This window comes from Rana temporaria, chromosome 3 (genome assembly GCF_905171775.1).
Source record: "Rana temporaria chromosome 3, aRanTem1.1, whole genome shotgun sequence".
NCBI lineage: Eukaryota > Metazoa > Chordata > Amphibia > Anura > Ranidae > Rana > Rana temporaria.
In genome coordinates this window covers 99,515,428-99,643,039 of record NC_053491.1, presented here as the reverse complement: position 1 = coordinate 99,643,039, position 127,612 = coordinate 99,515,428, and the positions used below count along the sequence as shown (strand labels likewise).

At 44.9% G+C, this 127,612-nt stretch overlaps 1 protein-coding gene across 1 annotated transcript; it reads left to right on the top strand.

The window, feature by feature from the left end:
• Positions 1-17,693: 17,693 nt before the first annotated feature.
• On the top strand, positions 17,694-125,815 carry DAPK2 (death associated protein kinase 2). The gene is made up of 10 exons (XM_040343084.1): positions 17,694-17,798; positions 26,441-26,540; positions 65,382-65,603; positions 86,373-86,511; positions 94,639-94,768; positions 105,129-105,177; positions 105,265-105,291; positions 111,080-111,232; positions 112,627-112,672; positions 125,069-125,815. The coding sequence occupies exons 2-10, from the start codon at positions 26,479-26,481 to the stop codon at positions 125,711-125,713; spliced, it is 1,473 nt and encodes a 490-aa protein (XP_040199018.1). The 5' UTR covers positions 17,694-17,798; positions 26,441-26,478; the 3' UTR covers positions 125,714-125,815.
• Positions 125,816-127,612: the final 1,797 nt, after the last annotated feature.

Below are 127,612 nucleotides of genomic sequence, written 5' to 3'. Positions count from 1 at the left end.
TGGCCGGGCGGTGGTTGAATTATCCTGATTGGACAACATATGATGTCCAGCAGGATAACAGCCACCGCGTGCCCATGTGTACACGCATCGCGACGATCGGTGGTGCAGTGTGTCATTCTGTCCAAATTACGGCTGATCACGATGTAAACAGGAAGAGCCATTGATCGGCTTTTCCTCACTCGCATCTGACAGATGCGAGTAGAGGATAGCCAATCCGCTGCTCTCTGATGGGGGGGGGGGGTTGTGCTGTTTTTTTTTATCAGTGCAGTCCCCCCCATCGAATCCCACCCAGGACCAACAGGATGCCGCCCAGGACCACCAGGATGGCCATCCACACTGGACTACCAGGTACGCCCCCCTAGACCACCAGGGAAATGCAAATATGTGCCCAGGCAGCTGCCAATCAGTGCCCACCCACTATGCCTACCACTGCCAGAGCCACCAGGGATACCTATCAGTGCTGCATATAAGTTCTGCGTATCAGTGCCATGTATCAATGCCCAGCAGTGCCAGCCATAAGTACCCATCTTTGCAGCCTTTCAGTGCCACCCATGAGTGCCAATCGGTGCTGCATATCAGCGCCCACTCATTGGTGCCACCTCATCGGTGCTGCCTTATCAGTGACCATCAGTGAAGGAAAAACTTGCTTATTTACAAAATTTTATAACGGAAACAAAAGCAAAACTTTTTATTTTTTTTCAAATTTTCTGTTTTTTTTTGTTTGCTTAGCAAAAAATATAAACTACATAGGTGATCAAAAACCACCAAAAGAAAGCTTTATTTGTGGGAACAAAATGATAAATATTCTGTTTGGGCACAGTGAAGCATGACCGCGCAATTTTTATTTAAACAGCGACCGCGCAGAAAGCTGAAAGGAAGGGGGGTAAGTGCCTGGTATTGAAGTGGTGTGGACATTCCACTGTTCACCATTTCAGTATCACCTCGGACCTTGCAATATTACCCACCTCACACAATGATCTTTGGAGGTAGTTTATAAAGCCACTTCTGTTTCATAGAAAGATGGCATAGAGGTGCTGTAACTCCTCCCCTTCCAGCTGTACCGCATTTGCTGCCAAAAAGTGCGTGAGCCACAAGAAAACTTTAAGGTACTTCCACTTGTTCACAAAATGACATGGCAGTCTGCATATTGGCATGATGATGCATACTTGGAGAAGGGTGCAGGGAGACTTTAAAAAAGGAATTTTGGACAATAGAATTTGTCACATCTATGTGATGTACAGCAACCTTATGCAAAGTAATACTGACATCAGGTAAGCTTTTCCTAAGCAAAAATAATTGCTTTCGCTGGTACAACACAGATGGACATGAGTGTTCCACTTTCAGTACAAAGTGCCTGAAAGTTCCATTCAGGGGTTCGGTCTCGTCTAGACCTAAACACTGATTGTTACAGTATGTGCTCTGCTGGTCCAGAGCAGTAAAGACTTGAAATTGGTGGGACCAACGTTAGTCTTTTTCTCACCCAAACATTCTCCCATTATGGTCACTGTCCTTTTGAATGGGTTTCCACTTCTTCTTTAACCACTTAAGACCCCGACCTTTAGGCAGCTAAAGGACCCGGACAGTTTTTGCGATTCGGCACTGCGTCGCTTTAACTCCCAAGCAAAATTGGCGTCCTTTTTTTCCACAAATAGAGCTTTCTTTTGGTGGTATTTGATCACCTCTGCGGTTTTTATTTTTTGCGCTATAAACAAAAATAGAGCGACAATTTTGAAAAAAATTAAATATTTTTTACTTTTTGCTATAATAAATATCCCCCAAAAATATATATATAAAAAAAAAATGTTTTCCTCAGTTTAGGCTGATACGTATTCTTCTACCTATTTTTGGTAAAAAAAATCGCAATAACCGTTTATCAGTTGGTTTGCGCAAAATTTATAGCGTTTACAAAATAGGGGATAGTTTTATTGCATATTTATGAATTTTTTTACTTCTAATGGTGGCGATCATCGATTTTTTTTTTCGTGACTGCGACATTATGGCGGACATTTCGGCCAATTTTGACGGCGCCACAGTGAAGAAAGGGGAAGCTGTGTTTACACACAGCTCTCCCCGTTCTTCAGCTCTGGGGACCGATCGAGGGACTCCAGCAGCAATCGGGTCCCGGCGGTCACGGAGCTTCGGACCGGCTCGCGGGAACCGGCTGGGCACTTAAAGAGGACGTACCTGTATGTGCTTGTGCCCAGCTGTGCCATTCTGCCGACGTATATGTGCAGGAGGCGGTCCTTAAGTGGTTAAAGAAAGTGAAAAAAACACTTTAAGCCTGTATTGAATGAATGAGCATGACATAATATAAAATTTGATTTTTGAATGATTAAAATACATTACCCTAAACACTTGGAAATTACAGATGTGGATTATGGTTGGTGGAGTCGCCGAAAATGTTCAAGACTGGGTTTCAAATTGCCTCAAATTGTCTTTCGTTTTTCAGCAGTCCACTTCAGCATTCATTTTTTGATGTAAGAAGAGCAGTATTCATTCCATTTGGTTGCTATGGGAAAACACCGGCAGTTCTTTAAGCACATTAAATATCAAACACATTGATAATTACAGTTGCACTCAAAGGTCAATTATGGACGTGCAACTAAATTGATTTGTCCATGTGGAGGCATTAATGTTGTAGTAAATGGGAATTTTTAGCCATTTATCTGTGAATAATAAAAGATCCCTTATAAAAGGGAAAATGTCATTTCCACAGAGGGAAGGGTGAAGGTTTTTGTATACCTGATGATTAGACTTGTTTTTGTTGAATGGTTTCCAGTGACGGTGTCCAGGTGTTTCTAAACAGGGAACATTCCAGCTTTATATCATTTGATTGAAATTGTATGAAATAAATCCAGTCTGTAGCCTGTCTGATATTGCATAATTCAGGAGCTATGACTTTTCTTTCTGTGGACCAGAATCTTTCAGCAGCCAGGCCAAGTCTGTACATTCGCCCTTTTACAGTTTGCCACATTACAGCTGAACTCTGGAAATCCTATTTTTTTGCATACTTGCATTGGGCCAGCCTGACTTACTGTAAAGCCTCGTACACACGATCGGTCCATCCAATGAGAACGGTCTGATGGACCGTTGTCGTCGGTTAACCGATGAAGCTGACTGATGGTCCGTCGCGCCTACACACCATCGGTTAAAAAAAACAAAGTTCAATGCTTCCAAGCATGCGTCGACTTGATTCTGAGCATGCGTGCCTACTAACGATCGTTTTTTTCCCATCAGTTAGGAATCCATCGGTTAAATTTAAAGCAAGTTGGCTTTTTTTTAACCAATGGTTAAATAACCTATGGTGCCCACACACGATCGGTTTCAGACCGTTGTCCTCTGGTTAACCAATCGTGTGTACGAGGCCTAAGTATGCATGTGTGATGTTTCAAGGGCTGCTGGTGATACTGTAAATAACTGTTGTAGCCGGCACTACATACAGCGAGAGCAACAATCTTCCAAGTTCTGTGCTTCTCTCTGCCACTCGCCATAGGGGTCCCTCACTTGGCAACTCTGCCATTCATAGAATGCCTTGTCATTTTTTTCAATGAGTATAAAGCCTCATACACACGATCGGACTTCCAACTGACTGTTCCGTGGATTTTGCTCCAAATGGGCGTTGGCCATTTGCATAAACACGGCAGCCAACAAACACGAACGTAGTGACGTAATAGACGTACTACAAGTTTTTTCTGCTCTTTACCGCCACCCTTTGGGCAACTTCTACTATTGATGTCTGATCTTTAGCATTGGTTCTGAGCATGCGTGTTTGGACTTTTAGCGCAATGGACCTGTGTACACACAATCGAATTAGCCGAAGTAGGACATTTTTTCCGGGAAAGTTTGCACAGTGAATATTTGTCCGAAAAACAAAAAGGTTGTCCAATGGAGTGTACACACATGGTCGGATTGTCCGATCAAACAGGTCTGTCGGACATTTGTTGTCAAAAAGTACTATCGTGTGTATGGGCCTTTAGGCGTTATCTGATTGGATAAGGTGGGGATTATCATAGGCGTGCGCACAGGGTGTGCCAGGTGTGCCCAGGCACACCCTAATCACCCTGTGCAGCACAGATTCCCCCTACTGCCCAGGCTCGCCCCTCCACAGCACTACCGGCTTCCTTCCTTTCCTCTCTTGCCGGCTGTTGCTGCAGGGATTTTTAGGATGAGTGAGGCAAGGGGCTGGTAAATATGTATTTATCAGCCCCTTCCCTTCCTGAATGAACATGGTGAGTGATCGGTAGTATGTTGAGCTTTGGGGTGCACACCCTAATACAATAGGCTGCGCACACCTATGGGGATTATGATGTCACCACCTCACCCCTCCACCTTGTTCAGATTATTTCTTGTATGTATGAAAACATACAAGGTATTCCATGAATGGCGGCAGGGCTGAGCGAGTGATACTTTGGTCAGTGAGCAATGGGAAGCTGCTCTCACAGAACCTGGAAGATTGCGGCTCCCGCTGTATGTAGCATGGGCTGCTACAGACATATGTCGCTACCCCCGTGGCCTTGATATCAGAAATGCATACTTTCATTGAGCCAAGAGTATGGGAAAAATATAATTCCTGGATTTTAACTTTGAATTTGGCAGTAGTCTGGGCTCCATCTCTAGTACATTTTACCAGTCTACCTTACAATATTTAATCATTTATTTGGGTTTGTCTCATATTTTGACAGTCGGTTAAGATTACCAATTATAGGTCACAAGTTCTAAATTAATACTAGATGGTATTAAAATTTGTTAGAAACTTTTTATCTGAAAAAACTATGTTGATGTCTGACATGAAACAAGATACTAATGCAATGCCAAAGACAGAAGCTGCCATTCTCTAACTCTTGGGCAGCTTACCTGTGCCATCATTCATGGAGAAAGTGGCTTCCTTGCCCCAGAATTCGAAGACAGAACAGGAGGAAGAGAATGGCAGCGTCTATCACCGGTCTCTCATGTAAGTAGTTAACTTGTATCAAATTATATTTAACACATTGAGCCATACAGATCACTATTTCTAGTGCTTCTATGGTCTTGTAGTGTCAAAAAAAATAATTTTGTAAAATCGGAATTCCTGTTGCAAGCTTTGCATCTTGTATTGGGATGTGAAAAGTTGGGTTTTGTTGTATAAGGATCTACTATTGCTTTTTAATGTCTCTTAAAGCGGTTGTAAACCCACACACATCAATACTATATTCATAATATTCTGAAAGGCAAATTAAGTATGAATCGAATGACCACTTTGTGTATATATAAATATGTTAGCTTACAGCATATGTTCTTAATAATCCAAACCTTATTTCAGTACATTCGCCAGCGCCATCTTCACTGTGGTCTTTTGCATCTAAATCTGCTTTGTATTTCCGCCCACAGAACGTCCTTCTCTCGATAATCCCACGCATGCGCACTAGTAAAGAGACATTCCAAGCCTTGTTTCCGGTTACTATGGAAACGTATAGAAAATAAATCACAGCGTGCTTCAGAAAGGAGTGACAATACCTCCGGGAGCACGCTGTGTAAGCACATTCCTCAGACACATTCCACGGACTTTAAAACTGGCTGTCTGTCTGCCGTCTGGCTCTCCTGTACCATGTGACGTACAGGTCACATGGTAACCATGACGCTCTTGTGCATGTAGTATAGCAGGATGTCGGGGCTGACGTCTAAAGCAGGAAATGACGCAGCCCCGACATGGACACTGAATCTTTCCGGCCAGGTCTCAGCTGGCCGGAATGAAGGATGACACGGCGCATGCGGGGTATACGTAATGACTCAAGAAAATATCGATAACAGGGACAGGAGGCAGGTACAGAAAAAATGACTCATGGCAATTCATTGTTAAAAAAAAACTACAAAATGATATGCAAAGATGAAATTTTGGGTTTACAACCGCTTTAAATATTCCATTGTAGGTTACTATACAGTGTTACACGTTCCCCTTAATCAGTTATGTGAATTTTTTTTTTTTTTTTTTCATATTAAATATGCTGGATTTTCCTGTTAATTGTGTGTCTTTTATTTTAAAATTAATTTTACAGCTTTAAAGATAATCTCCCGCACTGCAAGGATTAAAGTGTATCTAGAACAAAAACAATGCATCACAGCTTACCTTTTCTTTAGAGGTGGCTGAATTTTTATATGTTTTTTTATTTAACTTTTTTTCATACTTTTTTTTTTCTAGTTTATTCTTCTTTATTTTCACCTGGTGAGCCTGCCAGGAACACACTCCCTGCCCTGGACTGACAACCTTACTGTATCTAAGAGGAGCAGCATTGTCACCACAACTCTCCATAACATAGGGGGAGATGTTTTCTGCTCCGTGAAGTTTACACTTAACAACCACCGCACGACGATATACGTCGGCAGAATGGCACGGCTGGGCAGATCGACGTACCGGCACGTCGTTTACATCTACCCAGCCGTGGGTCGCGGGCGCACGAAGCTCCGGGACCACGAGACCCGCGGACCCGATTGCTGGAGTCCCGCGATCGGTCCCCGGAACTGAAGAACGGGGAGAGCCGCATGTAAACACGGCTTCCTCGTGCTTCACTGTGGCGGCTGCATCGATCGTGTCATCCCCTTTATAGGGAGAGACAATCGATGACGTCACTCCTACAGCCACACCCCCCTACAGTTGTAAACACACACTAGGTGAAACATAACCCCTTCAGCGCCCCCTGTGGTTAACTCCCAAACTGCAACTGTCATTTTCACAGTAAACAATACAATTTAAATGCATTTTTTGCTGTGAAAATGACAGTGGTCCCAAAAATGTGTCAAAATTGTCCGAAGTGTTCGCCATAATGTCGCAGTCACGAAAAAAATCGCTGATCGCCGCCATTAGTAGTAAAACAAAAAAAAATTAAATAAAACTATCCCCTATTTTGTAAACACTATACATTTTGCGCAAACCAACCGATAAACACTTATTGCGATTTTTTTTTATTTATTTTTTTACCAAAAATAGGTAGAAGAATACGTATCGGCCTAAACTGAGAAAAAAATAGTTTTTTTATATATTTTTGGGGGATATTTATTATAGAAAAAAGTAAAAAATATTGCATTTTTTTTCAAAACTGTCTCTCTATTTTTGTTTATAGCGCAAAAAATAAAAACCGCAGAGGTGATCAAATACCACCAAAAGAAAGCTCTATTTGTGGGAAAAAAAGGACGTCAATTTTGTTTGGTAAAAATGACGCACGACCGCGCAATTGTCTGTTAAAGCGACGCAGTGCCGAATCGCAAAACCTGGCCTGGGCATTTAGCTGCCTAAAGGTCCGGGGCTTAAGTGGTTAAACTGTCTTTTAGAGGATAGTAAGATCACTTTTACTTACCCGATCTTCCACTCCTCCTGCAAACGGCACTCACCTCCACTCCTGCAGTGGACTGTCCCTTGGCGTTTATGTCCAGTGCAAGGCTATGGTTCCTTCATCCATCTTAATGACATCAGAAGACCTTTAACCACCAGACTGCAGGGCAGAAGAGGCTGCAGGGACCGGTCTAGCATTGCAGAGAAGCCTGCTGGAGCCGAGGATCAGATAAGTAAAACTGCTGTACCTGGTCCCCCCAGGCATAAACAGTTAACCCTTGAAGTGTGGACACCACCCCACTGCAAGGTATGACTTTCAGTTTCCCTGGAGTTCAGCTTTAAAGGTAAAGCAAGGTAAAAATGGCTGAGAAATGTAATATCCGGTTCTATTTTCTTTGGATGCAAATTTTATAAACCAATAGCATTTATTGGTTACAAGAATGAAGAAGTGTAAGGGAGTACCATGAAAAAATGTACTTCCTAATCCAAAAAAATGGATAATGTGATGTCTTAAATGTGAGTTATTGCCCTTTCACACTGCCAGCGCCCGAAAAACACTGGTAAAGCGCCTCTAAAACTAGCAGCGATTTACCGGAATTTTTCGAGCGCTAGCGGGGCTAGTAGACGAAATAAAGAGTTAAAGAGTGCAGCGCCATAGTGTGAAAGCCCTCGGACTTTCACATTGAGATTGCAGATGAGGCTTTCAGGTGCTATTTTTAGCGCTAAAGCGCCTGAAAAATGCCCCAGTGTGAAAGGGGTCTAAAGGTCCACTTTAAATGTCCTTGCTTTAAAGGATATCCAAGCTTCAAAACAGAAATTAAATTTACTGAAACTCACCGGTCCTTGGATATGGAGGCTGTATTGGTTTTTCTCTTTTTAGGCAAAAATGTTCTGCAAGTACAGAAAAAAAACCTGTTGTTCTTACAAGAATTCAAATGACCTTGTAAGCTCCTGTGCACTGAACTGATCTCAAATAATGTTATCAGTTTTCCCAGCTTTCTTCTGTGACCTACAGAACACCTTATCCCTATGTAATGATGAAAGGGAGGTGTTTGTAGCCCAAATCTGGAGAGCAGATTAGGGCGACAACACTACTCCTACATGAAGTGCAGTGTTGTCATTCTAAGACATGAAGTGTATGGCTGGCAGAATCAATAAGTGCAAGTAAAGGGGAAAAAAATCCTAAAAAAGGGAAAACTAATGCAGTCACAGCATATATAGCTGGTAATATATGACATTTTTTGTTTTTGGGTTTAGATAAGCTTTAGGATTCTGTTAACCTTATGTAGAATTTTTTTTTACTCTAAAGTTCACACTAAATGCTCTTAAATTAGAACTGAACACAACAAGTGAAGATCTGCTGTGTTATAGGGAACATCTAGAAATGTTTAATGTGCCTAAGCAGTAGCCTCAGGAGCAATCGTGGGTGCCTGGCAGACATGGGCTCCTAGGTGACGCGACAAGGCATGCGCCCCCTATACCGGCGGAAAGTGGAGGACATCATATGACGCTCGCCCAGGATGGGAGATCCCATCTGTGGACGTTATTTGACAATACGCCAGAGGGAAGTGGTTAAAATAACAAACATGTTATACTTATCTGCCCTGCGTAGTGGTTTTGCACTGATTAAGTCGAATCCTCCTCCTCTGGGGTCCCTGGCTGGAGCTCCTGGCCCCTCCCTCCTGTTGAGTGTCCGAACAGCAAGCAGCATGCTCTAGGGGCACCCACGCCCAGCTCTGTGTATCCATTTAGACATGGAGTTGCGCATAGGCCCCGTCCCCTCTCTCTCCTGATTGACCAACTGAGTTTGATTGATGACAGCGGGAACCAATGGAGCCGCTGTGTCTCAGCCAATCAGGAGGGAGAGTCCTGGATGACCGAGGCATTTGTGTATATCGCTGGATTGAGAGGGGGATCAGGCAAGTATTAGGGGGGCTGCTCCACATATAATGCATTTAAGATAAAAAACCTTCTGCCTTTACAATCACTTTAAAAAACTCTAGTAGCGCTCCATCAATAATGTAACCATTTCTTAAAAACAACCAATAGTTGTGACCCTTTCAAGTCTATCTGGGAGAGTTACATCCATAAGGTGATAATTGATCTCTTGATGCTCCATGAATCCCAGAATCACCAGAATCACACCAAGTGAGTCCCCCTCCTCTTTGACTCAACACTCACCAAAAGGCAACGTATATTAAGCAGTTGATCAAAGTTACACTCAAGATGTCATCCAGGGACTGGTAATCCACAATCACAGGATCTACATCAAGTGCTGTAAAAACAAAGAGTGCTTACAATAAATCCACATATGAAGCAGTCAGATGTCCACCACATGTCTGTAACTGGCATCTCACCACACTTGCTTCTTGCTATGGGGCGTGTCCGTCACATCCAACGGGGTGCTGGCGTCACTTCTGGTCGATGTATGGTTCCCACACTGACGTGTTTCGTCATTGTAACTTTTGAGTATGTGGCTATACAGCATGGCAGAGTGATATTTGTAAAACGCCAATCACAGCCCTTAGCTCTTTATGGTACAATGCGCTCAGGCTTCAGAATCTTGGCAACATCCACTGAAGCTCGGAGCCGCCTGAAGCACAACTGTGTCATTGCAGTACAATCAAACATAGTGGCTAAATGAGTAATTGTCATTCTAAATGTGTCATGGCTGAAATATGAAAATTGGCCTGGATAGGAGAGGGGTGAAGTGGTTAAGGTAGGGATAGACAAAGTGTAAAGGTTTTGTATATATATATGTAGAAAAACATTTGTAATACATTTAGGGTGGGACCACATTAGTACTCTTGTGCCCTTAGCTTGTTTTATGTTATACTGGTGTAAAATGTGTTACCAACCAGACGAGCAGTATTTCTTTGCTCTTCGTGATGTGTGCTAGACAATGTGCACTAAATATGCTGTTGGGTTTTATAAAGCTGAGGTGTTTGTTGTTTTGCTGAGTTAGCAGTTCGTTGCTCTCTTGTAGGCAAACCGCAATCGCATGACCAAATAATTGCCAAGTGTTTTGCTGCCAAATCAAAATTGACCTAATTCCATAGCTGCTTGCTTACAATTTTTTGTATTTGTGCAGAAAACCATCTTTAAAAATCTGTGTTGCCCTCATTTCCTGCTTGTTGCTAAGTATATTGTGATTCTTCACCAACTAAACCGCAAATGTCACTATTATACAGGATTTATAGAGCACCAACAGTTTGCGCACGCTTTATAATGTTAGGGCAGACAATACAGTTTCAATACAGGAGGAGTCAAAGGACCCTGCTCATTAGAGCTTATAATCTTCTAGGGAGAGACAAGTTATACTAAAGTTAATAACTATGGGGGATGAGCAGATGAAGAAAAGGAAAGTCCATTTGTTAGGAGGAGGCAGGATAGGCTTCTCTGAAGAGAAAAGTTTTCAGGGATCGCCTAAAAGTGGATAGAGTTTGAGATAGTCAGATTGGGGTAGGGAATTCCAAAGGATGGGAGAGGCTTTGGAGAAGTTCTGGAGGCAATGCTGTATCTTGGCCTAGGCCAACAAGGCCCAGGCCTAGGGTAGCACTTTGCAGGGCGGCAGCACGTAAGAGTCCCCGCCGGCTTGCGGTACACTTCATGGGGCAGACTGGGCTGAGTGGCAATTTAGTCTAGTGCCCCCATAAAGCGGCCGCACCGCTTCCAGTATGCGAGCGGTCAGCATTCCACAACTGTGGGGAGTGCCGCTTCTAATTTTGACTGTCCTATTACCCTGGACCACAAACCTTCCCCACTGTGCTATATGTTTCTGCTGCACCATGGCATGGTTATATCTTGGTCCTCTCCATAAAATTATCAGACATTTGTGCTTAAAGTAGAACTATAGGCAACACTTTTTTTTTTTTTTTAAGTAAGGGGGGGGGGGGTTATAGCCCCTGTCAGTTTATTTGTTACCATCCCTGTCCCATTGCAGACTTCCTTTCACTTCCTGTCCCATAGCCAAACAGGAAGTGGGAGGAAATCTATGCAAATGAAGGGAATCCATTGCCCCCATGGCCTTGACAGGAAGGGGTGGGCAATATTTAAATTAGGGGGTGCACAAGTTTAGTCGGGCCTAGGTCAGCACAAAACCTAAATACACTACTGCCTGGAGGCGAGTATAGGAGGCGGTGACGAGGGAGTAGGAGGTCTTGGGAGGAATGAAGAGGGCGATTTGGTTGGTATTTAGAGACTAGGTTAGTGATGTAGCTCACTAGACCTCAGTTGCACCTTACAGACATACGAGGAAATCTTCCACATGTGCATGTCATTGCATTACCTTCTCCTTGTTCATAAAAATTGGAATTGGCAGTGATGCCTGCACTCGATCTTAATATTGGAATACTCAAATCCAAGAAATTGGAATTGGCAATTATGTGCTTTACCAAAACACGCTTCTTCACCCACTGGACATGGAACCTAACCTTACAGTGGGGATCGAAAGTTTGGGCACCCCAGGTAAAAATTTGTATTAATGTGCATAACGAAGCCAAGGAAAGATGGAAAAATCTCCAAAAGGTATCAAATTACAGATTAGACATTCTTATAATATGTCAAAAAAAGTTAGATTTTATTTCCATAATTTACACTTTCAAAATGACATAAAAACTAAAAAATGGCGTCTGCAAAAAAACTTTTTTTGACATATTATAAGAATGTCTAATCTGTAATTTGATGCCTTTTGGAGATTTTTTCCATCTTTCTTTGGCTTCGTTATGCACCTCAATACAAATTTTTACCTGGGGTGCCCAAACTTTCAATCCCCACCAGGGGCGGACTGACCATTGAGTCACTCGGGCACTGCCCGAGGGCCCCATGCCACTAGGGGGCCCCATCAGGGTTGCCAGGCTCAGTAAAACCAGAGAGAGTATGTAAAAATCTGTGTTTTTTTTAGATCTGTCCCTGATATGTCCGAAGCCGACATGCTTTTGATGTGAAAATCCCGAGATTTTAGCTGCCCTGCCTCTGCACTGCCTCCCGGCGTGGTGGCCATCTGTAAGCCCAGGGGCCCCATAATCTTCTATTGCCCGGGGGCCCCATGAGTTGTCAGTCCGCCCCTGGTCCCCACTGTATGGATACTTCTAAAAAAGCTTCTATAACCCTCAGAAATCACTTTTATAATTGTCTACTAAAACAAATATTCACCACTTAAAGGAGTTCCAGCCGTTTTTGTGTTTATTAAAAGTCAGCAGCTACAAAGAGTGTAGCTTCTGACTTAATAAACAGACACTCACCTGTCCCAGGATCCAGCGATGCGGCCAAATGAACACTCGGTTCTTGCTCTCGCCTCTCCCTGGCGCCGGCATCACAAATGTGGGCACCTGGCCGTGACAGCTTACGGCCTCGCAGCAGGGTGCGTATTGTGCATACGTGAGTCGGACTACGCCTTCTCAGTGGCCGGGCAATCTTCTGGGACCTGTTATGTGTCCCAGAAGATTGCAGCAAGGGGGAGAGTGGAACGCCTGGGCAGCCCAAACGAAATGGGTAGCGGGGTATCTGTCAAAACTAGGTACATGCTCACCCCCAAAAATGACATGCCAAAACGTGGCATAGAATGGGTTGAGTGCTTAAAGTGGAACTTTAAATTAACTGCGCTTTAAATTATCTTCCATAGTCAAATCCAAATAATGTAATAATGTGTCACTAATCAATACACTAAAGCCTCATGCACAAGGGTGTGAGAGGCAGTGGTGTATTTAGGTTTTGTGCTGCCCTAGGCCTAACTAAACTTGTGCACCCCCTAATTTAAATATGACACACCCCTTCCTGTCAAGGCCACACCCCTTGCTGTTTAAGACCTGCCCTGAAAATTTAGAGTGGGGACACTAGTTCTGAGGGCCTGGGGGGGGGCAATGAATTCCCCTAATTTGCATAGATTTCCTCTCACTTCCTGTTTGGCTATGGGGCAGGAAGTGAAGGGAAATCACTGCAATGGGACATGGATGGTAAAAAATAACCTGACAGGGACTATAACCCTCCCTTACTCTATCCAAAATGAAAAAAAAAGTGTTGCTTATAGTTCTACTTTAAGCACAAATTTCAGATAATTTTATGGAGAGGACAAAACATATATAATCATGCCAATGGTGCAGCAGAAAACATAGCACAGTGAGGAAGGTGGTCCAGAATGATAGGACAGTCAAAATGAGAAAACTAGAAGCACCTCCTTCCCCCCACATACGTGGAATGCTGGCCGTTCCCATACTGGAAGCAGTGCGGCTGCATTATGGGGGTGTAGACTAATTTGCCTCTGCCCAGTCTGCCCCAAAAGACTGGCACTACACTAACAGTGTAATTCAAGCCGGCGGGGATTCTTTCCATGGTGCCCCCCTGCAAAGTGCTGCCCTAGGCCTGGGCCTTGTTGGCCTAGGCCAGGATACAGCATTGGTGAGAGGTATAAAAAAAGCTGGGTGTAAAAATTAAGTCTAAAAAGAATGGGACTAGTATAAGAAAACATGCTTGGTGATCTGTGGCTGCAGTGATCTTTACAATAGTAGTTATACCTGAACAGCACAACCTCTATCAGCAGGTTTAACTTTTATTTCTTTATTATTCAACAAGCTATGCAAGCTTTTTATTGTGGTGTAGGAAAGTCCCCATATCAATCCCGATGTCACTGCTTACCTGGAGCAGCGGGTTTTCAGCAGACCCAGACACACTATTTGCTGAAGCTATTGGCATCCTCTCCCCCCCCCCCCTCCATCTACCTTTTATCTGGTGATTTGTGGAGTCATCATCTTATGAGATATCTTCTTGTGAGAGCGCTTGTTTGGGGCCCCTTCTGTGTACCCCAAGGAGGGACTGAGGCTTTTTGGTTTGTATTCAAGCAGCTTACTCTATTCAGGTGCTTTTTGGTATTTGATTTCAGCAAGACGGTATGTCGATGAAAGTCTCCCCTTGGCATGAACACACCTGATGCTCTATTTGGAGATTTAGAGAGTCAGACACAGAGAATGAAGCCCTGAAGAAGCAGCCTCCGCCGTGAAACATGTAGGCAAACGCCAAGTGGTACATCTATGCCACGTCTGACTGCTTCTTATACACGTGTACTCTTTTATCCATATGTGGGCTTGTCTATGCCCCTTTTTTTAATTCTTGTCTTATGTAAAAATAAAAAATAAATTCTACTACTTAATTTATGTGTATATATGTGATATATAATATCCGGGGAACTACCATTCAATGTCCATCCTACCAAATTTCTCCCCTCTTTTGATGGTATTTAAGTCGTTTTTCTCTTTCACTAATGTGCACTGATAAAGTTGCACTGATAGGCTGCACTGATGGTCATTGATGGGCACTAATAGGCTGCATTGGTGGGCATTGATGAAGCTGCACTATTAGGTGGCACTGATAGGTGAAACTGATGAGGTGGAACCGATGGGCACTGATTGGCACTACTAGTGGGCACTGATTGGCAGCAGTGATGAGCACCGATTGGCAGAACTGGTGGGCACTGATGGGACTTCACTGATAATCAGGACACTGATAATCGGTGCCCTTATTATCAGTGTACATGTCCCTTTTACACAAGCCGGTTATCGGCTCTCCTCACACTGTCAGAGTGAGGAAAGGAGTGCCGATAACCGGCTTCTGTTTACCTTTGTGGTCAGCTGTGATTGGACGCAGCTGATCACGTGGTAAAGAGCCACTGATTGGCTCTTTACCTCAATCTGTGATGAGCAGTGTCTGGAGGACACTGTTAACACAGAGCGCACCACCCACGCCCCGCAGCGGGCACGATCACACATAGACTTCATGTGACGGCCTCCCAGAACTGGACGCCTGCGCTGTAGCCTTCATTTGCCTGTAGCTTGGTTGGCAAGTGGTAATGCCCCATCTCTCCGTCTTGTCTCTCCAGTCTGTCCCTTATCTCCATCTTTTCAAAGGCTGCCCATAATGTCCTATGTATAATCCTTCTCCAAAGAAACAACTATAAATGAATTTACTTACAAACAGAGGGAGACATCAAGAAATGAGAGGAAATCTACCCCTAGCAAGTGAAATCCACCCCTAGGAAGCGGTTTTCCCATCAGGAAAAAAAAACAATGGAATTCCTCTCAAGCCTGCCTTGCATACACACGGTCACACAAAAGTTCAGTGAACTTTTGACTGCCAAGAACACGGTGACGTAAAAGACTACAACGAGACGACAAAATTAAGTCCTATGCTTCCAAGCATGCGTCTAATTGTTTCCTGAGCATGTGCGTTTTTTTTACTGTTGCAAAAGCATACAGACGAACGGTTTTCCCGCTAGGATTTTTTCCTTGCGGGAAAAAAGAGATCCTACTCCTTTTTTTCCGGCAGTTTTCCTGTGGGAAAGTCATTTCCCGACAAAAAGCTCTCATCACAGTTTTTCCGACAGGAAAACCGGTCGTGTGTACGGGACATTAGAGTTATCTTGGGAAGAAGGTGTCCCCACTGAGAGCCGGTTCACACTGGGGCGGCACAACTTCGGGGGTGACTCGGCAAGGTGTCCTGAAGACGACTTCAGAGGCGACTTGCAAAATGACTTCTGTATAGAAGTTAATGCAAGTCGCCCCGAGTCGACCCAAAGTCGTACAAGAACATTTTTCTAAGTCGGAGCGACTTGCGCCGCTCCTATTAGAACGATTCTATTGAATAGAATGGGACGCGACTTGTCAGGCGGCTGAGTCGCCTGACGAGTCGCCCCAGTGTGAGCCGACTCTGAAGCTTTATCACCAATCCTTGTTTCCACAACAACCCAACTTTTTTTTAAATTCAACTGTCATTGGGACAGAAATTGAGGTGAAATCTTCTGAACAGGAGCAAAACAAATGTTACAGGGGTGATAACCCTTCCCTATGCTATCCAAAAAAACATAATTATTATTTTTTGGCTGGAGTTACACTTAAAAAATATACCTGTTCCGACTTACATACAAAGTCAACAGAAGAACAAACCTACAGAACCGATCTTGTTTGTAACCCAGGGAATGTCTGTATTTTGAAAAAAAGTAGTGACCAGGGGCGGACTGACAACTCATGGGGCCCCCGGGCAATAGGAGATTATGCGGCCCCCAGGCAATAGAGTATGGGGCCACACAGTATACACACGCACATACAGTATACATACACACTATACATACACACAGACAGGGCCGATTCTAGGGTCACAGACGCCTGGGTGCAGAAATATTTCTGGTGCCCCCCACATGGGCGTGGTCATCTTACCAACTCCTCCCCTTTAAAATGTTTCTATGGCAATGACTCTAACACAGAGATGCTCCCCTAACACGGACAAGGAGAACACGTCAGGCACGGACCGCCCTTCAGCAACGTCACTGCACGACTGGTCTCTCTCCACACAGGGACAGCCGCTGCTTTGCTCTCCTCCTCTGACAGGAGGAGAGAGGGGGGACAGGCTTGGGCAGGAAACACAGTGGCAGTGCCCCCACCTCTGTGGCGCCTGGGTGCACTGCACTCCACGCACCTGCCTAGAATCAGCCCTGCACACAGAATACACACACACAGACACACTGAAAAGATACTGAAAAGATATCTGAAAAGATACTGGAGAGGCGGAGCAGCTATATTCTTGGGATTTAAAAAAATAACACAGATTTTTACATATTGTCCCTGGTTTTACTGAGGCTGGCAACCCTGATGGGGCCCCCTAGTGGCATGGGGCCCTCGGGCAGTGCCCGAGAGCCCGAATGGTCAGTCCGCCCCTGGTTGTGACAATTGATGAGCCCACCAGCAGCAATTGATGGGCACAGTAGCGGCAACTTATGGGTACAGTGGCTGCATTTGATGGGCACAGTGGCTGCGTTTGATGGCACAGTGGCTGCGTTTGATGAGCACAGTAGCTGCATTTGATGGCCACAGTGGCTGCATTTGATGGGCACAGTGGCTGCGTTTTATGACACAGTGGCTGCATTTGATGGGCACAGTGGCTGCGTTTTGATCGCACAGTGGCTGTAACTGATGTTTTTTTTATTTTTTTCAGTTTGTTCGTTTGTTTTTCAGCAGCCGCCACTGAATTTGAATGCCAGAGGTCACAGTAAATTCACCATTACATATGTATACTCACAATTACTTGTCCCAAAGTTTTACTAGGTGTAGAAATCAAAGTTCATCTGTGAAAAGTCCCATTATTATTCCTGAGTCAGTTGGAATAGAGAGTAACCAAATCTAGTGTCAGAACTGTACTCCCTGGGCTGGCACTGCAACCATTGGTCACACTGCCTTGCTTTTCCTTTTCCTCTTTAGTCTGGATAAACATTGGTCACATATATGAATATGGAATGATGTGTTTTTCATAGCAGGGAGGAATTCCTGTGCTCACCCAGATCTGCATTTCCCTAAATGTCCGCTAGGTGTCGCCTGGGCTGCATCTTTCAGCTCCCTGGGCTGAATGCACTAGGAGAGCAATCAGAAGAAGGGTTTCCCTTGTGGGGGAGGAGGGAGCACTAAGTCTCTGCAAGTTCTCTAAACTCTCCGGACCATCCTGACGGCTCTCCCAGGTAAGTCTGCTATAGTGATCAGTCTGTCCAGATCCAGGCCAATCCCCAGTGAGATCCTTGTGTCTGGATCTGGCACAGACTCAGATCATTTAGCTGGGTGATTGACCATTTATAATGTGGGTGATGGGAGGTGGGTGATAAATAACCTTCATAGACTGAGCTGGGTGATCTACAACCAACGACGAAGGACATAGTCATCTAGTCATCTGTATACTGGGGTATATTACTTCTATGTACTATGAACTTTATCCTACTGAAATATATATATATATATATATATATTTTTTTTTTTTCCTTTTTTTCTTTCTTAATTTTTTTTTTATATATATTATTATTATTATTATTTATTATTATTATTATTATTATTATTATTATTATTATTATTGAGCACCTTTCACTTCTATTGCATATCATTATTTTCTGCATGCTGAGATCTCACTTATTGATCCACAATCATGATTTACTACAGATGACAAATGGGGAACTTCAGCATTGCAGAGTTTGGTTTGAAGAATTCTTTGTATTTGTTGCTTCTCTTATGTTGTGTGACTTTGTTCTGTTTAATGAAATGTGACTTTCCCCACCCAAATGATCCTCTGGCCACACCAAACTGCACCGTGGTAAATTCTGCAATCCTTTGCACCTTTAATCATAACCGGGGTGGAGGACGGTGCGCGTCCCATGAGCCGTGATGATTATGATCCCATTATTAGAGAGAGTTTGTAAAGGAACATGAACAGTTGTTTTATGTATAGATCTCTGGTAATAAATGTATGATCTACCTACAAAAAGAAATATATTATGCAAAAAAAATCTAATTTCCTTAACTAGTATAATGGAATAGTAGTGATAAGTGTCAGTGGGTTTAACTGATGTTTTCCTTTTGGGTTTGTTCTCCAAGATGTGGATACCTGGGGTTGTGGTAGAGGGGAGTGATCCTTGTCCTTTATACTATGTGCTATAAAATGCTCCTCTATATACCATCTTGAGAAGGTAGCAAGGTATGGAGTACATTTTTTCTGTAATCCAGAAGAGAGTTTAACCCTGTTTAATGTTCAAAGAAAGCCTAGAGATTGTGTGCTGGACATCTCATAGTCAAAAGCCTTTGTCAACCAGGGTTCCTCCAGAGGGTAATAGGGGTCCCTTCGGCATTCAGCTAAGGGGACATAATAGTGACCACCAATATAACAAATCATTTTTCCAACTTACCCCCAATGTAAGGTTCATTGCTCCCATTGACCCCCAATCTAAGGACCATTCTTCTCACTGACCACCAATCTAAGGACAATTCTTCCCACTGACCACCATTCTAAGGACCATTCTTCTCACTGACCACCAATCTAAGGACCATTCTTCCCACTGACCACCAATCTAAGGACTATTCTTCCCACTGACCACCAATATAAGGACCGTTCTTCCCTCTGACCACCAATCTAAGGACCATTCTTCCCACTGACCACCAATATAAGGATCATTCTTCTCACTGACCACCAATATAAGGACCATTCTTCCCTCTGACCACCAATCTAAGGACCATTCTTCTCACTGACCACCAATATAAGTACCATTCTTCTCACTGACCACCAATATAAGGATCATTCTTCTCACTGACCACCAATATAAGGATAATTCTTCTCACTGACCACCAATATAAGGATCATTCTTCTCACTGACCACCAATCTAAGGACTATTCTTCCCACTGACCACCAATCTAAGGACTATTCTTCCCACTGACCACCAATCTAAGGACTATTCTTCCCACTGACCACCAATCTAAGGACTATTCTTCCCACTGACCACCAATCTAAGGACTATTCTTCCCACTGACCACCAATATAAGGACCATTCTTCTCACTGACCACCAATGTAAGGATCATTCTTCTCACTGACCACCAATCTAAGGACCATTCTTCCCACTGACCACCAATATAAGGACCATTCTTCCCTCTGACCACCAATCTAAGGACCATTCTTCTCACTGACCACCAATATAAGGATCATTTTTCTCACTGACCACCAATATAAGGATCATTCTGCTCACTGACCACCAATATAAGGATCATTCTTCTCACTGACCACCAATATAAGGACTATTCTTCCCACTGACCACCAATCTAAGGACTATTCTTCCCACTGACCACCAATCTAAGGACTATTCTTCCCACTGACCACCAATATAAGGACCATTCTTCTTACTGACCACCAATGTAAGGATCATTCTTATCACTGACCACCAATGTAAGGATCATTCTTCCCTCTGACCACCAATATAAGGATCATTCTTCCCACTGACCACCAATCTAAGGACTATTCTTCCCACTGACCACCAATATAAGGACTATTCTTCCCACTGACCACCAATATAAGGATCATTCTTCTCACTGACCATCAATATAAGGATCATTCTTCTCACTGACCACCAATATGAGGACCATTCTTCCCTCTGACCACCAATCTAAGGACCATTCTTCCCACTGACCACCAATATAAGGATCATTCTTCTCACTGACCACCAATCTAAGGCCCATTCTTCCCTCTGACCACCAATATAAGGATCATTCTTCTCACTGACCATCAATATAAGGATCATTCTTCTCACTGACCACCAATATAAGGACCATTCTTCCCTCTGACCACCAATCTAAGGACCATTCTTCCCACTGACCACCAATATAAGGATCATTCTTCTCACTGACCACCAATCTAAGGACCAATCTTCCCACTGACCACCAATATAAGGATCATTCTTCTCACTGACCACCAATCTAAGGACCAATCTTCTCACTGACCACCAATATAAGGATCATTCTTCCCTTTGACCACCAATCTAAGGACCAATCTTCCCACTGACCACCAATATAAGGACATTGAACAATGTGTGGGGAAACCATTATGTCAAATCTAATTTCAGTTGTTTTGCTGTTGTGCTGGTGACACTGTGTATGGTGTGACTGGTTTATTATCTGTATTGCTCAAACTGGAAATCCAGCCAAAACTTTTTTTAGCTTTGAATAAAGAGGGCAAGGGTCAGAAATCTTACATTCTTATCAACATAGGTTTTCCTGGGAAGGGAAGATTTTCTTCACTTTCTGTCCCAGTGACCACAAAGGAAGTGAGGGGCATCTTCTCAGCGGGGACACACAAGCAGTGAAATCTTAAAACTTTCCACACTTCACCACAAAATTATGTTTTATTCATTTTCACTAGCCAGGTAAAAGTAGTGACGTTCCTGGTATGCATTCTAGGGTTAGACAGAAATCCTTTTACAAACATGGATATTTGTATTAGTCAGTGAACTGCAACACTGGGCGTCAACTTAATGGTCCCTTTATCTGTAGATATATCAGGGATGGACTTTCACTACGGCACACGTACAACACCACCATACAAGCCAAAGGGAAATACTTCTGGCTTGTCAATTGCCAGTTTCAGATTGAAATGCTGACTCATACATATAATAAAAAGAATGATTATTTTGTTAGCTTAGTATGTGAATTTAACCTGGTATGAGCCTCTTGCAATCCACTGTATAGCGGAGCTGGAGTATGAGAGGAAATCTGTATAGATTGTATAGAGATTGTACGGTCAAACACAAACTACTTTTTTCCAAGACAATTTTGAACCATGATATTGATGCACTTTATACATTGTTTGGATAAGTGACTCTACCCCTTTGTGGTTATTAACCACTTGACCACTGGGCACGTAAACCCACTTAATAACCAGACCAATTTTCAGCTTTCGGTGCTCTCACAATTTGAATGACAATTACTCAGTCATACAACATTGTACCCAAATGAAATTTTCGTCCTTTTTTTCACACAAATAGAGCTTTCTTTTGGTGGTATTTAATTACCGTTGTTTTTTTTTTTTTTGCGCTATAAGAGAAAAAAGACTGAAAATTCTGTAAAAAAAAATGAAATTTTCTTTGTTTCTGTTATAAAATTTAGCAAATTTAGTATTTTTTCTTCATTCTTTTGCATAAATGTGAAAGATGAAGTTACGCCGAGTAAATAGATACCCAACATGTCACCCTTCAAAATTGCGCACGCTCGTGGAATGGCGCCAAACTTCGCTACTTAAAAATCCCCATAGGCGACGTTGCAGGGTATTGTGGGGTATTGCAGAGTATTGTGGGGTATTGCAGAGTATTGTGGGGTATTGCAGAGTATTTTGGGGTATTGCAGAGTATTGTGGGGTATTGCAGAGTTGGGATGGATGGCTGGATCTGTGACTGCATTTGTCACAGATCCAGCCCACAGCAGCTGCTGCTGCTGCATCCGCTCCCTCCCCTCTCCTCTCACACTGTACCGTTCGGTACAGAGAGGGGAGGGAGGAACCAGCGTCATCACATGACGCCGGTTTGTTTACAAGTGACCGCTCCGTCATTGGACGGAGCGATCACGTGGTAAACCGCCGCTATCAGCGGCGATTTACCATGATCCGTGATTCGCCGGGTCCTGAGGACCCGGTGGTCACGGACATTCCCGTGTGCGCGCCCCAGAGGGCGCGCGGGAGCGCGATTCTTGGAGGACGTCCATGGACGTCCTCCCAGAGTTAAGCAACCACCTTGTAGACATATTTCGTCTATAGGGCGGTGGTTAACTGGTTAAAGGAGTTCCAACCTGGGGGGTCAAAGAGGAGAAAGTCCCATGTGCGAACTCAAGTTGCATTCACACGCGTAAATTAACATTTGCGTGCATGCACACTTAGACCCCGTACACACGGTCGGACAAAACCGATGAGAATGGACCGAGGTTACGTTTTATCGGTCCAAACCGACCGTGTGTATAGCCCATCGGTCTGTTTTCCTTCGGTCCAAAATTTTAAAACATGCTTCAAAACCGAACCGATGGACCGCTGCCCGATCGGTCCAAACCGATGGTTAGTACAGAAAGCATCGGTTCAAAACCCGCGCATGCTCAGAATCAAGTCGACGCATGCTTGGAAGCATTGAACTTTGTTTTATTCAGCACGTCGTGTGTTTGACGTCACCGCGTTCTGACCCGATCGGTTTTTGGAACGATGGTGTGTACGCACATCAGACCATCAGGCCACTTCAGCGGTGAACCGATGAAAACGGTCCGTCGGACCATTCTCATCGGTTTGGTCCGACCGTGTGTACAAGGTCTAACAGTGCATTCTAGTGGGGGAAAAATGCAGCACCATAAAAATACTGCAGTGGTGTAAACTAAGCTCATTGAAATACATTTTCATACATATGTGTTTGAACTAAGTTTATGCTGCATTTAAAAATGCCCCTGACTACATCTAATGTAAACAAGCTGTTGGGGTTTAGGAGCAGCGCCCTCTAATTTATCGTGGTCAATAGAGTCCATTGGGTTGGGATTGAACTGTTACATACCCACAGAGCCGCTGATAGGGGGGGGACCACCAGTCCTCTTGTAGGGGACCCGAGCACACAAGGGGGCCCACGCAGGGAGGGGGATTAGTGATGTATGACGAGAGAGAGAAATATTTCCTGCATTGTAGCCATTTAGGAGGGTATACTGATCTGTACAATCTGTTATCAAGGAAAAATGCTTCTAAATTAAATTGCTAATGAACGCCGCTAAACACAGCATGTAAAAGTGGTAAATTGGAAGTCTTTAAACGTTGCTTACTTGCTGTCACGTTCCAGTGTTCAGAAGAGGTTTTCAAATGTCCTGTGTACATGATACGTTAGCTGTGCTCCTTAGTTTGTTATTTCTGTAACTTTATTTCTCTCCCTCTGTCTGTCTGATCTGAACTGCCCAGCCTGTATATTTTTTTCATCTCATCTTCATTTTTTTTATTAAAGTGATTGTAAAGTCTCGTTTAAAAAAAAAAAAAAAACATGTTATACTTACCTCCTCTGTGCAGTTGCACAGAGCAGCCCAGATCCTCCTCTTCTCTGCTCCCTCTTTGCTGCTCCTGGCCCCTCCCTCCTATCGAGTGCCCCCACAGCCAGCAGCTTCCTATGGGGACACTGGAGCTGAGTTAAAGCTCTGTGTGTCCATTTAGACATGGAGCCCCGTCCCCTCTCTCCCCTGAGTGACTTTGATTGACAGCCGCTGGAGCCAATGGCACGGCTGCTGTGTCTGTCAATCGGGAGTGTCCTGGACGGCTTTGACATTCGTGGACATCGCTGGAGAGAGATGGGGCTCAGGTAAGTAATTAGGGGGTGCTGGGGGGCTGCTACATACAAAAGTTTTTTTATCTTAATGCATAGAATGCATTAAGATAAAAAAACCTTCTGCCTCTACAACTCCTTTAAAGTGGAGTTCCACCCAAAAATGGAACTTCCGCTTTTCGGAATGCCCCCCGGTGTCACATTCAGGGCTGGTGCAAGGAGTTTTGACACCCTAGGCAAAATCTCATTATGCCGGCCCCATTGGCTCGGCCCCCTTTGCCCTGCCCATTTGACAGTACATGCTGCCTAGTTTGCCTAGTGTTAGCACCGGCCCTGGTCACATTTGGCACCTTTCGGGGGGGGGGGGGGGGGGGGAACAGATACCTGTCTAATCCTTTTATACCCTCTAAAAAAATGCTTTGATATACAAGTGCTTTGGATTACAAGCATGTTTCTGAAACGAATTATGCTCACAAACCAAGGTTTTACTGTACTTCTATTGTATTTTTAGAGAATTATAGCTTTAATATTTTCTTGGAGAGGCACTGTCAGGTAGTCTGGACGGGGCCCCACCATTTCTATACCCATAGGTATTTAGGAATGTGGGTACAAGGGGCAAGTATAGGACTGTGGAAAGTAAAACCCTGCATATAATCCCAGGATATATTTGTGACCATACCTTTTATTTTTCACCACGGAGCGAATAAGTGATCTCTATTTTGGATATAATAGCAATTTATTAGTTTTATTGTAATCAGGAAAACAAAGGGGAACTTAAAGGGTCACTAAAGGAATTATTTTTTTAGCTAAATAGCTTCCTTTACCTTACTGCAGTACTGGTTTCATGTCCTTATTGTTCGTTTTTGCTTTGAAGTAGCTGTAATTCTGCTGTGATCTCCACACTTCCTGGTTGCCTGTTTCCTTATAACCATCGTACTGGGAGATTTTCACGGTGGTCTAAGCTGTCATTACTGTGTGTCTAAAACTCCTCAGAACCAATCAGATTCATTTTAAAAACAAAACACTGCCCTGGATTTGTTGTTTTTGTTCTGTGAGTCTTCCCGACTCACCTCTCACCCGGAACTTCATGTATGTACCTTTAAAACGAACGTGAAACTAGAGGCACATTATATGATAGATTAAATTAAATTTTTAATCATTTTTAAAAGGAATCAGTTAACTTTTATGTCTCTATACCCAATAAACAGTCATTTCAGCAAAAAAAATGTTTTCCTTTAGTAACCCTTTAAATATATATATTAGGGCTGTGCAAATTAACTTTTAATTAATCGATTAATCTTTAATTTTTTTGATCGATCAAAATCTTTTTGATCGATTAAAATTCTTTTGATTGGGAGTTCCGTCGGAGATCCAGCCGGTGGGTCTTGCTGTGTCCATCTGAAGGGCTCCTTTGCTGTGCCTTCATATCTGCATGTCGACGGGACCTCACTATCTGCCACACGCAAGGGCTGTTACACTTCCCTCTATCACTTCCCTCTATAAACCTGGGATTCTACAACCATCCACTGGGAGTTGTGATAGTTCCCTTCATGGGACATCTACATGCTGACGGACTGATGTTAACCTCTCCTCATCTGGCTTCAGCAGTGGTATCGTTGTACACATTTTATACCAGTATCATACTTAGCTACATGTTTTTATAACTGCTTTTGGTACTGTTTGGTATCACTCGCACCATTTTTACAGTTTATGTAGCTATATCGATTTTATCTGCAATATTTATTTGGTTACCTAGACTATAAAAGTTTTAATGCTATTGCCATAGAGCACTGCCTTTGTGTGTTTTTTGTATCCTGCTATCCATTTTTCCAGTGGTTGGTAGCTGCATTGGGAATCAGCCTGCAAGGAGATCAGCTAAAAGTAGTTGGATATGTATGTGCGTTATAATTAATCAAAATTAGTCGATTAATCGGTTAAAAAAAAAAAAAAAGATTAATCGAACAGAAAAATTTTGATCAGTAACAGCCCTAATATAAAGACGTAAACTATTGATTCTACATACATTTTGCTGTCCAATTGGGTTCACACATAAAGGGGTTGATTTATACATTGACCATAATAAAAAATAAAAAAAATAAGAATAACAGAACAGTATTATTTAAATATTAGTTTATATTACATCAACTCTAAATGGTAGAAAAAGAAAAAAGGGGTAGTGGAGCTGTGATAACATGAGCGATGGTCGTGCATTACCCTTGATTATTCCACGTGCACACTTTCATTCATAGGGCTTATGTGGAGTTAGGTGCACGCGTAGCGACATGATATAACTTGACTGATGAGAAGAAAACATGTGAGAAATGTGCTCAGTGATGAGCGACACGGCGTGATTCAAGTCTGTGCTGGTAATATGAAGGAGAGGGCAGTTTATGTACTGAGATCATTTGTACGGTTCGCTGTATGCCAGTCAGAAGGTCCCAGGGTACCAACTCCTCTGCCCAGGAATCTGCTTGTCATATGTGGAGTGTTACCAGCCGATTCCTATACACTCTTCTCTGATCTCTGCAGATCTCTCCAATGATGTCCCTGTGATGTGAAGAGCCAGCATGGCTGTATTCAAACAGCAGAAGGTGGAAGACCTGTACGTCATATCAAATGAACTTGGAAGGTAACCTGAAGCTTATTTACTATGATTATAGAGGCTAAAAAAATAACCTGACTCATCTGACTGCTTCACATAGTGCTTCTGTAGTTAACCCTTTCATGCCTGAGCCTATTTCTGACATTTGTTGCTTACAAGTTCAAATCTGTATTTTAGCAGAGACCATAGAGAATAAAATGGCGATCTTTGCAATATTTTATGTCACACGTTATTTGCGCTGAGGTCTTTCAAACTCAATTTTTTTGAGAAAAAAGACACTTTCATGAATTAAAAAAAATCGAAACAGTAAAGTTAGCCCAATTTTTTTTGTATAATGTAAAAGATGATGTTATGCCAAGTAAATAGATACCTATCATGCTTTGAAATTGCGGCAAACTATGGTACCTAAAAATCTCCATAGGCGACGCTTTAAACATTTTTAACGGTTACCAGGTTAGAGTTACAGAGGATGTATTTTCCTAGGCCCAGATTTAGATACATTTGCGTATCTTTCGGCGGGCGTATCGTATCTCAGATACACTACGCCGCCGTAACTTACAGCGGCAGGTCCTGTATTCAGAAAGAACTTGCGCTGTAAGTTACGGCGGCGTAGTGTAACTGGGCAGGCGTAAGCCCGCCTAATTGGGCGTGTGGGCGTGTTTTATGTTAATTACTCGTGACCCCACGTAAATGACGCTTTTTATGAATGGCGCATGCGCCGTCCGTGGACGTAACCCAGTGCGCATGCTCCAAATTACGCCGCAAAGCCTCATTGGTTTCGACGTGAACGTAACTTACGCAAAGCCCTATTCGCGAACGACTTGCGTAAACAATGCAAAATTCGATACTGGCCCGACGTCCATACTTAACATTGGCTACGCCTCAAAGAGCAGGGGTAACTTTACGCTGGAAAAAGCCTTACGTAAACGACGTAAAAAAATGCCCTGGGCGGACGTACGTTTCTGAATCGGCGTATCTACCTAATTTACATAAATATACGGAAGCGCCACCTAGCGTCCAGCGTAAATATGCAGCTAAGATACGACGGCGTAAGAGACTTACGCCGGTCGGATCTTAGGGAAATCTATGCGTAACTGATTCTAAGAATCAGGCGCATAGATACGACCCCGCACACTCAGAGTTACGACGGCGTATCTGGAGATACGCCGTCGTAACTCGTATCTGAATCCGGGCCCTAGAGTTTTTGCTCCCACTCTGATGATTACAGGGATACCTCACATGTGTGATTTGAACACCATTTACATTTGTGGGCGCGACTTACGTCTGCGTTTTCTTTGCTGTGGGAGCACGCGGGGACTGGGCACTTTAAAAAAATAAAAAACTTTTTTCTTATTTATTTTTTTTGTACATTGTCGCTTTAAAAAAAAAAAAAAGTCTGATCACTTTTATCCTTTGTGACACTAATAGGTGGCGACAGGTCCTCTTTATGGAGGGATTGTGGGTCTAAAAGTATTCAAAACACCAAAATCAGCGATTCTGAATACTGTCATTCTGTTTAATATCGGTGCCACTGGCAGCCGAGTGAACCGGAAGTGATGTTGTGATGTCACTTTCGGGATTTTACATTGGAGACACGATTAAAGCTGAATCCGACTTTGTTTTGGTCTAAGTCTAGGCAGCGGATGCGCCGGCTAGTAGCCCGGGTCTCCCGGTCGGATGGGAGGTCCAGGAACGTGGCGGAATGCGGCGGGAGGGGGGTTGTATATTAAAGGGTTATTTTTTATTTTTTTGGGATAAAGTAAGGGAGGATTATAACCTGTCAGATTTCATTTCACCATGGTTGTTATGGTGTCAGGCTGATTGAAGCACATTATTTCTATTATAACATTGTTATATAAAATGAAATTGTTCAACTCACCATGCAGAATCAGTGGGAGCCCTGAGCATGTCACTTGACACCAGATGCAGCATGTCACTTGCCACCGTCGCCTGCCACCACATGCAGATTGTCACATGCCACAGTCGCCTAGATTCATAGAGTGACATGTTTGCACATTACTAGGCAATTATTCCATAGAGCTGATTGTTTGATATAGTCAGGTAGAGCCCTAGAGATAATAGTGGCAGTACAGGTATGTACTGAGAGAACTATATGCCAGGTTTACATTTCCATATGAAAACCCAAATTTCTGTGTGAAGATCAGAACTCATGACATGCAGGCATAGCAAGGGGACTAGTATTTTTAAAAGCAGATCAGCAATGGCCACTACTTAAATGGGTTGTAAAGGTACATATTTTTGTTTTAAACAACAAACATATAGGGCCAGATTCTTGTAGATCGCCCCATCTTTGCGGCGGCGTAACGTATCTCATTTACGTTACGCCGCCGCAAGTTTTACGGACAAGTGCTTGATTCACAAAGCACTTGCCTGTAAAGTTGCGGCGGCGTAGCGTAAATCCTCCGGCGCAAGCCCGCCTAATTCAAATGATCCGGGTAGGGGGCGTGGATCATTTAAATTATGCGCCGTCCCTAAAATTTCCCGACGTGCATTGCGTTAAATGGTTTTGCAAGGACGTCATTGGTTTCGACGTTAACGTAAATGGCGTCCAGCGCCATTCACGGACGACTTACGCAAACAACGTAAATTTTCAAATTTCGACGCGGGAACGACAGCCATACTTAACATTGACTGCGCCTCATATACCCAGGGGCAACTTTACGCGTCGCAAATCTTACGTAAACGTCGTAACTTCACTGCGTCGGTCGGGCGTACGTTCCGGAATTCGCGTATTTTGCTAATTTGCATACTCGATCGGGAAAACGACAGCGGCGAAAAAAAAATTGCATTTAATATCCGACAGCGTAAGAGCCTTACACCTGTCGGATCTAATGGTTATATATGCGTAACTGATTGTATGAATTAAATACGACGGGCGGACTCAGAGATACGACGGCGTATCAGGCAAAACGCCGGCGTATCTCTTTTGAGAATCTGGCCCGTTATACTTACCTCCACTGTGCAGTTCATTTTGCACAGAGTGGCCCCGATCCTGGTCTTCTGTGGTCCCTCGGCGGCTGTCTCGGCTCCTACCCAGCAAGAGCTAGCCACCTTCTTGGGAAGAGCTCTCCCAAGGGGGTTAGCGGGTGCTATACCCGCCGACTGTATCACTTGGCCCCTGCCCCTGGTGTGCCGCATCATTGATTTGATTGACAGCCGCAGGAGCCAATGGCTGCGCAGCTATCAATCTCCAATGATGAGCCGCCTCAAGCTGGGGGAAACCATTGTGGGAACAAGCCCACAGAGTTTCGTGGCTTAGGTAAGTAAAACGGGGGGGGGGGGGGGTTGGCTGGGCGGCCCAAGATTGCAAGGTGTTTTTTCACCTTAATGCATAGGATGCATCAAGGTGAAAAAACACAAAGCTTTAGAATCCTTTTAAGTCTCTGGGTCAGCCATTGTAATCAGGGTTCTGTGGAAACCGAAGGCACCTCCAGAGGTTACTAGGGGTTCTTTGAGCTGTGACTTTCCAGTTAATGGTGCCTACAGTTCCAGTCAGCGGCATGACATCAATGACCTTTTTAGCTATCTGTAAGGGTGTAAGGGGGGGGGGGGGTATTCTGACCAATGACCAACCGCCAATGTAAGGAGCATTCTACCCACTGACAATGAATGCAATGGGTATTCTTCCCACTGACCACCAATGTAGGGGGGCATTCTTCCCACTAACTACCAATATAAGGAACATTCTTCCGACTGGCTACCAATGTAGGGGTATTTTCCCAAATGGTCAACAATTTAAAGGGGCATGCTACCCACTCACAATCAATGTAAGGAGTAGCCTTCCCACTGACCGCTAAAGTAAGAGGTATTTGTCACGGACTTTGGTCTCAGGTAGGAAAAGGAGTACTCACTCCCTGGGGACAGAAGACCTGAAGAAGTCCGTGCCCTTGAGCGTCTATGACGGCATCGCGCTCGGCAGTCTCTATAGACATGCGCCCATCCAATTGCCACTGCCAAGTAGCATAACGGTGGAAACTCTCATGGCGAATCGCACAGTGTTGATGCTGCAAAAGACTAAGAACTTTTGGAGCTGGTGGATGCAGACCATAGATGCCGTATGGACTCGAGCCTTGATCCTCACGGGCTGGAGCTGCGTTCCCTGTATCCAAGTAATGGTCTGGTGAAACTAAAAACGTTTTGCCTTTGCTGAATGGCCATGCTGGGCTTCAGCACATATTATAAGGTTCCTCACTGGCTCTCATCTGTCTGCCTCTACAGTGTGCCATTACATCCCACTGCTGCCACCAAAGGTGATGGATTCCGGACACCCCTATGGGGATTTCCACCAAAAAGCTGCTTCCCAAGTCCTGGAACACGAGACCTGACTATAGCACCCCGAGAACCAGACAACACCAGTCTTAGAGTACACCAGAAAATAAAACTGCTTTATTTTTAGAAACACACTGAATTTATACAGCAAACCATCAGATAAGTTCCCATTATCTCAGACAAAGATCACCATAGACAGTAGAGCTAATCCTATTATCATAACAATGTCCATCTTAGACAGTCTGGTTTCCCCATAGGACTAACCTATGCATAAGAAGCCAAAAGCAATTAGTGTGTCCAGCTCTGTCTGTAAAACCTAAGAACACATTAAAACACAAAATTCTCCAGGCAATGGTTTTCCTGCAGCCCAAAGTCCGTGACAGTATTCTTTTCACCAAGCACCAAGTAAGAGTATTCTTCCCACTGACCACCAATGTAAGTAGCTTTCTTCCCACTGACCACCAATGTAAGGAGCTTTCTTCCCACTGACCACCAATGTAAGGAGCTTTCTTCCCACTGATCACCAATGTAAGGAGCTTTCTTCCCACTGATCAACAATGTAAGGGGACATGCTTCCCACGCACCATTAATGTAAGGAGTAGTCTTCCCACTGATCCCCAAGGTAAGTAGTATTCTTTTCACCAAGCACCAAGTAAGGGTATTCTTTCCACTGACCACCAATATAAGGGGACATTCTTCCCACTGACCACCAATGTACAGATCGTTCTTTATTCTTCTCACTGAACACCAATGTAAGGAGCATTCTTCCCACAGTCCGCCAATATAAAGGGACATTCATCCCACTGACTACCAATGTAAAGGGATATTCTTCCCACCGACCACCAGGGTAGGGATCATTCTTCCCACTGACCACCAATGTAAGGAATATTCTTCCCGCTGACCAGCAATGTAAGGAACATTCTTCCCGCTGACCAGCAATGTAAGGATCATTCTTCCCACTGACCACCAATGTAAGGAACATTCTTCCCACTGACCAACAATATAAAGGGACATTTTTCCCACTGACCACCAATATTAAGGGATATTCTTCCCAATGACCACCAATGTAGGGATCATTCTTCGCACTGATCACCAATGTAAGGAGTAGGGGTTCCCCAAGACTTGAAAATTATTTCAAAGGTTCCTCTGGTGTAAAAAACGTTTAGAAATGCTGCTCTAGTCAGGGCCGTTTGAAGGAATTAGGGGGCCCCAAGCAAAATGGACATGGAGGCCCCCCCCCCCCCCCCCGCACGCACAACAAAGAACCACAGCAAGCAGAAAACCAACAGCCGGGTGGATGAAAGGGGTGATGGTGGGGCAAGATGAATCACTAGTGGCCCAGCATAGCATGAAATATAAAAGAGGGCTCCATATGGTGTAAATCAACCAATGAATTTTATTTATAAAAATATCTTACAAATCAGTGTAAATATAGCCAATAAAAGTGATCACAAAATGGTAAAATATGAATAAAAGCCATGTGGGAAGCATAAAGATGTCAGCATCTTTATGCTTCCCACATTGCTTTTGTTCATATTTTACCATTTTGTGATCACTTTTACTCCCCCCCCCCATGTTTTGTTCTATTCTCACCTTCCCTTCTTACCTGTAGCGTGGCCAAGCTCCTTATCCTCCCGTCAGTCAGGTGTCCTGCCGTATTTTTGGAGACTCAGCGTCGCGCATGCGCAGTACAAGGGGGGTCCTTATCCCTCGGGCAGAACTTATTTGGCAGAACACCGGCCGGTTCCCTGCGCTACAGGAGATTCCGTTTCCTGTTCCCGGCCGGACTGAAAGGAAGTGAGCACTCAGGCCCCATACACACGAGAGGATCCATCCGCTGAAAAATCTCAGCGGATCGGTTTCAGCGGATAGATCCCCTGGTGTGTACGTTCCAGCGGATATTTATCCGCGGATATTTCTGATTTCCAGCAGATAAAAATTTGTAGACATGCTAACAAATCTATCTGCTGGAATCGGCTCCAGCGTTTCGATCCGGTGGTCTGTACAGACTCACCGGATCGATCCGTCCAACCCATCCCTCGCATGCGTCGTAATGATTCGACGCATGCGTGGATATCCTTATATGACAGCGTCGCGCACGTCGCCGCGTCATCATCGCGGCGACGGCGCGACACGTCACCGCGATGGGAATTTGGCGCGGATTTTGATCCGATGGTGTGTACACTCCATCGGATCAAATCCTCAGAGGATTTATCCGCGGATACGGTCCGGCGGACCGTATCCGCGGATCAATCCTATCGTGTGTACCAGGCCTCAGTGTGCACTTCCTGTCAGTCCGGTCGGGAACAGGACACTGAACCTCCTGTACTGTGCGGTACTCGGCCGGACTGACAGGAGCTCAGCCACGCTACAGACTGGAAAGGGGAAGTTGGGGGCCCCAGGCCAGCTCAGGGCCCCAAGCAATTGTTGCTTTGCCTGTGCAGTAGCGACGGGCCTGGCTCTAGGTAAACATGGATGACATTTTCATGGAGAAATGTCATTGTAAATAAAGTCACAATGATGTCATCACACTAACTAGATTAGGTTTTGTGTTAGGCAGGTGAAAGCTACACTTCTGTTTCCATTTCTGCTTTGTGGCAGTCGTTTTTTTATTTTTTTATTTCTAGAAGCACACTGAGGAATATAGATATTACTAAGAATCACATTAGTTGCTGATCCTTATGCTTTGCAGCTGTGGTTATCCAACAAGCTCAGAACACGATGTTTCAATGAGTTCCTGTGTTGTTGATGTCAAGGCCGTCTTTCCTGTCTTTTGGATCCTCCGCTCAGTCTTTGTGTATGATTCATATGGAGCATTCAAAGCACACCAGACCACACACGGGCTTAATGGCTTATGCGAATGAGCTCTTAAGTGAGAACACCAATAAATGCCAAAATCTGAGCTGATAAGCAGGCAGCTGACATTACAACTTGTTTTTTTTTTTTATATATTTTTTAAAATATGAAGGTGTGACGCAAAACTGCTGCGGTTTGAAATCGCTCTGATGAAGTTGCTGATACTAGAAATCCCCTTTTAGGAGAAGGTTTAAAGAGATAGCGAGTGTTTGTCATCATTGTCCCTGTGCCATGAGACTGTGGTCAGCATGATTTATAGACGTCTGTATTACATCAGATAGTGTGCATGTTGGACAAGAGGAAAGAAAGGCCAGTGCCCCGGCTACAGGAGGAAGATGTGCAAGAATGTGGCAAATGCTGGGATGATTTACATCAGCGCTGCGACTAATCTAAGGAGCCACATTTGACCCTCGTCCTGTCACCCTCGAATTTAGAAATAGCAGAGAGAGACCTTTTCTGAGCTTGCAATAGCGACCGACCGACGGGACTTTCCATACTCACCAACTCAATAACCTTTTCTGTCTGCTCTTATATTTCAGTTTTTCATCTAAATAAATGCGGCTTTAGCATAAGATGACCCGATTTTTAAAATGAAATCCAGGGACATATTTTTATTTTTATTTTATTGGCAAACGGTAAACTATTTTACACGCATATTTTCCTCAAATTATATATGCAGTCAGTGGTGTGTAGTGTTGGTTGTCAGCGCCCGGCATAGGGCAAGAAATTTGCACCCCTGCCAGACTTTTAGCACTCCCTGAGTCCTTTCCACTAGTACAGTAGTACTGACCAACTTGATTCCTACACCTACCTGACCACTGCACTAACCTACCTGCTTCCTACTCTGACCCAGGGACGTTTAAAGGAATTTGGGGGCCCCAAGCAAAATGGACAACGACATTTGTTTTCAAGTTGAGAAGGGGGGGGGGTTTGCTGCTGAGTTTATTCAAGCAGGGGTGCTCCTGGGGGGGTTAATTCAAGTTGGTTCTTGATTCTTCCAACATCCACATCCACCTTCCTTCTCCGGTACAGCGAGCAAGTTGAAAGGGAGGGGCCCCAGGCCAGCATGGGGCCCCAAGTAGTTGCTTGGTTTGCCTGTCCTGTCGCAACGGGCCTGCTCTGACCTACCTGACCACTACACTGACCAATCTTATCCCTAAACTCACCTACCTGATTCCTACACTATCCACTACACTAACCTACCTGATTCCTTCACTGATCTACCTGTTCCCTACACTGACCACTACACTGACCTACCTGATTCCTATAGTGACCACTACACTGACCTACCTGATTCCTATACTGACCTACCTGAGTTCTATACTGACCTACCTGATTCCTATACTGACCACTACACTGACCTACCTGAGTTCTATACTGACCACTACACTGATCTACCTGTTCCCTACACTGACCTACCTGATTCCTATACTGACCACTACACTGACCTACCGGATTCCTATACTGACCACTACACTGATCTACCTGAGTTCTATACTGACCTACCTGATTCCTATACTGACCTACCTGAGTTCTATACTGACCACTACACTGACCTACCTGATTCCTACACTATCCACTACACTAACCTACCTGATTCCTACACTGATCTACCTGTTCCCTACACTGACCACTACATGGATCTACCTGTTCCCTACACTGACCACTACACTGATGTCCTGTTCCCTACACTGACCACTACACTGATCTAACTGTTCCCTACACTGACCACTACACTGATCTACCTGTTCCCTACACTGACCTACCTGATTCCTATAGTGACCACTACACTGACCTACCTGATTCCTATACTGACCTACCTGAGTTCTATACTGACCTACCTGATTCCTATACTGACCACTACACTGACCTACCTGAGTTCTATACTGACCACTACACTGATCTACCTGTTCCCTACACTGACCTACCTGATTCCTATACTGACCACTACACTGACCTACCGGATTCCTATACTGACCACTACACTGATCTACCTGAGTTCTATACTGACCTACCTGATTCCTATACTGACCTACCTGAGTTCTATACTGACCACTACACTGACCTACCTGATTCCTACACTATCCACTACACTAACATAGAAGATTCCGACACTGATCTACCTGTTCCCTACACTGACCACTACACTGATCTACCTGTTCCCTACACTGACCACTACACTGATCTACCTGTTCCCTACACTGACCTACCTGATTCATATACTGACCACTACACTAACCTACCTGAGTTGTATACTGACCACTACTCTGATCTACCTGTTTCCTGCACTACTCACACCCCCTCCCCCTCCACATGAACAGTGTATATCGGTTGATTTTGCTCACCTGTCCATGGCCTCCATGATAATCTATTCGGAGCAGGGCTCTCCCCAGCACCAGGTACTGTTCCTGACACCCAGCCACACCTCAGTATCCCCTGCCAAGAGCTTCTCCAATAGCCGCGCCAGAGGGATCATGGGGGACAGGCTGGACTACAGGAGTCCCTGGGCAACACAACACATTTGGGGGGGCACAGTAATAATTGTGTGCCCCCCAAAATGTTGCACCCGGGGCGAGAGTACCAGATGCCCCCCCTCCATGCCACTGCAATCCGGAGACAGTGTTGTCAATCCGGGGACTGTCCCCGGAAACCGGGGATGTCTGGTCACCCTACTTTAGAAGTCCTATGGCAACCTGGTATTAACCTCCTGCCACCAACGTATCGCATACGGCGGCTGAGAGGGTGGGCTTTTGCCGCACATATACATCCATGGATAGGTGAGGTTTCTGTACTGGGAGCATGTTCCCAGCACAGTGGCTAAGCTGTCAAAGACTCCAGTAATAATTGGGATCTGATGTGATGGGTTCCCGATCCTGTAACCACTATGCCAACCAGTCACGATGGTCACGTGATAGGGCAGTCCATCCCAACCCACGGGCTTATAGAACTATCTAAATTAAAATGGAGTTGTGCGGGAAGGGGTTAAGGAAATGAGTGCTTGTAAAATGCTACAGGGTCTGTTTTATCTAGTGTCTAGCTGCTGTGGTAGGTGGACCGTTAAAGAGGATCTTTCTCCACTTTTGCCAATATCTATGTAGCTCTGCATGCTATTGTGAAATCATCTAACTGTAACTTTAAAATATTCTTCTTAGGCTCTGGTGATGTAACCAAAGCCTCTCAGATGCCCCCGGGAAGGCTACGTGACCAGTGCCTTCCAGGAAGATCTTTTTCCTAAACTGTGGGAAGAGAAAGACTTTCAAAAGATGTGTTGTACATCGTACTGCCATGCTGGCATTATGGTGCAAGCTGCCCATTCCATAGGCCAAGTGCCCTCATACTATCAGAGATGCAGGCTTTTGAACTGAATGCTGATAACAAGCCTGAAGGTCCCTCTCCTCTTTAGTCCGGAGGATTCGGTGCTCATGGCTGCCAAAAAGAATGTCAAATTTTGATTCGTCTGACTACATAATGGTTTTCTACTTTACAACAGACCCTTTTAAAAGAGCTTTGGCCCAGAGAACATGGCAGCGTTTCTGGGTCACCTATGACTACTTCTTTCCATGATAAAGCTTTACCTTGCATATCTGGAAGGCACTGCAAACTTTGTTCACAGACAGTGATTTTTGGAAGTATTCCTGAGCCCATGCAGTGATGTCCATCACAGAATCATGCCTATTTTTATTGCAGTGCCATCTGAAGGCCAGAAGATCATAGCATCTAATATTGCGTTTCAGCCTTGTCCCTTGCGCACAGAGAATTTTATGATAATACGTACTGTAGGTCAGGGCTCAAAATTTCAAGTCCTGAACTAGTAGCCAGGCCTCAAGTGTTACTTGCAACCCCCGACCCTGCCCCGCCCATAATTCCACCCCTAAACACACCCTCATAAATGATCTCATAATATGACACTTAAATGTTTTATGCAGAATTAAGTTATAAATATTACCAACAACTTTATCTGTGCCCACCAATGGGCACCTGCCTGTGCCCACCAATGCAGCCTGCCTGTGTCCACCAAAACAATACTGTGAAGGTGTCCAATGTTGTAAGAAAGCACCTAAATCTTACCACATCCCTAAATATAGACTATGGGCTAGATTCACATAGATCAGCGGATCTTTAGATCCGCGTGACCTATGTGATTTAAGATCCGCTGCCGCAAGTTTGAGAGGCAAGTGGGTAATTCACAAAACACTTACCTCCAAACTTGCGACGGCGGATCGTAAATCCCCCGGCGGAATTTAAATTCCGCGGCTAGGGGGAGTGTAGCATTTAAATCAGGCGCGTCCCCGCGCCGATTTAAATGTGCATGCGCCGTCCGCGAATTTTCCCGGCGTGCATTGCTCCCAATGACGTCGCTAGGACGTCATTGGTTTCAGCGTGAGCGTAACTCGCGTCCAGCGCGTTTGAGAATCGGCGTACGCAAACAACGTAAAAAAAAAAATCGACGCGGGAACGACGGCTATACTTAACAATGGCTGCGCCTCATAGAAGCAGGGGTAAGTATACGCCGGGAAAACCCCTACGTAAATGTCGTAACAACACTGCGTCCGGCCCGCGTACGTTCGTGAATTGGCGTATGTTGCTGATTTACATATTTCTCAACTTAAATCAGCGAGAACGCCCCCTGCGGCCATTTTTAAATTGCAGTTAAGATCCGACGGTGTAACAGTTACACCTGACGGATCTTAGGCATATCTATGCGTAACTGATTCTATGAATCAGGCGCATAGATACGACGGGCCTAAGTCAGAGATACGACGATGTATCAGGAGATACACCGTCGTATCAGGAGATACACCGTCGTATCTCTTTGTGAATCTGGCCCTGTCTACGTACACCCCAAGGAGTGTGTTTCCTCGATGGGACTTTAAACTGGGAAGACTAGGTTACAAAATGAGTCACAAGATATATAGAAACATATAAATTTATTAGCAAAACATTTTTTACATCACTGGTGTGACGGCCAAGCTTGTCATTAGAAGCGCATCCAAGAGATTGGAGAGAGCAACACAGAAAGCAACACAAGGTCGGCGGCAAGAATATTTGAATGAAAATAATTGCAAAGCATAAACAACAAATGATGATGCAAGACCCAACACTGTCTGTAGAGTGAAGACAGGTGACCCAACGTTTCGAGGCTTCTTTACTTTATATGACCTCTTCTTCAGGGGAGGGGTATTGCAGTTTATGTTGACAGCAGGGGCGGACTGACAACTCATGGGGCCCCCGGGCAATAGGAGATTATGGGGCCCCCAGGCAATAGATTATGGGGCCACACAGTATACACACACATACAGTATACATACACAGTATACACAATATACACACACAGTATACACACACACAAATCACACACACTGAAAAGGTACTGGAGAGGCGGGGAAGCTATAATCTTGGGATTTTTTAAAAAACACAGATTTTTACATACTGTCCCTGGTTTTACTGAGGCTGGCAACCATGATGGGGCCCCCTAGTGGCATGGGGCCCTCGGGCAGTGCCCAAGAGCCCGAATGGTCAGTCCACCCCTGGTTGACAGCAAAATCATGTTGCGTGCTTATGCATATTCTCAGAGAGAAATAAATTGCCGGTTATTAAAAAAAGGCATCCAGGTTCAAAAAATGTTGAACAAAGTGGTAAAATCCTCAGCTGGAGCGTGCAATCTCTATGAGCGTGAATGAATTGATGCTTCAGGTGGCATGCAAGGTTACGTGTTCCCCTGTCAGGGTGATGCCTATGATTGTTAGAAAACAGGGGGAGAGAGGGGTCATTCATCTGAGACCATGCTCTACTGCCAAATCGGCACCTGCCTGGTTTTCCAGTATTGGTCCCCTTTGTGCCTATATAGACTGATACATTGGAAACGGACTGCAGGTATATGGCTTGATGGTGTGGTCCACTGACTTGAAGGTATGTCTAATAAGGTGTTCTCTTCGGAAACATGCCCTGACTGCAGCGTCAGTGTCCACCAATGCAGCCTGCCTGTGTCCACCAATTCAGCCTGTCTGCGTCCACCAATGCAGCCTGCCTGTGTCCACCAATTCAGCCTGTCTGCGTCCACCAATGCAGCCTGCCTGTGTCCACCAATGCAGCCAGCCTGTGTCCACCAATGCAGCCTGTGTCCACCAATGCAGCCTCTGCCCACCATGCAGCCTGTGTCCACCGTGCGGCCTGTGTCCACCGTGCGGCCTGTGTCCACCGTGCGGCCTGTGCCCAACACGCTGCCTGTGCCCAACGTGCGGCCTGTGTCCACCATGCAGCCTCTGCCCACCATGCAGCCTGTGTCCACCGTGCGGCCTGTGTCCACCGTGCGGCCTGTGTCCACCGTGCGGCCTGTGCCCAACACGCTGCCTGTGCCCAACGTGCGGCCTGTGTCCACCATGCAGCCTCTGCCCACCATGCAGTATGTGTCCAACATGCAGCCTGTGTCCACCATGCAGCCTACCTGTGCAGGGGAGGAGAGGAACAGGAGATCCGCCCAGATGATCAGAGCGCAGGGAACACAGCGATAACAGCCTTCATTTCAATTGCTGTTTTATCGCCACTCAATGACGCATACAGCCCCACCCCCTGCCGGGGAACTTTGATTGACAGATTGCCTGTGCCGGGATTAGACAGGTGATCTGTCTATCAAAGTCCCGGGACCAGGAGAAGGGGCAGTATATGACAGCGAGCAGCGGGGAAGACAGCAATGTCAAATTAAAGCTGTTATCGCTGTGTTCCCTGCGCTCTGATCATCCGGGCGACTCTCCTTCCTCTTCCCCTCCGTGATTGCTGGGAGAAGGACTCCTACTCAACCCAGGCTGCCGGCGGTGAGTGGGAATTTTTGAGGGCTGCTGCTTGTGATGATAAATTTAAAGTCTTAGCAATTTTACCTTGAGGAACATTAATATTGACAATTGTTAGGCGCAGCTTTTTACAGATTGGTGAACCTCCTCTGCCCATCTTTACTTCTGGAACACTGACTCTGATGCTTTTTTTATACCCATTCATATTACTGGCCTGTTGCCAACTAACCTAATTGGATACAAAATGTTCTTCCAGCTCTACCTTGTTAGCACCACTTACTTTGCCAGCTTTTTGCTGCCCAACGATTTTGATACATTATGCTGTCATCAATTCCAAAATTACTTAAATTCTTAAAATGGTAAATTTTCTCATTATAAATATTTAATATGCTTTCTATTTTCGTTGCGAAAACAAAATTGAGTTTATGAGATTTGCAAATTATTGTATTGTCTTTTTGGTAGATTTTATACAATGTCACAACTTTTGGAATTGGAGTTGTACAACCCATGTAATCAGTAAAACAAACATTTGTAATGTATTACACTATAGTGGTGTGCTTACGTGGATGGGTTTAATATATAGACAGCCATATATCAGGAATATGAAATGTTGGATTTACATATTCTTTAATCTGTTCACAGTTTGACAGGCCAGATCAATTGCTGTTAAATGCAGTAAAGAAACCCATGCACCTGTCTGAGCTTCAAGCTTTGTATGTTTTTCAACTGTGCTTCTTTCCATGCATAAAATTGCACATTTTGCATTTTTACTTTTGGGATGCCCTTAACAGTGAGTGGCCCCTAAGTGCAAATTTTTTTGTGCAGTTTGTGAACGTGCGATTTTGCGCGCGTCCAAAATCTACACAAGTGTGAATGCAGCCTTGGGTACATACACTCTTAGGTAGATTCAGGTAGAGTTAGGCCGACTTATCAGTAGATAAGTCGACTTAACTCAGAATCTACGCCGACCTATGTTTAAGCGTATGCTCAAACAGAGATACGCTTAAACATATCTAAGATAAGACGGCTTGCGCCGTCCTATCTTAGGTTGCAATTTTTCGGATGTCCGCTAGGTGGCGCTTCCATTGCGGTCGGTGTAGAATATGTAAATGAGTTGATACGCCGATTCACGAACGTACGCCCGGCTGCCGCAGTAGTTTTACGCCGCTTCCGTAAGGCATTAGCAGGCCTAAAGTTATTCCACCTATTAGGTGGAATAACAATGTTAAAGTATGGCCGCCGTTCCCGCCGCGAGATTCAAATTTTTTACGTTGTTTGCGTAAGTCGTCCGCGAATCGGAATTTACGTAGTTTACGTCCACGTCCAAATCAATAGGCCCGTGCGGCGTACGTAGCCGCATTGCACACTGGGAAATGTAGGTGCCCGGCGCATGCGCATTAAAGAAAACGTAAAAAACGTGAGGTCAAACCTCATTACCATCAAACACGCCCCCCTCCAACACATTTAAATTCGGCGCCCTTACGCCCGCCCGCTTTAGGCTACGTCGCCGTATATTAGCAGGCAAGAGAATCATGTACTTGCCTAGCTAACTTACAGCGGCGTAGCCTAAACAGGCTAAGCTACGCCGCCGCAAGTTTAAGCCTTCGTACCTGAATCTACCTATCTATTACCAAAGGTATTGGGACACCTGCCTTTACACGCACATGAACTTTATTGGAATCCCAGTCTTAGTCCGTAGGGATCAATAATGAGTTGGCCCACCCTTTGCAGCTATAACAGCTTCAACTCTTCTGGGAAGGCTGTCCACAAGGTTTAGGAGTGTGTCTATGGGAATGTTTTACCATTCTTCCAGAAGTGCATTTGTGAGGTCATGCACTGTTGGACAAAAAGGCCTGGCTCGCAGTTTCCGCTCTAATTCAACCCAAAGGTGTTTTTATTGGGTTTTCATTTTGTGGCTTCTTCCATTGTCTTTACATATGCATTGTGCATGCAGTACGTTTTGTACTTCTCCGAGACCCAAACTCAGCAGCAGTTGTGAGCCAAAGTGCTGATTCTGTGTCCAGCGCAGAAACATGATAACCCTGCCATGCTCAGCTTATGTAACCTACATACCACTCATAGCAGTGCTACTATATTAAGATACCCATAATCCTTTTGGATTTGGAAATTGGTTACTAACTAAACACTGTAGTAACCATTTTGTCATCAAAGTCCATAATCTGATTCCTGGGAAAGTGGATGTGATTTAGTCTCTTTTTACCTAACTGGGTATGAACAACTGCTACCTATTAATACACAGAGGAGATAGAAGAGACTGACAAGGGGACAGCCAGGGGACACATTATTTTCACACGTGAATTTATCCTCCTCGCTCCAGAAGTCACAGGGTAAGGTCAGCTTATCAAATGGGAAATCACTCATTACCACAACAATAGTTAAAGAAGAGCTCTGGTCTTAAAGGGTCACTAAAGGAATTTTTTTTTTTAGCTAAATAGCTTCCTTTACAGTCCTGCAGTCCTGGTTTCATGTCCTCATTGTTCGTTTTTGCTTTCATGTTGCTGTAAATCCTGTCTGTTTTGGACACTTCCTGGCTGTCTGTTTCCTGATAACCACAGTACTGGGAGATTTCTCACGGTGGTCACTAATCAAGGAGGTGTGATTACTGTGTGTAAAACGAAACTGGATTGGTGCTGAGGAGTTTTAGACAAAGTATCACTGCTCTCTATTGGCTGACTGCCCTCTAGTGGCTCTCTGTACATCAGAGAACCAGGAAACAACAGCAAAAACGAAACTACACTGCAGGCACATTATATGATTGTTTTTTTATCCATTTTTAATCATTTTTAAAAGGAATCAGTTAACTATTATGTCTCTATGCCCTGTAAACAGTCATTTCAGCTAAAAAAAAAAATTCCTTTAGTGACCCTTTAATAAAAACCCGGGAGTTTGTTTGTTAGCAGGAGGAAAGTAACTATTATAGAAACTATTTTTTCAACCTTATATAGAAGAATGTTAATTACATAATCGACTAATAAAGAAACAAAACAGGAAAGCAACCTCCCCTCCCCCCAATATTTTGTGAGTGCAAGCAATGCAACAGACAAGAACAAGAACTTCACATTTCTGCAAATGTGTCTGGTAGGTGAAGCTGGGCACATAGGGCCAGATTCACGTAGAATTGCGGCCGTGTAACGTAATCCTTTTACGTTACACCGCCGCAAGTTTTCAGTGTAAGTGCCCGAGCCACAAAGCACTTACCTGTAAACTTGCGGCGGTGTATCGTAAACACGTCCGGCGCAAGCCCGCCCAATTCAAATGGGGCGGGTACCATTTAAATTAGGCGCGCTCCCGCGCCGGACGTACTGCGCGTGCTCAGTTTTGGAAATTCCTGCCGTGCTTTGCGCGATGTGACGTCATTTTTTAGAACGGCGACATGCGTAGCGTCCATTCGTATTCCCGGACGTCTTACGCGAAAACAAAAAAAAATTTAAGTTCGACCTGGGAACGGCCGCCATACTTTAACATGGCTCGACTAAAGTTAAGCCATGTTAAAGCAGGTGTAAATTTGCGACGGGAAAAAATTACTAGCGACGACGTAACGACGGGAAAAACCTTTGTGGATCGCCGTAAATCCTCATTTGCATACCCGACTCTGGAATACGACGCGAACTCCCCCCAGCGGCGGCCGAAGTATTGCATCCTAAGATCCGACAGTGTAAGTCAATTACACCTGTCGGATCTTAGGGCTATCTATGCGGAACTGATTCTATGAATCAGCCGCATAGATAGGACAGGAGATACGACGGTGTATCAGGAGATACGCCGTCGTATCTATTCTGTGAATCTGGCCCATAAACTTCAATCTAAAGCATAATTCAACAATATCCCTAACTAGCTTTAAAACTGCCAACCCCCCCCCCCCCAACACCTATGCTAACTAACTGCAGCTCACTGAGAGGCTGAGCCGGGTGCTGGTTCAGGCATGCGGGCAGATTCTGAATTCATTGTCGCGATCTTGCCCGAGCCTGGACCGACCCTGTGGCGTCAGACTTCAGCCCGCTGTCAGCAGGCCACAGGAGTGCAGAACAGAATGCACTCCTGTGGTCCACAGGAGAAGTACAGCCAAATAAGCTTTAGCTGTACTTCTCCTTTAACCACTTCCTTACTGGGCACTTAAACCCCCTTCCTGCCCAGAGCATTTTTTGCGATTCGGCACTGCGTCGCTTTAACTTACAATTGCGCGGTCGTGCGACGTGGCTCCCAAACAAAATTGACGTCCTTTTTTTCCTACAAATAGAGCTTTCTTTTGGTGGTATTTGATCACCTCTGCGGTTTTTATTTTTTGCGCTATAAACAAAAATAGAGCGACAATTTTGAAAAAAAATTTTTTTTTTACTTGTTGCTATAATAAATAGCTCAATTTTTTTTTTTTTTTTTTTTTATCCTCAGTCTAGGCCGATACATATTCTACATATTTTTAGTAAAAAAAAATTAAAAAAATCGCAATAAGCGACTGGTTTGCGCAAAAGTTATAGCGCCTACAAAACAATGGACAGAATTATTATTTTTTATTATTTTTTTTTTACTAGTAATGGCGGCGATCTGTGATTTTTATTGCGACTGCGACATTATATCGGACACTTTTGACACATTTTGTGGGGGAAGGGGGGTGACTGGGGGAGGTGACCGATCTGTGTCTCTATGTACAAGAGACACAGATCGGTATCCTCTCTCCCTGACAGCACCGCTGTCTGTGAGAGCCGGGAATGAGAAATGATCTCATATGTAAACATATGAGATCATCTCTCATTGGCCGCACAGATCGCCTAGCAAACGGACACTCCGATTGGCCGTTCACGGCGATCTGTGATTGGCTGTGTCCAAGGGACACGGCCAGCACAGCAGTTCCCCACTGCGCGCTCGGGAGCGCGCGCGGGGAACGCGGAAAGGGGCAGACGTCACATGACGGCGCCCCAGAGAACTAGAATCACCCTGCGGCCGTATATAGTTGTACGGCCGTCGGGAAGTGGTTAAAACACTTGAAGACCAGGCCTTTTCTGATGCTTTTTGTTTACATGTGAAAATCAGTATTTTTTGCTAGTAAATTACGGATGGTGGCCCTGAATTTCGCCTACTGAAAAACTCCTCCTCTCAGCACCTCTGTAGCTCAGAAAGCAGGCTCTGTAAAATGTGTGACACAGCAGTCAAATGTGTGGGGATCTTTAAGTTTATAATCTTCAACATTGTTCACATTAATAGAAGTAGGCTAGAAATAATTGAAATACAATGTGGAAATGTATATACCATTTTACATTTTGACCATAGAAATGCTTTAAAGGCCTCTAGAAAAGGGAACATAGTGCACATATTGTTTTATTTACTTAAATTGAAAGCTCCGTTCCCTTTCTGAGGCCCCGTACACACGACAGAGGAACTCGACGTGTTCTCTATTTTCTCGTCGAGTTCCTCGGCGGCTCCATCGAGCCAAAACTGTACAGACGACAGAGATTCTCGGCAGAATCCGGGTTTTGACCGAGTTTCTCGGTGAATTCTGCCGAGAATCTCTGTCGTGTGTACGAGGCCTTACAGTTTGCTCCACCAGCCAGACATTTGCCTGGTCATTGTGTGAACTGAAAGCACGTCCCTTATTGGAGTTTGTAGCTTTCTCTGTATACTTGTCACTTTGCCCGAAGCAGAGATGGCTTGACATAGAAAGAGGTCACAGAAGGAATGAAACAATGTATGTTGTTCCCCTGCATTTTTCTACTGTTTGTACATCACCTCTGTGGTTTGTACATTCCAGTGTAATGGTCGGTTGGCTGTTAGATACATTATTCTTTACTTCTTTGAAAAATGTGATCTGGGTTTCAAGTTTTTTTCAGTAATCTGTTATAAATATTGGTTTATTTTTTGTTCACCAATGACGTGTTTAGCTTATCCTGAGATTTTTATTATACAGCAGGGGTAGGCAACCTTTTGAGCATAGTGTGCCGAATTTCTTTTTTCAAAGAAATTGAGCGTGCCGATTTTATAACAAAAAAAAAATGTAGTAGTAGTGAGAAATTAACATCCTGCACTCTCACGCCTCAGATCAGCCCCAATTCCTACAACTCCACACCTCAGATCACTGTCCCCCCTGCACATCTGTCCCACCACTGTAACCCCCTGCACTTCTGTCCCACCACTGTAACCCCCTGCACATCTATCCCATTACTGTAACCCCCTGCACTTCTGTCCCACCACTGTAACCCCCTGCACTTCTATCCCATTACTGTAACCCCCTGCACTTCTGTCCCACCACTGTAACCCCCTGCACATCTATCCCATTACTGCCCCCCCCTGCACATCTGTCCCACCACTGTAACCCCCTGCACATCTATCCTCCCACTGTTCCTCCTGCTATTTTGCCCACCACTGTAACCCCCTGCACTTCTATCCCATTACTGTAACCCCCTGCACATCTGTCCCACCACTGTAACCCCCTGCACATCTATCCCATTACTGTAACCCCCTGCACATCTGTCCCTCCACTGTAACCCCCTGCACATCTATCCCACCACTGTAACCCCCTGAACATCTGTCCCACCACTGTAACCCCCTGCACATCTATCCCACCACTGTAACCCCCTGCACATCTATCCCACCACTGTAACCCCCTGCACATCTATCCCACCACTGTAACCCCCTGAACATCTGTCCCACCACTGTAACCCCCTGCACATCTATCCTCCCACTGTTCCTCCTGCACATCTATCCCACCACTGTAACCCCCTGCACATCTATCCCACCACTGTAACCCCCTGCACATCTATCCCACCACTGTAACCCCCTGCACATCTATCCTCCCACTGTAACCCCCTGCACATCTATCCCACCACTGTAACCCCCTGCACATCTATCCCACCACTGTAACCCCCTGCACATCTATCCTCCCACTGTTCCTCCTGCTATTTTGCCCACCACTGTAACCCCCTGCACATCTGTCCCACCACTGTAACCCCCTGCACATCTATCCTCCCACTGTTCCTCTTGCTATTTTGCCCACCACTGTAACCCCCTGCACATCTATCCCACCACTGTAACCCCCTGCACATCTATCCCACAAGCGATCGCTTGTCACTCTGCTGCCCCCCCCCCCGCCACCCTCGGTGAGGGAACCAGGAAGTGAAACGCTTCGGCTTCACTGCCCGGTTCCCTACGGCGCATGCGCGAGTCGAGCTACGCCTGGCGATTGGCTCCCGCTGTGTACTGGGAGCCGAGTGTTCCCAGAACACAACGGGGTGGGGCGGGAGGTGACGTCATGCCCGCAGTCTGCCCGAGACTGTGTGGCCGGAAGTGGGTGCAAATACCTGTCTTTAGACAGGTATCTGCACCCCCCTGAAAGGTGTCAAATGTGACACCGGAGGGGGGGAGGGCTCCGATCAGCGGCAGTTCCACTTTAGGGTGGAGCTCCGCTTTAAGGTGAAGAAAAAAAAGAGGGGAAAAAATGCGTATTCAGAAACGCATCTCGACTGCGTTTCTATGGAATGAACCGCCCCTAAACAAAATATTTTTTACTATACAATCAACTTTTCTTTGGCCCTCCACAACAGTCCCAGTTTCTCATGTGGCCCCTTGGGAAAATTATTTGCCCATGCCTGGTTTAGAAGATCAAGCCATTATAGGATAAAACTTTTTTTTTTTTTTTCTTGCTTTTTCCTTGAAAATAATGTTATTAAAACAAATTATTGGAATTTGCTAAACACTTTGTATTCCTTTTACATCATGTTTCTTTTTATGAAAAAGGTCAAACGGAGAGAAAAGCAACCTTCACTTGGCACAGTGTTGCATTTGCATGAAAAGTGCAATAAATAACGCATGACACAATGTAGGTCAGTTTCAGAAAGCTGTTTTGTCCATGCTCATATCTGAGCTTGTGCACGTCATTTGATGAAAGGAGTCACATAAGATACTTGAGTTGTGAACAGACTTTTTTACTACATTACCAATTACCTTTTTCTAATAAAAAAAAATAAGTCATACACCTGTTTAGATCTGTGGAATTTTCTGCTGTAACCAAGGTGGTAATTACTCTGTTATGGAAGAAAACATACAGTGATTTACAGCCAGATATCTACCAGCAAGGACAGTGAAATAGCGAGGAACCCAAATAGACTGTCGTATTAACTGGAAAGGACCTTTACATAAATAGAATGTGACAGAGAGGCAATTTAACCACTTGAGGACCAAGCCTCTTTCTGAGATTTGGTTTTTACATGTTAAAAACTGTTTTTTTTTTTGCTAGAAAATTACTTTGAACCCACAAACATTATGGGCCGGATTCACAGACGACTTACGCCGACGTATCTATTGATACACGGCGTAAGTTCTGTGATGCGTCGTCGTATCTATGCGCCCTATTCAGGGAACAAGATACGCCTGAATTTGGCCAAGATACGACCGACGTAAGTCTCCTACGCCGTCGTATCTTGGGTGCATATTTACGCTGGCCGCAAGGGGCGCTTCCGTAGATTTATGCGTCGAATATGCTAATGTCCTAGATACACCAATTCACGAACGTACTTGTGCCCGTCGCATTAAGCTACGCCGTTTACGTAAGGCTTACGTCCGGCGTAAAGTTACCCCTGCTATATGAGGCGCAGGTAATGCAAAGTATGGACGTCAGACAATGTGATTCTGAGCATGCGCACACATGCGCCGTTCGTTCGGCAATGCATTTACATGGGGTCACGCTTCATTATAATACTACACCCCCACTGCCTTGCTACTTTGAATTACGCAGGCTTACGCCGGCCCAATTATGTTAACGCCGGCGCACATATGGGAGCAAGTGCTTGGTGAATACAGTACTTGCCTCTCAATGTTACGTCGGCGTAGCGCATATGAGATGCGCTACGCCAAACTAAAGATGCGCCCGTCTCTCTGAATCTGGCCCTATATATTTTTTTTTCTAACACCCTAAATAATATGGCGGTCGTTGCAATAATTTTTATCACACCGTATTTGCGCATCAGTCCTACAAGCGCCCTTTGTTTGGAAAAAAAAAATCAAGTTTTTGAATAAAAAAAAAAGACAACAGTAACGTTAGCCCATTTTTTTTTTATTGTGAAAGATAATGTTACGCCAAGTTAATTGATACCCAACATGTCACGCTTCAAAGTTGAATGGCAACAAACTTTTACCCTTAATAATCTCCATAGGCGACGTTTAATTTTTTTTTACAGGTTCCATGTTTTCAGTTACAGAGGAGGCTAGAATTATTTCTCTCGCTCTATCGATCGCAGCTATACCTCACATGTGTGGTTTGAACACAGTTTTCATATAGCGTGTGCTGGTCACATATGCATTCGCTTCTGCCCGCAAGCTCGTCGGGACGGAACGCTTTAAAAAAAAAATCTTATTTCTACTACTTACATTTTTTTATTTCGACACTGTTTTTAAAAAGAAATTGGGTGACTTTTATTCCTTTTACAATGTAAACACCCCTTGTAATAGAAAAAAGCATGACAGGTCCTCTTATATATGAGATTTGGGGTCAAAAAGAAAATGCAATCAAAATAAAAAAATTCAATTGTCATTTGAATTCATTGTTATGTCATTTAAAAAAAAATTCCCTTTAATTGCATTGGACAGAAGTGACATTTTGACATTGCTTCCGCCCTGCAATGATATGGAGACGGGTGGGGGCCATCTTCCCCTCACTCATTCCCATACCCAGCCAGGGACATCGTCTGTTCCCCTCCGCCGCTGCCGACGGCTCCGATAAAACAAATCTTGTGGCGAATCCCCAACAGAGACCACTTTTATATGAAAGTGGACCGTCCGCTCTTGAACAGGGTACCGGGGCTGCTACCATAACAACTGTATTCCTCTTCAAAGTAGCGACATATTCCTGCAGGGGGCGTTCCGTAAGTGGTTAAATGCTTTGGGCGAAACCAGCCCCAGGCACTGGTGTTATAGCCAAATTTATGGCTGAGCTGAAGCTGAAAGCTTTATGTTTAAAGATCAACTAGAACTCATCCTGATGCCTCAAACACACGATCAGATAATTCGTACAACTTATTGTTCGCTATTTGTTGCATAATACTAATATCGAATTCAACAGTACATTTTGCGCTCTACAAAATGTACTTTTTGTTTGTACAATTCTGAAATACCTTCCTGTTTGCGTATTTACGTATCAGAAAGGATGTCAAATACGTGTGACCCATGTGTATGCCACGCCTTTTGGCTATTTCCATTCGTATTGTAGAGGCATATTCATGTACATTGTGATAGGCTGCAAACGGTTTTCTGTTCGTATGTTGGAGCATTTTCGCGGTACGAACGTGGTTTATGTTCTTTCTCCTTCCGGGTTATTTTCGTGTTTCTGATCACCACATTGTGTCTTTGTGTAAAGAAAATACAGAATTCTTTAAAGCAGGGGTTCACCCGAAAAACACATTTTTAACATTCGATTGAGGCTAATAACGGGAAGCACAATCGAGTGTTTTTTTTTTAATCAATGCAGTACTTACCGTTTTAGAGATGTTCTCCGCCGCTTCCGGGTATGGTCTTCGGGACTGGGCGTTCCTATTTGATTGACAGCCTTCCGACCGTCGCATACAGCTTGTCACGAGTTGCCGAAAGTAGCCGAACGTCGGTGCGCAGGCGCCATATAGAGCCGCACCGACGTTCGGCTTCTTTTGGCAACTCGTGACGCGCTGTATGCGACGTTCGGAAGGCTGTCAATAAAATAGGAACGCCCAGTCCCGAAGACCATACCCGGAAGCGGCGGAGAACATCTATCTCTAAAACGGTAAGTACTGCATTGATTAAAAAAAAAAACACCCGATTGTGCTTCCCGTAATTAGCCTCAATCTAATGTTAAAAAATTCGAGTGAGCCCCCGCTTTAAGCCCAGGTTCACACTGACAATGGGAATGAAATTGTGTGAGTTCAACTGAACTTGCACAATTTCATTCCCGCATGTCAGTCTGACTTCAGGGGCCATTTTAGAGACATCTGTGCCAGTTTCTGCACAGATGTCTATTGAAATCAGACCCCAAAGTCGCCAAAAGTAGTACATGTGGCATCGAACTGATTCAGACAGTGCCATTGCCGGAAATAGCCGCATGCCAAATCACTTTATTGTGAACCAGGGCTTAAAGCGGAGTTCCACCCAAAAGTGGAACTTCCGCTCATTTGTCTCCTCCCCGCACCTGAGGGGGGGAGCGGGTACCTGTCTTTGACGGGTATCTTGTCCCAAGTTTCGGGAGTCTGGGCCGCAACCCATGACGTCACCGCTCAGCTCCCTCCTCCTCCCCCTGCCACCGGGCCAGTAAAAGAGAGGAGCGGAGCCTCACGCATGCACAGTAAGGTTCCCAGGCGTGAAGCTTTAAGGCTACACTGCCGCGTTCCCTTTCCCGCAATGGCGGTGGTAGCACCCGACAGATAATGGTAACAGCTGTGTTGCTGACATTGCTGGACTCCAGGACAGGTAAGTGTCCATTTATTAAAAGCCAAAAGCTACAGTATGTGTAGCTGCTGGCTTTTAATTTCTGCAGGGGTGGGCGGAACACCGCGTTGAGCAGATATCTACAGACAGGAACCTTATGTCAGCAGGTACAAAGAATGCAAAAAAAAACCACATTTAAACCTAAATCAGCACCTACTTACAGAGCAACATACCATAAGTGTGGAGGAGTACTTGTTTCTATATTGAAAACCAATAAGGAAAAGTCATAGATAAACGATGTTGGTGGTGTATAGACAACAAGATGTTTCAGGAAATCCTTCATGAGAGGTGTTGATCCATGTCAGGCATTTGTTCACCTATGAAAAACACTCATTTCAGGATCAATGTTGTACTCTGTCATCTACTGACTGAGAGGTACTCAACCTAAGATACCTGACCAAGGTGACAAAGCATTATCAAAGCTACAGGAGGCACAAAAAGACAGCTGTGATTCCAAGGGCCTGCCTATGTTTCTTTAGTAAAAGTCAATCTAGATATTTTTTTGTTAGTTGGTGGTGTTGTGTTAGGAGGTTTTTGTTTTATTTAACCACTTAAGACCCAAACCAATATGCAGGCCCCTTTTTGCGATTCGGCACTGCGTCGCTTTAACTGACAATTGCGCGGTCATGCAACGTGGCTCCCAAACAAAATTGGCATCCTTTTTTTCCCCACAAATAGAGCTTTCTTTTGGTGGTATTTGATCACCTATGTGCTTTTTATTTTTTGCGCTATAAACAAAAATAGAGCGACAATTTTGAAAAAAATTCAATTTTTTACTTTTTGCTATAATAAATATCCCCAAAAAATATATATAAAAAAAACATTTTTTTCCTCAGTTTAGGCCGATACGTATTCTTCTACCTATTTTTGGTAAAAAAAAATCGCAATAAGTGTTTATCGATTGGTTTGCGCAAAATTTGTAGCGTTTACAAAATAGGGGATAGTTTTATTGCGTTTTTATTCATTTTTTATTTTTTTACTACTAATGACGGCTATCAGCAATTTTTTTCGTGACTGCGACATTATGGCGGACACATCGGACAATTTTTACACATTTTTGGGACCATTGTAATTTTCACAGCAAAAACTGCTATAAAAATGCATTGTTTACTGTGAAAATGGCAATTGCCGTTTGGGAGTTAATCACTAGGGGGTGCTGAAGGGGTTAAGTGTGACCTCATATGTGTTTCTAACTGTAGGGGGCGGGGCTGGACGTGTGACGTCATTGATCACCTTTCCCCATATGAATGATCAGACAATCAATTACAGCGCCACTGTGAAGAACAAGGAAGGTGTGTTTACACACACCTCTCCCCGTTCTTCAACTCCTGTGACCAATCGCGGGACTCCGGCGGCGATTGGGTCCGTGAGTCCCGCGGTCACGGAGCTTCGGAACCGCCCGCGACCCACGGCTGGGCATTTAACAATCACGTACAGGTACGTGATTGTGCCCAGCCGTGCCATTCTGCCGATGTATATCGGCGTTAGGCGGTCCTTAAGTGGTTAAAGTGGAACTTTAGTCAGAATAATAAGTCCTGCTAGATCACTTCATGCTGGCAGATTTTGTAGATATAGCTGTAAAACATTAAAAATAAGTGTGTATACTGTTTGAAATCCAGTAATACACGGTCTCACCCTGCTCTGCACATGCTCAGTTGCTCTCTATTTTCAGGCACTGTGCCGAATTGGTAAAGGGCGATCTGCTGAGAGCCTAAGGATTTACTGTTTAGGGGCTTTGGGCTTCAGCAAAATGCCAGCCTCCTGCAAGAAGTAAGAGTAACAATGCTGAAGGCAATTTACAGCACACACTTATTTTGTTAGCATTATTATTAATATAAAATGTACAGTATGTTCCTTGGTCCTCTTGCCCTGCTGCTTTATTAACAGGAAAGGCCACAAAAAGATGGGGAGGGGTTAGACAGTGGTACTGTATAACAGCAATGCATATTCAGTTTGACATGTGACACAGATTGCCAATCAGCTAATTCCCCAGTAAGCAGTCAGAATTGTTTGTTATGTGACAATATACTGTATATATATATATATATGTAGCAACCAGAGAAATTAAAATGGCAATAACCCCTCAAACAAATATATAAAACAGCAGCAAATAGAGTATACAGTTGGTAAACAAAAAAATATATACAGTAGCTCAATGTATACAGTTGGTTAAGAAAATGGACCCACAGAAATTACCCCTAATATTTATACTAGCGAGGGTCCTGCCTAAGCGAAAATTTTGCAATAATAGCCTGTCAGTGTGTATTAAACCCTTTCCCTGCTGGTCAGCACGTTGGGGCCCAGTTCTGGTGTTGGAGCGCTCAAAATAAGTTCCTCCTAATCAAAGTATAGGCGCCTGATGCAATAACGAATAACTCTCTGCGGTGACTGGGGCTTTCCTCTGTTCTCTCTGTGGCTGCATACATTCCTTAAAGTGGTATTAAAACTTTGGTTTTAGCAGCTCCGATCCTCTTATTTTTGGGTCCCCCCTCCGGTGCTCCTGACTCCACCCCCTCGAGCAGTGTCCCCAGAAAAAGCTGCTTGCCCTGAGGGCACTGCTGCATGCTCACTCCTGAGTGTAACAAGCGCACCTCGCGATGTCGTAATGCGTTCCACGCTGGAGCGCATACGGCGACCGCGCGATGACGTCATCGCCCGGCGCCACTGCGTTCCACCGTGGAACGTGGAAGTGTGCCGCAATACACAGCGGTTTTCTTGAATCAGTGCTTATGCACTGCACCTGCCTCTACCCTACAAACAGAGCGGTGTGCAGACTGTACACCTTTCTATAATTGTCAGCCGTAGCTCGGCCACACTACAATCATTGGTGCCATCGCTCCCCATGCTGCAAACTACACCAAGCTGCAACTCCAGCATTTCTGCTGTTACCTTGACTGCTTCTGACTGCCATTGCTGGGGACAACCTAAGAGATCTTCCTTGCTGACACCCTACACTAAGGAATCCCTTGTTGCTACACTGAAGCCCTGCAAACGCATAAGTAGCAATTGTTTCACTTCTAGTACTTTAGAAAGATCTGCTGCATATATTCCTCCTAAAACAATTGCTGATATTTATTATGGCTTGTAGCTATTAACATACTACTTGGGACCGACTGTTGTGCCTATGGTTGTTTGCAGAGGAACATCTTAAAGGGACATCTACTCTCAAAATGACCTGAGCTATATTTGCCTCTCATATGAAACTATTAATTGTCTTTACAATTCCTATTTACTACGTGCTTGACAAAGGTGTTATTTGATTATGGGCCTTGCCCTAACTTGCTGAACATGTTCGCCCTAACTTTTCTATGCTAAGGGTTGATGGCATTTCATACCAACTCCCTTAGTGGCCTAATGCATTTCTATATGTTTAAGTAATATGATATAGAGAATGCCCAAACTCCTGTTTGTGTGGAGTGACGCCTGGGGTCCGTACTGATAATCACTTGCATATAGAAGTGCATTGGAATCTTTAAGTGTATGCTATAATTTTAAACGCTAAGCTCTGGTCGCATGTTGTAATGCGTCCAACCTTAGTAGCTCAACGCCTTTCTTTATGTGAGGGAGAGATGATGTAGAGAACCCCCAAACTCCTGTTTGCGTGGAGTGAGTTTTATATGCATGCAGTTATCCTGCATGGGTGAGATCTTCAGTCCAGTGTCCTCTCTTGCCCAGCTGGCCAGAATCTGCATATTTCAAGATGAGGCCTGTTCTCTGAAAGAGCATACATGGAATTTGACACATTGATCGTGTTGATTGTTTACGTGTTCAGCACTTTGTGTTCTGGCAGCTTATATCAGCCTCTTTTTCAATAGAATAGGTCTGTAGATGCTAATCAGTGATACCAAAACCCAAACAGCCTTGCATACCTTGCATTTTAACCTCCATAAGCATAAAAACAAAGATATTAGTGATCGCAATGCTTGCATGATTTTATTCTTTTTGAAACACAACTTGAGCAAAACTGCATAAGGCCTCATGCACAAGTGCATATTAAAAAAAACTATCTATACTGTATTTTTCTGCCAAGAGATGGCAATAAATTTAAGCGTAAACATGCTTGTTTTGGTGTGTAATTATGCATGTTTATGCACATTTACAGGAGTATGGTGTTTAGAAGAGCATAAACTCTACTATTCTCCTGCAAAAGAAAACCCACCCAAGCTCTCCCGCTGTATAATGTAGTTAGTGTGCAGAGTGGTCGGTGCTCTGGCTAATTGAGTTCACAGAGAATCCATAACAAGTACAAGCCGGCAACTCAACAGCTTCTCCATAGAACATTTTATTGTAGCATTATAGCAGTAACATCATCAAAATGCTGACGCGTTTCAGCCTTCTTTAACCACTAGCCGACCGTGCACCGTCATTATACGGCGGCAGGTCGGCTCTCCTGGGCGAAAGCCCGTAGCTATACGTCCGCTCTTCGAGCGGCCACTAGGGGGCGCGTGCGCGCGCCGCCGGAGGGGCGCGCGCGCGCGCCCCCCGCTCGCCCCCGACTCCCGTGCGTGTGCCCGGCGGGCGCGATCGCCGCCGGGCACACGTGATCGCTCGTTACAGAGCGGGGACCGGGAGCTGTGTGTGTAAACACACAGCTCTCGGTCCTGTCAGCGGAGGAAATGCTGATTTTCTGTTCATACAATGTATGAACAGAAGATCAGTGTTTCCCCTAGTGAGGCCACCCCCCCCCCCCACAGTAAGAACACACCCAGGCATACTTAACCCCTTCCCCGCCCCCTAGTGTTAACCCCTTCACTGCCAGTGGCATTTTTATAGTAATCCAATGCATTTTTATAGCACTGATCGCTATAAAAATGCCAATGGTCCCAAAAACTTGTCAAAAGTGTCCGAAGTGTCCGCCATAATGTCGCAGTAACGAAAAAAAATCGCTGATCACCGCCATTACTAGTAAAAAAAATATATTAATAAAAATGCCATAAAAATACCCCCTATTTTGTAAACGCTATAACTTTTGCGCAAACCAATCAATAAACGCTTATTGCGATTTTTTTTACGAAAAATATGTAGAAGAATACGTATCGGCCTAAACTAAGGAAAAAAATTTTTTTTTATATATTTTTTGGGGGATATTTATTACAGCAAAATGTAAAAAATATTATTTTTTTTCAAAATTGTCGCTCTATTTTTGTTTATGGCGCAAAAAATAAAAACCGCAGAGGTGATCAAATACCACCAAAAGAAAGCTCTATTTGTGGGAAAAAAAGGACGCCAATTTTGTTTGGGAGCCACGTCGCACGACCGCGCAATTGTCAGTTAAAGCGTCGCAGTCCCGAATCGCAAAAAGTGCTCTGGTCTTTGACCAGCAATATGGTCCGGGGGTTAAGTAGTTAAAAGCAATATTTTGATGAAGGCTTAGGCCAAAACGCGTCAGCTTTTGGATGATGTTACTGCTGTAATGCTACAATAAAACATTTGATGGAGAAGCTGTTGAGTTGCCAGCTTCTACTATTTCACTGGCCTGACTATTCATTTATTCTAGCTACTGGAGTAAATTATTGCGTCTAAACATGCGTAAATTATGCCCATAAGCTTCTCTCTAAAAACAGCTTTGGGGCAATTTATTAATTAGTGCGCTTGCGGGACGTTCTGAAAAGTCCTGCAATAAGCATCTTTGGGGTGGTTTGGGAGCAGTGTATACACCACTCCCAAAACGCCCTGCTCATTAAATTAAATGGGCAGTGCTGGCAAAGCGCCGCAACGCGGGCGATTTTAACCCTTTCTTCAGCTGCTATTGGTGGTTAAAAGCACCCCTCTAGTGTCCGAAAACCGCCGCTAAAATGACGGTAAAGTACTGCTAAACCGCTAATGCCAGGCAGTGCCGCGACACGGGCGATTTTAACCCTTTCTTCGGCTGCTATCGGTGGTTAAAAGTGACCCTCTAGTATCCGAAAAGTGCCGCTAAATGACGGTAAAGTGCTGCTAAACCGCTAACGCCAGGCGCTTTCAGTGTGAAAGTAGCCTTCATGCCACATTTCTTCCTACTTAAAGCGGAGGTTCACCCGTACATAACATTTTTTAGCCTTAGATTCCTGCTCATTTTGTCTAGGAGAATCGGCTAGTTATTTTTTAATCTAAGCTGTACTTACCGTTTACGAGATGCATCTTCTCCGCCGCTTCCGGGTATGGGCTGCGGGACTGGGCGTTCCTATTTTGATTGACAGTCTTCCGAGAGGCTTCCGACGGTCGCATCCATCACGTCACGATTTTCCGAAAGAAGCCAAACGTCGGTGCGCAGGCGCAGTATAGAGCCGCACCGACGTTCGGCTTCTTTCGGCTACTCGTGACGCGATGGATGCGACCGTCGGAAGACTGTCAATCAAGAAGGAACGCCCAGTCCCGAAGACCCATACCCGGAAGCGACGGAGAAGATCGCTCTCTACAACGGTAAGTACTGCTCGGATTTTAAAACAACTAGCCGATTCCCCTAGACAAAATGACTACATACGGTTACTGTCAGCGGCTATAGGCATTAGCAGTAGCCACTGTATTCTGCCTGCGCCCCCTGCTGGCAGAATACAATAGCACAGCGGGAGGCATTCGCCCATTAACACTGACTATGTTAATGGGGAGAATCAAGCGATTTTCTTTTCTTCCACCCTTCGTATCATCTATGGTCAGTCTTAGACTGAATTTTAGGTCTACCACAATGATATCTGGACTCTGACTGGTTACTATAGACAGCATCTGCATGTGCTTTCTTAGTTTCTTTCTTGTTTTCATAAATAAATAAGCCTTTTGACTACACTCTATAGTAAAGGAGCTCCATATAAAAGCAGTAACAGCCAGGTGCCTCTATCTGTTAGGTGAAAGGTGATATGGTTGGGGAACTGTTTGCTACGTGACGATACACCTGTTGTTGGGCAAACAAAATAAATAAGTATTGTGAATAATACTTTATGAGTACAGTACATTAGACATCATATCACTTTATTGTACATACTATATTCTAATCTTGCAGCAATTATCTTGTTACTGATTACAGAAAAGTTTCAGCAAAGACAGACAACTGTATGATTTGGAGAAATATTAAATACACACCAGGAGCATTATACATATAACATGAAAATGTCGTCTGCAATGCCGCACTCCAGGCAACAGTGAAATGCACAATACAATACATATAAGGGAGCTGTTTTCCTTCAAAAGATGTTTTCCCTTTGTCCAGTCAGTCCTGAGATTTACATACACAGCATAGCCAATATGGTGACCTTGCTATTTTTTACTGCACTTAGAGTTGAGCTTTTAAATACACGTTAAGTGCCTTAAATACACGTCGCGTGTCTTCTGCCGTAGACGAGCGCCGTCACCACTCCTCTCTTCTGTGTGCGCTGTTTGTCACCGTCCCCTCTCCTCTGTTAGTTCTATCACTCAGACCTCATTAAAACATAGGGCTTGATTTACTAAAACGGGAGCACTCAGAATCTGGTGCCGCTGTGCATGGTAGCCAATCAGCTTCTAACTTCAGCTTGTTCAAATAAGCTTTGACAATAAAACCAAGATGCCGATTGGTTTCTGTGCAGAGCTGCACCAGGTTTTGCACTCCAGCTTTAGTAAATAACTCTTAGGCCTCGTACACACGACAGAGTTTCTCGGCAGAATTCACAGAGAAACTCGGTCAAAACCCGGATTCTGCCGAGAAACTCTGTCGTCTGTACAGTTTTGGCTCGATGGAGCCGCCGAGGAACTCGACGAGAAAATAGAGAACATGTTCTCTATTTTCTCGTTGTTCTATGGGAGAAGGCGGCCCGCCGAGCTCCTCGGCGGCTTCATCCCAAAACTCGACGAGGAACTCGACGTGCCAAGCACGTCGAGTTCCTCTGTCGTGTGTACGGGGCCTTATAGTTTCCCTCTGAGCAATGTGGTCAAACAGCCTGGGGAGAGGAGGGGGCGCTGTTGATCACCCTAGCTCAGCATACGGAGTACAGATCAGTACGGAACCAAGTGCTACATGAAGTATTTGATAACTATTTTGTAGTAATAGTGATTCTTCTTTAAACCACTGTGAAAAAGTGGGAAAAAAACTGCGCTAGAACCCAAATAAACAAAGAAGGGAGCTGCTAGCACTCAACCAAACAAAGTCTGGTATAAATGGTGGGTAGTAAGTGCAGTGCTAATGATCAACAATATAGAAAGTGCACACTGGCACTTACACAATGTGAATTGTGAAATGTAAACAAAGATATAAACTAATAATGAAGGTTCAGAGAAGCTTCAAATAACAATGTGAGAGAAGTCCATGTGAAGATTTCTTTAAGCCACTTTAAACCATTTCTTTAAACCACTTCCTGCCCGTAGTACGTCATATGACATCCTGGAATTTCAGCGGGGATCACAGGCATCATTCAGATATCATTATTTTCTGCCGGCAAATCTGTGCACAGAAAGAACAAGTTCCGCCACTTGATCGTTCTTACAGGCGACGGGAGGGGACCTCCCGCCACCATCTGTTGCTTCTCCGGGCTCTCCCGTGCCATCGGGGACCCGGAGAAAAAATCAGCTGGCGCTGGATGACGACCATAGAAATTTCCAGTCATCTCTATGATCGTCGGAGGCCTGGGCGAGACGTTATGACGTCACTTCTGGGCCAAGGATGTAAACAAAGACCCGATTGCGACCGTCAGCATGCGATTGGTGAATTTTTTTTCTCGATCTCATGCTTTTCAGCCTGGAGGAGAGATATAAGGTCTTACTGACCCCGCATCTCTCCATAAATAGGACCTGTCACGATAGATTCCTATTACAAGGGATGTTTACATTTCTTGTAATGGGAAAAAAAGTGATCAAAAAAATGTAAATGTAAAAAAAAGTGTAAAAATAAAAAAAATTAAGTAAAATACAATTTAAAACGCCCCTGTCCCCGGTAGCGTGCGCTCAGAAGTGAACACACACACGTATGTCCCGCCCACAGGGCTTTTTTTATCAGCAAATGGATACAGGAACTACCCCCTCTCAAGCCACCTTTTGTCCCCGCCCCCTACCCAACCCTTGGTTCCACCCCCTACTTCCAGTATTGCCCCTTTTAGAGAATTCAGAATCAAGTGTAATTTTGTGGTATTAAGTCATTTGTATGGAATTTGTTAATAATAACAAGAAAGGTAGTAAAATACAGTTGTATTCAAAATTATTCAACCCCCACTGAAATTGATTGTTTTGCCAAGTTTGACATTGATTTTGATCATTCAGTCATCCTGCTTACAATTAAATCAAAGAGGCACGTGTAGGTCAGACAAATATAACATAACATTTATAATGAAATAACCACAAATGTCTTTTCTGTGCTCACATCATAATCAGTTTTATTCAACCCCCAATTGACATTCAATCTTAGTTCTTAGTACAACATCCTTTTACAGTTATAACAGCTTTTAAACTTGAAGCAAAGCTTGACACAAGTGTCTTGCAGCGATCTACGGGTATCTTCACCCATTCATCATGGGCAAAAGCCTCCAGTTCAGTCACATTCTTAGGCTTGCGCACTGCAACTGCTTTCTTTAAGTCCCACCAGAGGTTCTCAATCGGATTTAAGTCTGGTGACTGCGATGGCCACTCCAAAATGTTCCAGCCTTTAATCTGCAACCATGCTCTAGTGGACTTGGAGGTATGCTTGGGATCATTGTCCTGTTGAAAGGTCCAACATCTCCCAAGCCTCAGGTTTGTGACGGACTGCATCACATTGTCATCCACTATCTCCTGTTACTGAAGAAAATTCATGGTACCTTGCACACGCTGAAGCTTCCCTGTACCTGCTGAAGCAAAACAGCCCCAAAGCATGATTGACCCCCCGCCATGCTTCACAGTAGGCAAGGTGTTCTTTTCATCATAGGCCTTGTTCTTCCTCCTCCAAACATAGCGTTGATCCATGGGCCCAAACACTTCTAATTTTGTTTCATCAGTCCACAGAACACAATCCCAAAACTTCTGTGGTTTATCCACATGATTTTTGCATACTGCAGTCGACTCTTCTTATTCTTTGGAGACAGCAAGGGGGTGCGCCTGGGAGTTCTGGCATGGAGGCATTCATTACGCAGTGTGCGCCGTATTGTCTGAGCAGAAACTTCAGTACCCACATCTGACAAATCTTTTCTCAGTTCCTCAGCAGTCACAAGGGGACTTTTCTCCACTCTACGCTTCAGGTAGCGCTCAGCAGTCGAAGTCAGCATCTTCTTTCTGCCACGACCAGGTAGCGTTTTAAACAGTGCCCTTTGGCTTGAATTTGCGAATGATGCTTCCTATGGTGTCTCTTGGTATGTTTAACATCTTTGCAATCTTCTTATAGCCATTACCCTTCCTGTGAAGAGTAATCACCTCTTCTCTTGTCTTCCCGGACCATTCTCTTGACTTCACCATGTTTGTAACCACACCAGTAAATGTCTAGAAGGAGCTGAGTATCGCAGTCATTTTAAAGCTGCCTGATTGGTGCTTATTAGGCTTTATTGCTGCTCCCTGACATCCACAGGTGTTTTCAATACCTGATTGAAAACACTTCAATGAACCTCTGTTCTTCAGAGTGGTAGTCTTTAAGGGGTTGAATAATTGTGTAAATGAAGAATTCACAAAATAAACATTTACTACTGTATTACAAAACCAATTGATGTCATTTTAGTTGCATATGGTTCTTTAAGAAGTCCTTGTAGGATTTCATTCTGAATACAATTACAAATGTACACTAAATTCCCTAAAACCCTTTACAGCATTGGGGGGTTGAACAATTTTGAACACAACTGTAGATCTATTGTAGCTAGCAACAATGAACACCCCCCACCGCCTTTCAACAATAAATTCATCCATCAACAATAGATTTACAATAACAGCATCAATAGACACTCCAGTAGCCAGCAACTATAGACCCCTCCCTCAACAGTAGATCCATTCCAATGATTGTCTCATGGCAACATAAGATAAATCCCTCCATTAATAATAGATTCCCCAGCAGCCATCATTAATAGACCCTCCAGCACACCCCAGCGCCCCTTAATATTACAGACATACAGTGCTGGAGGTGCCGGAACTGTGTTCCCCCATGTTCCTGCAAAAGAAAAGCCCTGCCCGCCCACATATGTAAATGCAGTTCAAACTACACATGTGAGGTATCGACACGTGCGTTAGAGCGCAAGCTACAATTCTAGTACTAGACCTCCTCTGTAACTCTAAACTGGTAACCTGTAAAAAAATGTGAAGCGTCGCCTATGGAGACTTTTAAGTACCGAAGTTTGGCGCCATTCCATGAGTGTGCGCAATTTTAAAGCTGACATATTGGGTATCTGTTTACTCTGCGTAACATCATCTTTTACATTATATAAAAAAATTAGGCTAACTTTACTGTTTTGTTATTTTTTAATTCATGAAACATTTTTTTCTCAAAAAAAAAAAAAGGTGTTTGAAAAGTTATTGCACAAATACCGTGCAAGATAAAAAGTTGCAATGCCTGCCATTTTTTTTTTTTTTTTTACATTAAATGACAATGCCTGCCATTTTATTCTCTAGGGTGTCTGCTAAAAAAAAATAATGTTTCGGGGTTCTGAGTAATTTTCAAGCAAAAAAAAAATATGATTTTTACTTGTAGGAGAGGAGTGCCAGAATAGGCATGGAAGTGGTTAATGTCCCAATAACCAACTGTGCATCCAGGACTATCGGTTTAAAGCCCCGATATAGCTGTTTATCTAACTTCATGCAATTGTTTCAGCCCATTGTCCATCATCATGAATACTGATGAGGAGTGAAAAGATAGCATAGCTGTTGATAATATTGATACAGTAAAACCTTGTTTTGAGAGTTACTTGGTTTGAGAGCGTTTTGCAAGACAAGCAAAATATTTTAATACATTTTGCCTTGATATACAAGCGATGTCTTGATATAAGAGTAGCGTCATGTCACAACTGAGTATAAAAAAGAAGAGAGGAGCCTCTAAGTGTAGCAATATGGTTACATTTAATAAAGGTACAACTTATTGCTACACTTAGAGGTGCCTCTCTTCTCTTTTATACCCGGTAAAAAAAAAATGCTTTGATATACAAGTATATAAAATAGGAAGATACTGCGCAGGTCTATGAGTGAATTAGTGATGACACTATAAACATATGTGAGAAAAATAATAAAAATAAAAATAATAAATATAAAAATAAAAAAAGGCTGCTGCAACTTATATGTAAGATACACACACAAATACAATATAAAAAGAAAAGCTGCGCTGCAAATTGAATTAACATAAATGTTCAATTATGTATTATAGTGCACAAATTCCCAGTGCAAAACTGAAAGGTAAATAAGTGCAAAAAGTCCATATATGAAGTATCACAGAGGAATGCAGGAAGTGACAGGAAGTTCTCCGAATAAGTGAAGCTAAATATCCAGGCATAAATCTTGTGACTCAGATGACAAATCCACCACCACTTATGTATCAGCTGCTTACCAGAGCAAGAATAAATTCAAGCATGTACAACATGGGTCAATATGGATCCTGGATAGACTGCCACTCTCTCTCCTGTATCACCAATCCTCTATGTCAGACCAACTTTCTCCATAGATGTTACCCAAAGGAGAAAAACACTCACATGGTGTGATATCGTTTTAAAATTGTTTAATGTAAAAAGGTATTGCACTCACATGAAAAACGGTTAAAAAGTGCGATCGATAATCGTATAGCCGGCCGGCTCTGCTGTCTGCTCGTCCTTCAGGGTAGACAGCGTGGATCGTGGTGACGTCAGCACGTCACCACGATACTGATGATACGTGCTGACGTCACCACGATCCACGCTGTCTACCCGGAAGGACGAGCAGACAGCAGAGCCGGCCGGCTATACGATTATCGATCGCACTTTTTAACCGTTTTTCATGTGAATGCAATACCTTTTTACATTAAACAATTTTAAAACGATATCACACCATGTGAGTGTTTTTCTCCTTTGGGTAACATCTATGGAGAAAGTTGGTCTGACATAGAGGATTGGTGATACAGGAGAGAGAGTGGCAGTCTATCCAGGATCCATATTGACCCATGTTGTACATGCTTGAATTTATTCTTGCTCTGGTAAGCAGCTGATACATAAGTGGTGGTGGATTTGTCATCTGAGTCACAAGATTTATGCCTGGATATTTAGCTTCACTTATTCTGAGAACTTCCTGTCACTTCCTGCATTCCTCTGTGATACTTCATATATGGACTTTTTGCACTTATTTACCTTTCAGTTTTGCACTGGGAATTTGTGCACTATAATACATAATTGAACATTTATGTTAATTCAATTTGCAGCGCAGCTTTTCTTTTTATATTGATATACAAGTGCTTTGGATTACAAGCATGCTTCTGGAACAAATTATGCTCACAATCCAAGGTTTTACTGTACATGCTCAAGTTTGTTACCCAGAACTGAAGGTTATACCTAAATACATTGCAATATGTTATCATCTAACCTCCCCTCTGCATTGCTCTGGACTTACAGCTTGTTTTCTGTTTCCCCAGTGGGCAATTTGCCATAGTAAAGAGGTGCAGAGAAAAGAAGACGGGCATAGAATACGCTGCAAAATTCATCAAGAAGAGACAGAGCCGCGTCAGTCGTAGAGGTGTAACTCGGGAGGAGATTGAAAGGGAGGTGAACATCCTACGTGGTATCCAGCATCCTAACATCGTCACCCTTCAGGATGTATATGAGAACAAGACTGATGTGGTTCTCATCCTGGAGCTGTAAGTTTCATGGGTTCCCGAAGAGAGGATGACAGTACAATGTGACCTAGGTGACATTGTTTTATGTAATGGGGTTATAGAAAGAGTATGTAAAATCTGATGACTATGACATTTGAGGGAGCCCAGGACTAAGTAATCAAATGGTAATACCACATAGGAAAACCATATTTAGGCATATAAAAGCTGTCAAGAAAGGGAATAATAATGCTGAGATGAAGGAAACATTAAACACAGAGACAGGAAGCACTACTGGACAAGTCATAGTGCAGAAGGAAATGAAATAATTCTTCCTTCCTTTAGCTTCCTCCTCATCTTCCTATGTCATGTCTTTCACATAATATCTTTTGTACAGATGCCCAAGGATCACTGGGGGAGGGTGCCTTCCATGAAAGGACTTTGCTTACAGAATGTCAGGATGTTGATGAGGTTATTTTCATGATGTTCCCTTGTTAAGGTCACAGAATCACTAAAACTGGTATTTACCAAGCTGCAAAGATCGTGGTCCTACAGTATCAGTGCTGCGGCAGAATTTGACACTTTGTGAACAGAAAAACATATTTGGAAATAGGACGTTGTATGACAAGTTCCTAGATTTTCTTCTAAGTCCTCCTGCACACTGCTCGTCTTACAAGCGCTTGACTATTTTTTTCCCTGCCTCTAAATGCCCTATGTTAGCCTAGGTATCCATGCACACATGTGCGTTTCGAGGCAGGGGCGTTTAGGGGCACCAATCTGAATGCACCAAAATCACATTGAGAGACAAACATTTGGTCAGAAGCAATGCCCAGCGTGCCCAAACATGTTTAAACACACCTAAACGCCAGGCTCATTTGGCACTTGAGCATTCATTCACTTCAGTGGCCAGAATAAATGAATATTCTGCCCAATGACATGATTAAATGCCTGAAAGTATCCAAACTCACCTAAATGCATTTAAAAAAATGCAGCTTTAGGTGCGTTTTTAACGCTGCCTTTCTCCTATCAGGAGATAGGCGTTCAGAAAAACCTAGTGTGCATGATGCCAAAGGTGTATATATATAAAATCAACTTTAAAAAAAAAAAAAAATACAAATAACTGTAAATTCTGGGCCAGATTCTTAGAGGAGATACGACGGCGTATCTCCAGATACGTCGTCGTATCTCTGCGCCCGGCCGGTCGTATCTATGCGCCTGATTCTTAGAATCAGTTACGCATAGATATTTGTTAGATCCGACAGGCGTAAGTCTCTTACGCCGTCGGATCGTAACTGCATTTTTAAGCTGACCGCTAGGGGCGTGTATGCTGATTTACGCGGCGAAATATGTAAATCAGCAAGATACGCGAATTCCCGAACGTACGCGCGGCCGACGCAGTAAATTTACGCTGTTTCCGTTAGGCTTTTCCCGGCGTATAGTTTACCCCTGCTATATGGTGGCGTAAGTGCGGCGTACCAATGTTAAGTATGGCCGTCGTTCCCGCGCCGAAATTTTAAAATTTTGCGTCGTTTGCGTAACTCGTCCGTGAATAGGGCTGGACGTAATTTACGTCCACGTCAAAACCAATACGTCCTTGCGGCGTATTAGGAGCAATGCACACTGGGAGATTTCCACGGACGGCGCGTGCACCGTTCGTGAAAAACGTCAACCACGTCGGGTCACAGAAGATTAACATAAAACACGCCCCCCTGTCCCACATTTGAATTAGGCGGGCTTACGCCGGCCGATTTACGCTACGCCGCTGCAACTTACGGAGCAAGTGCTTTGAGAACACAGCACTTGCCCGTCTAAGTTGCGGCGGCGTAACGTAAATCGGATACGTTACGCCGCCGCAAACATACGCGCTCCTACGAGAATCTGGCCCTTAATTGGCTGTAATGCCATTGCACATATTACCTGAATATATTACCAACATTAAATATTAAGAAAAAATATAACAAAAACCTTTTTCTGATTTTTTTTTCTCTTTCAGCAGCTTAGTGGATGCCCCTTACTTATCCTTATGCGGCAGTGGAATAGTGCAATTACATGTTTAAACTTTAATATGCTATTATTATAGACTCTAGATGGAATTGTGTTGCCAATTCAGAAATGGTCAGCAGAGTAGTGTTAATTTTGATGTCAATTTTTTATTTAGTTTTAGTCATTTTGACTAAAATGCTATTTAACCACTTAAGGACCCCTTCACGCCGATTTACGTCGGCAGAATGGCACGGCTGGGCACATCAACGTATATGTACGTTGCCCTTTAAGCCCAGCCGTGGGGTCGCGCACGCATGCACGCGACCCGGTCCGAAGCCCTGTGACCACGGCCGCGGGACTCGCGGACCCGATTGACGCTGGAGTCCCGCAGTCGGTCCCCGGAGCTGAAGAACGGGGAGAGCTGTGTGTAAACACAGCTTCCCCGTTCTTTACTGTGGGCCGTGATCGATCGTGTGTTCCCTTATATAGGGAATCACAATCGATGACGTCACACCTACAGCCACATCCCCCTACAGTTAGAAACAGACATGAGGTCACACATAACCCCATCAGCGCCCCCTTGTGGTTAACTCCCAATTGTCATTTTCACAGTAAACAATGCATTTTAAATGCATTTTTTGCTGTGAAAATGACAATGGTCCCAAAAATGTGTCAAAATTGTCAGAAGTGTCCGCCATAATGTCGCAGTCACGAAAAAAATCGCAGATCGCCGCCATTAAAAAAATCGCAGATCACCGCCAAAAAATTTAAAAAATGGAATAAAACTATTTTGTAAACGCTATAAATTTTGCGCAAACCAACCGATAAACGCTTATTGCGATTTTTTTTACCAAAAGTAGGTAGAATACGTATCGGCCTAAACTGAGGGGAAAAAAATGTATATATATTTTTGGGGGATATTTATTATAGCAAAAAGTAAAAAATATTGCATTTTTTTCAAAATTGTCGCTCTATTTTTGATTATAGCGCAAAAAATAAAAACCGCAGAGGTGATCAAATACCACCAAAAGAAAGCTCTATTTGTGGGAAAAAAAGGACGCCAATTTTGTTTGGCAGCCACGTCGCACGACCGCGCAATTGTCAGTTAAAGCGACGCAGTGCCGAATCGCAAAAACTGGCCGGGTCCGGGTCTTAAAGCGGAGTTCCACCCTATTTTACAACTTCTTTGCATTCGTTTTTACACTGCCCCCTTAAATACATTTGGGATGTTTTTTTTTTGTCTTTTAAAAACTCACGTTTTTATCTGTGAGTCTCTTATTCCCCCGCCGCGGCGGAATGGCCCCCCCCCCGCCGCATCCAGCGCTGCTATGCCTCCTGGGATATGTGTGTCATCAATCCCAGGAGGCTGGGCTGAACATCGCAGCCGTGGATGAACATCTCGGGGGGCGGGAGGGAGGGAGGGCAGTGCCGCCCATAGAGGTGGTGTCCTTCCTCTTCTCCCTCTCCAACTCCTCCCCCGTCCTAGCTTCTCCACCCGTCCGTCACCGCCGCCGTCCTCCTCCCTCCACCACCCGCCCACCTGCCATCTGTCTCCGATGCACGGAGATACAGATCATCAGACAGGCAGAGCGGATCTCTGTCTGATAGGTCTGTATCTGAGAGCACCGAGCATAGTACAGCCCCGCCTCCCTGTACATAGAGACAGCGCTCTGCACTGTGTGTTACAATTCTAGTGCAGGGAGGCGGGGCTGTACTATGCTCGGTGCTCTCAGATACAGACCAATCAGAGATCCGCTCTGTATGCCTGATCATCTGTACCTCCCCCACTCTGCACATAATGTTGTCACCGCACTAATGTCACGCACTGATGTCACCGCACTAACATCACCGCACTAATGTCACCGCACTAATGTCACGCACTAACATCACCGCACTAATGTCACGCACTGATGTCACCGCACTAACATCACCGCACTAATGTCACCGCACTAATGTCACGCACTAACATCACCGCACTAATGTCACGCACTGATGTCACCGCACTAATGTCACGCACTAACATCACTGCACTAATGTCACGCACTGATGTCACCGCACTAACATCACCGCACTAATGTCACGCAATGATGTCACCGCACTAACATCACCGCACTAATGTCACCGCACTAACATCACCGCACTAATGTCACGCACTGATGTCACCGCACTAACATCACCGCACTAATGTCACCGCACTAACATCACCGCACTAATGTCACGCACTGATGTCACCGCTCTAATGTCACGCACTGATGTCACCGCACTAACATCACCGCACTAATGTCACGCACTGATGTCACCGCACTAACATCACCGCACTAATGTCACGCACTGATGTCACGCACTGATATCACCGCACTAACATCACCGCACTAATGTCACGCACTGATGTCACCGCACTAATGTCACCGCACTAACATCACCGCACTAATGTCACGCACTGATGTCACCGCACTAATGTCACGCACTGATGTCACCGCACTAACATCACCGCACTAATGTCACGCACTGATGTCACCGCACTAATGTCACCGCACTAATGTCACCGCACTAACATCACCGCACTAATGTCACGCACTGATGTCACCGCACTAACATCACCGCACTAATGTCACGCACTGATGTCACCGCACTAACATCACCGCACTAATGTCACGCACTGATGTCACCGCACTAACATCACCGCACTAATGTCACGCACTGATGTCACCGCACTAACATCACCGCACTAATGTCACCGCACTAATGTCACCGCACTAATGTCACGCACTGATGTCACCGCACTAACATCACCGCACTAATGTCACGCACTGATGTCACCGCACTGATATCACCGCACTAACATCACCGCACTAATGTCACACACTGATGTCACCGCACTAATGTCACGCACTGATGTCACCGCACTAACATCACCGCACTAATGTCACCGCACTAATGTCACCGCACTAACATCACCGCACTAATGTCACGCACTGATGTCACCGCACTAACATCACCGCACTAATGTCACGCACTGATGTCACCGCACTTACATCACCGCACTAATGTCACCGCACTAATGTCACGCACTGATGTCACCGCACTAACATCACCGCACTAACGTCACGCACTGATGTCACCGCACTAACATCACTGCACTAATGTCATGCACTGATGACACCGCACTAACATCACCGCACTAACGTCACCGCACTAATGTCACCGCACTAACATCACCGCACTAACATCACCGCACTAACGTCACCACACTAATGTCACCGCACTAACATCACCGCACTAATGTCACCGCACTAACGTCACCGCACTAACATCACCGCACTAACATCACCGCACTAATGTCACCGCACTAATGTCACCGCACTAATGTCACCGCACTAATGTCACCGCACTAACATCACCGCACTAACATCACCGCACTAACGTCACCGCACTAACATCACCGCACTAACATCACCGCACTAACATCACCGCACTAATGTCACCGCACTGATGTCACCGCACTGATGTCACCGCACTAACATCACCGCACTAACGTCACCGCACTAATGTCACCGCACTGATGTCACCGCACTAACATCACCGCACTAACGTCACCGCACTAATGTCAGCGCACTAACATCACCGCACTAACATCACCGCACTGATGTCACTGCACTAACATCACCGCACTAACGTCACCGCACTAACATCACCGCACTAATGTCACCGCACTGACGTCACCGCACTAATGTCACCGCACTAACATCACCGCACTAATGTCACAGCACTAACATCACCGCACTAACATCACCGCACTAACGTCACCGCACTAACATCACCGCACTAACATCACCGCACTAACATCACCGCACTAACGTCACCGCACTGATGTCACCGCACTAACATCACCGCACTAACATCACCGCACTAACATCACCGCACTAATGTCACCGCACTGATGTCACCGCACTAACATCACCGCACTAACGTCACCGCACTAACATCACCGCACTAATGTCACCGCACTGACGTCACCGCACTAACGTCACCGCACTAACATCACCGCACTAACATCACCGCACTAACGTCACCGCACTAACATCACCGCACTAACATCACCGCACTAACGTCACCGCACTGATGTCACCGCACTAACATCACCGCACTAACATCACCGCACTAACGTCACCGCACTAATGTCACCGCACTGATGTCACCGCACTAACATCACCGCACTAACATCACCGCACTAACGTCACCGCACTAACGTCACCGCACTAACGTCACCGCACTAACGTCACCGCACTAACGTCACCGTACTAACATCACCGCACTAACAAAATGAATTTATTGACAGTGCACATGTCTAGTATATGTATACACACCACATATATAACAAGAGATGTATATAATCTTGTTATGTAGATATATCTGCACAGGAACAAATTATTTATTATATTTACTGGTTCCTGGAAGGAGGGGGGAGGAGAGGAGGGGAGGAGGGGGGGAGAGGTTTGCTTGCATAGATAAGGGGCGGTAACTTTCTCTGACTCTCCCGTTGCTATTGAAACCTGATCTGAAACCATTACACTGCTTGTACAGCACTGAGCATGTGCGAGGCTGAAATCCAGGAAGTCATACAGTCTGGCTTCATGATGCCCACACTTAAGATGGCCCCAGTCAATTTCTGTTTTATAAAGTGTCTAAATGCTGTAACAACCTAACAAAACGGACCTTAGTTTACAGACTAACTGTAGTAGAATACATTAAGCTTGTGTATTACAGGGGTTTTCATATTTAAAAAGTTTTTATTTTTAAATTTGTGGCCGGAACTCCGCTTTAAGTGGTCAAATTTTTGTTGTATTTTAGTCATCTGAATTGTTTTAGTCGCATTTTAGTCAACTAAAATAGTGTTAATTTAGTAGAGGAAATTAACTCTGCAGGGCACATAGAGAACAATTGTTTTTTTGTTGTGCCCTTGCAGAATGCATGCAGAAAAATTGACGTTTCTGCACCATGGTGTGAACAAGGCCTTAACTTCTTGAGACCCGGGCCATAGTAAAAAGACGGCCACAAGGTGGCTCTATAGATCCAGGAGGATCTATAGAGTGGCCTCGGGTCCTCCGGCCACTGGGGGGCGCACGCGTGACCGGTGCGTCACTGAGATGCTGATGCGTGTGCCTGGCTGCCGCGATGTCCGCCAGGTACCCGTGATCGGCAGTGACAGAGCAGGGACGTAGATCTCTGTGTGTAAACACGTCCTGTCAGGGAGAGGAGACCGATGCTGTGTCCCTTGTACATAGGGACACAGATCGGTCACCTCCCCCAGTCAGTCCCCTCCCCCCCACAGTAAGAATTACTCCCATGGTACACATTTAACCCCTTCCTCGCCCCCTAGTGTTAACCCCTTCCCTGCCAGTCACATTTATACAGTAATCAGTGAATATTTATAGCACTGTTTGCTGTATAAATGTAAATGGACCCAAAAATGTGTCAAAAGTGTCCGATGTGTCCGCCATAATATGGCAGTCCCAATAAAAATCGCAGATCGCCGCCATTACTAGTAAAAAAAAAAAAAAAATTGTCAGAATTCTATCCCCTATTTTGTAGCCGCTATAACTTTTGCGCAAACCAATCACTATATGCTTATTGCGATTTTTTTTCCCCAAAATTTGTAGAAGAATACATATCGGCCTAAACTGAGAAAAAAAAATGTTTTAAAAAAAAAAAAAATTGGGATATTTATTATAGCTAAAAGTAAAAAAATATTGTGTTTTTTTCAAAATTGTTGCTATTTTGTTGTTTATTGCGCAAAAAAATAAAAACCGCAGAGGTGATCAAATACCACTAAAAGAAAGCTCTATTTGTGATAAAAAAGGATGTCAACTTTGTTTGGGAGCCACGTCGCACGACCACGCAATTTTTAATTAAAGCGTGACAGTGCCGAAAGCTGAAATTTCGCCTGGGCAGGAAGGGGGTATATGTGCCCAGTAAGCAAGTGGTTAAAAAACAAAACCATGAACCCTTATGCCGCGTACAGACGGTCGTTTTTTGTGATGAAATAAAACGATGTTTTAAATCATGAAACAAAACGACGTTTTTCAAACTTCATTTTCAAAAACGATGCAGCATACACACCATCGTTTTTTCCAAAAGCTCTAGCAAAGCGCGGTTACGTTCAGTGCGTACGGCGGCACTCTGTTCCATTCAAACTCACTTCATAACTTGCTTCTGAGCATGCGCGGGTTTAAAAACGTTGTTTTAAACGTTGTTTTGCCCACACACTATCATTTTAATTGACACAAAAAACGACGTTTTGAAAAACGACACAAAAAATTCAAGCATGTTCGAATTTTTTTTTTTGTCGTTTTTCAGAAGACATACAACGACGTTTTCCCCACACACGGTCATTTTAAATGACGTTTTCAAAAACTATGTTTTTTTTCATCACAAAAAACGAGCGTCTGTACGCGGCATTAGAATTTTTTCTTCTATAAAATTAGCTCATAAGTTGTTTTTTTACTCAATCGAACAAAAAAATATTATAAAAAGGCAACAAATCAACCCATACTTTTTAAGTTAAATTTTTTTATTAGACACAATATACAGTACAATGTACAGAAAGGAGATATGCCAAGCAGCATAGGCCATAAGGTAACAACAGACAAAAAAATACTCTCTAATACCAACGACGACCACAAGACTGGAGCAATTATCCATCAGTTAGCAGATATACTTTATGGAAAAAAGTGCATTACCGAATGGCAGTAAAGAGATAGAATCTGAGTACAAAGAAGGAAAGCTAGAAGTAAGGAAAAGACGAGTTTCAGACCTATTGACCTCCAGAGTTAGTCAGGCCAATCATGGGCGTCCGCTCATAGGGTTAAGGGGGGGCGAGTGACCCCCCCTGGAATCAGCAAGGGTCTGCCATGCTCGGATCTGTAGCTGTGCAGACTCTGTGTTTGTGTGAGTTAGCTCCACAGCTGTTGTAAAATCAGTGTCACGGAGATTACAGAGCTCTTTACTGCCACCTCTGGCTGCTTCTTGTATGTGCACCCTCGTGTTTGCTTTGCTGCCTGTAATGTTTTTTCAAAGGGACATGTGGAAACAGGACTTGGGAGAAGGAAGACCACCAATGACCTTACAAGTGGGGGCTGTGAGTACAAGTGAAGGGAGGAGGCTGATTGTGTACTGGGGGGGGCTGACATATATACAGATGAGGGGGGCAGCTCCGTGCATACAGGTATGATCAGTGAAGGGGGGTGCCAGATATAGGAAATATCATATAATCTGTCCTGTCCTGTATATAGCTATATACACCCATCTTCCTTCCTGTATTCCTCCATCATCACTGACTGCAGATATATATCATCTGTCCCGACTCCTGTATATACCCACCTTCCTTCCTCTATATACCAATACCATCCACTCCTTCTATATACACATACTGTACACCCTCTGTATTGTACATTTGATAAGGCTGCATATCATGGGCACATGCCTGCGCTTTATGGGATAATGACTAAGCCCCTCCCCTTCATGACATTGTCAAAGAAGCGGAGCATAGGTGACCGTAAAATGATGCCCCCCCCTGGAAAAATTTCAGCGGACGCCCATGAGGCCAATATGGAGCTAAGAGGACAGCTGGACAATCATATATTGGGCCCACGTGTCCCACGTCTTCTCAAACAGTTTTATAGTATGATTCATTATACTCGTTATCTATTAATGGGTCATAATCCATGATATCTTATGTTTGTCTTGAGCGAAGACTCTGGCTATAATAGTTTTTGCTGCCAGAAACCCACACTTTTTACATTGCCATATTTATATTGAACTAATGACCAACTAAAGGCATTAATGAGACATGTACAGTATGTAGATTTGTGTGAATCCTTATATTTACTACTATATATCTTCATTGGCAATAATCTCTGCTACAAGAGAAGTATGGGATTTTTTTTATCCCATTATCTTACTTACCTAGATGCTACATCTGTCCCCTGCCGCCTCTCCACTGAGAATCGAGCCACCAAACACCGCCGATTGCTCGATTCTCTCACCTCCCAGAGTGGAGAGCTGCTGCCTGTCAATCAGCAGTTCTCCTGCTCTGCTCCTCCACGCTCACTGGAGCGCTGAGCTGTGGAGGGCTGAGAGGCTGAGAAGCCTATCGGTCCAGGTACCTGGCGGATCCAGACTTCCAGAGTCACGATGACGCGTTGCCTGGACTGATCTTTGCGACGTCCGTAGAGAGCGGACTTCAGACCAATCTCTGCTGAAAATGGGTCACAGGAGTGCAGAACGAATGGCACTCCTGTGACCCCTAGAAGAAGCTTCAGGCTGGACTTCTCCTTTAAATGTCTTCTTTAGCTGCTGATCTTACCTGTGCAGCACGAAGGAGGAATTCTGGTTTGTTTTTCTATTTCATTTTTTGTACATTTTTCGGAAGTCTTATTTGAACAGTCTTCTTCAGCATTTCAATGGAACTGAGGTCTAGACCTGAGCAAACTAAACAGCATAAAGACAACAAACACATAACAAGTTACATAATACTTTTTTCCTGTTTAAGGCCATGTAGGTATGGCCTATTACATGTTGTACTTTCCAACACCTGTTTCCACATCTGAAAGCAGTTACTGAGACAGAAGGCTTATTACACATGCCTTCATATTATATTTGTAGATGTTTTCACACAAAATTCACACAACTTTCACCTATAATTCACACATTTTTCCAGCTAAATTCTATTAAAAATGCCTGATTCTTGGGTGAAATTTGTGTGAATCTTGTGTAAAATTTTGAAAACAGCTTTTCAAAAGGGTTGGATTGAGTTACAGCACCACCATAGGGCAAAAAACCTGTACACATCTCCCACTCTGCCAGTAGCCAGAGGAGTGAGTGCTGGACATAGCACCATGCCTCAGAGGAGGTCAGATACCATCTGACTACAGGCAGTGCCAGGGATGGACTGGCCATTGGGACTACAGGGAGTTTCCCGGTGGGCCGATGGCTCAGTGGGCCGGCTTCAGTGACACCGGCCTGGGAGTTTCTCACTTCTGCCTAATCTTGTCCCATGAGGGGGGGCCACCAAACTGATTCTTTGCCCTGGGAGAAATAATGTCTAGCTTCCTCACTGGTACTGCCTATAAGAGTACCAGTACCAGCCATTCTACTCTAATAAAGTAAAACGGCTAGTGGCTAATGAAGGGGGAGAGGTGGCTTGGGTGGCCGGTGGGGTCCGGTAGTTGTCCGGCCGCTGTGGGAGAGACCTGTCAAAGTGGGCCGGTCTGAATGAAGTCCAGGGCCAAATTTTTGTCCCAGTCCAGCCCTGGGCAGTGCACAGGTTACAAACAAGATCAGTTCTCTAGGTTTGTTCGTTAGTCGAATTCGTATGTAAGTTGGAACAGGTAAATTTTTTAGGTGTGACTCCAGACACCAAATTTTTTTTTTTTTTTACGTTTTTTTTGAATAGCATGGGGAAGGGTTAACACCCCCTGTAACGTTTGTTTTGCTGTCTGTGCTCCTGATTTTGCCTCACTTTCTGCCCCATGACAATTGGATTTTAAAAAAATTGGGTTGTTGTGAAAACAAACAAGGATTGGTGATAAAGCTTCAGTGGAGACACCTTTTTCCCAAATTAACTCTTACTGGAGTGAATTTCCCTTCCTTGGGGTAGATTTCCTCTCACTTCCTGTTGTCTCCCTCTGTTTGGAAGTATGAGTTTATATGGAAATCGGATGGTTGTAACTCGGGTCTGCCGGTATTAGTTTAAAATTGTCAAGCTAGCTAAAACCTGTCTATTATTGTTGATGGTCCCTTGGCGGGGGAAAATCATACCCTCAATTAGACCCTTTTCACACTGGGGCAATTTGCAGGCGCTATTGCGCTAAAAATAGTGCCTGCAAACCAATCTGAACCAGCGGCTGCTTTCCGACCTGAAACAACGATGGCCTTTCACACTGGAGCGGTGCGCCAGCTGAAAACCCTGAGCAAGTGCCAAGTTGATCCTAGTTGGAGCTTACACAGGGCTGATGACTCTCTCTCTCTCTGCCCCATGTGACAGCAATGGTACCTGAGCAGCCAGCTGCCAAGCACCAGCTTTGTCATGTGAGAGGAAACGTTCACTTACTTCGTATATCCAGAAGTACCAGGTATTTCTCTTGAAGTATTTCCCTGTTTCACTTCCCTGCTGCTCTGGTAAACAGAGCAGCAGGGGAATGAAAAGAAGGTGAGTATGTGCTACTACGGGAAGCTGCACTGGTTGCAAACCCTGAGGCCTCGTACACACGACCGGACATGTCCGCTGAAACTGGTCCGCCGACCAGTTTCAGTGGACAGATCCGATCGTGTGTACAGGCTAGCGGACAGATTTTCAGCGGACAAATGTTTCTTAGCATGCTAAGAAATATGTCAGCTGGAAAGCTGTCTGGCGGACATGTCCGCTGGTTAGTACGTCTAACCAACGGACCGAAATCCCGCACATGCGTCGAATTGATTCGATACATGTGTGGAAGCATTGAACTCGCACGAGAGAGAACGTCGGTGTCGTCTACGTCACCGCATTCTCTGTCCGCATGGATTTCGGTTTGATGTTGTGTACAGCCATCAGACCGAAATCTCCGAGCGGACATATCCGATGAAAACGGTCCGCGGACCGTTTTCATCGGACATGTCCACTGGTGTGTACGAGGCCTAACATTTACCCAGTGCTGTGACAGGCCTTAGGTAATACACAGAGATTAAACAAATCCACCTAAATAAGTTGTACTTGTCTATAGTCCGTCTTCTCTACATCTGTTCAAAGTCCAGAATTTATAAACCTTGTCTAAGCTGTCAGAAAAAAGGGGGAGGAGAAGTGAAGTTACACTATGCAGAGCCCAAGGGTGAGAGCTGATTGGGGGGAAAGGGCACACCCCCTTGCACAACACACAGGAATAGAGCTGAGGCTGTCAATCACAGGCTGTGTGCTGGAGATCCCTCCCCTGCACCTTTTTTCACTTGTTGTCAGGAAAACGTTTCAGAAGTGACTGCTGCAGATAGCATAGGAAAGAGGCAAACAAGAGAAATTACATTTCGTGTTCTGCAGTGAGACAAGTACACACTATGGAGAGATATGCTTTGTTCATATTTCATGTCTGAGGTTCACACTCACTTAACCCCTGCAAAAAAGAAAACATAGATTTTTTTTCAAAGATACAGCAATATAAACTATTATGTATGGGTACAGTAATGCCAAATTTATAGTTAATTAGATGTGGATTTGATCCTTGGGAGGCATTCATACAGAAATCCTTTGCAAAAGGTTTACAAAGGTTTTCACAAAATCTTTATTGGAAATAATTGAGTTGGTCCTACAAATGCTTTGTGAAAGTGTCGTGCACTTTGCTCTTTCCTGTTCTTTTATATTTCTGCTATACTTTACTATTTGCTTTTTGTGTCATCAGAAGCAGAACTAAAAGCCATAGTTCCCTTTTGCATTATCAGAACAAAAATCCCTTTTATTTTATACAACCATCAATGGTCCCTGTCAGCAATTGGGTTAAAGTGGAGGTTCCTCCTAAAAAAAAATTCTAACAATACATTGAGAAGACTGATTACACTGCGGGTATGCTGTTTTTTTTTTTTTTCGTACATACCTCGATATCGCCATTTCATCCCTCGGCTTCCGGGTATGATTCTTGTGGGGCTGAGCGTTCCTAGTTGATTGACGTTCCTCCGACTGACGCATACTTGACGTCACGACTTTCCGAAAGAAGCCGAACGTCGCTGCGCAGGCGCCGTATAGAGCCGACTCTATACGGCGCCTGTGCAATGACGTTTGGCTTCTGTCGGAAAGTCGTGACGCGGAGTATGCGCCGGTCGGAGGAACGTCAATCAACTAGGTCCAGCAAGAATCATACCCGGAAGCCGAGGGATGAAACGGCGATAACGAGGTATGTAGGAAAAAAAAAAAAAAAACAGCATACCCGCAGTGTAATCAGTCTTCTGAATGTATTGTTAGAATTTTTTTTTTAGGGGGAACCTCCACTTTAACCACTTAAGGACCAGCTCCTGTACATATACGTCAGCACTTTAAAGATGGCTATCTCGGTAACGGCAGCAGCTGTTTTTTTTTTTTATTATTGCCTATAAGTCCAAATATGAGATCTGAGGTCTTTTTGACCCCAGATCTCATATTTAAGAGGACCTGTCATGCTTTTTTCTATTACAAGTGACCCAATTATTATTTTTTTTTTAAACAGTTTTAAAATCAATACAATTAAGTAAAATAAATAAGATTATTTTTTTTTTTAAAGCGCCCCGTCCCGACAAGCTCACGCGCAGAAGCGAACGCATACGTGAGAAGCGCCCGCATATGAAAATGGTGTTCAAACCACACACGTGAGGTATCACCATGATCGTTAGGCCTTGTACACACGAGAGGATATCCGCTGGAAACAGTCCGCCGGACCGCTTCCAGCGGATAAATCCTCTGGCGGATTTGGATCTGATGGCTGTACACACCATCAGATCGAAATCCCAGCAGAATACATCCGCGGTGACGTGGCCGCCCCGACGATGACGCGGCGACGTGCGCGACCCTGAAGGTAAATACTTCCACGCATGCGTCGAATCATTACGACGCATGCGAGGGATGGGAGAGGACGGACTGATCCGGTGAGTCTGTACAGACGACCACCATTTTATTCTCTAGGGTTTTAGAAAACAATGTGCCAGATCAACATAGAGATTTGACGGTGTATCTCCTGATACACCGTCGTATCTCAGAGTTGCGTCTGTCGTATCTATGCGACTGATTCATAGAATCAGTTACTCATAGATATGCCTAAGATCCGACAGGTGTAACTGTGTTACACCGTCGGATCTTAACTGCATTTTTAAAATGGCCGCTGGGGGCGTTCTCGCTGATTTACGGCGAGAATATGTAAATCAGCGAGATACGCCAATTCACGAACGTACGCGGGCCTGACGCAGTCACTTTACGCCGTTTACGTAAGGGTTTTCCTGGCGTATAGTTACCCCTGCTTCTATGAGGCGCAGCCAATGTTAAGTATGGCCGTCGTTCCCGCGTCGGCTTCATTGACGTTTTCCGACGTGAGTTGGAGCATGCGCACTGGGCTATTTTTACGGCCGGCGCATGCGCAGTTCGATCGGCGCGGGGGCGCGCTTAATTTAAATACAAGCCGCCCCCTTTGAATTACGCGGCCTTACGCCGGGCCATTTACACTACGCCGCCGCAAATTACGGAGCAAGTGCTTTGAGAATACGGCACTTGCTCCAGTAAGTTGCGGCGGCGTAGTGTAAATGGCTTACGCTACGCCGCCGCGGATTCTATGTGAATCTGGCCCAAAATGTATAATGTTTGGGGGTTCTAAGTAATTTTCTAGCAAAACATTTTTTTTTAACTTGTAAACACAGAGTCTGAAAAACAGGCTCGATCCTTAAAGTGGTTGTAAACCCACTTTTTTTACTTTTACCTACAGGTAAGCCTATAATAAGGCTTACCTGTAGGTAAGGAGAATATCTCCTAAACCTGCACGGTTTAGGAGATATTCCCCTCGCAATGCGCCGTGGGGGGATCTACGGCGAAAGGACCAGCAGCCGCCGAACCTTGCCGAATTTAAATCTCCCGCGCGCACGCGCGGGAGTGACGTCATCGCCGCTCCAGCCAATCACAGCGCTGGAGCAGCGATACCCGGAAGACACGCCAGGCAAGAGGACATCTCGCTCGGTGTGGACCAGGTAAGTTCTACACACCTCGTTCCGAAGTAAGTATTTCATAATGAGCTAATATGCGGTGCATATTAGCTCATTATGACTTTTGCCTTGCAGGAGAAAAAAAATAAAACAATTTTGATGCGGGTTTACAACCGCTTTAAGTGATTAAATAAAATATATCTTGAATAAAATGTGATTCAGGTCCTTGTTCATCAACAAATCTAATCCACATCCTAGAATGTATAGGAATGTGAGGAAAGGAGAAACAACCTAGCTTACCACAGCTCAGCTTACATCACCAGCATGGTCCCTGTGTGCCAGGATAACGGACTTCTGAAAATACACAGGAGTTACATCATCCTGCGCCGGCCAGTGGAAGTGTCCGAAAGCCGGCACTAGGTACCTGAACTGTTAAGGATGAGGTAAGTACAATGCCCTTAGTTCCTCTATTAGGCCTTTGCCAACTTAGCCTAAAGCTTGCCACGCATGTTACAATCTGACTGTACAGTCACCTTTACATCTAACAACAACTATATAGTACAAGGGTCTGCCTGACTGGCTGCAGATTGATTAGGTAGTTTAGGTTGGTCCTACAGAGCTTCGGTAACGCTTGGTAAAGTTGATTGTACAAAGATTGTATAGTCAGATTATAAAATGTAACGTGAGTTGGTAAGTCATGTTCAGAATAAATGACCCCACTAAACCACTAATACTTCATAAACGTATTTAAAGGGGTTTTCCACCTTTTTTTTAAGTTTATTAAAAGTCAGCAGCTACAAAAAGTGTAGCTGCTGGCTTTTAATAAACAGACACTTACCTGCTCCACGGCTCCAGCGAGGCGTCTTCATTCTTAGTGTGGGCACCCGGCAGTGACAGCTTTCGGCTTCACGGCCGGGCACCCACTGCGCACGCGCGAGCGGCAGTGCGCATGCGCGGCGCCGTCTGATTGGACAGGCGCTCGCCTACAGGGAGGGGCTGTGAAAAGGCGATTAAGCTAATCGCCTTTCCAGCCCCTCGGCGGAAGGAGGAAGTGGGACAGGAAGTCCCCTTCTCCTGAAGCCCCCACTCCCCCCCCCAAAAAAAATTACATGCCAAATGTGGCATGTAAGGGGGCGAGGAGTGGTTTAAGCGGAAGTTCCATTTTTAGGTGGAACTCCGCTTTAATATATTAACGCAGAAGTAACGTTTGCAATACTTACCTTCTCTTCAATTGTCTGGCATCCGCAAGGTTCCTCTTCTACGCTGGCATCTTCCCCCCAGCTTTTACAAGATGCCAATCTTTTCCATTGATTGATAGGGACTGGATGGAGAAACTCCCGTGCATGCGTAGGAGTTCCGTTATCCCGGTAGACAGGCACCGTGCTGGAAATATAAACCTAGCTGTGCATGTGCAACTCAATTCACCTTCTACAGAACACTTACAGTTACATTTATTTTCTTGCAGAAGAAACATATCAGGTCTCTTCTGCATTAAATAGCCTGCCCGTCCATACGGTTTTTAAATTTCATTGAGTTTTCTTTAAGCAGTATTGGTGTTCATAGAAGTAACCCCAGTTACATGTAATCCCATGTACTTGCCTACAGGAATGGATATGCATTTCTTTGCTTCACGAATAAGCCAGACAGGGACGATGTATTACCGATCTTGACAACTGTGCTATATCTGGTCTGTGGTTCACCAGGCGGATATTGCAGGTTCTTCACTTCCCCCGGTTATGCTGTCCTCTGTTACATTTACTATAGAGCATGATATTCTATTAACTGTATACTGCATCAGTGTAAAGAGAACGGACAATACATCTAACAGTTAATTTGTGAAATTGGCAGCCTTTGATATTTTTAGTTTATTCTGTATCCTAAGTTGTATAATTATATGTAGTTCATTATATAACAGCAAATAAGCTTAGTACATAACAGAAAATAGGCTAAGTACTTCTGTATTTAGTGTTACCACTTAACTAGAAGAAGGAAATCACTTAAAGCGGAGGTTCAGCCTAAAAACATGTATATAACATTACATTCTGCAACATTTACAGTATGCTGTTTTTTTTGTTTTGTTTTTTGCTGTACATACCGTATTATTGCTATTTTCCACCCGGCTTCCGGGTACACACTCCCACGGGAGTAGGCGTTCCTATGCAGAGGCGCAGTGTCATGTGGGACTTCGCCTAGATGATTGACGTCTTGAGAAAAACTTCCCCCCAGCGGATAAGGCGCGTCACGAGTCTCTGAAAGTAGCCGAACTGTGAGTCGGCTCTATACGGCACCTGCGCAGTCAGCTCTACACGGCTCCTAGTCGGTGCGCAGGCGCCGTATAGCGCCGTATAGAGCCGACTCGGAGTTCGGCTACTTTTGGAAACTCGTGACGCGCCTTATCCGCCGAGGGAAAGTTTTTCTCAAGACGTCAATCATCTGGGCGAAGTCCCACATGACACTGCGCATCTGCATAGGAACGCCTACTCCCGCGGGAGTGTGTACCCGGAAGCCGGTTGGAAAATAGCAATAATGCGGTATGTACAGCAAAAAAACAAACAGCATTCTGTAAATGTTGGAAGTATGCAGAATGTAATGTTATATACATGTTTTTAGGGTGAACCTCCGCTATAAGTGTGACTACCTTTTGGATTCAAACCAGCATCCATTCTTATGCCCTGTACACACGATCGGTCCATCCGATGAAAGCGGTCTGATGGACCGGTTTCATCGGTTAACCGATGAAGCTGACTGATGGTCAGTTGTGCCTACACACCATCGGTTAAAAAAACGATCGTGTCACAACACGGTGACGTAAAACACAACAAAGTTCAATGCTTCCAAGCATGCATTGACTTGATTCTGAGCATGCGTGGATTTTTAACCGATGGACGTGCCTACAAACGATCGTTTTTTTTTCGATCGGTTAGGTATCCATCGGTTAAATTTAAAACAAGATTGCTTTTTTAACCTATGGATAAATAACCGATGGGGCCCACACAAGATCGGCTTGGACCGATGAAAACGGTCCATCAGACCGTTCTCATCGGTTTAACCGATCGTATGTACGCGACCTTACACTTGCACACTTTGTACACTTGCACCAAGTCAGGGATTTTGTAGGATTATGCCGCGTACAGACGGTCGTTTTTTAGGATGAAAAAAAAACACAACGTTTTAAATCATGAAATAAAACAACGTTTTTGAAACTTAATTTTTAAAAACGATGTTGCTTACACACCATCGTTTTTTCACAGTGCTCTAGCAAAGCGAGGTTACGTTCACCACTTTTTTCCATTGAAGCTCTCTTCATAACTAGCTTCTGGGCATGCGCGGGTTTAAAAACGTTGTTTTAAACGTCGTTTTTTGGTACACACGGTCAATTTCTGTGAAACAAAAAACGACGTTTTGAAAAACGACACAAAAAGTCCAAGCAAGTTCGAATTTTTTTTTTTGACGTTTTTTTTAAGACATAAAACGACGTTTTGCCCACACACGATCATTTTAAATGACGTTTCTTAAAACGTCGGGTTTTTTTCATCACAAAAAACGACCGTCTGCACGCGGCATTAGAGTCAGATGTATGATTAAAGGGGTTGTAAAGGTTCATGTCTTTTCACCTTAATGCATCCTATCTGACGATTACCGGCTGAAAATGTGGTGCCACGTCCCGCCAAAAAGGTATTTCCAAAAAATAAAATATGAAGGGGAGGAGGTAAACTATGGAAAGAGACGGAAGAGGGTGAAGGTCCGCTTTAATCCTTCTGTACCAGCAGAGTGCAAGCATCAAAAGTAGACAGCAGTAGAAGCAAATACACTTACTTTCTTCATAAGTGTTTCAAGTTTTTTGATATGCATCTTAAGTTTGGGCTCATATACTTTTCATGTTGGGTGGGTGTTACATCTTCAGCTGTACCAGAAACGTGGCATGATATGTACTACTGTTAAACGAGAGGTGCCACTTTAAATGTAATTTTCTTAGGAAATAAAATAAATTAGATTTTATGATTACATCTGTAACGTGATGCTTTAACCACTTGAGGCCCGCGCTGTAGACGAAAGATGTCCACAGCGCGGCTCTCAACTGCCAGGTGGACGTCCCTGGACATCCTTTTATTTGCATGCCGCTGGGGGCGCGCAGCCGGGAAAAACTGTGCCCGGCGCAATGTTGAGATGCCGATGAGCGTGCCTAGCGGCCGCGATGTCCGCCAGGTGCCAGCGACCGGCAGTGACAGAGCAGGGACGTGGAGCTCTGTGTGTAAACACAGAGCTCCACGTCCTGTCAGGGAGAGAGGAGACCGATGGCGTGTCCCTTGTACATAGGGACACAGATCGGTCACTTCCCCCAGTCAGTCCCCCTCCACACACAGTAAGAATCACTCCCAGGGAATACATTTAACCCCTTCCTCGCCCCCTAGTGTTAACCCCTTCCCTGCCAGTCACATTTATACAGTAATTAGTGCATTACTATAGCACTGTTCGCTGTGTAAATGTGAATGGTTCCAAAATAGTGTCCAATGTGTCTGCCGCAATATCGCAGGCCTGACAAAAATCGCAGATCACCGCCATTACTAGTAAAAAATAAAAAATAAATCATAAATCTATCCCCTATTTTGTAGGCGCTATAACTTTTGTGCAAACCAATCAATAAACGCTTATTGTGATTTTTTTTTACCAAAAATATGTAGAAGAATACTTATCGGCCTAAACTGAGGAAAAAAATAGTTTTTTAAAAAAGAAATTGGGATATTATTATAACAAAAAGTAAGAAAAAAATTGTGTTTTTTTTTTCAAAACTTTCTGCCTTCTGTGTTTATAGTGCAAAAAATAAAAACCGCAGAGGTGATCAAATACCACCAAAAGAAATCTCTATTTGTGGGAAAAAATTATAAAAATATAATTTGGGTACAGTGTTGTATGACGGCGCAATTGTCATTCAAAATGCGTCAACGCTGAAAGCTGAAAATTGGTCTGGGCAGGAAGGGGGTTTAAGTGCCCAGTAATGAAGTGTTTAAAACCTAGTGAGTAAGACTTAAATATCTTTAGTTTAGCAGTCATTGATGTTGATGGAGAAAAGTCGACGCACCATGTATTTGATTTTAGATCATTTAATACCAGTGCCTTACATAAAGTCGTTTTTTTTTTGCCCCTGTTTAGGGTTTCAGGAGGAGAACTTTTTGATTTCCTGGCACAGAAGGAGTCACTAAGTGAAGAAGAGGCTACTAGATTTATCAAACAGATCCTGGAAGGAGTTAATTACCTGCACACTCGTAAAATTGCACATTTTGACTTGAAGGTAAGAAACCCTACATAGTTACCAGCGTATAATGGCAATTTTTTAAGTTCACAGTGGTCCATAACAGATAATTAGTGCACACAAAGTAAACAATAATCCACAGTCCTATAGGAAGGCCTCACAATATAACCATTACCATAGCCCAACAATTTAGGAAAAAAGTCTTATGCTGCGTACACAAGATCGGACATTCCGACAACAAAACTGTGGATTTTTTTCCGACAAATGTCGGCTCAAACTTGTCTTGCGTACACACAGCCACACAAATGTTGACGGAAATTGCGAACGTCAAGAACGCGGTGACGTACAACACTATGACGAGCCGAGAAAAATGAAGTTTAATGATTCCGAGCATGCGTCTAATTGATTCCAAGCAGGGCTCAAGTCCTGCGGGAACGGGTGGGAACGGAGTTCCTGCACTTTTTTCACAGCAGGAACGCAGTTCCCTTTGCAGGACTAAAGCAGCCGAGCCGCATTAGCCAATCCTTCACTAAGCGGCGATACCCAGCTTGAGTCACTGTCAGGGGCAGGCGAACCTTAGTAATCCATTGTTACAGGCCGCTTCCTGTATATGGATTCATCAGGTAGTGTGTGGGTATTCCGTCACTTCCTCGATGCCGCAATGTCTCCTGGGAGCTTTTGTCATTGTTCCCAGGAGACATTGTGGAGGGCTGCCGCGAGTTATCACAGGATTTAGAAAGAACTTGCGGTTTAGTAGTTATGCATATGAGTGTATCATTTTTTTTTTTGGTGGAGGAGTGGATCTTGGGTGGGAGTTCCCACACTTTTTTTCCCTAAGACTTGACCCCTGATTCCAAGCATGCGTAGAATTTTTGTGCGTTGAATTGTGTACACACGGTCGGACTTTCCGACAAGAACTTTTGTTGTCAGAAAATTTGAGAACCAGCTCTCAAACATTTGTATTCGGAAATTCCAACAGCAAATGTCCGATGGAGCCTACACAAGGTCGGATTTTCCGACAACAAGCTCACATCGAACATTTGTTGTTGGAATGTCCGATTGTGTGTGCGCGGCATAACAGTGTGAAGATACATTTAAAAGAAAATATTTCTTCCTAGTCACAAGTCATCTAGGTCTTTTAGATACACACAGAGCAGCCTTTTTAAAACAGAGGAACCCTAGAAATAACTTTCTGGTTTTAGGGAACCCTTGCTAATAATTACCGTATTTACAGCTCAATGTACATTAGTGGGATGGCCAATAAGAAGAATTAATTTGAGGTCAGTGGGAAGAATTCCTCTCTAACAGGCAGCTAAAATGAAGGCCTCTTTGGAAAGAGATTCTTGACTGATAGGGGCATGGCCAGGAGGTGGGGGTAAGCAGTATGGAAATGGTCACAGAGGATTGGATGGAGTCACGGGGTGATGGGGTTGGGCCTGAGCTCAATAAAAGACTGTCCCCAGGGAATTCTGGGCCTTTTAAAGAACATGTGACTGAAAGAGCTACCCACCCTTTGAATGGTCTGCGACAGCTTAAGCAGCATTTTTTTTACCTTGCCAGCATTTAAAGTTGCTGTAATGGTCTATGCATTTGATTGGATATTGGAAGTAGGCTGTCTGTCCAGCACTTATGGTAAGGACAGATTCCCTTTAGAATTTATTTAGGTAATGTTAAAGTGTGCTCATAACACATCTCTGTTAAAAAAAAAAGTGTGCTCACAACACTTTAAACCAGTGACTGGCACTGGTTTAAAGTGTTTACATGTTCTGTGTTGAAAATAACTAAAGCTGTGGTCTTGCCCTTTTCCAACTCAATGCTTGTAAGTAGGGTTGTCCCGATACCGATACTAGTATCGGTATCGGGACCGATTCCGAGTTTTTTCGGCGGTACTCAGACGCCGATACCCCGCCCCGATACACAAATAGAATACTTGCCTCTCCCCCCCCGCCGCCGCCGCTGCCGACCGCCGCCGCCGACCGCCGCAATCCGCCGCCGTTACGACGCATCCCCGCTACCGCCGACTGTGTACTACGGGCGGAAACATTACAGCTTTGAATCGCTGTAATGATTTGCGCATAGACACTCCCCCTTGCTCGGGTGAACTGTCCAATCCCGAGCAAGGGGGAGTGTCTATACGCAGCGCGGGGCCAATCGTTACAGTGATTCAAAGCTGTAACGTTCCCGGCGTATTACACAGTCGGCGGCAGCGGGGATGCAGGTAAGTGGAACATGGTTGCATGGGGGGACTTAGACTTGCCTCTGGGTCTTGTGGGGTAATGATGCTGATGGGCTGTCTTGTCTGTCTTGGAACCTACAAAGTGATGTAGATTTGGAATCCCAACTTGATGCTAAGTAAATTGTGCATCTTTGTCAGACAGCGCGCATGACGTCGCGCTGATTGTTTCTGCTGCCTACGTACAGTATGTTGCTGTGTGTTATGTCCCATTAGGTTACTCAGAGCTGTCTTGTGAGCCTACGATGGATCTGCAGATTTCCAATGCTGGGATTGCATTTCATATATTGCGCTGCATTGTACAAAGTCTTACATTAGTAATCTAATCGGCCTTCACTGGTGACAATCTCACACGCATAATGATTAATGTAAAAAATATATATATGCATGGGGGGGAGACATGGTTGGATGGGGGGAGACAATGGCTGCATGGGGGGATACATGGCTGGATGGGAGGAGACGATGGCTGCATGGGGGGGAGACATGGCTGGATGGGGGGAGACAATGGCTGCATGGGGGGAGACGATGGCTGCATGGGGGGGAGACGATGGCTGCATGGGGGGGAGACGATGGCTGCATGGGGGGAGACATGGCTGGATGGGGGGAGACAATGGCTGCATGGGGGGAGACGATGGCTGGATGGGGGGAGACGATGGCTGGATGGGGGGTTACATGGCTGCATGGGGGGAGACATGGCTGCATGGGGGGATACATGGCTGGATGGGGGGGAGACATGGCTGCATGGGGGGGATACATGGCTGCATGGGGGGATACATGACTGCATGGGGGGATACATGGCTGGATGGGGGGAGACATGGCTGGATGGGGGGAGACATGAATGGATGGGGGGATACATGAATGGATGGGGGGATACATGAATGGATGGGGGGATACATGGCTGGATGGGGGGAGACATGGCTGGATGGGGGGGAGACATGGCTGGATGGGGGGGAGACATGGCTGGATGGGGGGGAGACATGGCTGGATGGGGGGATACATGGCTGCATCTGTGGGGGGACATGGCTGCAATATGTGGGGGGACATGGCTGCATTTGGGGACACATTTAAAAAAAGTATCGGTATTCGGTATCGGCGACTACTTGAAAAAAAGTATCGGTACTTGTACTCGGTCCTAAAAAAGTGGTATCGGGACAACCCTACTTGTAAGTGTTGTTTCTTATACAGGGGGGCATGGCTTTTATTTTATTATGTTAATAGTCGGTTTTGCCTAGGTCTATGTGCCTCAGCAGTCAAGATCATTGTTGTGTTTGGGAACTTATCTGAGGCCTCGTACACACGACCGAACATGTCTGCTGAAACTGGTCCGCGGACCAGTTTCCGCGGACATGTTCAGTCGTGTGTAGGGCCGACCGGACCGCATTCCCAGCCTAGCGGACAGGTTTCCAGCGGACCAATGTTTCTTAGCATGCTGAGAAACATGTCCGCTGGAACCATGTTCGTCGGACATGTCCGATGGTCAGTACGACTCATCGGACATGTCCGCTCGGCCGAAATCCCACGCATGCGTCAAAGTGATTCGACGAATGCGTGGAAGCATAGAACTTCCGCGTCAGAGAACGTCGGTGTCGTATAAGTCACCGCGTTCTCTTTCTGCTGGGATTTTGGTTTGATGGTGTGTACAACTATCAGACCAAAATCTCCGAGTGGACATGTCCGATGAAAACGGTCCGCGGACCGTTTTCATCGGACATGTCCCCTCGTCTGTACGAGGCCTGAGAGGAAGAAAGTGTCCCTTACTCAAGGAAACCCTAGCAACCTCTGGAGGAACCCTAGTGTTCCACAAAATCCTCATTGACAAAGGCTGACCCAGGGAGATGGAGATCATCATCACAATCCATTCGGTGTTGAACATATTATGGGGCCACCTGTAGGATTGTGCGTTGTTTACTATTTGGGATCATTCACACTTTGCCATTCTTGTTAATTGTCTTAACACATGTACATTAATGCATGTTGTGTCACACGTTACCGAGTATTGCGTTGAGGCTGCCAATTAATTTTGAATAGGCTGCCAATGCATAACAGTGGGAAAAAAAAACACAAACGCACAATTATGTGATGCAGCGCACCACAATATGTACAGGAGCACCTTACTATGTGTTAGGGCATGCTGCAGTGTATGCGCATCACAGCTGCATTGTCTTAATGTGACCATTCAAAATGAATGCAATACTGTATGTGTTAATGTACATGTTACTGCAACCCACCACAATGTAAAATGTGATTTGGCCCTAAACTTTCGATCTGGCCTAAAACTAGTAGTAGCAGAGGTATCAGACCATTGCAGAGAGATTTCTATTGTCACACAGAGAGCAATAATCTTGGGCTAATTAAAGTGGTTTGAAACTCTAAAGATTTTTATTTGTTTACCTTAATGCATTCACTGCAGTAAGGTAGAAAATAGGGTTGTCCAGATACCGATACCAGTATCGGTATCGGGACCGATACCGAGTATTTGCGCTAGTACTCGTACTCGCGCAAATACTCCCGATACCAAAATAGAATACTTTTTTTTTTTTTTGTGACATCGAACACAAATTGGATGGCACCATTGGATGGCACTGCTAGGTGGCACTGGCATTGATTGAATGGCACTCATAAATGGATGGCACTGATAGGTGGCACTGGTATTGATTGGGTGGCACTGATGAGATGCACTAATAAGCTGCCTCCCTGCACTGATGCACTAATGGGCACTGATCTGCACTGATAGGTGGCACTGGCTAGCTGCACTTTTGGGCACTGGCACCGATGAGCTGCACTGACAGTGATCACTCCTTCAATGACATGTAGTTTTCCAGTACCGTATGCTAAAAAACAGCCCCACACCATGATGTACCAGTTCTTCATAATTCTAAAGAAAATATCTTTGGTCTGTATTGTGGTTTGAAAACGGTCACATGACATTAAAAAAAAGTATCGGTATTCGGTATCGGCGACTACTTGAAAAAAAGTATCGGTACTTGTACTCGGTCCTAAAAAAGTGGTATCGGGACAACCCTAGTAGAAAACCTTTCAATAAATGCCCCCTTCCCCCCAGCCATCCCTAAACACTTACCTGACTCCTTCACCAATCTAGCGTTGTCCTGTGTGCAGCAGATGCTCTCTCTTTTCCTGCTATCACAGGACACACTAAGAGCAGCGGAAGCCATAGGCTCCTGCTGCTGTCAGACAAATCCTATGAGGAGAGAACGGGGAGCGTGGCAGAGCCACAATATGTGTGTCTATGGATACACACAGCCCAGCCTCTGAGCACACCCACAAGGGTGCCCCCTCAGAGGAGAGGAGGAATGGACGACACCGGTGAAAGACTCCAGAAGAGATAAGGTCTTGTACACACGACCGAACATGTCCGCTGAAACTGGTCCGCGGACCAGTTTCATCGGACATGTTCGGTCGTGTGTAGGGCCTAGCGGACAGTTTTCCGGCCTAGCGGACAGGTTTCCAGCGGACAAAAGTTTCTTAGCATGCTAAGAAACTTGTCCGCTGGAAACATGTCCGTCGGACATGTACGATGGTTAGTACGACTCATCGGACATGTCCGCTGGTTATGACGTATAACCAGCGGCCCGAAATCCCGCGCATGCGTCGAATTGATTCGACGCATGCGTGGAAGCATTGAACTTCCGTGTTAGAGAACGTCGGTGTCTTCTCTGTCCGCAGGGATTTTGATCTGATGGTGTGTACACACATCAGACGAAAAGCTCCCAGCAGACATGTCCGATGAAAACGGTCCGCGGACCGTTTTCATCGGACATGTCTGCTTGTGTGTACAAGGCCTAAGGGACCGCTCAGTGCAATACCATTGAACAGAGCAAGTAACTATAACATCTTTTTTATTTTAATGAAGAAAAATTAAGGTTTACAATTACTTTATTTAACAATTAGGTAATATAATAACAAATGTCAATTGGGCTTGCACATTTACAGTATAGGTATACTGTATAGTAATACTGAAAATAAAGAAAGTGTCCAGGAGTCTTCAGCTATAATCCTGAGTTTTCTGATTCTATTTAGTTCAATGGAAGGGATTATCAATATTACTTCCCAAAATACAAATTGATGGAGGTTTTTCAAAACTGAGCAGCCAAACTTGGGTTGGCCATAGTTGGGCAGATTTCTTCCAGAGAATGTTGAGCATCGAGACATCTGCCAATCCTCCCACCATGCCGGGACACATCGCAGTGTAGCTTGTAATTTAGCCAATAAATGATGATAGAACACATCCTTCCCTGACAAAAGAAGTGAATCGAGTCAATCGACAAAATAAAATTTCCCTGTGTATATAATAATCATGTCTGATAACACCTAGACATTTCCTGTATATTTTCCATATATATTAGTAGTCTACTATGGGTGATATTGCAAACCAACTATGTAGTTTGCACTTAAAGGGGAGTTCCAGCCTTTTTTTAAGTTTATTAAAAGTCAGCAGCTACAAAAAGTGTAGCTGCTGGCTTTTAATAAACAGACACTTACCTGCTCCGCTCCTCGCCCCCCCTCTCCGGCCGGCGTCTTCGTTCCTAGTGTGGGCACCCGGCAGTGACAGCTTTCGGCTTCACGGCCGGGCACCCACTGCGCATGCGCTTGCGGCGCGGCGCCGTTCGATTGGACAGGCGCTCGCCTACAGGGAGGGGCTGCAATAAGGCGATTAAGCTAATCGCCTTACCAGCCCCTCGGCGGAAGGAGGAAGTGGGACAAGAAGTCCCACTCCTCCTGACCCCCCCCCCCCCCAAAAAATGACATGCCAAATGTGGCATGTAAGGGGGGAAGGGGTGGATTAAGCGGAAGTTCCATTTTTAGGTGGAAAGCGGAGCTCCACCCTAAAGTGGAACTCACGCTGATCGGAACCCCCCCCCCCTCCGGCATCACATTTGACACCTTTCAGGGGGGAGGGGGGTGCAGATACCTGTCTAAAGGCAGGTATTTGCACCCACTTCCGGCCACAGACTGCGGGCAGGACGTCACCTCCCGTCCCCCCTGTTGTGTTCTGAGAACACTCGGCTCCCAGAGCACAGTGGGAGCCAATCAGCAGGCGCAGCGCTAATCGCTCATGAGCCGTAGGGAACCGGAGCGCTTCACTTCCTGGTTCCCTCACAGAGGATGGCGGGGGGGGCAGCAGAGTGACAAGCGATCTTTTGTCCTCTACTGTGGACGCCGCTGGACTCCAGGACAGGTAAGTGTGCCGATATTAAAAGTCAGCAGCTGCAGTATTTGTAGCTGCTGACTTTTAATATATTTTTTTTCAGCGGACATCCGCTTTAAAGTGGTTCGTAAACCTCAGACATGAAATATAAACACAGTATACCCACCTATAGTGTCTGCTTGTCTCAATCCAGGGCACGTAATTGTAATTTATGTATGTTGCTTTGATCCTCTCCTATAGAGTCACTTCTGAGAAGTTTACCTGACACAAAGAGAAAAATGGTGACAGGGGAGGGACCTCTAGCTGATTGACAGCCTCAGCTCTGTTCCTGTGTGCTGTGTGAAGGGGGGGATTCCCTTCCCTCCAATCAGCTCTCAGAGCTCTCCTCACTGATGTAGCTTCAGCTCCTTACCCCTTGCTTTTCAGAGCTAAGATATCTTGTGTAAATTCTGCACTTTGAATAAGTAAAGTAACATCTCACCAGCGGCGCTTAGACGCTCACTTCACAGTGGGCATTTGGCGCCTAACTAAGCTCAAAAATCAATCAATCAATAGATGTAAAGGAAAGACAGCTGTCAGGTACAACTTATATAAGACGATTTGTTTCATCTCTGTGTATCACCCAATGCCAGTCACTTCACTGGGTATATATAGGGTTTTACAACCACTTTAAGTAAGTAAATTACTGCCCATTTTAACTTTAAGGTGCTATAATGTAAAATTCCACTTACTTGCTTGATTCTAATATGTTTCTTTTTTTTTTCAGCCAGAAAACATAATGCTGTTGGATAAAACAATTCCTGTACCCCACATAAAACTTATTGACTTTGGTTTGGCACACAAAATTGAAGATGGAGTAGAGTTTAAGAATATTTTTGGTACACCGGAATTTGTAGGTTTGTATTGTTAACTTTATTTTTTGAAAATATTTGTAGTGTGTGTATTCCAAGTACTGCGCTATTCTCTAGATGTGCTTCCTAATAAATGTGTCTTGTCCCCTTTAAAATTTATATACATAATATAAGTGACTTTGAAAGTATACAAAAATCCCTTCACAATAAATTACATCAAATACAGGAAAATATGTGACCATATTAATTCTGTGATCTAAACCATGCGCCTAAATACTTCCACTTGTCACCACGTATGGAGATTGCTGATCGGAACCTGGTTCATCATTTACCTGTACAGAGCGCATTTTGCCCATTGAGTATGTGAATTTTTACCTGCTTATTAATATACTCTGATTTACACTATTGGGAGCGGTTTACTGTGATTTTATATGGCTAATTGCATGAATAGCTGGAGTAGATGGAGGATGCCTTTATTGTCCATAGGGGATTATCCACATCTCTGGACGTTGTTTGATCACTCACAATATGGGGGGCAATGATTTTTGTTCTTTGTAAGGTTGAGTCTTATCACAGTGGTGATGTGAAATCATGGACCCAATTTCCGAGTATTTTTTGGATTGCACTTCTAGAAAACTTTCTAATGTTTATTGGACATTTGGATAAACTAAATTAATATGTTGTTTTGGTCGCATATTATGGTCACATGTTATCCTTTCTGTATTAGATGTTTTTTTTATTGTGAAGGATCTTTTGAATGCACTCAAAGTCACATGGTTATATATGTAAATTTTATAGAGGACATGGCACATTCATCAGGGAGCACATCTAGAAAACAGCAAAACTTGAATACACTATATTTATACAGTATACATCTGGATATTGTGCTTTTTCCTTCTATTTTTGCTGAAGTGTGAAATGTGGTCATTATATATTTGAATGAAAATAATTAATTGATGCACATAAACTACAGCCTCAGTTACAACACTAGAGTATAACTATTTTTTCCTGGTATATCCTTCTTCTGCATTGGATATATTGGGGGTTATTTACGAAAGGCAAATCCACTTTGCACTACAAGTGCAAACTACAAGTGCAAAGTGCACTTGAAATTGCACTGAAAGTGCCTCTCGGAAGTGCAGTCACTGTAAATCTGAGGGGTAGATCCAGGGGCGTTGGGAGGCCCAGACTTGGGAGGCTGGAGCCCCGAATGGGTCCCCGAAATGCCCCGAGTCTCAGGCACTTAGGTCTTCATTATTAGCCCCGAGCGGCGAGCGCCGGGACCGATCTGATCCCGAGCGCTGCCGAATGTGGCTGAGTGTGGCCGAGTCCTGCCAACTCCCTGGCACCGATCTAATCCCGACCCGAGCCTTGCCGAATGTGGCCAAGTGCCGCTGAGTTTCATAGCAGGTCCCGCCTTCTGGAGCCTGGGCAACGCCTATGATGGACGTCCCACTGTTCCAATGCCGGGACGTGTGAAGTACATCATAGGCGCTGCAGACTCCAGAAGGCCGGGAATTACAATGTGGCCGCGCGCCACATCGGCGCTTGGGCGGGTGGCTCTCCTCTCCCCCGTCTCTCCTCCCCTCATGGAATGAATGACTGCAGTAGTGCCTGCTGTGACACTGCTGAGCGGAGGTAGGTCAGACAGCACAGTGTAATGTGTATGTAAATGTCAGTGTAGGTAGGTCAGGTCAGTGTATATAGGTCACTACTGTCAGTGTAGGTAGGTCAGTGTAGATAGGTCAGTGTATGTCAGGTAGGTCAGTGTATATAGGTCACTACCGTCAGTGTATGTAGGTCAGGTAGGTCAGTGTATGTAGGTCAGGTAGGTCAATGTATGTAGGTCACTACCGTCAGTGTAGGTAGGTCAGTGTATGTAGGTCACTACTGTCAGTGTATGTAGGTCAGGTAGGTCAGTGTATGTAGGTCACTACCGTCAGTGTATGTAGGTCACAGGCCAGCCAAAATGTGCAAGCTAAAATGCTGTTTTTTTATTTTCCTTGCATGTCCCCCTCAGATATACAGCGACTGCACTTCCAAGTGTACTTTTAGTGCACTTTCAAATGCACTTTACACTTGTAGTTTGTACTTGTAGTGCAAAGTGGTTTTGCCTTTAGTAAATAACCCCCATTGTGTCTTATTCCCTTTGATGTTTTTAATTATGCTTTAATAAAATCTTTATAATTTTGTAAACATTTGTCGATGGTTATTGGTGCCTCAAAGTCTCCATCCCCCCCCATGGTTGTATACATTTGTACTGTAGATCAGTGTTCCCCGACCCCCGGTCCGCGGCCCACTACCCGGCCGCGGCACTTCTGCAGCCGGGCCGCGAGCAGGCGGCATGAGAGGGCCCCACATGCGGACTGCGCCACTCTGCCATTCGGACCGCAAGGAGACTTTGCTTCCTCCTGCGTCGCTCATAGAGCCGACAGCGGGAGGCGGAACAATTCTGGGTGGAGGGCGGAGCTGCCTGAGGTTATCAAACAGGCGATTGGCTGCTAGGACTGTCCTTCATCCTAGCAGCCAATCACCTGTTTGTTACCTCGGCCCTCCATCCAGAACTGTCCCGCCTCCCTCCCTGCAACTTTTCTCCTCATGCTGTGCCTCCCTCCGATCTGTCCCTAAGTGTGGGGGACGGAACCGAGGACTGTAATGTGTGGGGGACGGAACCGAGGACTGTAATGTGTGGGGGACGGAACCGAGGACTGTAATGTGGGGGGGACGGAACTGAGGACTGTAATGTGTGGGGGGGAAGGCTGAGGACTGTAATGTGTGGGGGGGGGCTGAGGACTGTAATGTGTGGGGGGGGAAGGCTGAGGACTGTAATGTGTGGGGGGGGAAGGCTGAGGACTGTAGTGTGTGGGGGGGAAGGCTGAGGACTGTAGTGTGTGGGGGGGAAGGCTGAGGACTGTAATGTGTGAGGGGGGAAGGCTGAGGACTGTAATGTGTGGGGGGGGGACTGAGGACTGTAATGTTTCTGGGGGGAAGGCTGAGGACTGAAATGTGCGGGGGGGAGGCTGAGGACTGTAATGTGTGGGGGGGACTGAGGACTGTAATGTTTGGGGGGGAAGGCTGAGGACTGTAATGTGTGGGGGGGACTGAGGACTGTAATGTTTCTGGGGGGAAGGCTGAGGACTGTAATGTGTGGGGGGGGCTGAGGACTGTAATGTTTGGGGGGGAAGGCTGAGGACTGTAATGTGGGGGGGGGGAAGGCTGAGGACTGTAATGTGGGGGGGGGGAAGGCTGAGGACTGTAATGTGTGGGGGGGACTGAAATGTAGGGTTATGATATAAATAGGGGCAGATGACAGTACTGTTAATGGGGGAGCCCAGAGTATGACAACACTACCAGTGACAGGGTGAGTGTGAGCAGGGCCTAGTGGGGGCACTAGCTTCATCTGTTGGGGCCTTACCACATCTGGTGGCAGGCAGCATGGCAAGTGACAATCCACATCTGGTGGCAGGCAGCATGGCAAGTGACAATCCACATCTGGTGGCAGGCAGCATGGTAAGTGATAATCCGCATCTGGTGGCAGGCAGTGTGGCAAGTGACACACTCAAAGCTCCCACTGATTCTGCATTATGGTGGGTTTAACTTTATTTATTACTACAATGTAATAAATAGAAATAATGCGCTGACAAATTGCCCGCGAAAAATCGCTTACCCCCCGCATGCCATCCCCAACCTCCCCCCAACCGGGCGGGCCTTGGCAAAATTTTCTTCCATGCAGCCGGTCCCCGGTGCCAAAAAGGTTGGGGACCACTGCTGTAGATGATAGATAGATAGATAGATAGATAGATAGATAGATAGATAGATAGATAGATAGATAGATAGATAGATAGATAGATAGATAGATAGATAGATAGATCGATAGATAGTAGTAGGACTATTTCTTTATCGTACATCACGGGACACAGAGCGGCATTCATTACTATATGGGTTATATGGAGTACCTTCAGGTGTAGACACTGGCAATCTCAAACAGGAAATGCCCCTCCCTATATAACCCCCTCCCATAGGAGGAGTACCTCAGTTTTTCCGCCAGTGTCTTAGGTGTTAGTCATGGTTTAGCTTGCCTCCACATCCTTGGGATTAGGTGAGCTAACCGGTTCTGTCCAAAAAAGCCTCAGCGCTAAAGTGGTCAGTAACCGGACCCCAAACCCTTGGGGTATAGCCCATAATGCTTTTCTTTTTAGAGAGCTGGACCCTGGGCCCAGAACTTAGAAACCTTTGGGTGCCTAATGTTTCTGTTGCCAGAGTGCTATATGGGCCCAGGACAGTGGATCCTTCATAGGAACCCAGGGCCTGAAGGTCTAGACATCCCCACCGAGATGGGGGAAGATTGGGCCTCTTGCTTGGCAAAGTCCTGCGGCATGGAGCAGGTAAGTGAGGGGAAAACTTGCGGAACTTGGTTCTTAGCAGGTTTTTTCTGGGGGGTCACAGGGGACATGCCTAAAGTTATGCACTGCATCTGGCAAACTAGTCACATATCATAAAGATAGGATGGCTCTATATGTATTATTCCCCATAAGATGTGACCTCCCTTGTAGTGTTGGAAAAGCATTGAGTGGGGCCTGTGTTATATAAAAATATATGTGTGTGTCAGAGAGCTGTGCTTACCTGCAAGCCTCCAGGCGATGCTCCATTCAGTCTTCCTCCTCACGGCCTGCAAAGCAGGCAAAACGCTGACCTCCTCATGGTTCCAGGCTGCAGGCTGCAGTTTGCTGGAGCAGAGAGGTCCCTTCCTCCCAACCCCACCCCCCCCCTGTCGGGAGGGGCATTTCCTGTTTGAGATTGCTGGGGGGGAAGGGCGGGTCAGTGGCTTAAGGAAGGGGCGGCCCTTCCTTGTTTGTTCCATATAGCTCATTCAATACTTTGGAACTGAGGAGGAAAGACCAGAACGGCAAGCACGGGGCGCCGAGGACACACAGTGGCCAGAAAGAATATTGCAGTCTTCAGAAAGACTGTTTTCAAGCCTAGGAATAGGCTGTTTCTTTTCCATCTCATAGTTTTTCTTGCAATACTACTCAGGGGGACAGAATGTTTTTTCTTTCCTAGATTTGAAAAAAAAAAAAAAAAAAAAGATTTTTTTTGAAAAAAAAAAAAAAAAAAGAGAAGTGTCATCTAGGGGAGAGGAAGCATTTTTTATCCCCCAAACAGGTGTTTGGGCATTTAACTATTTATAAGTCCCAGGTACCAATAAGTAGCAGGTGTACCTCGGTATTGTACCATGGCATCAAAAAACAAGGGTACAAGAGGTGGGGATTCCCCCAGAGAGTCTGAGGTCTCGGACAATGCTATGCCGCTGCTTTCCCCACAGGGAGCCTTGGGGCCATCGGGATCTGGGGCTGGAGCTGACGCGGGTCAGTCCAACCCTAAGATGGTCACGGAGGAGGTATTACTCACCTCTTTAAAAGAGATGCAGAAAAGCATGGGTAAAATGATAGCCGCAGCTATGCGGGGCAGTAAGCGGAATAGATCTCCGTCGCCCGAGCGCGGACCCTCAGAAGAGGAGGTCCTTTCCTCAGGGGAATTGGACGACCTCTTGGACAAGGACCAAGTAGGTTCAGGGATCGAAGATCCGGATACAGAGGAGTCTGGGGCAGTCTCCCTGAGGGAGAGCTGGTGGATTCAAGGATTGTCGGACTTGGTCCATAGGGCATTCAACTTGCCAGTACCAGATCTCCAGGTATCGACGGTTTCAGCTTTGGGCTCACTGAGGGCGCCTCAAAGCAATGCTGTGTTTCCGATCCATCCTCTATTAGAGGGAGTTTTGTTCCAAGATTGGAACAAGCCAGATAAGATCTTCTTACCACCTAAGAAGTTCTCTGTCCTATATCCTATGGAAGAAAATTTTTCCAAAAGATGGGCTACTCCTGCAGTGGACGCAGCCATCTCATGTGTTAACAAATCGTTAACATGCCCTGTAGAAAACATACAGGTGTTCAAGGATCCAGTTGATAAGCGCTTGGAAGCACTACTTAAGAACTCCTTCACTACTGCAGGGGCAGTAGTACAGCCAGCTGTGGCTGCGATTGGGGTCGCTCAAGCATTATCGGATCAATTTAAGCAGATGCTTAAACTTATTCCTGCCCAGCAGGCAGAAGAATTTTCGGATGTCCCTAAGGCCATATGTTTTACGGTAGACGCAATCAAGGATTCTATCCAGCAAGCGTCACGTTTATCGTTATCCCTTATCCATATGAGAAGACTCTTATGGTTAAAAAGCTGGGAGGCTGAGCCCCCATGCAAGAAGCTCCTGGTAGGGTTCCCCTTCCATGGAGGACGACTCTTCGGAGAAGACCTAGATAAATACATTCAGACCATTTCAAACGGCAAGAGTACTCTCTTGCCAACTAAGAAGAAGGTTCAGGGGCCTGCGTTTAAACGACAGTATTCCCCTGGGCAGGGGCCCTCTAATGCCAAGCAGTATCGACGGCCTCCTGCAAAAGCAAACTTCGGCTTCAACAGCAAATCACAAGGACAGGCTGTTAGAGGCAAAAGGCAGTGGTTTCGCAAACCAGCAAAACCAGCCCCCAAGCCAACCTTATGAAGGGGCGCCCCCACCCACGAAGGTGGGGGGAAGGCTGCGACTCTTTTCAGAGATTTGGGAAGCCAGCATTCCCGACGAGTGGGTACGGTCTTCCGTGGCCACAGGCTACAAATTAGATTTCCTAAGGTTTCCTCCTCCTCATTTCCAGGAGTCGAGGATTCCAAACGATCCGCCTCGGATTCCGGCCAGCCTGGAACAGGGGCTGGGTTTCTACTCCAACCTATTCATCATCCCCAATGGAGATGTCAGGCCAATTTTGGACCTAAAGATGGTAAATGCATATCTAAAGATCCGCTCATTTCGGATGGAATCCGTGCGGTCAGCAGCTGCCACACTCCAGAAGGACGACTTCATGGCGTCCATAGACATAAAGGATGCCTACCTTCATGTTCCAATTTATCAGCCACATCAAAGATATCTACGCTTCATGGTGGCTTCGCGTCACTTCCAATTCGTGGCGCTTCCCTTCGGGTTGGCTACGGCCCCCCGGGTGTTCACGAAGGTCCTAGCTCCGATCCTAGCCAAGCTAAGGATCCAAGGGGTCACGATCCTAGCATACCTGGACGACCTCCTAGTCATAGACCACTCGTCTCCCGGCTTGGAGCGAGCAGTGGCCCTCACGGTCCAATACCTCGAGAGGTTCGGCTGGGTCCTAAATCGAGAAAAGTCAGCTTTCCAGCCCACAAGGCAGTTGGAATATCTCGGCATGAGATTAGACACAGAACAACAAGGAGTGTTCCTACCTCTGAGGAAGGTAAAAGCCATCAAGGAATTAATCCTACTGGTTCTAAGCAAGAAAGAACCGACTATTCGCCTATGTATGAGGTTACTAGGCAAGATGGTGGCCACATTCGAGGCGGTACCATACGCCCAGAGCCACACTCGCATCCTACAGGCAGCCATCCTGTCAGCATGGAGCAGAAGGCCACAGGCCTTGGATATCCCGTTGCCGCTCTCATCAAGAGTCCGACAAAGTCTGTGTTGGTGGTTAGACCCTCAGAATCTACTGAAGGGGAAGTCTTTCAGCCCAGTGGCTTGGAAGATAGTGACCACAGACGCCAGCCTGACGGGCTGGGGAGCAATTTTGGATGGTTGCACTCGCCAAGGTACTTGGGCAAAGCCAGAGAAGCAGTTGCCCATCAACATCTTGGAGCTCAGAGCTGCTCGACTAGCCCTCAGGGCTTGGACGTCAAAATTGCAGGGGTTCCCGGTGAGAATTCAATCAGACAATGCCACGGCCGTGGCATACATAAATCACCAAGGGGGAACCAGGAGTCAAGCCGCTCAGAGAGAGGTGAGCTTGATTCTCCTATGGGCAGAGGCTCATGTGCCCTGCATATCGGCAATATTCATTCCAGGAGTGGACAACTTTCAGGCGGACTTCTTAAGCCGCCAGACTCTATGGCCGGGGGAATGGTCTCTGCATCCACAAGTCTTTCAAGCACTCTGCCAAAGATGGGGAGTGCCGGACGTGGATATCATGGCATCGAGACTCAACAAGAAACTAGACAGGTTCATATCCCGCTCAAGGGATCCGATGGCCTGCGGAACCGATGCGTTGGTTTGCCCTTGGCATCAGTTCAAACTTCTTTATGCGTTTCCCCCGCTCCAGTTACTACCCCGCCTGCTGCGCAGGATCCGGGTGGAGCACATACCAGTCATCCTGGTAGCTCCAGCATGGCCCAGAAGGGCATGGTACTCACTAATCTTAAGGATGGTAGTGGGAGACCCTTGGACTCTTCCTCTACGGCCAGACCTGCTATCGCAAGGTCCGATCCTCCACCCTGCCTTACGGCATCTAAATTTGACGGCCTGGAAGCTGAATCCCTGATTCTCAGGGGTAGAGGTCTGTCTCAGAAAGTAATCTCTACCCTAATCAGAGCCAGGAAACCGGTCTCTAGGGTGATTTATTACAGGGTCTGGAAGGCCTATGTAGGCTGGTGTGAGTCCAAGCGATGGCTTTCTCGCAAATTTACCATCGATAGAGTATTAAGTTTTCTCCAGCTAGGAGTGGATAAAGGATTGGCATTAAGCACAATCAAAGGACAGATTTCTGCTCTGTCAGTGTGGTTTCAGCGGCCGCTGGCCACCCACTCGCTGGTTAAGACCTTCCTTCAAGGGGTCTTACGTATTAGACCTCCAGTTAAATCCCCGCTTTGTCCGTGGGATTTAAATCTTGTTCTGTCAAGTTTACAGAAACAACCGTTTGAGCCGTTGGCTGATATTCCTTTGGTTCTACTGACAAGGAAGTTAGTATTTTTGGTTGCCATAGTTTCCGCAAGAAGAGTTTCGGAGCTGGCGGCCTTATCCTGTAAGGAACCATATCTTGTTTTTCATAAGGACAGGGTCGTTCTCCGCCCTCATCCTTCCTTCCTACCGAAGGTCATATCCAGTTTTCATTTGAACCAGGATTTGGTATTACCATCCTTCTTCCCTAAACCTACTTCCAGAAAGGAAGGGTTGCTGCATACCTTGGATATTGTCAGGGCCATGAAGGCCTATCTTAAAGCTACAAAGAAGATCCGGAAAACAGATGTGCTGTTCATTCTACCGGATGGGCCCAAGAAGGGGCAGGCAGCTGCAAAGTCCACCATTTCTAGGTGGATTAAGCAATTAATCACTCAGGCCTACGGCTTGAAAGGGTTGCCTCCTCCAGTATCATTAAAGGCTCATTCTACTAGAGCCATGGGCGCCTCCTGGGCAGCACACCACCAGATCTCTATGGCTCAAGTTTGCAAGGCGGCAACCTGGTCTTCTGTCCACACGTTTACAAAATTCTACAAGTTGGACGTAAGAAGGAATACTGATACTGCCTTCGGGCAGGCAGTGCTGCAGGCTGCAGTTTGAGACCCTCGGATTCCGGGGGCTCCTCTTTTTTGAGTTAAATTTAAAATTTAAAATTATTTTTCTCAACTAAGTTGGATTTATTATGATTTGAGTATATCTCTAAATTAAATCCTTTTGTCTTGGAGATGTTCTCCCTCCCCTCATTGTAAGCATTGCTTTGGGACATCCCATATAGTAATGAATGCCGCTCTGTGTCCCGTGATGTACGATAAAGAAAAAGAGATTTTTAATACAGCTTACCTGTAAAATCTTTTTCTTGGAGTACATCACGGGACACAGAGCTCCCACCCCTCTTTTTTGAGGACCATTTTGGGAGGCATACTGCTTGCTACAAAACTGAGGTACTCCTCCTATGGGAGGGGGTTATATAGGGAGGGGCATTTCCTGTTTGAGATTGCCAGTGTCTACACCTGAAGGTACTCCATATAACCCATATAGTAATGAATGCCGCTCTGTGTCCCGTGATGTACTCCAAGAAAAAGATTTTACAGGTAAGCTGTATTAAAAATCTCTTTTTTGCCCTTATTAAATCTACTACAAAGTAATAGTGTGCATAATCAGATAAGGCCAATTGTGTCAGTTTGACTGTTTTGCTCAGTAGAAAGCGATGGCATTTATTTAGTCAGCTGTACACAGTCCTTGTGTAATAGACGTATGTCTTCAGGTCAGCTTACCACATGTCAACTATCAAACAGATAATAGGCCTATTATGTAACCCGTGCAAAGTGCAGTTATGGTATACCGCATTTAGTAACCAGTTTCAGTTTACTAAAGTCAAAGCAGTTAATAGAAAATGCCAGGCTGCTAATGGTTACCACACTTCACCGAATAATTAGGGCTCTTCTATTGATCGGTTTAAAAACATTAATTATTTACTGAACAAGTAGCAGCAGTTTATATTCCACCCATATAGCTTAGCAACCACTACTGCACATTTCAGAGTCCTTCAGAGATGCATACGAATATGCTATGTAACCATTATTGCAATTCTTGTTGTTACAGCTCCTGAAATAATCAATTATGAGCCACTTGGTCTGGCAGCAGATATGTGGTAAGTTTGCATGTAAATAAGTCACAGATGTCAGATGAGAGTGCTCTTTAATGAAGGATATAATATAAACATGGTTTTCTGTTTTAGGAGCATTGGAGTGATCACCTATATATTGTGAGTATCTGACTTATTTTAATCAGTTTTTAGTAAACGATCTAAAATGACGAAATTATAGTTACAACCATTTCTACATACAAACATATAACAAACCAATACAAACACATATGATAGAAGTAAAGAATCTGAGGCCCCGTACACACGTCCGAGAAACTCGACGAGCAAAACACATCGTTTTGCTCGTCGAGTTCCTTGTGAAGCCGCCGAGGATCTCGGCGAGCCAAGTTTCCTCATTGACTAACGAGGAAATAGAGAACATGTTCTCTATTTGGCCCGACGAGATCCTCGGCAGTTTCCTCGGCCAAAAGTGTACACACGACCGGGTTTCTCGGCAGAATACGGCTCCGATCGAGTTTCTGGCTGAATTCTGCCGAGAAACTCGGTCGTGTGTACGGGGCCTGAGAGTTATATACAATACAGTTTCTTTTTTATTATTATTATTTATTGCGACTCCATAGACCAATTAGTAACATGTCAGACAATCATCCCAGACAAGTGATGCCTTAAACATCGATCCTTACAATAAGTAGCATATAATGTAAATTTTGACACTGGGGAGGCTGCGATCAAGGGCCTGAGGTCCAATGGACTTGCATGGAACAAGGTCTTAAAGGAACACTAAAGGTTCGTTTTTTATTAGATCAATTGATTGCTGTAAGCTAGAGCATTTAAATATCACTTACCCCGTTTTTCCTTTTGACCTCCAAAATACAGGAATCCAGGTTTGAAAATGCCATTTCCTGTCTCTCCTCTACTTGCTTTCCACCAGCATCTGAGCTGTTTTGCATGGTGGAAAGAAGAATGTGCCCACCCCCTCCCTATGACTACAGCCCTGCGTGAAGATGCTCTCTTATCCCTCACAGGCATGGAGGCTAAGCCTAATGGGAACTGTAGTTCCCATTAGGCCGTGATGTAGCAAGAATGAATGCGCACCGCAAACCAGGAAGTCAGTGAGAATAATGATTCAGGAGTGCTGAAGGTGAATAAAACAGCTAGATTTTAACAGGTATCAAACTAGTTATAATGCAAAACATTTCTTTTTACTTTATCAGCTACTGTCAGACTTTAATTTAAAATTAAAATATTTTTGTCTTTACAACCCCTTTAATTCTAAGCTTCTGAGCAAGTCAGACAAATATGTGAAACCGAAAAAACCCAGGAGTCACCTGTAGGGGAACTAAACATAGGGCCTTAGTAAAAATGTATTTGTTATATAAAAACAAAATAAATGTGTGGTTGTAGGACATGATGGGGAAAAGGAGGAGGGGAATAGAAGAAACAGAATGGAGGTGAGAAGAATACAATTAAATAAATAGAAAAAGGGGATGGGGGAAACAAATTAATAGGTGATTAAACACCAAGGGGAGAAGAAGTAGTCCGCTTAGGTGGAGTCCGATGTGACGAGATCACAAAATCTCTCAGAAAATATAAATTGAGTCCAGTAAGACCACATTTTCTTGAAGCAAGCTTCTTGCTTACGTAAGGAGGCTGTAAGGTCCTCCATATGCCAAATAGCGTTCTATGGGTGGTAGTGAGGACTTCCACTATGCTGGGATGCATGCCTTGGTTGCGTTTCCGAGTTGTCTCACCAAAGAGTTATGATTACAATGCAATACATTTTCCTAATGCTGGCATGTTGAGCAAATGAAAGACAATTAAAACAATATCCTCACTGACTTGCAACCAAAATTCCTTAAAGTCTAGGAACCCTGGCTTGGATGTTTGTTCCCTACATTGAATACATTTAGCTTAAGATATCTATAAGAATTTTAACCAGCTTCTTGAGCTGGGCCTTTGGGAGTTGTTGGCCCTCCTTTCTCTTTTTCTTTCTTTTTTACTGCGCCCTGTGTTCTTACTCCCCCTCTCGCTTTCCTTTCATCCATTGCCCTCAATTACCCTTTTTTTTTTCAAATTTGCATGTGGGGCATGGAATGTGGGCCATCTATTTGGATATTCAAAATGTTTTATATTGTATTCGGTTTCAATAGTTTTTATTGTTTTTAAAAAAAGCACAAAGAGGAGGAGGAGTTCCCTTCCCCCTTTTTTTTTTATCTCCCTCGTCTGTTTGTCTCTTTGTTTGATTGTTTTCTTAGGAGTGATATAATGGTGATCTGGACATTATTTGAAATTAGAGAAAGTCATTGTAAAAAAATAACATGCTTAATCGGCAGAAAAAGAATTGCAATATGCTGACTTGTTGTAATGTTTGAAAAAACTTTAATAAAAAAAGGAAGTTTAAAAAAAAAAAAATACAAAGAGGTACAAACATGCAAGGAAGACAATGGTCTAAAACACCATACAATATGCAAAGAGTCACGTGCATGAAAAAATCACCCAATGTAAGCTTGTGTAAAGAGTACAAAATACAGAGTTCTGGAGCCTCCCATTGTTACTTGGGGGAGAGAACACAGAGGCGCCACTCTTAGTGCAGTATGGTGCATATAATTTATTAAGCAAGTAAAGCAAACATACTCACAAAAGTAGATCAAATTGAGCGTGTAAAACCATGGAACGTCCGAGAGGAAAGTCACTTTGAATGGCTGTGATCTGGTGTAGTGAAGCAGGTAGCGCCGGTGGATGCCGACGCTTCCTGTATCTCAGTCACACAGGGAGCCGGGGCTGTGACGATGACGGCACTTACGGGTGACTCGAGGGACCAATAGGCGACGCGTTCAAGGCCTGAAGAAGGAGCGCATGCTCCGTAAATGCGTCGCCTATTGGTCCCTTGAGTCATCCGGAAGTGCCGTCATCGATGCGGCCCACCGCTCACCTGGAACGGCTCCCTGTGTGACTGAGATACAGGAAGCGTCGGCATCCACCAGGGCTACCCGCTTCACTACACCAGATCACAGCCATTCAAAGTGACTTTCCTCTCGGACGTTCCGTGGTTTTACACACTCAATTGTATCTACTTTTGTGAGTATGTTTGCTTTACTTGCTCAATAAATTATATGCAACATACTGCACTTAGAGTGGCGCGTCTGTGTTCTCTCCCCCAGCTGATTCAAGATTTGCTTCATATCTTCACTGGGCTGCCTTCAAGTGCTTTAGCACGGACTATAAGGACTTTAACAGTCTCATGTTTTTAACCATGGAAAAAGGAAAAAAACACATTGTGCAGAGAGATAATGCTGCTCATCCCGAAATTGTTGTCAAGGGTATTTCCCCCAATGGGGTTTTTGGGCAGCTCAATTAATGGATTATAGACAAAAAGAAGGAAGTTTGTATTGTGTGATCACACATACAAGGGGGATATTCAAATAGTTAGGATATGAGTTACAAAGGTACAAAAGTGGTTAAAATTCCCATACATATAAATAAATGACAAAAAACAACAACTGTCGAACAGCTTGACATACAAGCATATAACAATTTCTAACGCGTTTCGACCTTTAAAAAGGTCTTCTTCAGAGGTTTTGTTGTAAAAGGAGTCACCGAATAAGGGTAGCACACCTGATGATATTAGAGGTATGACTCTGAATACCTCAGTGTGCGCTGACATCTCCTCATGATTGTGGATTATTTAATCCTGTGTTTGTTTTTTATGAAACCTGGATTCTATTAATCTGCTGAAACAATTCCATGGATATGCCAGTGCCTCTGGCTTACCAAGGTGTCTGATCCTCCCCCTGGCCTAATATCATCAGGTGTGCTACCCATATTCGGTGACTCCTTTTACAACAAAACCTCTGAAGAAGACCCGTATAAAGGTCGAAACGCGTTAGAAATTGTTATATGCTTGTATATACACATGTCAAGCTGTTAGAATTTTTTGTTATTTATTTATATGTATGGGAATTTTAACCACTTTTGTACCTTTGTAACTCATATCCTAACTATTTGAATATCCCCCTTGTATGTGTCATCACACAATAAAAACTTCCTTCTTTTTACATACGTTGTCTATAATCCATTAATTGAGCTGCCCAAAAACCCCATTGGGGGAAATACCCTTGACACACATGTTTTTAACCATTGCCTTGATTTTAAGAGTTTTCTCCTTTTCTATTTAAGTTATTTTACATCGCTGCTGGTGCAAGCGCCAACTCTCTCCTATGTCCCATCGTTACATACATTTGGTTCATCCGAGCTCCATAGACACATGGAGCCTGGCTTGGTGCTGCCCCCCTTCTCTTCACTTGACTTGATTACCAGCAGCAGGAGCCAATGGCTCCCACTGCTACCTCCATGTCCAGTAAGGAGAAAAGATAGAGCACTGATGCTGCTCACTAAGGATCTCTGGCGTGTTCGCATAGTACACGTGCAGAGCCCGCCAGGAAGAGTGCACGGCGCTGCGCTAATCACAGTCAGGGAGACATTGTCCTGATGCTCGGCTGCAGGGATCGTGAAATGTCCCCCTGGTTGTGATTAGCGCAGCGCCGTGCACACTTCCTGGCATGCTCTGCACGTGTACTGTGTGAACACGCCAGAGCTCATCCTTACTGCTCACAGGCACAACACTGGATTGAGATCAGGCTCAGGTAGGTATTTAGGGGGGCTGGAGTGGGGACTAAACTTGAATTTTTTTTTTACCTTAATGCAGAAAATTCCTTAAAGTGGATGTAAACCCGAAATTTTATTTTTATTTTTGTTGATCTGATCCTTTCATCTGTGCTCAGTCTTGCCACACAGAGTTAATCCAGCTCTGAGCAATCCTCTTTTATTGTTCAGTGAAATAAAATGGACTTACAGAGAAAAACCTTGCCCCCTTGCTGTGAGTGACAGGTTATTTACATATCTCATGCACTAGCTTGGAGACGGGCATTATTTTTTAATTCCCACCCCCACTCCTTTTCTGAAGTCATGTGGTTACTTTTCTGGATTTTGACTGGATGTTAGTGATCATAGCAGAATTCAGTGTAAGGGGAGTGTAGAGGTGAGCAGGGAATCTACTGACATCACGACTCCACCCATCGAGCTCCAGACAACAGATCCACCCACAGAATCTGCAGTTTTTCAGTTCTTATAACAGACAGAGGGGAGACATTTAACAGGTGAGGATACATGCAGGAGGCATCTATATCATTAAAGATCAGCACCATGGCAGTAGTTTAGAAAGGATGAGAGTGGGTTTACATCCACTTTAAGGTAAAGAAACCTACTTCTTTTACAACCACTTGGTGAAGGCCAGCCCATTGCATATCATCACTTTTATACTTGCCTTTCAACAAACAGGCAAGCATAAACATTGCCATGCTTTCAAACCTTTTTTTTTTGTTCTCAGTTACATAATTCCCCTTCCTACCTGAGCCCCTTATAGTACACATTGTTACTGGCATGCCAACTAGACAAGAGGTCTTTACCAGGATGCTGTGCATAATAGAGTCATTAGTCAGTTTACGTTGCTTGTAAAGGTGGTTCAGCATTTATTTGGTGGAATTCCTTCACTTGACAACATGGCTTGAAAAGAAAAGACCAGCTTGGTCGTTTTTTTAAAAACATTCGCGCTTTTTTTTTTGCTGTCTGTCCCCGCATTAGGGAGATTCATCTGTATTTGACTTGTTTAAATTTTGGGTTGTCCCCATAAAAAAATAGAGGGTAAACCTTCCAATGGGGACTTGGGGGCCCTTAAGGGATTCCCTTAATTTACAGGGATTTTACTGTTACTTCCTGTTTTGGCCGTGGGACAGGAAGTGAAGGAAAATTTCCCCAATGGGACAGGTGGCTAAAAAAAACTGACAGGGGTTAGAAACTTCTCTTAATCGGTCCAAAATGAAAAGAAAAGTTTTGCCTATAGTTCTACTTAGCGCTAATTGTTTATATTTTATGTTATTGTATCAATCAGGCTGAGTGGAGCATCGCCATTCTTGGGAGAGAATAAGCAGGAGACTCTCTCTAATATTACTGCCGTTAATTATGAGTTTGATGAAGAATTCTTCAGCCACACCAGTGATCTGGCAAAAGACTTCATCAGGAAGCTTCTTGTGATGAATACAAGGTGATATAAATGTCCGTGTTATGTTAATGGCACTTTAGTACACCCAGGGAAAAAAATTGGATAAATAGAATAAAAAATACATTATATTTAAGTGGCTTTCCAGGATAAACTTAACTGCACTTAAAACTGTCCCCTCCCCCTTCTAACACCTATGCTTAATAACTTGTGTAAGAAAGATGTGCATACCTACCTGTTTTCGGGTTACTCTGGTCCAGTCACATAATCCTGCTCTCCTGAGTCAGCCAGCATCTCTACAGAGGAAAGGATGGAGTGTCGACAGCAGGTGGACCATACTAAGCCTATAGGTGACGTCACTGTACTAGCCGTTGTTGAGCGCTCTCTCCTCTACCCCATAGCTAGCATTGGCTGACACAGGAGATCACAAGACCGGACTAGAGCGGCCTGAAAATAGATACGTATAAACTGTACTTTATTACACAAGTTAGTAAGCATAGGTTATAAGAGAGGGGAGGGGACAGTTTTAAGAGTAGTTGGGGTATCCTAGAATTCAACTTTTAGGCCTCATGCACACTGGACGTTAAAATAACGTTATAAAAACGCCAGTAGCTGTGCAGTGAGTTTTTCAACTTTTTTCAGCTTTTTCAAAAAAAATTCAATAGCGTTTTTTCGCGTTTATTAGCATTTTTCCACGTGAGCGTTTTTTAACGTTTTTTGTTGTTGAAGAAAATTTTTTTTTTCTTTTTTTCAATGGATCAAAAACGCTAAAAAACGCTGGTGAGTAAAGTTTTTGAGCGTTTATCGGCATTTATCGATCGACGTTTATCAGCATTAGAGCGTTTCCAGTAATAGGTGTACTCTACTGATCCCAGTCTTCAGTGCTTGTCACTGGGAGAGAGTTAACTTCATCAGCATGTAATAGTTAACACACAATTACTCATTCTCAGTTAACAACAGAAACAGTAGGGAGCTTTTGGTATTTTCAGCGAGTATGGTACTAATTGCTAAGTTTTAGTGTAGGAGTTTGACTTTATTCTTTCTTCTTCTTTTTTTTTCACAATAAAGTTTATTGTATATGTACAAAATGAAATACAGAGTATAATGGGGTATTAAAAATACAGAAGATGCAAACAAATAGAAAAAATTCAAGTTTTATATATATGTATGTATATATATATATATATATATATATATATATATATATATATATATATATCTGATATAATGCTATTCTTTTAAGCATTGTTTGCTTAAAGGTAATATCAAATTGACTTTTACAGCTATACACTTTAATTGCACAATAGTGGGCTTTCATCTGATATGTTATTCCTTTATTTTTAAATGCCATTGGTCACTATAATACATGTGTATGTGTTATGTATGTACAGTATATCACTAGTAGGATCTGTGCTCATTTGTTTCACACTTGTTTTCAGGAAGCGTCTCGCTATCCAGGAAGCCCTGCTTCACCCATGGATCACAGTGAGTATTATAGGATGTCCCTGCATGAAAATGATATATTACTTGTACAAGCCGGCGTGCTGCTGACTAACCTAAAGAGCAATAATTTTGTGTTTTTATGTGGATCGAAATTTGTATTTATAACAAGAAGCTTAATTGCCATCACCCTGTAGTAGTTAGGGTAGTAGGTATGCATTTAATAGACAGATGTGCACTACAAACCAAACATTTTTGTGGCACCCCATAAAAGCATGCATTAATATGTGTTGATGAGCATTTCATTAACCACTTTCCCCTCAAACCTGTACACCCCCTATGGACCAGTTCCTTTTTACATTTCTACTATGGACCTGTTTTTTGACAATAACTTTGTAATTAAGAAAAACCACAATAACAAAGAAATACATATATATATATATATATATATATATATATATATATATATATATATATATATATATATATATATATATATATATATATATATATATATATATATATATATATATATATATATATATATATATATATTTTTAACCACCTCAATACAAGGCTCCCTTCCTGCCCAGGCAATTTTTTAGCTTTCAGCGCTGTCACACTTTGAATGACAATTGCGTGGTCATGCAACACTGTACCCATAATTATTTCTCCACAAATAGAGCTTTCTTTTGGTGGTATTTGATCACCTCTGCGGTTTTTATTTCTTGTGCTATGAACAAAAGAATAGGGACAAGTTTGAAAAAACACAATATTTTTTACTTGTTGCTATAATAAATATAAATATTTTTTTTCCTCAGTTTAGGCCGCTATGTATTCTTCTACATATTTTTGGTAAAAAAAAAATCACGATAAGTGTGTATTGATTGGTTTGCACAAAAGTTATAGCGGCTACAAAACAGGGGATAAATTTATAGCATTTTTTTTTTTTTACTAGTAATGACGGCAATCTGCTATTTTTATCGTGATTGCGATATTGTGGCGGACACATCGGCCACTTTTGACACATTTTGGATCATTCATATTTATACAGCGATCGCTGCTATAAAAATGCATTGATTACTGTAAAAATATGACTGGCAGGGAAGGGGTTAACACTAGGGGGCGATCAAGGGGTTAAATATGTTCCCTAGGGAGTGATTCTTACTGTGGGGGGAGGGGACTGACTGGGGGAGGTGACCGATCAATGTCCCTATGTACAAGGGACACACCATCGCTCTCCCCTCCTCTGACAGGACGTGGATCTGTGTGTTTACACGCACAGATCCACAGTCCTGCTTAGGTACTGGGCAATCGCGGGCGTCCGGCGGACATCGCGGCCGCCAGGCACACGCATCAGGTCCCCAGTGGCGCACATGTCCCCTAGTGGCTCAGGAAGGCAAAGACGTCATATGACGTCCGCCCAGAAGGAGAACCTCATCGTCCTGCGTCATATGACGGCGTGCGGTAGGCTAGTGGTTAAGGACAAACAAGGCGTGATATTGTCTTTTATCTGGTACAATATTTTTTATTGAAATATAAGAGAAGATACAGCTGTAATAATCCCACGCAGTAAGCATTTCATAATACAATATTAAAATACACATCTAGAATGTGTTTTATGAAATGAACTGTTGAACAACACAAACCATCTGGCCAGAGCCGGGGGTCAACACAGGGTGTCTGAGCTGTATGGCTCAGGGGTTAGGGTGTGGAGCAATCCACAACATTTGTGAAAAATAATATGTAAAAAAAGAATGAAAAAGAAGGGTGAAAAAAAGGGGGGAGGGAAAAAGGTCAGATGGTGAGGGAGGAAGCGAGAGGTGAGTGGAGATCACATAATAGGAAGAGAGAAAATAAACAAAGAATAGGGGAGGCGAAGGTTCCCCCAGGCGCATTATTCTTTTTTGACCAGTGTTCCTTTAAAAAGTATACATTTTATTCTATGATTCGTTCTGTTTAAAGTTACACTGACATTATTTTTCTAGTACATAGCATTACAAAGATATATACAAACTAAATGAATTTTTTTTTTAATTATGCACGTTTTTAAATGTGACAAAAATTTTTTTTTAATTATATTATTATTATAATTATTCAGGATTTATGTAGCACCAACAGTTTGAGTAGCTCTTTACAACATGAGGGCAGACAGTACAGTTACAATACAATGCAATAAAGGAGGAATCCGAGGGCCCTGCTCGTTAGATCTTACAATCTAGGAGGGAGGGTCACATGATACAAAAGGTAATAGCTGTGGGGGAAGAGCTGATGGAGGAAATAAAAATACAATTGTTAGGAGGGGGCAGAATAGGCTTCTCTGAAGAGAAGGGCTTTCAGGGAACAGAGTAGGATTTAGGAAGACAGATTGGGGTAGGGAGTTCCATAAGATGGGAGAGGCTTGGGAAAAGTTCTGGAGGTAAGTTTGGGAGGAGGTGATGAGAGAGCTAGAGAGCAGGAGGTCTTGGGAGGAACGAATAGGTTGGTATTTTGAGACTAGATTAGTGATGTAGCTGGGGGCTGAGTTGTGGATGGCTTTGTAGTTTGTTGTTAGTATTTTGAAATAAATTTGTTAAGTCTGCGGAAGCCAATGGAGGGTTTCACAGAGAGGAGTAGCAGACACTGAACGATTGGCAATGGGATTGACATCATCTGCAGATCAAAGTCTTTGCCTTTAATTTGCATATGAATGAAGCAAAGTAGATAGAAGTGTAAAAAATGTTACCTTTCTTTTTCAGGCTCAGTTCACACTGCTATAACATGGGATCTGACTTGTGAGATCCCAAGTCACATGACAAATTCAATGTTTCCCTATGAAAACCGGCTTAAAGTGGTGCTCTGCCCCCCCCCCCCAAAAAAAACAGCAGCTGCACATACTGAAGCTGCTGGCTTTTAATAAATGCACACTTACCTGTCCTGGAGTCCAGCGATGTTGGCACTGCAGCTGATGTTTCCATCAGCTGTCAGGTGCTGCTACCGCCCTTGCGGGTAAGGGAACCCAGCAGAGTAGCCTTTCGGCTTCACGCCGGGAGCCCTACTGCGCATGCGCGAGGTCCACTCCTCTCTCCTACTGAAATGGAAACTTACCTGTCCTGGAGTCAAGCGGTGTCGGCATCCACAGCTAATGTTTCCATCGTCTGTCAGGTGCTGCCGCCGCCATTGCAGGTAAGGGAACCCGGCAGTGTAGCCTTTCAGCTTCATGTCGGGAACCCTACTGCTCAGGACCGCTCCTCTCTCCTACTGAAACATCCCTTGTGACAGTAATAGGTGGTGACAGGTAGTCTTTATTGAGGGATCGGGGGTCTAAAAGACCCCCAATTCCTCCTTTGCACTTTGCGATTCTGAATACTGTCATTTTTTTTTTAAACGCGCCATTGACAGCCAAGTAAACCGGAAGTGACATTGTGACGACGCTTCTGTGTTTGCACATAGGAGACTGGTACAAAGCCGTTTCCACCTTCCTTCCAGTCTCATTCTAGCTAGCGGAAGTGGATTGTGTCTCCCGATGTCCCCTCTCGCGCCTCTGGGATAACAGCCAATTGGCTTTTAGCTGCATCGGTTGTTATCCCTGAGGAGCCGACCGCCCGCTCTAAAAGCTGCATGCATCATCCCAGTATAACCCCTTAAAGCGGGATTCCACCCGCGTTTTTTTTTTTTTTCAAAGTCAGCAGCTACTAACGCTGTAGCTGCTGACTTTATATAAGGACACTTACCTGTCCTAGTCGCCCGGGATGTCGGTCCCGACGGCAATCGCTCGGTCCTGGCACCTCCATCCTTACTAAGGGAAACAGGCAGTGAAGTGCATATGGTCAGGATCAATCAGGTACTTCATGGTTGTGGTGTGAACAGGTCAGTGGAAAGCTGGGTAATAAACATGCAGAAAAGTTGGCTGCAGTGTCTCTGCTGTAAACAAGCCTTATGGCCTGGCAGGGTGTTGCTCAATATACTCATTGTGTGTGATCTCTTACAAAAGAGCTTGCAGAGACAGGCAGTGAGACCTATATTACTTCATTGTTTTATGCTGAAAATACTGAGCTGCTTTTCAGAGAACTGTACTAACTCTATACATAGTGAAAATGTCACTGATTCCTGGAGTTTTTTTTTTTTATATAATCTTTATTTATTCAAATAGAAAAAAGAGAAACATTTTTCCATTGTACAACAGTAGAAAAATAAAGAGACAAAAAAGAAACATACAATGCCGTCCAACCGTACATGTATGAATTACCAAAGAGATAAAACAAAGGGCCCAAATGGAAGCCCCACAGGCTGAATAAAAGGGACGGAGGTTACAATTGCAAGGTCCAGTATACATATAAACCAAAACAAAATGAAATTGTCCCTAGTCAGTCTGCAAGGTGCAGAGGACCAGAAGTAGGCTAATCACCCCGGTTCAGACAGGCAAACAAAAAAAAAAAAAACAGGAACAATGAAGTAAAAAAAAAAGAGGAAGAGAGAAAAAAAAAACCATAAAACAGCATAACAATAAAAAATAAAAATAAAGCGTACTCAAGTGTGATCATCAGAACAATCAATCTGCAGATACAGTCATGCGTTCAGTAATTCCCGAGGAAGGTGTAGCAGCATTTCCCTCACCCTCGCCCACATAGTGTATCCAGGCAGCCCAGACCCCGTACCACTTATCATATTCATCTTTATACCTTGCCATCCACTCCTCCGCAGACCTAACATTGTTTACCAGCCGAATCCAGTCCAAACGGGACGGGACTCGGCTGGTTTTCCAGAAAATAGGGATTAACCGCCTAGCCGCATTCAGGAGGTGCGGTAGCACAGATTTCCGGTACAGGCCAAGGGGAATGGCAGGAACATGCAGGAGGAAACTCATAGGAGAATCTGGCAGGTCTACGTCAAGAATGGAATTGATTTGAGATCTAACATCCTGCCAGAAAGGACGCAGCTTAGGGCATTCCCACCAAATATGTAAAAAGGTGCCCCTATGACCGCATTCCCTCCAACAGGCGTCCGAGGCCATAGGGTACATCTGCCTGAGCCTAGTGGGAACCCTGTACCATCTGGTCAAAACCTTGTACCCATTTTCCTGCATTTTAGTATCCACTGAACTGGAATGGGTGAGGCGGTACAACTGGTTGAGCTGTGTGTCAGTAAACGTATGTTGCAGGTCTCTCTCCCACTCCCGGACATAAGCGGGCCTCCCAGGGGAACCCCGGTCCTGCAGCAAGCCATAAAGCACGGATATTGCATGGGGGACAGGGGAAGAGGACATGCATAGTCTCTCAAAAGGGGTAGCGGATGTAGGGGAGCGTATGGCGTGAGGCAGGCCCTGTGCGAAATGCTTAAGCTGTCCATGTCTCCAGCTATCCATTGGGAATCCCCCATATTGAGCCCGAAGCTCCCCTAGGGAAAGCAAACCCTGGTCCTGAAAAAACCTGCCGCAACGCAGCTCGCCATCCGCTGTCCAGGAGCGCAAAAAAGATGGGTGTTCCCCCGGTCGAAACCAGGGGAAACCCCCCAGGGGTGCTAGAGGGGAGAATGGGGGGGCAAGGCCCCCCGTCTTATTCATAGCATCCCACAATTTCAGGGTGTGAGTTGACGTCAGGGAGACCTGGGAGGATAAACCTCTCTGTGTCTGAGGAAGCCAAGGGGCATGGGATAAGTTACGGCCTGCCAGGGACTTCTCTAAGGGGACCCATAATTTAGAGGACACTCCATGGTGCCAGTCCAGGATTCTCTGAAGGGCAATAGCCTCATAATACCTGCGAACGTCTGGGACACCCAAACCCCCCAGTCGCTTCGGCCTTTGCAGAATACGGAGGGCCAGACGGGGACTTCGGCCCTGCCAAATGTAGCGGAGAAACGCACTGTTCAGGCTCGAGAAAAAAGACCCAGGTAGAGAAATAGGCACCATTTGAAGGAAAAACAAAATGCGGGGGAGCACATTCATCTTTAACACACCGACTCGGCCCATCCATGAGAACACCTCCCTGTCCCATCGGCGTAGGTCCGCCTTGATGGTGGAGAGCAATTGGGCGTAGTTACTGGAGTATAATTGGGAGTAGAGGGGGGTGAGGTAAACCCCCAAATATTTCATATGAGAAGCACACCATGTAAAGGGGAAGGAGGATTGCAACCGTGTACGCAGGTCCGGTGGGACACTCAACGACAGGATTTCGGACTTTGCAAAATTAATTTTGAAATTAGAGAGGGCTCCGAAAGCCCGCAGTTCCATCATAATGTTAGGGAGGGAAAGCAAGGGATTCGCTACATAAAAGAGAACATCGTCCGCGTAAGCAGAGAGCTTGTGTTCATGAGAGCCAACACAAAAGCCCTTGATATCAGGGTTAGAACGTATCTTATTGAGTAGAGGCTCTAGGGTGAGGGCAAAAATAAGGGGGGACAGCGGGCAGCCCTGTCTTGTCCCATTCCTAACAGGGAAAGAGTCAGAGAGAGTGCCATTTACCTTGACCTGGGCCTCTGGGCCACTATACAGGGAGGAGACCCAGGAAAGCATTTTCGGTCCAAGTCCCAATCTAGACAATACAGCCTGCAGATACATCCAATCCACCCTGTCAAATGCCTTTTCGGCGTCAGTGGACAGGAGGAGACAGGGTGGATGGTCCGCCTGCACCTGTGCCCATTGAATCAGCTGAATGGCCCGATTCGAATTGTCCCTCGCCTCCCGACCGGTAATAAACCCCGTTTGATCAGGATGAACAAGAGAGGGAAGAAGGGGCTGCAACCTATTTGCAAGTATTTTCGCCAAGATTTTAATATCAGTATTTAAGAGCGAAATCGGTCTATAATTACCCGGCACCATACAATCCTTCCCCTCCTTGGGCAGCACCGATATATGGGCTAGCAGGCCCTCCTTAGGCATAGGGGTACCCGAGGCCAGCGCGTTAAAGTAGGTGCACATAGGGCCCGAGAGCAGGGGAAGGAAGGCACGGTAGTAGGCATTCGTGTAGCCATCGGGGCCAGGGCTCTTCCCCGTTGGCAGGCCCTTCACAACAATTTCTAACTCCTCAGAAGTAATCGGGGATTCTAGGACCTTACTAGTCTTGAGGGAGAGTTGAGGGGTTCGGGCTTCAGCTAAATAGTCACGGATACGTTCTTGTTTCTGCGCCTCCGTAAGACCCGGGAGTATGGCAGGCAGGTGGTACAATTGAGCATAGTAATCTCTGAAAACGGCCGCTATCTTAGAGGGATGAACCACCGGGGGACCCGACCCTACTTGAAGTTTATGCACATGACCTGAATCACGCTGTTTCCTCAAAGCCCTGGCAAGGAGACGTCCACATTTGTTACCATACTCGTAAAATTTAAAGGACACACGACGCAGACGCTCACGTATACGGGTGTCGAGCAAAGTAGCTAGCTCCACGCGAAGGGATTCTAAGTTAGCCGACAGCTCCGGCGTCAAGCGTCTCTTATGTTCAGTTTCCGCGATTTGTATTTTCCGCAACAGGGATTGAAGGTCTCCCTCCCGCGCTTTTTTCAGACGCGCTCCCTGTGATATGAGCTCCCCCCGTAGCACTGCCTTGTGCCCCTCCCAGACCGATGCCGCCCCTACCTCCGCCGAGGCGTTTTCAGAGAAATAATGAGTGATAGTGTCGGAAACGCTCTTGCGGGCTACAACATCATCTAGAATATTCTCATTCAGGCGCCAAGTCCAAGACTTAGCACCAGAAACCAGCGGGTGTATAGATAGGGACACCGGGGCGTGATCCGACATGGTGATGGAACCAATCGACGCACCGGACAAAGAGTCCAGGGTGAACTGGTCCATCAGCAGTAGGTCTATCCGGGTGTACACAGCGTGTGTCGCCGAATAATAACTATAGTCCTTCACCCTCGGGTGGAGCGTTCTCCAGCAATCCACAAGATGGTGTGTTTGTAAAGTCTTCCGGAAACGTTTCAGGAAAGCAAAAGAGTGGGCAGAGCGTCCGGAGGATGTATCCATGGCAGGGTCAGGGCTAACATTAAAATCCCCCCCTAGAATCAGCTGACCCTCCCGGAAATGGGAGAGGGAATCCAGGAGGGAGTCCAGGAAGGTAAGCTGACCAGAGTTCGGTGCGTACACGGTTGCAAATGTAAACATACGACCCATGATGTGCCCCTTAATGAAAACAAATCTGCCATTCGGGTCAGCCAGCTGTTCTGACAGGACGAAAGGGCAGGCCTTGTGTATAGCTATAGCGACTCCACTAGACTTAGAGCGGGGCGAATTACTGAGGAACCATTGAGAATAAAGGTGCGTAGGCAGGCGGGGGACCGAGTCGGTGCGAAAGTGTGTCTCCTGCAGAAAAAGAACATGTGCCCCTAGGCGTTTAGTCTCGAGCCACAACTTACTGCGTTTGTTGGGGGATCCCAGCCCTCGGACGTTATAGGACGTCACCTTTAAGGAAGCCATAGGGTAGATATTCGGGGAGCCCCCCCTAGCCAGGAGGGGAGAGAGATCTGCAGACATCCAAACCGCGGTGTAATGAGTACTGAAAAAGACATTGAGAACGAAAAAAAAAGGAAAACGTGAGAACAAAAACAAAACATAACACATAATAGCCTCCAAAAGGGAGGTGGTTCAAAAAACCCCCCGAGGTATCCAAATCCGATTGGTCGGGGACCTCCACCCCGTCGGCAAGCCGGCATAGGGAGAAGGTCAGCGAGCAACCCGGGATCCCAACCATGGGACAGGACTCCATGGAGTCGGCCTACGTGGGGGAAGAAGCGCAGCATGAGGTGCGGGCCCGCCCACAGGGAGTAAGCCCGCCGCATATCATTAGAGTGGCAAGACACCCACAGAGGATGTCGCCCACAGGAAAAATACCACAGCAGCATAAAAAATGCGAAGAACAGTCAAACATAATAAAGCATCTATAACAGTGCCCTCAACTCGTGTGCAGTATAAGAAAAACCTGGCAGACAGTCCACCGTCACCCACGGCTCAGTAGATCATTCAGGACCCCCTCTGGGGGGGAGATGAGGGCTGAGAAGCCAGATCTTCTTGGGGAGCATCCATCCGGGAGCGGCGCCTGTTGCGGCCCTTACGCCGGGCCGTACGCCAAGGTTGCGATTGCATGGGCAAGGGAATCTCAGGAGCGGACTTCCAGTCTGGAACATCGATGGTAGGGAGGCCCAGCTTCTGCAAAAAGTGTGGCAAATCATCCACGGTGCGTAGAACAACCTGGCGACCATCCTTAGTCACGGAGAGCTGGAAAGGAAAGCCCCATCTATAGGTTAGCTGGGCATCCTGCAGTGCTGCAAGTAACGGTTTCAAAGCACGGCGCTGCATCAGGGTACGTCTAGACAGATCCGGAAAAAAAGATAACTGTGCCCCATCAAAGTCCACATGACGTACCCCCCTGACATGGGCCATTATGCTTTCTTTCAGGGAGTATTTATGCAATTTGCAAATAATGTCTCGTGGCTTGTCAGGGTCATCCGACGGTGGGCGCAGCGCCCTATGTGCCCGGTCAATTTCGATGCGGTCAGGTGCATCTCGGCCGAGAACCTGCTTAAAGAGGCCCTGTAAGGAGGGCACAATATCCCTGGGGCCAGTGGCTTCGGGCAAGCCTCTGATACGGATATTAACCCTGCGGCTTCTGTTTTCGAAGTCATCCATTTGATCGATTAGGGCTTCAATCCTGCGGTCCTGTCTCTTGCAGTGTTCATGGAGAGACTGCAGGGCCGGAGCAACCACATCCCACTTTGCCTCTAGGTCCTCCACTCTACCCCCAATGTGTGCAGTGTCCGCCTGCAAGGCCTCAATGTCCTGCCTTAGGGCCTTCTCGACCCTGCCAGCAAACAGCTCCAGATCAGCTTTTGTGGGGAGAGCCAAGATGTGTGCTCTAAGATCTGCATCCCCCATCATCTCATTCAAGGGCCCCGCTGCAGGCAAGGAGCTGACCGTGCTAGCAGGGGAGGTGGGAAGCTGTGGCGAGTGAGGAGGGGAAGGCTGCTGCGGCGAAGGGATAGGAGAGGCCGCGTGTGAGGCCTTGTACCTGCTCGCCGGCGCCATCTTGGGAGTCTCCGGAGCGCGTCCCCGCTCCATGAAATAAACGTCCAGAGAACCGGATCGATGCCGGGAGGATCGCTGTGGTTGCGGCGAGGTCTTCCGCTGCTTAGCCGGCATAGTTGTGGAGTAAAAGGACCCGGCGGATGTCTGCTGTGGATGCTGTTAGAACGGCGGGTGGACGGAGCTCCCTACAGACACGTCCTCACACGTCCATGCCGCGGCCACGCCCCGATTCCTGGAGTTTTGCTGTTGATTCTACTTTTGCCCAGACTGCTTTGGATAATGGTGTGTGGTCCATTAGTGTTGTGAAATCTTCCACACTTTTCTGTATGCTGTGAAATTATAATACACGATTGATCACAATCGTCTGCATGTTTGCTTAAACTATAGTATGGCGCATATGATAGCTGAGCAAGTAAACATTACTGTTCTTTATAGTATGTCATTATTATAGAAGTGTTTGCTTTAGAAAACATAAGGATTGTGCGGTAATACTTAGAGATTACAATGCATGATTGGGAGCGGGTTTGTGTGCCAGAGGCAGACTGTGATTGGGAGCGGGTGTGTACCAGCAACAGGCTGTGATTGGGAGCGGGTGTGTGCCAGAGGCAGGCCGTGATTGGGAGTGGGTGTGTGCCAGAGGCAGGCTCTGATTGGGAGCGGGTGTGTACCAGGGACAGGCTGTGATTGGGAGGGGGTGTGTGCCAGGGACAGGCTGTGATTGGGAGGGGGGTGTGTACCAAGGACAGGCTGTGATTGGGAGCAGGTGTGTGCCAGAGGCAGGCTGTGGTTGGTAGCAGGTGTGTACCAGGGACAGGCTGTGATTGGGAGTGGATGGGTACCAGGGACAGGCTGTGATTGGGAGGGGGTGGGTGCAAGAGGCAGGCTATGATTGAGAGGGGGTGTGTGCCAGAGGCAGGCTGTGATTGGGAGCAGGTGTGTGCCAGAGGAAGGCTGTGATTGGGAGCAGGTGTGTGCCAGAGGCAAGCTATGATTGGGAGCAGATGTGTACCAGGGACAGGCTGTGATTGGGAGGGGATGGGTGCAAGAGGCAGGCTATGATTGGGAGGGGGTGTGTGTCAGAGGCAGGCTGTGATTGGGAGCAGGTGTGTGCCAGAGGCAGGCTGTGATTGGGAGCAGGTGTGTGCCAGAGGCAAGCTATGATTGGGAGCAGATGTGTGCCAGAGGCAGGTTATGATTGGGAGGGGGTGTGTACCAATTGCAGGCTGTGATTGGGGGCGGGTGTGTGCCAGAGGCAGGCTGTGATTGGGAGCGGGTGTGTGCCAGAGGCAGGCTATGATTGGGAGTGGGTGTGTGCCAGAGGCAGGCTATGATTGGAAGTGGGTGTGTGCCAGAGGCAGGCTATGATTGGGAGTGGGTGTGTGCCAGAGGCAGGCTATGATTGGGAGTAGGTGTGTGCCAGAGGCAGGCTGTGATTGGGAGCGGTTGTGTGCCAGAGGCAGGCTATGATTGGGAGTGGGTGTGTGCCAGAGGCAGGCTATGATTGGGGGTGGGTGTGTGCCAGAGGCAGGCTATGATTGGGAGTGGGTGTGTGCCAGAGGCAGGCTATGATTGAGAGTGGATGTGTGCCAGAGGCAGGCTATGATTGGGAGTGGGTGTGTGCAAGAGGCAGGCTCTGATTGGGAGTTGGTGTGTGCCAGAGACAGGCTGTGATTGAGAACGGGTGTGTGCCAGAGGCAGGCTATGATTGGGAGTGGGTGTGTGCCAGAGGCAGGCTATGATTGGGAAAGGGTGTGTGCCAGAGGCAGGCTATGATTGGGAGTGGGTGTGTGCCAGAGGCAGGCTCTGATTGGGAGTCAGTGTGTGCCAGAGACAGGCTGTGATTGAGAACGGGTGTGTGCCAGAGGCAGGCTATGATTGGGAGTGGGTGTGTGCCAGAGGCAGGCTATGATTGGGAAAGGGTGTGTGCCAGAGGCAGGCTATGATTGGGAGTGGGTGTGTGCCAGAGGCAGGCTCTGATTGGGAGTCAGTGTGTGCCAGAGACAGGCTGTGATTGAGAACGGGTGTGTGCCAGAGGCAGGCTATGATTGGGAGCGGGTGTGTGCCAGAGGCAGGCTATGATTGGGAGTGGGTGTTTCCGAGAGGCAGGCTATGTTTGGCAGTGGGTGTTTGCCAGAGGCAGGCTGTGATTAGGGGGGCAAACATTTTGGAAATGTTTGTGTTGGAATCCTTAAATTCAGAATATCCTCACAACTGATACATACTAATGATATGATCACATTGCTGTGGTGTATTGTGTGCAGTGGAAAACTACTAAACCTTTTACTAGAAGGTGTGGATTGCACCCTGTCTTGATCCTGTTTGGATGCATCCATGGATGGTGTGACTTTCATACTGGAGACCTCCTTGGCATGAGTTTGTGCACCCAAGTATGCAGAACCCGGCATGGTCTTTTTTCTCCCTTCTCACGTTTCCTTTTTTACCTAAAGACCCTCCAATCCAAAGAGGAGAACAAAGTCCATGATACAAAGAGAACAGCCATGAGAAAACTAAAGGCTAAGAGACTAAAGGAATACACTATGAAGTCTCATTCAAGCATGCCACCGAACAACACTTACGTTAATTTTGAGCGCTTTGCTAAGGTAGTTGAAGATGTGTCTAGTGCAGAAAAAGAGCTCAGCTCATTGACAGTCAACTATGACTCAATGCAGGAAGATGTGGAGGCCTTGATATCTATCTACAATGACAAGGAGACCTGGTACAAAGAGGAAAATGAGAACGTCCGACACAACCTGTCTCAGCTCCGGTATGAGTGTCGTAAAGTGGAATCTATGAAGAGAAACCTTCATCATGACATGCTCTTGGTGGAAACTAGTGTTGTAAATCTGTCCGGGCGGTACCACGAATTGGAGGTTCATTATGAGGCTTTGAGCATAGAACTAAAAGAGGACATTAAGCAGATTCAGGACTTAGTGGATGGATTCCATGATGGAAGTGCAGATTATAGCTGTGGAAGCTTTGACTCTGTTTTCAACAGAGATTTAAGTGAGTCATTAATGAACCTTCTGAATGGCCCATGCCATGAAGATCTTTTGCAGAGACCAAATTTGCGAGTAACAGACCCTCGGTTATAGGGTAACCTCAAAGCAATATGTAATTCTATATGTGAAAATAGCTAGAAAATAATGTATTTGCACACAGTTTGTTCAGAAAGCACCTTGTTTTCATATTTGTAAGTGGAGTAGCTTAATGAAGTGTACATTTTGTAATGTAACGGTTTTTAAAGGAAAACCTGCACTGAGCTCTGCTTTCATTTAAAGCGGTAGTAAAGTCCACTTTGTGACTTTTAACTACAGGTAAGCCTAATGCCTCGTACACGCGGCCGGATTTTCGGAGAAAAAAAGTCAGACAGGCTTTTTTTCTAGGAAAGTCTAGCTGCCTGTAGCCTCTATCGGACTTTTTTTGTCGGAATGCCGACGTACCTTAGATAGAGATTCTGTTCTCTTTTTGTCTGTCGGACTTCCGAAGGGCTCACGGCCTCTCTTTTGCACGGTCAAAAGTCCGACCGTGTGTATAAGGCATTAGGCTTACCTGTAAGTAAAATGAATATGCACCCTTTAGGAGATATTCACTCTGGACGCAACTGGTGACGTCAGCAGCACATGGGCTCTAAAGGTCTGGCATAACGTGCCTGACCTTCAGGGCACCGTGCCATAACTTTCCCTGTCTCTCACGCATGTACGGGAGTGACATCATCGCAGCTCCAGCCACTCGCAAGCTGGAGTATGCAAGCCCGGGGGAAGATGGAAGTACTCTCAGCCGTGACAGCTCTTCACTGGAGGGCTTTATTTTAAGGTAAGTATTTCATAATGTGCTAGGTATGTAATGCATACAAGCACATTATGCTTTTATTTTGCAGGGGAAAATTATTTTCTTTTTTATTGCAGTGGTTTACTACCGCTTTAATATTTTGCCAAGAGTAAACTAACATAGTCTGACATTTATTCCACCAAACAAACACAAAGAACAATTCTACTTTCTATGGTAGATAGCACAGTAGAGAGACAGGTCATTCTGTACTATAAACTCATAAGGTCTAAAGCAGCAGGGAGATATCGATCTATAAACAACAGAATTATATAAATACACAGCTAACATAATGATTTGAATTTTCTTTTAATATGTTTCTTAATTTAGTTTAACTTTTTTTTTTAAAGGGGTTGTAAAGGTACAATTTGTTTTCCTAAATAGCTTCCTTTACCTTAGTGCAGTCCTTCTTCACTTACCTCATCCTTTGATTTTGCTTTTAAATGTCCTTATTTCTTCTGAGAAATCCTCACTTCCTGTTCTTCTGTCTGTAACTACACACCGTAATGCGAGGCTTTCTCCCTGGTGTGGAGTGTCGTGCTCGCCCCCTCCCTTGGACTAAGAAATAAGGACATTTAAAAGCAAAATGGAAGGATGAGGTAAGTGAAGGAGGACTGCACTAAGGTAAAGGAAGCTATTTAGGAAAAAAAATGTGTACCTTTACAACCCCTTTAAATAAATGAAATCAGAATTTTATAAGAAGGTGGCATAAAGGCACATCTCACTCCTGATATATATATAAAATAGCATTCAGTTTAGATGTGATTCATTTAAAAAAATGCAGCTAGCAAAGCTGCTTTAAATCTGTCTTGTGTTATCTTTCCCCAGCAAAGTGGACATTAGATGCAATAGGTTGGTATAAACGGTATGCAAACCAGGCTTTATTGCTTTGCACAGTGCACACAGTCTTATATGTTTTAACCCATGAAATACTGGAGGAATGGGTACATGCCGTGTGATGATGCTCTTTCATAGTTCAGTGATCAAAGTCACACCCAAAGCTGCATTAGGAAAAAGTAGTCTTGCCATATGATGTGGCTGAAAATAAATGGTGGGTAGACTGTTCACATATGTATTTCAACTGTATATTCAGCTGTTTGGATGGAGTCCCAATTTAATAAAAACCAGGTTCTGTCCTTTTTGAAGTCTATTTTTTTTTACCTTTG

What these genes read in the sequence shown, in the direction of transcription:
- DAPK2 (XM_040343084.1), top strand. Translation starts at nt 26,479, where the DNA reads ATGGCTGTATTCAAACAGCAGAAGGTGGAAGACCTGTACGTCATATCA. An exon ending in TGGTACACCGGAATTTGTAG is followed by an intron (nt 94,769 to 105,128) that starts GTTTGTATTGTT and finishes TTGTTGTTACAG; the next exon opens with CTCCTGAAATAATCAATTAT. An exon ending in GGTCTGGCAGCAGATATGTG is followed by an intron (nt 105,178 to 105,264) that starts GTAAGTTTGCAT and finishes TTTCTGTTTTAG; the next exon opens with GAGCATTGGAGTGATCACCT.